The 129,945-nt window shown below is 36.1% G+C and overlaps 2 protein-coding genes across 6 annotated transcripts; one reads left to right on the forward strand and one right to left on the reverse strand.

Annotated features, from left to right (window-relative positions):
* The first annotated feature begins 31,052 nt into the window (after nt 1-31,052).
* LOC129258957 (uncharacterized) lies at nt 31,053-90,192 on the forward strand. 5 transcript variants are annotated; one of them, XM_054897206.2, is made up of 15 exons: nt 31,053-31,316; nt 40,855-41,007; nt 50,912-51,015; nt 57,901-57,990; nt 60,543-60,591; nt 62,341-63,014; nt 67,565-67,624; nt 71,565-71,732; nt 74,739-74,820; nt 76,215-76,345; nt 79,564-79,794; nt 80,712-80,865; nt 82,493-83,607; nt 86,924-87,055; nt 87,415-90,192. In XM_054897206.2, exons 1-15 carry the CDS (start codon nt 31,295-31,297, stop codon nt 87,667-87,669), a joined length of 3,420 nt encoding a protein of 1,139 aa, XP_054753181.2. In that variant the 5' UTR covers nt 31,053-31,294; the 3' UTR covers nt 87,670-90,192. The 5 variants fall into 5 exon arrangements, with proteins under 5 accessions (XP_054753181.2, XP_054753183.2, XP_054753185.2 ...); XM_054897208.2 differs by having other exon boundaries at nt 62,341-62,933; XM_054897207.2 differs by having other exon boundaries at nt 31,175-31,316; nt 60,543-60,552.
* A 2,750-nt stretch (nt 90,193-92,942) lies between these two features.
* LOC129258956 (lanosterol 14-alpha demethylase-like) lies at nt 92,943-110,032 on the reverse strand. The gene is made up of 12 exons (XM_054897205.2): nt 109,804-110,032; nt 109,516-109,686; nt 108,149-108,253; nt 107,160-107,336; nt 105,855-105,981; nt 105,281-105,337; nt 103,707-103,870; nt 103,035-103,235; nt 102,403-102,468; nt 98,932-99,027; nt 96,606-96,718; nt 92,943-96,099 (listed from the first exon to the last, which is right to left on the reverse strand). The coding sequence occupies exons 2-12, from the start codon at nt 109,654-109,656 to the stop codon at nt 95,856-95,858; spliced, it is 1,491 nt and encodes a 496-aa protein (XP_054753180.1). The 5' UTR covers nt 109,657-109,686; nt 109,804-110,032; the 3' UTR covers nt 92,943-95,855.
* Nucleotides 110,033-129,945: the final 19,913 nt, after the last annotated feature.

The raw sequence follows: 129,945 nt of genomic DNA on the forward strand, positions 1-129,945 counted from the left end.
ACTGGCGAATCCAGGGGGGGGGGCACAGCCTGCCCATGCCCCCCCCCCTTTTGAGAGGCACAATAAAAATTTGTAATGTTAATATGTCTATATAAAACTAGTGTGCCCCCTACCCCTTTTTGAAAGCAAGGACCCTTTTCTTTTTTTTGCTTGTCAAAGTTGTTTTTTCATGGACGAGATGACCTTAATATTTGGGAGAAATTTTTTTTTTTTTTGCTTGTCAAATGTTTCCTCAGGAAAATGTGCTACCCCTTTTGGAAAAATCCTGGATCCGCCCCTGACATTAACCACAATGATAAAGAGGATTTGTGTGAGGTTTAACAGGTTGCCAAATCAGGATTCTAGTGAACATGGTGGGATTTGAACCCTTGCACCTTCAGTCAAAGAGACTTGTTATTCAGCTGCCATATAAGTGCATTGAATACCCAGGTACAATGGGCAATTATATTTTCTGTGTTATTTTTTTATTCATATTTTTACCACTTATGCTATGAATTTGTCTTGAAATAATATATTTCTCTCTACAGGTAAAACTCTACTCTTGTACTATACAGAGAGATCTCTTTTCTAGGTTTTTCTTATCTTATGCATAGGGAGCTATTGAGATGATCCTTGCATATTGTACACGATGTACTTTAATAACATATCTTGAGGCGAACAACATTTCTGAAAAAATATGCAACAGTGTAAATGGGATCATAGCTGATCATTGATTTGTATGCAGCTTATATAGCCCTCTTCACCCCACTCAAGTCCTTCGTCCACACGGTATCGACACCGTGAACATCTGCCAGTGATGACACTGAAAACAGTTTCAAGGCCAAAATCCTGCAGCAGGGTATTTCAAGGGCAAATTTCTCTACTCTCGCTTATTTGTGATGAAGGAAATTTGGTTAATAAAGACGGAAATTGCATGGAATTGTCCGGGAGTATTGATTGTGTTGAGGTGAAATCTGTGCGTTTACAAGCCAGGTAGATATGTAAGTGATGTTGCTCTCTCTTTCTCCATCTATCTCTCTTGCACTCTCTCTTTCTCTCTCTCTTACCATCTCATCTGTCTGCTTTTATCTCCCCATTGCTACAATTTTTCTATCAGTTTGACTGTTCTTCGTTGTGTTAAAGGTAAAAGGTAGCAGTTGCAGCAAAAAAAAAATCATGAGAAAGTCTTTAAAATCAAGGTTAATTGTCACTTTATTTTCATATATCTAGATCTGGTACATTAATGTAAACTTGTCGTTTGTGAAATCATGAAATCTTAGCCCAAAACCGATAATTCTGATGATCACTAACACAGAAAAGCATATGTGGGATAGTGTATTTATATTACTTGGAAAAATACCTGACATTTTATAGAGTTCCGTGTTTTTTCTCTCAGCAATTACGCATTTTCTTCCAGAGCCACTTGGCATATATTTTTATTTATACATGCAAACACTTAGGGGGTAATTTCATCGGATTCTGTTCGAACTCATTTTGAGATCATTACCACAACTGGTATTTATCTTTAACCTTAATATCCCTCCCCTCTTTCTAATTGCCTTCATTCTATCTCTGTCTTTTGGTGAGCGTTGTCGGACATTTATCAACGGTTATCACAGTAGCAGTATTTTCAGCCAATCAAATATGTTAACAAAATGTCACATCCGACAACTTTTTGGACGACATATGTTGATGAAACATAGATGCCTGTCCTCTGTTTTTCCGAGCAAGTCTCTTCCCATCTCTTCTTCTGTTGATAGTAACTCCCGCAGGAACTCGACAGGACAGCTTTTGCTGGTAAACACCAAGCTGGTATATAACCAATTACCTCGGAAACATTTTACGTCTAGGTAAATCAGTCATAGTGGCTGATGTTATAGAAGACAGATATTACTCTTGGGTCTTTTTCTCAAAGTGGAGACAATGGCAGAGTGGGGATTTGAACTCACAACCCAGCGATTATGAGTCCAATGCTCTATCCACTGGACCACATGACCTATTTCTTCTGTCCCTTCCTGTGCATCTCTGCCTGTCTCACTCTCTGCCTCTCTGTCTGTCTATCGCCCTCTCACTGTCTCCCCCCCCCCATGTGTTCATTTCTCTATCCGTCTGTTTATATAGCGCTCTCCTTTTCCTCCATTCTATATTCTCTCTCTTTTACCCCCTTTCTGTTCATAATGCATTGTTTGCACAGATGGATTCACACGTGATCTAGGCCATATGGGAGAGTTCATGACCCATAAACCGTTTCAATGATTAATGAGATGAAATGATATCGAAGAAAGATTGCATGCCTAATATTGTATGAAAATTTGATTAATTTCAATTTTTTTTTTAAAAGTGTATAGGTTTTTTTAATGGCTTCATTTCAACTCAATTTTTATACATGCTCCCACCAAACACTCTGGAATGAAAGTGACAATGAAATTTTGGGTATTATATGTTGGTCGGTATTCATTCGGATAAATACTCCTTTTGCAATGAATATGAAATCATAATTAATTAATTGTAATACTTATCACTTGCTTATCAGAAGTCTGTAAGTACTCTATGATAATCCTACATAAGTACTCTGGCTTTATAAGTACTCTGGCTTTATAGACAATGACACTATAAAATTATTATATAATTGTTTGCGAAATTTGGGGAAACCGTTCAAAAACGCAGACCAACAAAATCATTAAACTTCAAAAACGGGCTGCGAGACTTATTCTAAATTGCAACATGTACACTCCTTCTAAAGATATGTTTACGGAGTTAAAATGGTTACCATTTAATCAACGTGTCAAATATTTCAGATGTGTCTTCATGTATAAATGCATTCACAACTTATCTGCTGACTACTTTGGCAAGTTTTTTCTCCAACTTGGTGAATTTCACCAAATTAACACCCGACAATCAGCAAGAGGCGATCTCGTACTCCCTAAATGTCGCACAGAATACCGTAAAAACGCATTATGCTATGACGGCCCTTCCCTATATAATAACCTACCAACTGAAATAAGATCTCAAATTAGCCTTGCATCATTTAAATTTCATTTGAAGAAGCATTTAGCATTAGCTAATCATGACCCTTCTTTTTAAGCTGCACCTCATTAACTTACGTAATTTACATTCGGCCCTCTATTTTGATTCTTTTGTTCGACTCACATCTTCAGCTTACTTTCTTAATTTTACAGATTTTGGCTAATTGTAATTGTAACAATACACGTCTTATAACTTTCACGTCATCTGCTTTTTAAATAATTGTACTTTTATTGTCAATTGTATGTTTCATTATTTCCTTCACATGTACTTACTAATTTATTTATGCCTCTCTTATGTTATGATGTTGCTATGTAAATGAATTGTTATAACTGTTATGTTATGCTATGTACACTGTCACAGGGCCCCATGGGAGACCAACACATTGTTGAATGGGCTTCCCTGTTTTTAAATAAATAAATAAATAAATAAAATAAAAATAAATAAATAATCACAGTGGCTATTATTTGCTTTTGCGTTTCAAGGAATCAATTCCTGCTAGGTTCCCATTCGCTTCACCTGGGTTGAGTGCAGCACAATATGGATAAATTTCTTGCTGAAGGAAAATAATGCCATGGCTGGGATTTGAACCCACGTCCCTCTGATTGAATGGCGAGAGGGAGAACCACGAGACCATGACTCATTCCCAGATAAAGGATTACTGGGATAGTATTCATTCCTTCAGACAGGGATAAAAACTTGGTTAAAATTTCAAGTTAAGCTATAGTTAACTACGCACTTACACTCTTCCTTTTCCCCCCAATTTAATCTTCAGATCATTAGCATTGACACACTTCTTTTGCCAATATACCGCTCATCAGCAAACACGAGAGACGTGTGCGATGATCACAGATTAACATTTTTAGGCTAATCCTTCTGTGCGCTGACACTTTAATGGCCCGTTCAAGTGTTTCTGTGACGATTTTGTTCTGCTCTTACAATGTAATTAGGCCAAGTAAACGAGTTGGACGTTTGTTAGAAATCTGTTGGGTATCTTTGAATGTTGCATTTGACACCGTTCTCACTACCGTCCTAAAACTAGTTTACTGGAAAATAGTGGAAACTAGTTTAACATGTAATGAGAACAGTTGAAGCGGTGTTGGAAGCGATCTTTCAAACCTTGCGATGTAGTTTTGAAGATTGCTTTGCCTCGTTAAACTGGTTTTTGCGCCAGTGAGGACACAACCGTTCTTCGGGAAGCGATCTTTGCACATTTCGAGCGCGCTATTCCACACACTGTATGTGGAATGCCTACGTTTCAAATTTCGCGCGAAACATGTCACCCCACTGAGAGAGTTCCTATAGCAACAAGACCGCTTTACGTGAAGTGGTTTTGAAAATCACTTTCGGGTGATCAAATGGGAACGCTAGCAAAGCGATCTTCCAACTGGTTTTGCGATCCTGAACTGGTTTCCAGTAAACCAGTTTTAGAAAGTATAATGGGAATGGTGTCTTTGACCCGTTGACTACTGAATTATGTCTATCTCACAGACATTGTACAAGGGTCACATGTTACCAGGAAGCAATAGTCTAATTTTGTACACAAGTATATTTATACAACTTCATTAGAAAGTGTACCTGCAGTACTGGTATGTTTGTAAACTCCTGTTCAGAAATTAATAGCCATTTATAACCTTGATTTGGGCAAATTTTATGGTATACCTTCCCCATATCAGAATTGATTTATTTGAAAGTCGAAACATGGCTTTGAAATGCCCCATGATTTGCCTCTTTATCAATTAGCTATACCGTCAAGTTCCAGAACATTGAGATTGTGTTCCTGCATTGTGATGAAAGAATCTGATAATGAATAATTGTAGTGGCCATTCTTAAATTTTTGAATGGAATGAAATGTAATCTTTCAAATTTGAAGGAATGACGCTTTTCAAACAAAGTAAGGTTTCCTACTTTTACAAACATTTTTGCAGCCCTAGAAAGACGGAAACACTCTTTTTGTCTTCGAAAAGGTCATTCGAGATGATTTTCCTTTTTAAAAATCAATTCCAAGTGGCATCCCAGGTATATAAAAAGCTAAGTAGCTGATACTGTAGCAATGTGTCATGGTATCAGAATGGCTATAATATATACTTTTCCCTGTCAAGATAAGTCAGTCTTTAATACAACCTATTGATTTCTATTCATCATGGTGTCATGTCGCTGTCCGATCCTTCATTCCTGGCAACAGTGCAGAAAAAGAGTTCAATATTTGCTCGGTTGGGTACCTAATGTACCCAGATAGTTGGCCATCAAGCTAATTGGCTGTACATTCGGATGACACGTTATTGTTGTGTTCAGACTATTCAGCCATTCTATGATTAGGGGTTTACACAAACTAGGATATATGACAAATAAATTGAATGTTTGGCTTATCTATCCTTTGTCAAAATACAAATTTTTGCGAAATCTAGCCAAAATTTTACCTAAGTGTACATTTCCACTCTTTGTGGAAAGCCATCAGAGAAAGTTATGCTTGAAAACTACATGCCAGGAATGCCACAAATTGTGTAAATATTGTATCTTTGTCTTTACTCGAAATCAAGCAGTAGAGAAAGCACATGAGAAATCTGATCATATCTTGCAAACAATAAAAAGCAATACAGATTTTAAACAATTTTCAGCCAAATACAGAATGTAACTTCCACTTAAATTTTCTGCAAAAATCTAAAATTTGATATGTTGACCCTAAGTTTGATGAACGCGGACAATGTGTATCCACTTGAATTGCATCGGTTTGAAATAAACCCAGATCGACTGTGGTTATTTGCAAAACAAATTCTTGATATAATTTCAAATATTTGTAATGAAGTCTTAACAATTTTAAATTCAATTCTATATATTTTTTTGAATATTCTCCCACTCCCTTCTCTCTTGTCTCTGTCCCTAATTCAGGGTTCCCAGCCCATCAGGGAAAATTATTATGTTTTTTTTTCAGTCTAGGAAAAATCAGGGAATTTGATAAAAAAAATACCTCAAATCAGGGGAAAATGCCTCAAATGAGGGGAGAAAACCAGGGAATTTTGATCAGCCCAAAAGTCGAAAGCACAGTAGTCAGTCAAACTCTTTCATATTTTGTTGCATATCAAAACAACATCCACTGAATGACTGGTTATGGTGGTACTAATTAGTTTTACATGATTGTTTTTATACTGAAAATACATGTAATTCACTGCAACAACTTAGAAAACATGCGAAACTGGGATTGGGTTTAAATAATTTTCAGGGAATTTTAAAACTTTATCAGGGAAAAATCAGGGAATTTTGTTTTCTTGAAAAGCTGGGAACCCTGTAATTATACCTTGCTAAATCTTCATTCTCTCATTTTAAACACAGAATTAATATGTTGACTTCTGAATCCTATAATTTGCATAGTCTTTGTATAGGGAACTCCCAATTCTAGTAGAAAAAAAATTAATGTGGGAGCTCTCTTTGTGCCCCCTCCATCACCCTTTTCAGTAAACATTCTGATATCATGGAATTCATTTGTACCAGGATTGAACTCTGAAAATTCTGAGAATCCAGCTCCATATGGGCTAATTAAAGCCTGCAATGGTTTTACCATGCTTTCAATATCACATCTTTATTTTTTAATTATCTACTCATTTAGAGGTGTGAAGTTTTCATATGGAATAGTGTACAGTAAAGACAATGAACCGTTGGGTTCATAGACAGTTCAGATGATAATAGTTGATGTGTATGATCTAGTCAATGATGATACAGGCTGCAAAGAGGAAGTGCGCCATCTATTGTTTAATGTAGGAAACTTTTGCAAGTTATGGTAACTGTATTTGTGTGAAACTTGTACAAATGTTTGTTTCATAGTCTAGAAAAATCATAGCCGATCATTGACCTGAGAACTGGATGATGATCGATTGTGGAACACACATTGATGTAGTAACTACCACCAAAAGAAGTGAGCCAACTATTGTTCAAATTACTATAAGGTACAAGCCTAATATTTTTTGTGGGCTCATATTGGTTTACTACTTCACAAAGCTGCAACATGGTCCAGTGTCATGATTGATAGATATGGATTGAAGCAACCATCGGCAGATCCAGGTTTTAAAAATAGACTTATAGACTTCTACATGTTCATCTGTTTGTTCAAGGGATGATTATCAAAATATAGATGGGGCGCTTGCCCCTTGTGCCCCCCTCGTAGATCTGCCACTGGAACAGATGTGAATGTACTAAATTTACTACATGTAATTGAAATATTAGGTAAAAGTACTTCTAAATTGTCACTCATGTAATGAACTGTAGGCCTATATAAACAAATGCATCACGCTTAAGTATGTGTGTTGAAAACGGATCTGCTAGAAAGTTGATCAATTTTCTTATATATACCAGATTTTAAATGCTGCAATGCGAAATGTTTTTCCGTATTCATATAATCCAAAAATTTTTGTCCAGATTCAGGAGTATGCCTCTATTACCCACTGGTTTTTAAAGTGAATATGCAACAGTGCTGCCTGATTAATTAATTTCTAGATCCTACCAAGCAAATATTTATTATAAAAACCAGTCATTTTATAATAAATCATTAGCACACATATATCTAGATGCGAAAGAGGAAGAGATTCAACATTCATGTAATGAGATGGATAGAGTACAATGTTGGATGGGGAAGGGGGATTCTACAGATTGATTCAGATATCGTGTTGTGGATCATCATAGCAGCTGGCGGAAGAGAACCGATTACTCATTGATGTTCGGTTAAAGACAGATGAGGAGTAGAGAGAGAGAGAGAAAGATAGAGGCAGGAGGGGGATGGAGGAAGGAGAAGATGGAGGGGAGGAAAAGATGATGAGTTTATGTTCACAAAGTATTAGGTAGTCATGGAACATTGAAAAAAATAAATTGTAATGTAATGTTAGCAAAATCTCTTGGTTCATATAAACAGCTTGTAAGGCAAAGGGAAGTTCTTCTTAACAAACTGTTGGTGTGTTCATATGTTGCTGTTGGTTAAAACTATTCTGAGTATTTTACAAAGAATCTGTCACACTTTTTGCTGAATCCAGAGAAGTTCATAACCTATGTTCTATCTAAAAAGCATGCTATGATCATTACCCAGACAAGGTAACTTTCTACACCTGGGTAGAGAGTGGCAAATATGAAAGGACAGTGTTAGTGCCTGCCTCGGGTTGAATGGAACCCTTGACCCTAGATAGAGAATCGAGAGCAAAGTGCCACCACCTTATACATTCCTCCAGTCCAAGATACTGATAGATATGATATAAGAAAATTGTCTTTTTCACACTCATGAAATCTTATCTGTTTTGGTAAACTTTCACTTTCATGGCTGTTAGCTTTATCAGACCTTCGTCATAGATTGCTGATGCAGCAGCTACTTCAGCTACTTTCCAAAACACTTAAATGAAATTAAGTCCTTTTTAGCCCATGTATCTGCATAGATCCAGCACAGCAACCCTGATCACTCTATAAGTATGACATCATCTTTTTTGATCACTCATAGTCTCGTTCATCTAAACCCTGTTCAGATGGACATTTAGTATTTTTTCTAGGGTTCTATCTTTGTCACGCGTTAACCAGCTGTCAATACTTTGATTACTCAATCATTTGGCTTATTTTCCCAGCTGTTTGATATGAGAAATTTATTAATTTAGAGTTTTTAGACTAAAAATATAATCATGGAAAACAGATTGGTAACTCGTTGCAATGAGGGATTCCTTATGGCCTTGTACAAAAAGAAAAAGACTAAACTATCACTATTCAGTGGTTCTAAAAAGTTAGTGAATCCCACCAGAAAGTGAACATATTGAAAGTTTTCAATCCAGATTTTGGATATTTAATTTTGAAGTTAGGTGGTAGAATATTACCTTCAATAAAATTTAGCACAACTGAATGTATACACACTTTCTATTACTCTTGAAGCAAAATTGATAATAGATTGAACTTGGCGTGCAATGACTAGAAAAACACAGGAACCAAGCTTGCTAACCATGTTTCCCTATCTTGTTTACAACCCTTGAAAGAGGTGTCAATTCAATTAGACATTCTGGAAAATCAACAGGATCGGAAGTGGAGGGGGGGGGGGTGTTTAGGAGGGGGTAGAACTAGCCCCTCTCCTACCTCACAATAGAATAATCTCCTTATGGAGGAGAGGAGCTAGTTTATTAAGGCATTATTCCACATTATACTGATTGTGTCCCCGCCTTAGTGAGACAATGCATGATGATTGAAAGCTTTTTTTTGTGACTCATGGTGTCGGGAGAAATATGGCCGAATCCCAATAAGCCAAGTTTATTCCTTAGTCGGACCCCTACCGTCTCTCTTGTAGGGGCGGTGCTACATGGGGAGAGGGAGGGCAATTGGGAACTTCCCCATATGAATTTTGATAAAGCTAGAGAGAACTCTAGAGAGAATCAAAGGAGAATAAAAGAATAATAGGAACACAAAGCCAGAAAAAAAAGAGAATGTCATCATAAGGTGGTTTCAGACCGCCTCAAAGTTTGTCAGTTCCAGGTATTCTCTGATCGGGAAATTTACCCCGATCAGAAAATACCAGGTATTTTGGTAATGTGAAAGCAAACTACGCGTAATTTCCCCGAAAGAAAATAACCGCTAAATAGTAGGTACTTGGCGAAATTACGAGAACTTTCGCGGGGATTTTTCCAAGGTCGCAGGTATTTTGGCAATGTGAAAGCAATTTATGGGAACTTTTAGCCCAGTGTGTCGTTGGGCACTGGCGCCGTGGGTGGCTGCTGGGCTAGTGGTTTTGAATCTCGCGCCTTGCCTGCTTATTAGACCATACTGCGCATGCTCCTAACTTCAGGAATTTATCCCGAAGGGTATGTTTCGGGGCGGTGTGAATGCAGGAATAATTAATGGGTATTTTTTAGCCTAAAAATGTTCTCGTAATTTAACGGGGATTCTTGTGATCGAGGCGGTTTGAAACCACCTATTGAGAGAGGTCTATTATGTTATCCCCATAATTCAATTGAAAAAGAAAAGTGATGTCATATACTGGTCACCCACCATATCAAATACCCGGATGACACCCCTCCCCCTTTCTCCTTCAATTCCAACTGTATATGCCTCTTGCGTCCTTTTCCTATAAGACTATAGTTTTAGTCATGTCAAACCCCATGAATTTATATTACCTATGCCTATCTGCTGTTTGAATGAGAAACAGTAGTTATCCTATTATCTTTACCCATATCAAATTTGTTCTAAAACGCTTTCCGTTTGTCCAACTTTCTCAGTTTCTGCCTCCTCTCCCCCTTCTTTCATCTTGTATGCAAGGTATCTTCCAACAGTGTAAAAACACATACATTTTTAAAGCATTTTTGTTTAAGACCACCACTCTAGCAACTATTGTTTAAAGTTTTTACCAAGTTGTTTAATGTTTTAAAAGTTTTAACTTTTGTACTTGTTGTTTGAGTGACAGGCTTAAACAATATACTTTAAATTTTAAAGAGAATTTCCCCAAACTTGCCGCTCTTTCACACAGTAAAAAAAATCGTAATTTGAATGATGATTCCAGTGAAAAATGAGGCTAATGACGAATATTTAGCTTGTGTGAAACCAAACTAGAACATGATGTGAATTACGAACGCTAATCACAGTCACGATTACAATAGCAGTCATCATTATAATGATGATTCAAGATTTACGTTTGAAAAGGCCCATTGTCTGACTCTAAAATATTTTTTGTTACCCCCTTTCTTTTGTCTTCCCCTTTTTATATCTTCTATTCTTCCCCACCCTTTAAAATTGAGATCTTTCCTCACTCTCTCCACACCTCTCCTTCCTCTTGTTTATATATCTCTTCCTCTCAAACCCCCTTTTAATCCTGTTAATTTCATCTTCCCCTCTTATACTCCCATCTTCTATCCCCAACCCTCATGATATCTCTCATTTTTTCTTTTTTGACCTTTCCTTTGTTGTCAATTCCTGTCAATTCTCTCTCGTCTCTTCATCCTTATTACTCTTTCCTGAAAGTCGCAGTCTTGCTGTGGTCAAGTTTTATGGGTCATTTATATGTCTTTATTATGTTTCTAGTTTCTATTCACTCATTGTCTTTGACTTTGTCTGTCTTCCCTCTTTACTCTATCCTCCCCTTCTTTTTAATCTTGCCACCACCTCCCCCTCCCCTTCCCCCCTCTATCCCTTTCCCTCCCCCATCCACCCCTTCCTCTTTCCCCTCTCCCTCCTCCCCTCCGTCTCCCCTTTCCCCCTCCCCTCTCCCTCCCCCTCTCCCTGCCCTCAACCGTCCCCATCCACCCCCCTCTCTCGCTCCCATGGTCATAATAGCCACTTCACACCCAAACTTGTGAAGCTGCCAAGCTTTCCCTACTCTGTCTGGCACAATGCGCTCTGAATATGAACCTGAATGAGTTGAATTCCGCCGCCTCCTGGGACCCACCGTCCATTCCTATGGGAACAAATCAATCTGACCGTTTCAACTACATACAGTGTACTTCATTATTTCATTACTAAAGGAATACCTAAAACTGCAGTTTGATTTATTCTAGATACAAGTTTGTGACTTCCAGAATTGAAGAATTACAGAACTCTTTGCCTTGGATTGCCTTGGAAGAAATATTTTGGGTGATGATACCATTTTAGAGATCAATTGGACTTTATCAATGGAGTACTGAATATTTTGAGACCCATAGTCAACAGATTGATAGATCTCTCAAATTATAGAAATGACTTCAGTAAGAAAGAAAGAAAGGAATATTTGCTATTTAATTGTTCCCCTTTTGATTGGCAGAGGAGAATAGTAATTCCCAAAATTCTTGATTTTGTGCCAAAATGTACTTCAGCAGACAATCTCTGAGTCGAAATCTACTCTGCGGATGCTGTCATCGAAATGTACAACTTGTTGATCGATGACAAATGTGATCAATGCTACTGTCTGATAAACTGCTATTGAAGCGAAAATGAAAGGAACACATACCCTTGCATCAAGTGTCTTGAAAATTTATGGCAGGTTTTGGGATCATTAGAAAGCACTTATTAATGGAACTATATTTTTGTCATGTGATATATGTGGTGGCTTTGAATGTGTTCTGAAATAAATTGATCAAGTGTCTGATTTGAGACTAGGAGCTGGTGCGAAAGTGAGAGCGATTTAAAGTGGAATGGATTGCCCCTCTCTTGGCTAAGAATATCTGAAAATGAATCAGTCATTTTTTAGATGTTTCTGGGATTGATCTGTGCTTGTCATAACAAATACCTGTCTGTGATACATCTTTGCTGAGCTGCGAATCTGTATGGAATACGGTACAACTAGTATGAATTCATACTCGGAATATGAACTGAAATTTGTGTATTGAATTCAAATATTGATGAATCATGAGTAACGTGAGGATTAAAAGATATTTGCCCGCGGTGAGGCGCCCCAATCGTAACAACATTCCCTCATTTCTTCAACGTCGTTTTCGTTCACAGGATGGCTCCACCAATCAGCTTTCAAGAAGCGGATCGTCGTTCGCGAGTTCAGAGGGCTCTTCAACAAGGTAAGACAATTTTTGTTTATCTTGTATTTTTCGTCTCTGTTTTCCCTTCTTGTCTCATCCCCCCCCCCTTCCAAAGTAGAAAAGTGTGTATCATATGTCCAAAGACCTTTGCTGCTGAAATAGATTTTCTGATTTCATTTTCTTTTGCATTTTAAAGTGTTCATTTTCAGAGTGGTACCATACTAATATTTGTGTACTTTTGAGATTACAATCATCCTTAGTCACTAAGATTTTAACAGAAAATTATTTTGCATTTTCAAATTCTTTATTAATTTTGTTGCAAAATGACGTTGTAATAACTTGAAAAATTTGGTTCCCCTCATGATGAGGAGCACAATCTAGAATTACACTTGTTGTGAGAATCTATGGGATGTATAAAAATGAAAATCCATCTTTTTTATGAGAATGATTTTAATCAGTGAGAATTAAGATTATATCAAAAGAAAGTATGATTTCTTGACATTTGAAGAAAACCTTGATAAAGGATTTTCAATGTTCTAAAAGTTAGTGCAAGATAGCCTTAGGTTTACTTCCACTGCAGTTATTTTTTTATCGATCATCTCAATCATTTGTAAATATTTAAATTTGGTTTGATTTGTTTCAAGAAATACATATAAAAAATACTATTTTTTTCTTTTGGTTCAAACATCATTATACATTAAACTCTTTGTGCACTTTAACACATAATGTAACTTGCCAAGTTCAATTCTACTTATCCCTGTGTCTACTGCTCATCAATATTCATCATTAAAAAATAAAATCACTCCTGTATGATTAATACAATGAATCAACCTGTTCAATCACTGGTCTATTGGTCACCCCTCCTGTGCTCGTTTTAGTATCTCTACCATTTTTCCGTCCATTAAAGCTCGCGCTGTCTACTCAATCTTATTCATTTCCTGTCTTATCCCTTCTCAAGACAAGTTCATTGTTTTAGTCATTTGAAAATTGAAGATGAGGTCACTATGATTTAGCCACCAGTGTAATACGATGTATGGCTAGCCATACCATTCATTTATTTAATCATGTAATTACATCTTTTGTTATTAAAGAATTGAATTATTTAATATCAACAAATGCTATTTGTTACCACAAAACAAATTCTCAATATCAAGTAAAAGGATGAAACAGTATCCAGCTTGCTATACATACATTTGGATGAGCTGGCCATTTATTTCTCGGGAGCCCTGTTACATAAATAGTTAGAACTACGGTCACTTTGTCATTATTGTAAACTACCATACAAACCTTGCTTGTGATTGGCTGCTGAGCCAGGTTACCATGGCAGTTGCCATAGTGGCAAAGTTTTAGTTGTAGTCCTTTATGAAACAGGCATCTACTGTCAGTGGCAGATCGGGGGGGGGGGGCAAATCTGGCCAGTGACCCCATTTTGAGAGTCCTAGCCAGTATTTTTAATGTAAATATGCCGTTTATACACAAGTGCCCCCCCCCCCTTTGAGAGTCATAGGAATTATTTATAATGGGAATTTGTCATCCACACACAAGTGAGGACCTTTTTAATTTTTTTTTAATTTGTCTTTATATTATTTTGCTTGTCAATATTTCCTTGGGAACATGTGCCCCCCCCCCCTCTTGGAAAATCCTGGATCCGCCCCTGCCTAGTGTTAAAACCTCTTAAAGATAAAGTTGGTTCTGGGGCCGTTAGCACAAAGCTTAGCAATCATCATCGCACATTTCTTTTACGATTGATTGCATTGACTACTGTACAATGTACAATTAATTGTGACAATCAAGCATACAATTAATCATTAACATTTGTGTTTTGGGCCCCTGGTCATGAAATTGTGTGCATGGGACTACACATACAGATTCTTGGCAAGAAATCACATTAGTCCCCCGCCCCCTGAGTGGGGTGGGGGATCAAAATTGTGATTGTGAATTCAATTAAAAAGGGCTTGACGAAGGACAATTTTATGAAAATCGTTGTGTCAGTGCAAGAATGCCCATAGCCCAACATTTTTTTGCACTGCATTGGTACAGAAACACTTCTGCAATCCACTCATGAGTGCTGCTTGGGGCATTTTTATGCAAATCAGTTTAAGACTATTGCAGATTAGTACACATCTGAAATTATCACTGGGGAATTCAATATGATTGATTTATGGTTATACATTTGTCCTGAAATTCATGGTCCAAGAATTAAGAGTATATGCTTTCACTGTTTTTTTTTTGTAACACACAATTGCATTGCTCTGACCGTATGATTCTGAGAACGAGCTTGGATAGATGTAATTACTTAAGAAATAAAGTTCTTTGGAGAAAGGAGGAAGTCAGATAATTAAATTGTTTGTCAGAAGTTGATTGCATCAATTTATTAATGAGATGAATATCAAGGGGATAATTTAAAACATTAATGAGAGACACCCAGCCAAATTAAGAATGACATTTAGGTAATTAACCAGGCTGCTAATCACTTCTTACTGAGAAATGAAATGTTGCAATGGCATTTTAAAGGCATAAGGAGACACATTTTAAGAAATTTCAGATGGGCAGTTTTTGCTGAAGACTCCGGCATATAATCACCTTGTCAAAAGTTGAAAAAATCATTCTGATAGAAAGAGATAAATTTAGAGATTATTATGCTTTGTCCTTTCTAGAATTCTACCCCAATGCATTTCAATTTGAAGGCACACAGTAGGTGGTTTCAGACCGCCTCGAAGTTTGTCAGTTCCAGGTATTTTCTGATCGGGAAATTTACCCCGATCAGAAAATACCAGGTAATATTGGCAATGTGAAAGCAAATTGCGCATAATCTCCATGAAAGAAAATACCCACTAAATAGTAGGTACTTGTCAAAATTACGAGAACTTTCGCAGGGATTTTTCCAAGGTCGCAGGTATTTTGGCAATGTGAAAGCAATTTACGGGAACTTTAAACCCAGCATGTAGTTGGGCGCGGGTGCCGTGGGTGGCTGCTGAGCTAGTGATTTTGAATCTCGCGCCTTGCCTGCTTATCGGACCGTATACTGCGCATGCTCGTAACTTCAGGAACTTATCCCGAAGGGTATGTTTCGGGGCGATGTGAATGCAATAATAATTAATGGGTATTTTTTAGCCTAACGAAGTTCTCGTAAATTAACGGGGATTCTTACGATCGAGGCGGTTTGAAACCACCTAGTCATGCATCATGATCGATCTTGCACTTTATACTACAGTATTAAAATTAAATAATAAGCTATGTTGTATATAATCTGTAGGTCAATCTTCTTCCAAAATGTGAACATACATTCATGTACATACATGTATGTCTGCATTCTCTTGTAGTCAAGTGGCCATAGTAGAAATAAAATGATCAAGCAAAAAAAATAAATGATTGTTTATTAAAATTCAATCTGCTCTCTATATTCATTGAACCAAATAACACATTTGATTGTGGAAAATATTAGAAACGATTATCTTTTGTGATTGGTTACAGCATTTGGCACAGTATAAGTTAGAAAATTAATTTGATTACAGGATTATCATTGTGTTTGCTTCAAAATATTAGAGCAGCAAAGGGATAGTCACTTGATAATTGGAAATTTGCAAGTAATCTGAAATTTTAGAGGAAATTCAATCTCTTCACGTATTTATTTTGCATTACACTCAGCCCAAGCAAAATTAAACGATTATGAATAGGATCAAGTTGTTCCTGCTAACGGGGATCTCCAAGAGAGAAACGATATGGTCACATGATCCCATTGGTAGACAGAGGTTATTCAATGTTATGTAATGGAGACAAGATTCTTTTATGAATTAAATCAGAATTAATGCTCAGACAGGAGTTCTAAGTTTCAAGACCTCTATATGGAACATTCATGATTACTTGTCAAATGGCTGTCAATCAATGCTCTAGATGTGGTTTTTGTGCATCAATTGAGCGCTAATATGCACATTGGGCACCTGTGTGTTGAACGCTGAATATTCAAGGATTTCAAAATATATCCAGAACGAGCTGTAAATTATGACTAGCAGAACATACGATTTAGTTTAAACCTCATGGATTTGTAGTTAAAGCTAAAAGACTTGAATTTGAATAATTTGAGATTTAAAAATAAATCCCTAGGATTCAAAGTGAAGCCAATTTCCGACTGGTCATTATTCATAGCGCTCTGCTTTATTTTAGATTGTTTAAATTTAGAGTGAAATTTTCTGTGATAGGAATATGTTGAAATATGATGAAATATTTCAACATATTCCTATCACAGAGGTTATTCGATGTTATGTAATGAAGATGAGATTAATTCTTTGTAAATTGAATGAGAAATACTGCTCTGACAGGAGGTTTCAGTTTCAAGACCTCTATATGGAACATTAATGATTACTTGTCAAATAGCTGTCAATCAAAGCTCTGGATGTGAATGATTAATGTTGTTCGTTTTTTAACCCTTTGCTATCCTGACACCAGTAATGTTGTCAGTTGCATATTAAAATATTCATGATTGGTAATTAGGAAATTAAAGAAACGTACGTTAATAGATGTAAATTTCTCTAATGATGCATTTAAATTGTCATATGAGAAGGGAAAAAACATTCAAAATTCATTCGACAAAAATTGTTATATCTGGATCTTCATTCTGATCTGAAAATTGAATTCATGCTAAAACCAAATCAGTCAAAAAATAGTTGGCATGACATATATGTCATTTAAAGTAAACTTACATGTCCATTAATATTTCTTGGATGCTTCTATTGCTAGATGACCTTAAACTCATTAGGATGGTAAAGACATAGCCAACTTTTTCTTTTTTTTATTTGCTAGTGAATTTGAATAACATTTATACTCTGACGCAAAATAGTTTTGTTGTAGGACTGTGCGATCATATCATTGGAACATTTTAACAGCCATGTTTTAAACAAAACAAAACGACCAAACATTTTACAGTTGATGGCCCTTACATGTACATGAGAAGTGTTATTGAGCTTAATTGAAACTTTATGACCCGTATTATGAACTTGGGTTTAAACTAAATCCTGCTTTAAAGTTGTGGTTGGAGAGCCGATTGGGGCAGAAATCCATAACAATACAGATCCAATTTTTTAACTCATTTGACACCCAAATTTTTCATATTTGTTTTGGATTAATAACTGAAGTATTTGAAGTATTATACCTCATTATGAAGCGAAATGAAACAAAGAAATATACAATATAAACATCATTTTTGAACTTTTGGCTCCATATAACTTTACCATAGAGTTAATGAAAGTATGTAAAGAAGTATGGTTTTAATTGAAATGACTATTTGATTCTCATGGGGAAAATATCTTTGAAAACAAACCGTTATCCCTCTGTTCTTTGCCAAGATATTTGTAAATGATTGTGAACAGATTGAGAAGTGTGGAACCCAATCTTTTTGCTATTCAAGATGCATGGTGGCTGTTGCATTGTTGATCTAAATTTAATTTTGATATGAGAAAGTTTGAGACAAGAGATATTAAGTAAAACAGAAAGAAGAAAAAGTTGTCATGTGTGTACTCTGAAAAAAAAATCATGCAATTAGTGAAGATCTGTTTTACATTGTTTTTTAAGGATGGGGATAAGTTTTTGTTGACCATTTTAATATTTTTTTGAAATTTACAAATATTTATATAGAATATAAGTTGTAAGAGGATGAGACTTTGGTTTCTAAAGCTTATCAAGAATGAATGATGAGGACATTCTGTTTCTAACCAAGTCTTGAAGAGTCCACTTAGCTTTTTTCGTTATTGAAGAACTTAAATGTTCACCCAAAGCACTGTCATACAGTAGGGGGGGGGGGCTTGGGCTGGCTCTGCTCCCCAGGAATGTTCAAGGACTAAGAAAATATGGTAGAAAAAGAAGGAATGGGAACAAAAAAGGGAGAAATGTGTTACAAAATTTAATTTTCATTTTAGAAAGGCCAAATTTTTGCTCCCTTATTACTTTTTAGAAAATTCCGCACATCCGCAATAATTATGTCCCCTCAGTATTTTTTGCCTATTATGCCACTGGTCTGCAGGAGGGCTAGTCTGTAGGCACAGACCCTGATTTAAACTTTTTACACCATAGTTGGTCTTGCGATAAGCCTAGTGCCAATACAACTTTTACAATTTCTGATTGAGAGAGACCTTCACTACCCAAGGTTCAGTCAGAGACTGTAGGCTGAATAATCGGACCCCTTTCTTGGAGCGAAAGTTCAGCGAAGCTCCGGATTAAAATAGAAACTTATTTCATGAGTGGGGGATCTTGAAGAGAAAATGAAAGGAGAAAGGGAGGAGGAGTGGGAAGAGAGAAAAGAACTCATCCTAGACATAGCTAAGCTTCCGCCGGATGAGACTGGAACAACCCTCACTGTGCACTCCTATTGAACCGTTGCCCTGTTCACATCTAGGTGAGATATGCAACGCGATCTTTGACCAAACCTTGTAAATCTGGCAGAACCTGGTAGCATGCTGAAGTAATGATGGGGAAGGAGAGGAGATGGATGGATGGTATGAATGCAGTAAGATATATTAGAGACTGGCCCTCTAATAGATGATCTTTTTTCAAGAAAAAATTGCCATATGTACATGTATGTGAATAGGACTTGAAGGGGGAGGGGTTCTAAACAGGAGATACATATTTCAAATGACACACTGGTTTATTCTAAATGCTTTTGCACAGTTCATTGCCAATATTTATGAAAAAAATGCATTTTTGTCATTAAACTTCTGGTAATGGGGACCATTCTCTGTCAATGCGTCAGAAATATCAGAAATAAATAAATAGATAAATGCGTCTTTTGTCTTTGTCAAATCTACTGCCCCCCCCCCTGCCCCTCCTCCTCAAGAAGAGGTCCATTATAATAAGATTGGTAACTCCTTGGACCCACCCCTACGCTGTCTTGTTAGGTTGAGGTATGTGGTTAAGGACACTTCCCCTGACAAATTGAAGAAACCCTAACCTTGTATGAATCATAAAGTGCACTGCTTAAAGGTAGAAGTGAACTTGCAAGATGCCCTTGGTATTTTAAAAATGAGAGAACCCCCCCCCCCACAACTTGCATATTAATCATAAGTTAATCTTCTACACTCATCCGTTATATAGCTTCCTTGAAAGCTTCTGTATTATATCAAGGGATGAATTCCTACCAGGGGGTGCTCCATCAACATCTGTCATCTGACAAGATGTCATTTCTTACAATTTTCCTCAGTTTGATTAGCTGAGAGGTACAAGTTTCTGACTGTTACTATGGTTACTGCCAGATAAAACTGACTTTGTTGGGGTTATTATGGGATTAAACATCTGATAAGTCCTTTCGTTATCCCCCCCCCCCCCCGTGACCATATACCTCACCAGGATCAAGAGCAGCACACTCTAGATTAATCTCTTGCTATAAGAATATATTTGGATTGGGATTTGAACTTGGAACCCACTGATGTTGACAGTCGGAACCACAACACCTTGACACTTCCACGATAGGAAAAAATGCAGGAAGCAGGAGAAACATACAATGTAAATAAAAAGTAAAAAGACTCACATTTGGTTGCCCCCTAAAAACAAACAACAAAAAATGACCATTATATTATTATTTTTTTAGCTTTCTTATTCTTATTTGACCCATTCCTTAAGACTTTCTGCCATCATTTGAACTTACTTTACACCAGGATGGAATTTTCTGTACAGGCTCACTTTCCTGGCAAGACCTGCCAAAGAATTATATAAAGGTGGAGCGGGGTTCAGACTTATACAGTCATGAAGATGTACTTCCGCTGGAAACATTACTAATAATGTATTCAATCAAAAACATGAGGAACTCATAGTCTGCAGATTCAGACCCTGATTTCACATGCAAGCATAATTTTATGAAACCTAGAAAAGGATCTAGTTATTTTTGTCCTATCTGTTTCAAGTGGAGCATCTATAATAGTCTGTGCTGTTTTTTTTCTTCAGTTTTATAGTCTTGTATTTCAGACACATCTTTGTGCTCTACTGCTGAAAGATGTTTGTCTTTGTAGACTAAAGCTGTCATCATGCCAGTCTTTCATTGCTACCATTCGCTTTCCTGCCCCAAGGTAAAAAAAAGTTATGAAAATGAAAGTTTTTGAACATCATAGACCAGCAGAAAATGTTAATTTTAGATGCATAGCTCATCACCCAATGAGCGGGCAAAAGAAAGTAGATATTCAATGCCACGCTGATCTGGCAAGGGCATATATTTGTTTGCCTTTACCTAATGAGCATATCACTTTCATTCATATATTGTATATTTTGTATTGTCAAGTACCATAATAGAGAAGTAGGCCTAATTGTCACGTAATCTGTATAATACATTCAATTCAAGTAATTGTATTGTAGTTTCTATAGATCATTATAGAGAAAATGCATTGATAACTTTCAGGGTTTAAAAAGAATAATACAAAAAATTATTGCTCTAAATAGAGTGGAAATTATTTGTCAGGATATAGAGCTTATAAAAGCGGGTATTAATCTGCAAGAATTTATTACCTCAGAGCAATAATTTGCATTTTATGTCATTTGTTGCAATCAACTCATTTGTTGAGAGAAATGTTTATGTGCCCCTCCTTTTCAGTCATTGATTAGCTGTAGGCCTGCTTTTTGTTGCAGTTTTGCATTAAATATCACACAGAATAGAAGATACGCATAATCAATGTAATTACCTCCAATATACAAAAAAAAAATGAATTTAAATAGTTGTTAATTTTTTCTGAAATCCACTAAAAGTCCTTGTAGTATATTTTGTGAAGAGTGCCCTCTTTTGGTTGACATGATCACTTGTTCAGTTGATAATATGTGGAAGTTCAGCTCTGAGAAATAGTACAGATGTTTGAAAGAAATTTTGGAATATTGATGAAAATTTTGAATTATTGCTGAAATAGAAAACTTGTTTAGCCAAACAACAGATATCTATATGTTGTCACCCAAAATAGAACAAGAATGATATTGATCGGCGCAATGTCAGATGGATTAGATTCTTGCCCCGGAATAGACGTTGATCGATTCTATGGATTAGACTGGATTAAGTTGTCCTTCCGGCCTTTTAATTCAGAGGTAACAGAACTTTTGCAAATTTGATAAACTTCTTGGTTGAAAAAATGTAGGTTAGAGGAAACAGAGGGATCTTAAAGACTGCCTCTTTAACTTTGAAATCACTTTTTAGACCTTTAAAGTTTTCATAGATCCATTTCTTGTTAGGAAGTTGGATTAAGTGCAGATTAATGACAGTCAAACATTTGATACCATCCTTTAGTCAACTTATCTGGTTCTTTGTAGGTTTCTATAAATGTATGCCTTTCATTTTTCCCCTAAAAGATTAACTAGAGACAAAGTAACTCCCATTCAAGCATTGTATTTTATGCCTGCCAGATTTTCTCATATCTTTCTGTCTTCAGAAAGATGGTTTAGCGAAAATTTAGTGGAGAAAAAATTTGAGGTCTTTATTTTGACTTACCAACATGTATTTGGAGTATTTCTTAATTCATTTAGATCTAAAATGCATTTGTAACAATCTGATAGATCGCTGTTACAGTTTGACGAAGTTTTCTATAGCCTGGTTGTAAGTCTTTACTGGTGTTATTTTTATTACTTTAGTTTCTCAACTTTGACACTGCACAAAATATACTCCATTTATTTCCAATATTAAAAGAAATGTAAACAATATTTTGAAGACTTTCTCTTGTAATTTATTGCCCACTGCAACCCTCTTGAGTTTAGCTCTGAAGGAAATTCAACAAAAACTCATCTAACTTTCATGTTTCCCCAATTAATTCGAGTGTTGAAACAAGTCCGCTCAGGAACACTTGTGAAATCGATCTCTGAACATGATCGGCAGGATGTGTTTAAGATTTTACGATAGCATTTCGTCAGTCCTAATTAAATCTTAATTGAAGAATTCCTTGTGGCTCCTGCAATTTATAATCCTGGTTTAAACCTCTGAGCCACCTACGCTGTAGATGCAACCACGATGACGGCTGTATTAACCCAAGCCATGTCGGCTGACACACTTTTTTTCTCACCAAATATGCACTATCATTATTTTGGGTGTTGATACTGAAAGTTTAAAGGAGAATGAAACTCTTGGAGCAAGTTAGCTTTTGTGAAAGCAGAAAAATCAAAGAATAAGATCAACAAAATTTTGAGTAAAATAGGACTAGCAATAGAAGAGTTATGAGCATTTGAATGTCGAGATCACTAATGCTATGGAGATCCTCCCATCGGCAATGCGACCAAGATCTATGATGTCACAGATGAACAACTCTCCCCTTTTGGACACTGAAAATATACCCCAAAACATCTCTTTTTGCTCATTCTAATCATATGACAAACGATTCATCAATGATATAATGTTGTGAAACCTCTGTACTTGTCCTCTCATAAAGAGAACACCTCACCTTGTGAAATACTCTATAAAAGTGAGAATATAAGTGAAATAACTACTAAAGTAATGAGGGAGTTGTACGTCTGTGACATCACAGATCTTGGTCGCATTGCCAATGGGAGGATCTACATGGCATTAGTGATCTCAATATTCAAATGCTCATAACTTTCTTATTATTCATTCAATCTTCCTCAAACTTTCAACAATATGTTTCTTTGATTTTTCTCTTTGATATGGATTCAGCTGGTTTCAAGGGTTTCATTCTCCTTTAAAACAAGAAAAACCCTTGAGTTAATTGTGAGAAGATTAATCCTTTGAGTGAGACCCCCTCCCCCGCCCCCTCCCCCCCGCCACTCCTATTATAGGTTAGACAGGAATCACCTGTGCTTTGAAGCCATTATTCATGTATCAAGATATTGACAATGCAAATCTTCTCCTTATTTATATTTAAATGCGCTACAATTAGCTTAGTAACGAGTATGGGCATCACCCTTAATTATGTACATCAAAAGAAAATATGTAATTAGACCAGGTTTTATGTACATAACGTCGGCTGTCATCCGAACCTTCGTATCACACATACGGCGGTGCAAACCCATTTCAGAAAAAATCGACATCAAAGTTTAATATATTTTTCACACTTAGCTCCTCAGCCTTACAACATAGTCACTGCTAGAAAAATACATGGTTGGAAAGACCCAGAAAATTGCTTGACATTGGTATCCTAATTTTTACACAAAACTAAGGATCAGAGAAAATATCGCAACAGGCAATTTAATGTAATTTTGGTTTGAGCTGCTTAGATTTTCCCTGTACAAAAACGCCATAGAGAAAAAGCGATACATTTTGACTGACTGCGATTCCAATGCGCGAGATCAGTTAAAACGTCGTATTGCTTTTCACGTGCAAAGTCAATGCAGTGCACAGTACCGATACGACGGTTTGGCTGACCATGCGCATTGAAATCGCAGTCAGTCTAAACGTCGTATCGCCCTGTTATACTACACGTTTCCAATAGGATTTAACACAGTTTTCATCATAAGTATATGTACTGTATACAAATCTGGATATCTTGATTAATTAACTCAGGATACTGCATGTAGACACATTGGCATGGTGTCAGTAGGATTGGATTAAAATTGATATGAATATATCCCTAGGCTATTATATTAAGAATAAAGTGGAATTTTGCCAATAAAGTCATTTCTGGAATGAAATGTGGATCATTTATCATGAGACGCCCGAGTTGAATGCACTGAAAGGGACCCAAGTAAGCCTTCCAAGTCATATTAGACACCGTTCTCAATACCTTCCTAAAACTAGTTTAGTGGAAACTAGTTTAACATGAAATGAGAACGGTCGAAGCGATCTTCCAAACCGGTTCATAAATCCACAGCGCGATGTAGTTTTCAAGATCGCTTTGCCTCGTTAAACTGGTTTTAGTGTAAGTGAGGACACAACCGTTCTTTGGGAAGCAATCTTCACACATTTTGAGCGTGCTACTCCACATGACAGGTGTAGAATGCCTACGCTGAGGTTTCGAATTTCGCGTGAAACGTGTCACCCCACTGAGAGCGTTTCCATGGCAACAAGATCGCTTTACGTGAAGTTATTTTGAAAACCACTTTCGTGTGATCAAATGGGAATGCTAGCAAAGCGATCTTCCAAGCTGGTTTCCTAAACCGGTTTCCAGGAAACTAGTGTTAGAAAGCGTAATGAGAACGGTGTCTTATGAACTGTATGTTACCTAAATTAAATTTTTTTTGAGGGATGAATGAAACAATGGGATAAGAAGAACCATGTTGATAAATCTGTTTGTAGTAGGATGAAAATGGGTCATAGTTTTCAGATTGCAAGTTCTTGGCTTTTAATATAATTTATTTTTGATGTCTTGCTGTGTCTTTTTCAATCTTGATTAATTTTATATGTTTTTCTAGTTTCTTTCTTATATCTATTTTTTTTTGTAGCATGTTTACTTTGTAACCTTTATTGTAAAGCGCGTAGAGAAACTTACAGGTTATTATGCGCTATATAAGAAAAGTATTATTATTATTATTATCTCCTTTTCTCACTATTAACCTTTCAACTTCCCAATTTCTGTTTGAATTATTTCACTATTTACGGATTTTGTTGTCGTTCTTCCTCTCTTTCTGTCTTTCCATTCTCTTTTTTTTTTTTAATCGTGCTCTTGTTTTTTCTTTTTGCTCCAGCTTATTACTTTCTCCATTCATTCCCTCTGTCTCTCTTTCTCTTTCCCCCATTGCCTCATTTTTTTGTCCCTCTTCTTCTGTCGCTTTTATTCTTACCCTTTTTTACTCCATCTCTTTCATTTTTTACCTTTTTTCTTCATCTTCCAATTAACTGTATCATTCTTCCTTTTAAATTTTGATAAGTGCAGCTATTCAGAGTTGAACATCCATTTGCAAACATACAGACTTCTTGACTATTTCTGTTTACCGCAGCTTATCAAAAAAGAAAAAGAAAATCATTCTGATTGTGTTGTAAACACATTGGCTGTTGTACTGAGACTATCTTTGTTTTATGCTAATCCATTTCCTTGAGCATATGACCAATAGAAACAAGCTTTGATTACTGGATCCCACATTTGACCAATCAGAATCCAGCAAAGTATCAATAAAGCAAAGTTGGACCTATAATGTTAGTCTGCAGGCACAGACCCTTGAGTTTCACAATTTGGGTAGTACATAATACAGAGTTTGAAGTAGTGAGACTAGATTTTTTTGTGTACTGTGGCTGGCTCTACTATTTTTTGACACAGACAGAGCCTTTGAAGTCTAGTCTTTACTTCAGACCTGTAATTGGTTAGTGTCAAATTTGAGTCTGTGCTTGTAGACTACTATAATGGTCTCATATTTCTTTCTTCCTCCATGGTCTGATACCCCCCCAGCAGGATGCTGTATGATAGTCTTGCATAAGGAGACCCTAATATGGTGGTGTTGGTATTGGTGGTGATAGTGATAATGATAATGCTGATGATAATTATAATCATTGTAATAAATGGACCTACGATGGAGCCCAACATGTGAAAGGCCAATGGCCTCTGCTGGCTCCCCCATATTCTTTGTATTTATGCTCATATGTCTTCTATTGTATATTGATTGTATTTAAATGTTTTTACGAGAATTGGAAATAAATGAAATGAAATGAAATGTATCCTCCAAGGGATGTGATAGTGAGGGTTAATTGCCTTGCCCATGAATATAATCACATCATGTGAATTTTCAAACCCTGGTTCTCCAGTTATGAAACCATGAACACAAAGCCATTTAGGCACTTTCAAGTGGATTTAAAAGTTAATGTGGAGTTTCCAATAGCTATTGTTTAATTTTCTCTCTTGTGAAATGAAGTTTTGAAAAGACTTTAAAGTTTTTATGATGGCTGTTGGAGCACATTACACTGCTCTAGTCCCCTTTGTACACTGTATTTTCTATAGTGCTTGTGATGATGGTAATGGTGATGGTGATGAATATGATGATGATGATGATGATGATTGATGATGGTGATGATAATGATGATGGTGATGATGATGATGATGATAATGATGATGGTGATGATGATGGTGATGATGATGATGATGATGATGATTGGATCACCGGAGAAAGGGGACTTTTAAGCTCAGAAGTTAGAAGTACCGATAATTGTATAGGTAGATTTTATTCAATCTGCATAATCAGAAAAACAAATGAAAAAACATCATAAGTATGCTGCAAGTGCAAAATACACTTATTTTGTCAAAAAACATTATTTGACTCGTTTGTTGTACGGTTCGATTAACTGAATCTAATTATCGTTTAACATTCATGCCTTGATCTTTATGACAGCTATTCTATGTATTTAAACTGAATTATGTTTATATGTAACACCTTATCATAACTCCTTGCTATGTTGTCATTTAGAAATAAACTTGTTCAAACTAAAATCAAGTCTTCATTGACTAATTATTTGTGTACCGAAACTCTCTTAAAAGAAATAGTACCTTTCGTCTAAATATTAAATGTAAACATTCTTCAAAAGAATTCAGTACCTCTGATGACTCGTATAATTATTCATGAGTCTGATAAGCAGTAAAATAGGGCTTATTTTATGTAAAGTATCGCCTTATATCATTTGCTCTCAAAGTCTTATCTAATCCATTCTCAATAGTCATAAATGGTTTTGTCTTTATAAAATCCTATGAGAGCTGATAAGCTACAACTAAAATCACCCTCATGCTTTGCACATAAACTGCCAGCTACATCACCATCATGGTTTATGAATTAATGCAAAATGTTTATATATTCATTCCTCACTTTAAGCTAAAGGTCAATTTCTCCTGATAGGTCATAAGACTTCTTTATCTAAACCTTCAATATCAGAATCTGTAATAAACTAACATCCATTCACCAAATACGGTTTGTTTACATCTCTTACGCCCTCTACGTCTTTACGCTACTATACTCATTAGCATAATTTGCCTGATTTACTTTCATTGACACGTAAGCACTCTTACGCTAAATTGACCTTGACTTTCTATGAAATGAACCAAAAATAATTCCCCTTTTTTTACATTAACTAAACAAAATATCATTCTTTCTAAGACATATACAGATACAATGAGTATTAATTAAGCAAACTTACTTCTTGTTCGGCATTCTAACTGCTTCAGTTTGGGGTAATTCATGGTTATTCTGACATATCGTCGAAGAGAAACCTTCACGTTTTCTAGCTTTCGGCAAGTGCGCTGACCTCATGCGGTCGATTTAAAAAGCCAAATCTAAAAGGAAAAATCTAAAGAAAAAGGTTTGCTCGGCAAACCAATGATGATGATGGTGATGATGATGATGGTGTTAATGGTGATGGTGATGAATATGATGATGATAATGATGATGGTGGTGATAATGATGATGATGGTGGTGATGATGATGATGATGATGTGATGATAATGGTCGTGGTGGTGATGGTGATGATGATGGTGATGATGATGATGATGATGATGATGATGATGATGGTGATGATGGTGATGATGATTATGATGATGATGATGATAATGGTCGTGATGGTGATGATGATGATGATGGTGATGATGATGATTAAGGTGATGATGATATTGATGACGATGATGATAAAATGGTGATGATGATGATGATGATGGTGATGGTGATGGTGATAGTGATGATGATCAGGGGCGGATCCAGGATGCTGATGGTAGTAATGGTGGCAATAATGATTATATTCATGGTGATGATAAATGCAATAAAGATTATTATACAAATAATGAATGTTTATGAGTGCAATGGACAGAACATGAGGTAAAAGATGACATAGCCGAGCTGAATGGATCCTTCATTTCATCTTTCACCAAATGAAGGATTCTGTCCATTGCACGAATGAAAAGAACATTCATTATTTGGTTTATATGACACCTAAATATAGATTCTTTTTCATATGAAATGTGTGAATTTCAAGGCAAAATATGCTCATGCAGTGCGAGCTCGGTCTGTTGATTATCGCGTACAACATGCGCGCTGCAAACACGAGTGGTGCCTGCAGTCTGGGTGCGCGCGTGCAATAGACAAAATTGTATGGATCCAAAATAGCACGATGAATGGATCTAAAATTGCACGGTTGATGACGTCATTGTAAAATGGGCTAAATGATCAATATCGGCCAACCAATCAAATGACAAGGATCTATCTAGGTGTCATATAATAAACAATAGCATCATATTTGGAGGAACTTTGACACCTTCTAGTTTTCTCAAAATACCACACAGTTAATAAACCCTTTTTAACAGGATTCTTACATAATTTACGTACTGTATTTTACATTCATCGTTTTGTACTATATTCATGTTATTATTGATTTGTATATTTTACATGAAAAATGGATGAAATATCAATAGGAAGAAAAATAAATGTTGAATTGAATTAAATTTTTTACACAATTGGAAATGGCAATCTTATACCAGGAAACATATTTCCTGTATGTTCCCTATATGTTTATAGCTGTATTTCTTCCCGTGTAACTATTTTGTTATGAAATGTCCTTCTATTTTATTTTTTTACAACCAATTTCCTTAATTCTATGCACATAGCATAATTATGGTTAGCCTTTGTAAACTTAATGATCCTCTCAATTAGTTTCTACATGTTTTATTGCAGTATTGTTTCCTTGTATTCCATGTTTATCATATTATTGTTTTTTTTTAACCAAAATTCATTGTTGGGTTTTCCTTAGTGGATGGCCCTGAATTTGATTTCCTATTATATCTCAAGGAAAAATTGTTCCATTGTGTTTTGGTCATATGACTCACTGGGTGCCACCTTCCACCTTTTCTCCCTCTCCTTGTTGGACGTCTCTTTGATATGCCGAGTTTATTAATGATGGCCCATGTTGTAGCATCAAGGCGGCGGTGTAAGCAGGGAATGGCGAGGAGTGTATTCCTATCATATTTAATTCTTTTTGTTGATACATTCTGTATAGCTGAAGCATGAAGAGAGCCATCGCTGGGTGTACTTTCATTGGTCTGTTGTGAAGGTCCTGGGTTGGTTTGAACATCACCACACTGCACAATGTTGAATGTAGAATCAGAGTTACTGTAATAGATACTGTAATAGATACACCCTGTTTAGAGGGGGAGGGGGGGGGGGGTCATCATTACAGAAATAATGAATAGTCTGTGATACATGTATCTATTTTTTTAAGGATAAGTGTTTGGAGGGGGGGGGGGGTTATCATTACTGAAATGATAAATAGTTTGTGATATCATCTATTTTTGGAGGGGTATAGTGTTTGGAGGGTGGGGGGCATCATTACAGAAATGATAAATAGTCTGTGATATCATCTATTTTTGTTCAGGGATACACTGTTTGAGGAACGGGGGGGGGGGGGGGGGGGCTCGTCATTACCGAAATAATAAATAGTCTGTGAAATTATCTATTTTGTTGAAGGATACACAGTGTTTTGCGGGGGGGGGGGGTCATCATTACTGAAATAATAAATAGGCTGTGATATTATATATTTGTTGAAGGATACACTCTGTTTAGAGGGGGGGGGGGTCATCATTAAAGAACTAATGAATAGTCTGTGATACATGTATCTATTTTTTTAAGGATAAGTGTTTGGAGGGGGGGGGGGTCATCATTACAGAAATAGTTTTTAGTCTGTGATATTATCTTATTTGTTGAGGGATATAGTGTTTGAGTGGGGGTGGGGCAGAGGGTGGGTCAGTACCAAGAATAACCAAACACCAAGGTTAATCTCACAAGAGCTTGTATGGAATTTGGATATTCAAGATTTTGATTTGGGTAAATTGTATATTTCTTAATATTCAAATTTAATAAATTCTCTATAGTGACATACACTATTCATTACTTCCTTTCATTATTTTTTTTCCAAAAATATGAATGTGGATGGATGCAGTCCCCTTTCTATAATTTTTCTTTGTTCTCTGCGGCCTCCTGAACAATGATGGTCATATAATTTTCTATATTTGTCAGAGAGTCCAATGTGGATTTATATTTTCATTCTGTTCTAAGAGAGTCCATGGCTTGAGTCATTTAGACCAGCCCCAGCTCCCCCAAATGATAATAACAATCATAAAAAGAGAGAAAAAAAGGAAATCTAAATACATAAATAAAAGAAAAAATAGGAATTCAACCTAACAGTGTGTCATTGAAAGAATCTGTACTGTATTGTTGTGAATCTACCTTTCTTTAAAACTGTTTTACGAGATTTTGATGATTGTACTGGCTTGATAAAAATTTTGGGGATTTACTCTTCTTTTCCCCCATTGTTCATTATTATGTACAATTTTACCAACCTTGGGAGAGAAGATAACAATTGAAATAGTGTCTGTTAAATTATTTATCTTATTTAAGTAAAGTTTGCAGACCTTGTGTTGTCATGAAATGGAAGTAAACAAGATTTGATTTTCAAAGAGGGACCTATGGCGCAACATCATTTTAAAGATTGTTGTAGGTCTAACCTCTTTATACAAGGGGAAAAAATAGATTGGTACTACTTCATACTAGGTGGCATATATCGCTTTATCTGGGAGGAAAGTTGACTTTATTCAAGGAGGTTTGGCTAATAAGACTAATATCCTGGTTGTTGACGAACTTGGGTTTCTCCCTCCTCGCCTGAGCAAGCAAATGTCGGGTAGTGACTTCGTTGTGGTTGTGTATCCTTTAGTTTTGTATGTCATAATCCTGACCCGAACTTAGCCCAAGCACCGTGACAGTGACAGCTATCGACCAGGAAAGAAGGCGATATATGAAACTATAACCTGACCCAAACAGTGAGCAGCTTGGCTTCTGTCGGAGATTCTCTCTCTGCTTTACGTGGAATTACCGTGAGATAGACCAGCGTGCGGCTGATGTCATTATTTTGTTGCTAATCACTAATCAGGACATTTCCTATTTTCTTTTTGTTTCGTCTCCATTACAGCCAAACATCACCGGATCATACCATGAATAGGAAAAATGGAGGAGGTGAGTACAAATTTATTCATTTTTAAGAACTTAAGTATAGACATTATACAAATAATGAATGTCTATGAGTGCAATGGACAGAATACTTCACGAGGTGAAAGATGAAATGATCCATTCAACGAGGCGTAGCCTCGTTGAATGGATCATTATTTCATCTTTCACCGAATGAAGTATTCTGTCCATTGCACAAATGAAAAAAACATTCATTATTTGGTTTATATCACACCTAAAAATTGATTTTTTTTTTTAAATATGAAATTCACGAATTTCGATGCAAACACGCTCATGCAGTGTGAGTTCGGTCTGTTGATAGTTACATCATTACAACATGCGCACTGCTGGTGCCTGCAGCTGCATGCAGTCTCGGTGCGCAAATGCAATGGACAAAATCGTATGGATCCAAAATTGCACGATGAATGGATCCAAAATTGCACGGTTGATGACGTCATTGCAAAATGGGCTGAATGAACGATATCAAACAACCAATCAAATGACAAGGATCTATCTCGGTGTCATATAATTAGACATATACTAGACCAGTTTGGTTTTAAAATGTTGTAACTCCCATCAGCCATAGTTGGAGGCTGCCAAACTATGTAGAAAGAACATTCATTGGAGAGTGCATGCATGTGGTAGCTTTCTTGCTATGTCAGTGGAAAAAAAGTTGTCTTATACTTTAAGCCCCCCCCCTCCAATTTAGAAATATTCATTAAAACAGCATTCAAACTTAATTGTTCTGTACCCATATTAATTACATTAATGTGTTAATGTGATCCATTTAATACTTGGTTATGAATTGTACAGGAATCATTAATGTTCCTCCGGGTAGCTAAAGTGTCATGTGACCTATGATGATCTCGGTGATATATAGTGCTCGTAGTGATCCTATGAGTTTGATAGATTGAAACAGGGAATCTATTTTAAAAACCGGGATGAATCAAAATGGTTGTTTGCCAATGACATTGAACTAATATGCCAAACCTACTTCCAGTTGTGTGCGAGGGTAATTCAGTCTACAAACTCATTTTCTTAGCTTTCGTGTCAATTGAAAATTTACTTTATTATGAATGTATCTTGTTTCTGCTGTTAAAATTTGTTGATAAAAAAATTGAGGGATGTTATTACACATTTGAAAATTGAAAAAATGATAGAATGGATAAGTTAATTAATTAACAGAGGAATTGATGAGCTTTGCTTTGTAAACTTGGATTTTATAATGGTAGAATTAAATGAATAAAATGAGTGCAATCACAGGGGTCATTTTCAAAATTAATTGTCAAATTATGTTTTATGTTCAAGGGTTGTGGCTAAGACTGGGTCATTTCTGATATTTATTAGTGGTTTGATGAACACAATTTTTAGGGGTAATGGGGATTAATATATCTATCAAGATAAGTGAAATAAATTTCAGATGTTGCTTTTCAAAAGTGTCATTGTTGTGTAAACATAAAAAGCAATATGATGGTTTAGTGAGCATGCATTGAAATAAAGGACAAAAATGCTCACATTTTTACTCTAAAGATGGTACAAATATTTTTTCCCCTGTGAACACTGAAAAGCGTCATTGCTACATCTTTAAAGTAATTTTTGCTCAAACCTCAAAGAATTCCACCATTTTGATGGTTAGAAATTCTCTCTCATGATGAGAATTTCTATCCACAGTTTATCATACAAATATTCGGTCAGGGTCCTAGGAAAGTAGGTCCCTCTTTGTAAGAACACCAACATGACCAAGGAAAGGTTTGGGTATTTCCTTCTGCACAAGAACATGTTACAGTCCTTTTATGATTAATCCCAAATAGAAGCGTCCAGCCAAAAAGATAATGCAATGTATGCTAAATTCTGTGTTTCTATTGAAATACGATTGTATACCAAAAAAGTCGGATTTTCTCTTAGTTATTGCTATTTCTTCAGTCTTTGTATCCCTTTTCCCCCTACCGGTTCCTATTCTAGTGTATGTAGATTTTACCCAGTTTAGATTTTGTGTATCAAAATACTTCTATTCAAGGTGATTTTGTAAATGTTTAAAGGTATCTTTTTAATGTGTATTCTATTTTAGGGAACCCAGATAATCTTGCTTGTAAGACCTTTGCCATGATTCGCTTCTATGATATATCAATTAAAGATCATGTTATAGCACTTGCTATAAAGCATCGTTCAATTCTCACCGATAACCCAAGTCAAGTCACATGACTTCATGTTCTATAACACATCGTTCAATTAACGAGTTTCCTTCCCGCCAGTTGCCGTAAAAGGGGGTCGGCATTTGCGATAAGAGACCTATGCTATGCACGAGTCACGTCTCGATTGCTCCACGTGCAGTATCGTCCTGTGTGAGGTTGCTGGTTGGATTGCCATGAGTGGAAAGACATCTAGAGATGTCATTTATTTGAAATCATGTCACCGTACTTGAATGCTACTTCCACAGATTGTGAATTATGATCAGAAATCTAATGAAAAAAAATAACACTTTGGAATTATGTACTTATGAATATTGCTTTAGGGACAGTTTTGTAAATATAAGGATTATTTAATGTTAGCTATTGTCTATAATTCAATTAATTTATTTCATCTTTTCACATTTACAATGACAGTATAAATTACATATTTACAACATATAATATATAAGTCAATCTGTACTAGAACAACAGCATGAAATTGAAAGAGGAGGCCGACTAAATGGCAGAGCTTGTATAGGGTGAAGGCCACCTTTTATGTACATATCGAAAATATAAATTATAAATATAGATATAAATTTAGGTGGATGAAGAGGCTATTATGATTACAGAATTCAGTAGTCAAGTAGTTAAAAGGTAAATAAAAAGGCTAAATTTTGGCAAGAAACTAATTATGCTGTAACTGGTGCATATAATTTGTTCAGACCAGCACTAAATATTATGCAATATCACATCATCACCAGACCTAGTTAATACAAACATTGAAAACATTGCACAGTCGGACAGTCCCCTTCAAGTAACTCCTATTTCATTTTTAGTGACCTAATCAATGACTTTTTTGGGGGGGGGGGGAATTTTTCTTGAAGAGCCCTTAAGGAAGTGACTCAGCATATTCAGAAAAGTTCTTCTGGAAACACTTAGTAATTATGTTTGAGGAGTATTTCCTCTGCCAATTCATGTAATCTTACACAACTTGGTTGAGTGCAGTAATTAGCTATTCGCACAAGCCACAACTGAAGTCCACAAAATTGTTGGTTTCTAAATTGACATAAAGAGCCCTGGGAATTGTTTATAGCGGATATGTTGTGGCGACTAACATGATAAATTCATGTTGATTTATGGTATTTATTCATTTTAATTTTGTTTATTGACTTTACTTTTTAACCTCAAATTTTTGTGTTATTCATCCCAATTGATAATTTCAAAATGTTAATACTTATTTTACCTATAATTCATTTTTTATTCCATTATGTCTCTTATTCAATCGTTCTTTCTTTCCATTATTCGATCATTCTGTGAGTCATTTGATCGTTTTGGTCATTCTCATATTCATTTATAGCTTTCCTTTCTTTCTTTCTTCGATCCATTATTTTTTCATTCTTTATCAATGCCATCATTCCTGTTTATATACATTATGTATTTCATGTCAAATATCTTGGAACCCACTGTTAGATAATTTCTTATGCACAGTTGGTGTTTGTTTCTAGCATGAAACAAGTAAAATTCATTTCAATTCAGTTCAGTTCAATCGGCCCAATTAATTCCCTATTATTTAGAGGAAAGTTTCTTGTTGAGCAGTCTATACCTCTTACTGCCCCAACTGTCAACCTGACTTTAAAATAAACAACAGAAACATAGCCATCACCCGTAATTACTGTGCTGAATTACAGCCCCTTTCTCAGTGTTCACCTCTTTTCTCCGATAGATAGGTAATCAGGCGTTATCTCCTCAAAAGGTTGATATCCTGTGAATTACTTTGAAATTAACCCTGATGTTTTCCAGAGGGTTGCTTGCCTGAATACTGCCGTATCATTTGCCATAGATTAACAGTATCGAGCGTGAAGGGGGTATCAGTTAATGTGATATGATTAGGTGACAGAAGCCCAGGAAAGCCTTTAGCAGTTACAGTCTGGCGCAGGTGTATATTGAGGCCAATTACGTATGTATAATACGTTCGCAGGGTTTGTCAAGGGTTGAACTCTAGCTTGAAGACATCACTTGCTGGCCAGTGCAGGACTCTTTTTATGTACAGTGGTATGGTGAGACTACCACATATCGACCACCTCTTTTGAAACCGACCACCTTGCGCGCGTTAAAATTATTGCATATTACAAACGATACGCGCGGGAGAGTAGGCGCAGTGTCCATAGAAACGGTAAGAATCGATTTTACGAGAAAAAAAGAAGCAACAAGAAGTAAAAATTTAGTAGAATTAAACTAAATTGTATTGACCAGACCCAAACCCCGCTGAAAAACCAAGAAATCCGATAGGAAACGGCTCTAGAACAAATATCCGTCGTCAATCGTTGAATCATGTGCCGGAGCTCGCAGTGGAAGTAGTGAGACGATCATATAGCATGTTGACATCATAGAACTGATTTGGAAGAGTAAAAATATTTCGCCACCGCGACAAGAATCGGTCGTAAACTCAATGTACCGCGGGTGGTCGGTTTCAAAAGACGGGTGCAAATGAGCAAATGTAAAATCGTCGTATTCGTTGTTCGTCGATATATACGCGGATTGAATCGGAGTCGCCGAGCGAAACATGGGAATCTGATCTGCTCAATTTTCTTCACAAATGAGACGAAAACTGGGTAAAATTGAAGAATATTTTCGATAAGGGGTAGTTCCAACCATACATTGGCATGAAGCAAAGATACATTCTAATTTCAAGGATTTGAAATAAAATCAGACTGGCTGTGAATAGTGATCATTGGAGTTAGAGTTAAACTGTGTGGATTGGAATATAAAGCTAATAGGTTTGAATTCAAATCTTTTAAGATTTAGAAGTTGATCTTTAGGATTAAAAATAAATCCAATTATTCAGCTATTCACTATTCACAGCCCATGCATCTGGAATTGTTTTAAGTCCTTGAAATTTGAGTGTAGGGGATGAGTTATATGGTGCACTTTTTCTGAAAATGTGTGAGTAAAAGCAACCAGTCCTGAAATAATATTAAACAAAAAAATGTCAAAATTTGGTAATCAGATTGTCCAGAAATTAAAGAAATTTAAATGAAAGAAATATGATTTAGAAAGTAGAGAAATTCTGAAATGGAATCATGCAATTTTATGATTTTGTAGGGGGGGGGTGGCACTCCAGCCTCCAATAACCCATTACAAGTATTTAAGTGTTTATTTAAAAAACAAACTGTTCTTTTTCCAACAGACCTGGAAACCATTTATACCTTTATTAGAAACATGCTAATAAACAGAGAACAAGAAAGCAGATTGAAATAAAAACACATGAATATTGTCATTTTGCATTTTGACTGCTATTAATATTGTAGAATATAACTGAAGCAGGCCACCTGTGTCCAGGTGCTTGAATACATTGTAAAAAAAATGTTCTATTATTAGCATATTGTGGTGTTTTTACCTGTTATGAAGTTGTTGACTTCATTGCACTCTATTGACTTTGTTAGTGGTTGGTTGAATTTGTAAAAAATAGTTTTCAGAAGCAATTAAACACAGTTTCGTGCCAGACTAACCATAAGTACATGTGCTTTTTTGAAAACAGTTTTTGAAGCTCACTAGGTCAAAATTATTACCATACAATATGAAATACCGAGCATTGTGGCTCAGTGGTAGAGCGCTTGCCTCATGAACGGGAGGTCGTGGGAGTCATACCAAAGACTCGTCAAAATGGGACCTTCTGCCTTGTTTCTAGGCGCTCAGGGTTTTAGATTAGAGAAGGTTACTATAACATGCTATTTTTTACAGGGCCTGCTAAAAGAACAGCTTACAGCTGACTGGGTACCCTGGGTAAATACAAGTTATTAATGATATAATATTTAGATTTGGTCACTTCAAAGTCATTTGAAATTTTCAAAGTTCATTTTTCACTCCAAATTCACTCTATAAATTTCGGTTTACTAAATTTGGTCAAAAGTAATGATTTGTTTCAAACTGAAATAGCCTAAACTTTTTTTTAGAAATAAAACAACACTGTTGAGTACCTTAAAATCAATGTTGAATTCAAACCAACAGTTTTAGTAGAGATATAATTAATGTGAATCGGGTAATTTAGGTTGGTCTATCATCAAATTGGACAAAAGTGTTATTACTGTTACCAATTTTTTAATTGATTCTCTGTGAAAGTCTGAATGTGGCTCTTAATTTAGAAAATTTGCAATTGTATTCTAATATTTGTGGGCACACTCTATGGTGGAGAAGTGGTTTTATATATGTTTAAAAAAGGATTAATTGGGAGCCAATGATTCTTTATTTGTAGTTCATAGATTTTAAAATCTTTATCAATACATTTGATTCATCCTTGTTTCAACCTTTGAATTTCTTTGAAAATTTTAATTTCACATTTTATGATATTACATGGCCTCTCTTTTTAATTTGGTTAATTTTTCTTCTTCATAAAACGCTCTTTGAACATTTATCATACAAAGTTGGTGCTTGCATAATATATAACAGATAGAAACAGATATTTTGTTGTGAATTTTTTATAGCTAATTTCATTCTTAAAAAGTGATTATATACCCCCCCCCTCAAAAAAAGAAGAAAAAGTGGGTATATATTTAACAAAAAATTGTTGGTACCCTGAGCAACCCTCAAAATATTTTGATGTAAATTCACAAGCATAACTGTTTCTGGACATAAATTTTGATTCCTTGATATTGCTTTTATGTATTACTGGAAAAGTTACCAGCACTTTTGGGGTGATGGGCTATGTTTGGAGCTGTCAGATGAGGCATCAAATGATGATTAATCTTTTTAACTTTCAGTTTCTTATCGCTGTCTATAAGGCATTACCCATTTACAAAGTCAAATCCTGAGTTTCTATCTAATCTATTAAAGAGTCTTTAAGCATCATGGCACAATGGGCATTGAGGAATTATTGCGTGACTGTATGTCATGTATATTGGGCATATGTTTTATTTTAAGATATGGATGTGTGAGTATATTATAGTATGTGACAGATCAATGATGTAAGATTAATCATGTAACAAACAATAGTTCTTGATGATGAGGTGCAGATTCAGGAGATAGTGGCGGATCTAACTTTTTGCTAAGAGGGGGGTGTGACAAGTTAGTGTGACCCAATAACGATTTACTGCGATGTAATGCGTCCTTTACCCCCCCTGTAGATCTACCACTGTTCTGCTTGCGCGACTCTCTCGTAAACAGGGAAGGGATGATGATTTCTTAGGTAAACCATCGTACCCAGCTTGATTCTGCTGCTACCTGAGAGGTACAAACCTATCAACGAGGGTATCGTTCATTTATAAATGAATCCTAACCGACAGATGCGAACGTTTGCTGGTTGCCTGACGTCATCAGCATTGACGGTGCGGATTGGCGCATCAGCTTGCTCATGAATAATTTACATCTCCACCAGAATCCAAAAGGCCTCAACACTGGGCGTATTTACTGGGTCAGATGGTATCGTGGGGTAGTCTTGTCTTAGTCCAAGTGTGGCTTGGTAATAACCTAAGTCATGAGGTCTCGTCAAAGGGTTCAAACGAGAATATGGGTCAGGAGCTGCGCAGATGTTCAGGACACCATAAAGCTGGCCCATTTCCCTACTCTCCCTGATTCCACGATTTGATAACGTAACATGTTTCGAGTATGAACTGTCCCCTGTGTTGCCAACTTCCAGTGCATGGCGATTGTCTCATCGATAGGAGTTTTATTTTCCTTACAATCTTTCAGATCTTGAGATCAACAACTACTCCAAGTTATAATATATCATAAAACAAATATATTTGATAAAAACAAAAAGGAAAACAAAATATTCCTGTTTGATGCCATGATACATGTATTTCAACATTATATCTGATTTTAGAATCCTAGATATTAAAACTATTCAGCAAAAAAGGACTGGTCATGTGACTGTGGATGGCACATAGCCAAGCTTATGTTGTCTTTTAAAGAAATGTTGCAGTCCCAAAATTCTGTTCCCAATCAAAGGAACGATTTCTATGCCAAAAAGAATATTGGATTCATTTGGAATGTGCTGAGATTACTAATGCAATGATTTATGTGTTTTGTTGACAAAGTGCACATGAAAATGCAGGAAATACAGAACGTACTTCCTCCTTGCATGCCATACCTCTGATAAAATACTTCATGTAATGAAATATCTGTACTGAGATATGACATTTCAAATTGAAAAAAGAAAATAATTTCAGCCTGTGGATGTATTCAAGGTCATGGTTTGGATAAGAGTTCTTGATTTATGACTACCATTCTGAAATGAAATACCAAGCCAATCAAGAATCCATGGGTCCCTAAATTGTGCATACCCCAACTGAGGGTGAATAAAAGTTTATCCGGGGGGGGGGGGGGGGGGGTGCTCAGGGTGGAGAAATGGGGCACTTTTTTAATGAAGATTGACAAGCCCCCCCCCCTTGCCAAAAAGTGAAAATATGAATGAATAAATAAAAATAAATAAATAGATACTATAAATATAAAGTTATTACAACTCAAAGTGAACAGTTTAAAGACCTGACTTTTGAGAAACAAAACAAAAAAGTGGGTGAAAGAAAGGGGAGATTTGCTCACCCCCTGGATCCACTCTTCATCTGCACCTTCCCCTACCCCCTCCCCAAACATCACCTTCCTCAATACGCAGATTGTCAGGTTTTGATTCCTATTATGATTGATGTAGTTTCTATGAGAGACATCTATCAAAAGTTGGTTTCTTATCGTGATTAATAAATTTATTAATTACTTCCTGATTAAAAGTAAGAATGTAAAATAAAGCTATGATCATGGTTGTGTTAGAAGTAGCAGTATTGTGTTGTTCTTTTAAAATGTAATACAATGGCTCGATCCAGCAAATTGACCGACTTTGTTGAAAAGAGACAAAAAGGGGTATCGAATTATGAAAAAAAGAATATTAGAGTGTAATACAGTGTTGTTTTCAAATTGATGTGTTAAAAGAAATATAATGACAAGATTGATTTACAGAAACTACTTTTTGAATAGCCCTATTTATTAAACATATTATGTATATGAAACTTGCCCTTTATGGCAACAAAATACACTCTAAATTCCAAGGATTTAAAATAAATCCAGTTCGGCTGTGAATAGTGACCAGCCGAATGTTTAATTCATTTAAATCTTAAGGATTCGCTTTTGATTCTCAAAAGATTTAAATTTAAATCTTTTTAGATTTATATTTAAATCAACAAGGTTTAAATCTAAATCTAATATTCGGCTGGTCACTATTCACAGCCGATCTAGATTTATTATAAATCCTTGGAATTTAGAGTGTGATCTATACTAATTCAATACCATTCAGATATCCTTACTCACAATCACAGACAAAGATTTTGGGATGATATCTAAATCTCGATGATCTAACGAAGAATCTCTATTTTTGTTTACTTTGTTTTTTGCAGCATCAGGGGGTAGCAATAGGGGCGATACAGCGAAGAAAAAGCGAAGCCTGAGTCTGAAAGGTATCCTGAAGGGTATAGGAGACCACTTCAGAGGACAGGGTGGCAGTGCCTCCAACTCACCACCTAAAGCAGAAGGGTCTGTGGATCACTCTGGTAAGCATCTCAAAGGATAAAACTCCAGCCTCTTGCCATAGTCAGTTAATATTTATAGTCAGTTCTTGTATAGTGCATAACACATTATGAATAACGTCTCTATGCTATAAATGGACATATTATTTTATCATTATTATGCGCTTCCAAAGGACTTGGATATTATTACCCCGGCTGTAGCTCTAGCTTCCAGCGCTCTGCATTTCAAGGAATAAATTTTTGCCAGGTACCCATTCACCTCACCTGGGTTGAGTGCAGCACAATGTGGATAAATTTCTTGCTGAAGGAAACTACCCCATGGCTGGGATTTGAACCCATGACCCTCTGTTTCAAAGTCCGGAGACTAATCCACTGGGCCACAATGCTCCACGGTTAGTCACACCAGTGAAACTGACTCCATTGTGACCAAAGTTATTATTTATAGCCAATCTCACAGCCCTGCTGTTGCTTGGTTTAGAGTCGGTTCCATTGGCTAGACTGTAGCATCGGGTCAGGTAGCCTATAATTTATACGGAGGTAGCAGCTACATGTATATCTTTGCTGTTACGCTAAACATAAGTGATACGTCTGATGATGAAGACTACGTAAAGTGACTGCAAAGCAGCTCCCACCTGTACACTCCTGTCTTGCTTACGCCGTTGTATTTTTTTTTTTTTGGGGGGGTCGACCAGGATTCATTGTGTTAGGATATTAGTAAAGGAAAGGTGGGAGGGGGCACTGCCCCTGGGTCCCCCACCCTATATGCCCCTTTACTGTAAATGCACAAGAAATAATCTGAACCCTATAAATCACAATCCGTGAGTGAGACTAGGGACCGATCCTTTTGGAATGAAGTGCTCATCCTATAGCTCTTTTTTGCCCCTTTTGAGGCAAACTGCCTTTTAAAAGATAGTTTCACTCCAATAAGACCTTAAATCCACTCTCAAAAGATGTACAAGCTCACTCCAAAAGGGACTGGTCCCTGGCCTCACTCTTAAAGAAGTGTGATAGCTTCCAAATGAGGAAATAGCATTTTAGAGAGTATGTGAGGTTTTTAAAACAAATTTATTTTTGCCTGTGTTACCCTTTCACTATTTCAACTATCATATGTTTTATTATGCAATTCTTGAAATGATTCCCTACAACCTGGACATGCTATGTGATAGTAGAGATTGGATTGTACCTGTTGATTACGGTGAGGCAGGGCCCCTTCTTCACTTCCTGTCGAGATTTCCAGGTTTACTTCCTGCCCTCCCAAGACATCTATTCCAACAAACCTTTGACACTCTGCTACAATTCTTCATCTATCCCAGCTCCCTTTCTTACTAATTCTTGAATCCATTACAGGCCATTGGTGTGTATTCTGAACTCAGGTTATGATTTAAATTGTGGTCTAAAGTTGTGGTTTAACTAAAGAGATAGCCAATATCGACGGGGATCTCAAAATGTGCAGGTTCAATTGATTAGCTTAACTATCTTTGTGAATAGGAGGCACGATAGCTCAGTCGGTACAGCGGGGGATTCGGATTCCGTTGACAAGGGTTCGATTCCCACTTGGTGCGCTAGTGCCCTTTGGTAAGGCATTTATCCTCATTACCAGGTCCCTCAGAGAGGACCTTAAGCTGTTAGCCCTCTGGTTGCTTGCTAACAAGCATTCATGCTTTCTTAGCAATCAGGTCAACATATCACCACCACCACCACCACTCTCTGGGAATAATACATGAATACGTTTTATTTGCCATAATAACAAGATGAAAAAGGACAGTAAACATATGAAACATACAATATTAAGAAAATTTTGACAAGCCATAATTTTAGCACAGAGTAAGACCATGGGCCAAGATAAACTGTACTTCCAAATAGTTGTCATTATGCTTTCTAGTATTTAAATATATTAGAAATACAATTTTTTCCTGTTTTTATTCTATTGTGTACAAATTATTTTCTTTCAGTGTGCTACATTTCATAGATTGGAAGAAATAAATGTTGAATCCATCACCTTCGTTTTTGCTGTCCAAAATTATCCCTTTCTGGCCCCAAATCTTGGCAAAGTGGAAGACTTTACATCGGGTAGATTTTAGCCAGCCTAAATTGTCATATAAAGTTTTTCTGTTATGAATAGTGATCCTAAGATCTAAAATTATGAATAAGGACCCTATTCTAAGTGGACCTTAAAGGAGAATGAAACTCTTGGAGCAAGTTAGCTTTTGTGAAAGCAGAAAAATCAAAGAATAAGATCAACAAAACTTTGAGTAAAATAGGACTAGCAATAAAAGAGTTATGAGCATTTGAATGTCGAGATCACTAATGCTATGGAGATCCTCCCGTTGGCAATGCGACCACGATCTGTGATGTCACACACGTACAACTCTCCCATTCGGACACTGAAAATATACCCCAAAACATCTCTTTTTGCTCATTCTAATCATATGACAAACGATTCATCAATGATATAATGTTGTGAAACCTCTGTACTTGTCATCTCATAAAGAAAACACCTAACCTTGTGATAGACTCTATAAAAGTGAGAATATAAGTGAAATAAGTACTAAAGTAATGAGGGAGTTGTACGTGTGTGATATCACAGATCTTGGTCGCATTGCCGATGGGAGGATCTACATGGCACTAGTGATCTCAATATTCAAATGCTCATAACTTTCTTATTATTCATTCAATCTTCCTCAAACTTTCAACAATATGTTTGTTTGATTTTTCTCTTTGATATGGATTCAGCTAGTTTCAAGGGTTTCATTCTCCTTTAAGGTATGGACTTACGATTTGGGAATGCAAGACTGTTACTCCCCCTCAGATTCCCTCTAATGGCTATGTCCTCAGTGACTTTGTGTAGTTATCCCCATCTGCCCCCCTCTGTCTCCCTCCCCCTTCCTTTAAAAATCTAAATATAAACCTTATGTGAACACATGCTTTAAGGTGTCTTTTAATAATTTATATACTTCAATGAAAGTGAAATAAAAACAATCAAAACAAGTATACCTTATGGATGCCTATAACCCTTTCTAACCAATGTTCCTGTCACTTCGCAAGCTTCCTTACTTTGACCTCCTTTTCGTCACCCCTTTCACCAGCTTTATGAGTAATGTATCCTTTTTTCAGATCTTTTTAAGAGTAATGCTGGAGCTCTTACAGAAAGTGTTGAATTATATCCTTTTTGATATTCTAAAGGTTTTACATGATTGAGATTATAGAAAATGCTTTATATAGAGCAATAAGAATAAAAACGTATTGGTCAATCCCCTCCCACCCCCCCCCAAAAAACACTTTGAAAATCATTAACTATTCTCCTTTGTTTGAACATGCTCCTCAGCAAAGTGTTCTGCAGAAAAAGGTTTGATCACAGAAAAAAATGTGAAAAAAGCTAAATCTTTGTCTAGAGAAGGGATTGAAAAACAATACTTCGCAAAACTACAAGCAAACAAAAAAATGCTTGTCACTTTGAGAAACTATTAGCCCTAGAAAGATGTTTGAATATTAATTATTGTATTTACAAAATGATGGTATAACAAAAAGATATCTTGAGCATCCCCTTTTTTTAACAGCTTCAAAGCCATTGTCAGAGTCAAGGCTGATGTATCTGTAAGGCCGAGAACCTTTGTATAGGTCTTACATTGGCCGGCCATTTGACAAAGCACAAATTGAAGTGCTGAACCTATTTCTTTTAACAATAAGGTTGATGTATTCCCTCTTTTTTGTGTGCCCCTTTCCTTTATGTTGTTATTTTAAAGGCATTTTTGGTGCCCCCAAGGTCTGAATTTACCGGTAGTCTGATCTGGTCGATTGCGTTATCTCCAATATCCTATTTCTACCCCCTAAAGAACTACTAAGTCAATTAATGCCTCCCAAGTTGTACTTATATGCTTTCCTTCTTGACTACTTGCCAATTATTGCCTTCTTAGATTATGAATTATATAAAATATTGCACGAGAAGGACACAACACAATAACCGAGTCACAATTTAAGTGTCACTTTATGTATATTTGGATCGCTGACCACTCTGTTATAATATTTCAGCTTATGTTATACTGATATAGAGAGAAAAGGGTGAAACCCGGGGGGAGGGGGGGGCACTTCCATTGACAAGTGGATACCATGTTTGACCAAAAAACATGTAAAAAGGATCGCTTTTTCAAGATAGGGCATGTTACATACGTAATGTAATAAAGGTGTAAAAACACTAAAATAATAAAAAAAGGGTATATATTTCGCTAGGGAAACTACGTTTTTACGATCCACTTTGCGAGGGTACATAAAAGACTAAAATGTCTTTTTGCCCCAACACTACGTGTTGAGGGTCCGATTTGAGCGAGGCGTGTGGGGTGGTACTAAACCCAATGAAAGTAAAGGTAAAGCCGAACATACGTCCGTGGTCACGTCCATGACATAACACATAAGATATCATTGTACTTGGGGGTCAATTCATGAAATACTTGTCAAGGGTACCGTTTTCTTTCCAATACTTGTTAAGGGTGCCCCCCCCCCCCCCCCGGGACCAGTCTACAGTATATACCAGTGTTTGCGGCTCACAGACACTAGTACTGTTCTAGTAAAAACAGAGTCTGTCCTACTTAAAATTGACTTGATGCATGAAATATCCCTACAAAATTCTCTGTTTTACTTTGATTATGCTCAGTACAACTACAATTCTGACAAATCTGTACTAGAATAACAGGAATCTGTCAAACCTATCATTTATTTTGCTGTTAGCTTGCAGTGCTGTATCATACTGGTATGTGATTGCACGATACTGAACAATGATTGGATCTAAGCCCAAGTTTCACAAATGAATCAAAATTAGATTTAGAATAAATGATAAAGTAATTTGTATCCCATTAATGTGAATAAGTTTTAAGCCCCTGACAAACGGGAAGTACATTGTATTTTGATATAAAACAAGGAGTTCAGAACTGTTTAACCAAGGAAAAAAACGAAGATAATCGAATGATTAAAATTGTTAGAGCATAAATCATGCAAAAGCGTGTCAAGCTGCACAATTGATTTTTAAAGAGATGTGGATTTGTTATATCAGGAATATTTTGTTATCAGCTTTTTTCAAATTCTGATTTCAATTCAATCATGGTTTATTTCATATTAAAACAATACATGTTACACAGCCAGAAGGCTGAAATTAGCATGTTTACAATAAAATTTATCATTTATCATTTGTGATCCGTTATGCCTGTAGTATTTTTTAGAGAAATCTTTGATATCTGTATTATGATAAATTGACCAGGCATTTTCTATTATGGGTACCCTTGTGACAATAATCCCTAAGTGTTCCCCAATATTTCTCCAACAGATAACCAATACCTTACCAATTATGAACAATGAAATAAGGAAATTAAGCAGGTCACTCACTTCCCCTTACCCCCTGATCCGTGGCTCCTTTAATTCCTCAGTCCCACCCTATTGTTTTAATGCGATGCCAACAGGATCATTTCCCAATTAAGATCTGAGGAAGCGTTTTCAAAGAGCATAGCAGTCTCTTTGCATCTGTTCGTCTACTGACAGGCGCGATAATGTAGGTGCACAAAACTGGGATTGTAAGAATTATCCTATGATAAGCCCTTTTAATAGACAGGAGTATTGTGGTGAGGATTCTTTGTTTATAATTTATGACTTAATAACACTTGGAAAAGCCAGCTACAGCTAAACTAAAAGCCAGGGTAATCATAATTTCTGCATAACCAAATAGGCACCTAGGTAGAATACATTATGTATATTGTTGTTATAATGAATAGTATTGTAAGCATGGTCAGGTAGCAAAAAAAAAAGAACTATGCACAGATTGGAAATGTAAAATGTAAAGATGAATTAAACTATTAATTTCAATTTCAATTCAAATTTCAATTCAGCATGTTCAGCTAGTAAATAACAAACAATGCGCAAATTAAAAATACGAAATGAAATTGTAAAATTGAATTTCTTTTTAATTCAGGTTTGTGTGAGACAGAGAAACAAAAAAACCCACCTTTAACAAAAAAGTGTTCTTTCAATCCAAAGCATGATTGGGAACCATGACAGTTATACTAGCTCTCGATAGAAAAAAAGGAATCTCTTCAAGTATTATAAAAAGTCATGGATATTGAAGCATGGACCTATTACGAATGGACATTCAACGAGAGTATTTTATGACCACCACCTGTTTCCAGCTGTCAAAATCGCTGTCTAACCCTTAACTTTCTCTTTACGCGGTTTTTACGACCACCGCCCGGGGCGATTGTTTACACAAGCTCCTTTCGCCCACTGATCGTCACCGATCGATCACTGGCCCTCTTTCGACCAAAGGCGGTCATGTTTTAGCCTCGATTGCCAAAAGGAAAGTCCCTACATTACCTAGAATGCAATGCGCAATTCATATCCGGTTTTTCAGTACATTATTTTAGGCTGTCTATAATGTGCGATTGTCGTCTGTCCATCAAAAAAAAATCCTGTTAAATTTCATCAATCCTGTGGAATTTTATGCCCAAATGAAAATCAACTTCTGACCGAAGGTAAGCGCTACTATCGACATCAATACTGTCCGAAAAAGATGAAATTTTAACGTTTTTCCGCAGATTTTTTCGTCAAATTTCAAGTGCTTTTTTGCCATAGATATACGGATCTGCAAGGTGATGTCAATGCATTTCATTTCCGGTTGTTAGCGATGTACGTAAAAAATACGTTTATGCACGCCTGTTTTCTTGTTTCTGCTATCATTTTCATAGCGCTAACGTTCGCTGCTGTGCGTTGCTGTTGATAAAGTGAACGAACAACATCGCAATGTGTAGGAGCAGCGTACAATTGATTTCCGCTGTCCATCAGTGAGAGCATGGTGAAAGCGTTTTTTACGACCGGCTTGATGGGTGTCAGCTGCCAGCGCTCTGTTTATAAAAGGATTAGCGGCGACGGTCTCTGTGTCAAAGGAGGGGATTCGTTGAATGTCCATTCGTAATAGGTCCATGATTGAAGGCACCTTTTCAAATAAGTCCAAGACTTGACTTTCAATCGGCTGATCTTGCTGGAGGATGACGTAGATTGTGTGAGGAGATCTTTACCCCATTTCCCATTAAGGAAATGGCATTGATTATCTGTTTAAGGAGTCCATTGCTCGGGACTCGTTATCGTCATCATATACTTGTTCTCAAAGAAAATTGGTTGCACTGGAGTGTTGATGTATGTGACAGAAATAATTTGAGTGACACTAGCTCAATCATTTGTGACTTTGAGTTTCAGCTTTTGAAGAATCACTGGATTGTTCAAATTCAGACTGATTTCACAGTCCGACAGGCATTTTAACCTTGTATATAGAGTACAGAAATGATGACATCACAAAATATGTGTTTTGCATTTCAGTTTTTTTGCCATATTTCTGTGGGGCATGATGAAAAACCCCCACAGCCCAAATTTGGTGGGAATCTGTCCATGGGGCCCCAATATATGACCTCATGAGTACATAAATAGCCCCATTGAAGTTAATGAATTATTTGCCTGGTTTTAAATTTGAGGAACCAACCGAAATAAAGTAACAAAAACTGTAAAATACAAAAGAAAAAAAAATTGATGACGTCACACTTCGGTACTCTATTGTACTGCATTTTGTTGGAAAATCTAAGGAATTTAATTTTTTTTTAGGGGGTAGGGGTTCGGTCATCAAACCACAGTAGGTATGTTCAGGGTGTTGGGAGGTCTATGTGCACGTTCTTGTACTATTCCTCATCAAGAATCTTTTGCTGTATGATTTATTGAAAATGAACTGTTTTGAATTATTGTTCAGCATATTGATCAGATAAAGATGTGTGCTGCTGATTTCTAGACTTAATGGCCCGTATTCTGAACTCAGGTTTAAATTAAACCCTGGTTTAAAGTTGTGGTTTAACTATGGAGAGCCAGTTTGTACATAAATCTCTAACAGTAGAGGTTCAATGTATCAGCTCATCTGACTCCCAAAACATTATTAACTGCCTGGGAAGAATAAGTATGACAATTGTCTTCACTATTAAATAATTAGTTAAGAGCACAGTTAACATGAGCATTCACTGTAAACAAAATTTTGAAACGTTTTACTGCCCATAATTTTAGCACAGAGTTAGACAGTGGTCTAAGTTAAGCCTGACTTTAGAATACAGACCAATGACTTTAATCCAGTATCACAACCCTCATAAAGTATCTCAAAATGGAAATCTGGTATAAGTTATCTTAATAAAAGTGCATTGCACTCTTTGAGTGTATATTGCTTATCCATATTCACACTTAAATGAGCTTAGATAAGTGTGCATTTGTATGTGATTAAAAACCATACATCTATTGTACTGTTTGGACCATTGGATTTACATTTTTTCAATAAAATAATAATAACAGGAATAAAAGCTAGATTTATATCGTGCTTCTTCAGAGGAAATAATGCGCAAATCTCATTATCTTGGCTTTGGCTTGAGCTGCTGCTTCATCAGCAGTGCTCAGTGCATCCAGGGAATTGAAAATCTTACTAGGACAGATTCACCTTACCTTGGTCGAGTGCAGTGCAATGTTCTCTCACTTCCTCAGTAGAAGACTGTATCCCCTGGACATTAGTCACTTTAAGGTGATAGTTAGTAGCATCACCCACTCACCAGTGGTAATTACCTACAGACTATCTATGAGCATACCCCTCAAAGTGTGCTAAGTTTGAACTTCTACAAAAAGGTAATCTGCTGGGCAGTGTAGATGAGGTTTGCCCTGTTTTCACTTTAAAGATATCACAGGCTAGATCCTGCTGTCTTATCAATGTGAACAGGGTATATATAACTAGTGACACACCAGCGAATGGTCAGTTGGTTACGCTTTTTGTAGTCAAACCAAAATCCAAATTGCTTACGGAGGATTAAATAGATGAGAAGGGAGCATGAGTCAAATTAAGACTTAGTCTTTTCCTTTAATTCGTCCGTGTATAATTGGCACCTTGTCTCACAGCTTTGATATCAGGTAGGACATGTGTTTACAAAGGCTCCTAAATAATTAATCTTGTTATTTAAATGGTTCTAAAATAGCTTTTTTAATCTATGGGTTTTGTCAGCTGTACACAAAATAAATTGATAGCCAGCAGGTATCGGCCATTTTTTATTTCTATAGAAGGGAACATATCCTACTCGTTCACCTTCGTTCCTCATACCATAGAATATGAAAGACCCCTCCCCCTGCCCCCTTGCCAAGCCCACAACCCCTTCCAGAGAGTGTCAAGAGTAAATGAGGTTGTGTGAACAATGACAACGTTCTCACTACCTTCCTGAACTAGTTTACTGGAAACTAGTTAGTGGAAACTAGTAATGTGTAATGAGAACAGTCGCAGCGATCTTGCAAAACCACCTTGCGATGTAGTTTTCAAGATTGCTTTGCCTCCTTAAACTGGTTTTAGCGTAAGTGAGGACACAACCATTCTTAGGGAAGCAATCTTCATACATCTTGAGCACGCTTCTCTACACGCTGTGTGTAGAGTGCCTATGCTGCGGTTTCAAATTTCGCACAAAACGTGTCATTCCACTGAGATTGTTCCCGTAGCAACAAGATTGCTTCACGTGAAGTGATTTTGAAAACCACTTTCGGGTTATCAACTGGGAATGCTAGCGCGAAGCGATCTTCCAAACTGGTTTCCTGAAGCGGTTTCCAGTAAACTAGTTTTAGAAAGTGTAATGAGAACGGGGTCAATGTTGACCATGACAGTATCAAATCACATGAAATACCTTATTGAGGAAACGCTTTAATAATATGGACATACTGAAGCTTTCATATTTTATAATTTCCTTGCTTCCATTACTCTACAGTGCTTCATAATCGGAGTATTACATAATCGTACAGCTAAATATAAATTCCATGTTATTTGAAATTTTCGTTCACTGAAAGTCTTTTGTCTTTTTATTAATGAAAATATTGGAAATGTTGTTTTTTCCTTCTTCAGATGAATGGCTAGCAGTGAATTGCAATCTGACATGTGAGGAGTTGGCTAACATCATGACGGAGTTCAAGGGAGGTCAAATAGGAGAAGATGAACTTTGGAATAGGGTGAGTCAAACATTTAACGCTTTTATTAGCTTTGGTCAACTGCTAGCATGAACATTGGAGTATGGCCATGATCAGCATATTCCACTTATCTGTTCTAAGGTCAGGAAGTGGCGCAAATCCTCAGATCTTGCCCAAAGTCAAAGGTGAGGTTTTGTGCTTGAATCACTCTGTAGCCATGTTCTTCCTTTTTTACGGAAATGTAGAGCCCAATTCACTCCAAATGAGATAATTCAAATAAAGAAATGGATGGAGGCTGTGCTATTATAACACAGCACAATATTTTGTATTTTGTAAAATTTTGTATAATCATACTTTTCTAAATACTTATTGGATTTACTTGGATTTAGAGATGTCAAATTGGAAGCTTATTTGCCACTCTCCATAAGGCGTGTTTCCTTGTTGACTTAAAAATTATTTCCCCATTTGAAACTTCTTATATTCAGATTTAAATAAGTTTCTACAATTAGGCCAAGAGTAGATGCGTCTCTTATTGTTTGCGCTCGAATCGTTTGTTTTTATCGTTATATTAAATGACAATGATCGTTTGAAAATGTACCGACTTGTGACTTTGTTTTGCATCATTGTATGGAACAAGTAGCAATAGAGGAACAATTTAAAAATAACAAGACAGATACATTTTATACATTGGATGGCCAATAGTAAAATAGAGCCCAAGACAAGCCCACATTACTGACTCAAGCTGGTCAGATGATGAAGAGTTCTTTGACACACTTGGTGACACATATGACGCAACTAGAAATGGTGACCTGGCTCGGGCACTTAACAGACTGGTTTATGACCCCCCCCCCCCCCATCAGGAAAATGTCAAAGGCCTAATACTTCACATGGCTCAGCTCTTGTAACCACATGGACAAGGTTTCCTGGAATCATGCAGCTTTCATTTTACGATAATTAGTCTTCTCTAATTGCTAGTCATCTCTGGTTAATTTAGTGTAATGTGGAGATTCATATGCATTCAGGGGCACTGCTACACTAGGGGGCAGGGGGCAACCTCATCTATGATATTTTTTAAAATAAATTGGAGAAGAGAAATAGGACAAAAGGGAGTAAATACTGGAAGAGCAGGAAGAAAGGGAATAAGAAAGAAAAGTAATGAGAGGTATGGGTAATGTAACTTTTGTTTATGAAGAAGAGAGGAATTAAGAAAGAGAAAAATGAGCAAGGGCTCTGTTTGAATAGCCATGGTCAGATGACCAAAGCTGATTCTTTGAGGGAATTCCCAAAAAGATTCTTGACACAAAGTTTGTGATGATTTATTGAAATATTTAAGGGAATTATTAAGTACATCCGGTAATTACTGAATATGTAAGGTTGTACTTGACACTCTGAAAGCTAATAAGGATTCAGCACCTACTCGTCGATGGCACAATGGAGGTTAAGTATACGGGACATTGACTTGTGTTTCCATGAAATCATCGACTACATCGGATGTAAAGAGCCTTGCCCTTGTTGAGAAGAAGTGCTTGAGGATATCGTGAGAATAGGATGCTAGTGAGCAGGAGAAGGGGAAACCCCTAGCTTCCTGTGGATAAATGTTAGCCCTCTCACTTTCCCCCTTGGTGATGACATCCACATCCAGGAAGGAATTTTCACTGACTAATGTTTCTTCGCCTCACGAAGTGCATATTCATTAGGAGGATGCACATTTTCTTGGCAGATTTTTTACTCTTGTTTCCACTTAGGGTGCAGGGGTTTGGAGAGCTTGCGTGTCAAATGGAAACATTGTCATGTTCCCAAGATTAATCTGACTTTGAGATTCCTCTTGTTGATGATTAATGTTTCGTTGTACAGTATCTTTTCCTCGATCTTTCTGTTACCTCTCTCTTTTCGTTTTTTTCTTTCTTTCAAAGTCATGATTGATTGAATGCCAAATTTCTTTCAGTCACTTTAATTCTTTTCTTTTATGGCTTTTGCCATTTATTCGTGTTTCCTTCTACTTCTATTTTCAGACTGACTCAACCCCCCTCTTGTTTCTCAATCCCCTCTTGTATTTTTATGTCCACCTCTTTTACACATCTTACAGCTCCTTATTATTCAGCAAGGAAGATCTCTTTTGATTTCTTAACTTCTTTGATTCTCGACCATTTCATCTTTTCTTTAAATCAGATTCACAACCTGTGTGTTCCATATTGTTTTCTCATTTACTGTATGAGTTAGCTCCAGAATGAGAAGTCTAACTCCTGTAATTAATGTGAGTTGTTGTTATGGCGCATCTCGCTCTTTCCAAGGTTCCATTACATTTGCTTCGGTGAAAATTGCTCCACTGCAAATTACACACACCAATGGAATCGCCAACTTCAACCCTGGATTTAACGCTATACCCTATCCTAAACCTAACATAAAACCCTATTGATACCCAAACTCGATATTGTAGATGAAATAAAGCCCGGGGCAAATGTTGTGTGACCCTTTCTACACCATTCTTTTCGGTAAATTGCCAATTCGTCCACTGCCAACTCGTCCACTCACCACATGGTCTACTTTCATTTAGTCCATCAACATTTTGTCTAACTACCATTTGGTCCAATCATCACTTTGTCTAATCACCATTTCGTCCATGACCATTTCGTCTCATAATCAGTTGGTCTAATATCCATTTCATTTTCATTCATTTTGCACAATTTAACACTTAGTCCAATTAGGCCAAATGGTATAAGGACTAAATGGCTATTGGACCAACTGGTTATTAGACAGATTGGCATTAGACTGAATGAAAGTAGACCATGTGGTGAGTGAACGAACTGATAGAAGACCAAATGATAGTAGACGAGTGGACGAATTGGCATGAGACGAATTGGAAATAAACCTTGTCTTCTAGATCCGCCTCACTCCTCCATGTAGGTTCCTCCATTGCAAAGTCTGTTAGTGCCTGTGATCGGTGTTTATCCGCAGGGATGGGGTGTGTGTTGGGGGGGGGGGATGGGTGGACACACCCTTAATGCTCCTTAGGGTATGATCAGTCATTAGTATTCCTAATGATTCAGTCACATTAAAGACAAAGTAGCTAGGTCTGTGATGCATTATTCTATTCCGGGGCACTATTAACTCTTAATGTGCCATTCACTGTAATCAGCGAGTGCCAATTTTTTCAGAGAGTCTATATTTAATTATTTTATTTATATAATAAAGGGAATCACTCCTGAGACAATAATGTTAAACCTCTTGACCATAAGCTGAACTGAACAATGGAATCACTCATGCATGCAATGCACTCCTCAAAATGCAATAGACATAACAATAGCTGTATGACCATTGCTCGAAAATGTGTTCGTGGCACTCCAGTGGATGTACAGATATGTGTTCATGGCACGTTAAGGGTTAATGGTGCTGTCACATTTCGCCTACGATAACCATAAGGTGAGTCGAAAACAGCCGTTTTTATCATTTTTCTGTGTATGGTTCGAAAAGAAATCCATATAACGGCTGTTTTCGACTTACCATGCGGACAATGTAGGGGAAATGTGACTGCAGCAGAAGCCTGAAATTTAGTAAAATTAAAAGGCAACTCTATGTGAAGGTGATTGTTAAAGAGTTGTCATAAATGATACCTGTTCAATTACTACTTTAGGTATGGAATGTGGGTCATCCAGGATTGTCAACCTGTCAGTCTGTGTTAGGTCCGGCATGAAAATTTGTTACTTTCCAGGACAGAACCCCCCCCCCTCCCTCTAATCATGGCTAATTTTTGTGTTATGGGACCCTGAGAAGCAATAATAACAACACTAAAATGTATGAAAATGGTTCTTACATAAGAAAAGGGACTTCAATTACTCATAGAAAAATTAGACAAGCAACAAATAAAGTCCCAGTGAATCTGCACCTGGCTTAATTTTTACCTATATCATTGATGACATTTTCGTGAAACAGGACCATGATTAATACATTAATCGCAAACTTGGATTGGCTGAGCGGGAAGCACCTGAAGTTCAAACTAATCGTTGCTGACTTATCTTCGTCTTCCTGAAGCCCTCTCACCCCTCCTGGAGACCTAACAAGGTCAAAGGGATTAATGACAAGACAGAAATAGAGGTGCACTAGGTGTTCTGCTAGAAAGAAGTGCTACTTTAGAGCTTTTATACAGGTGCTCATGAAGTGCGTGTTCATAGAAATAGATGTTTGTAGGCAAGGATCCATTTAACTTGTCAGAAAGGTTTTTGATTGAGAAAGTGAAGCTTCTGAAAGTGGTGATGACCGTTGACGTCCCTCCCCTTTGTTGGAAAATTTTTGTCCCCCCATTTCTGACAAATTCTGGATACGCCCCTGCATGTATGTAAGGGGACATTGAAAAAGTAAGTTAACCTGTTGGCTATAGGAACTGAATGATCCCTGTATAAAATCTATAGGAATTAGATAATTGAGTAGTCAATAAGGAGTTTGCACACACACACAAAACAACAAAGAGTTGCTGCATAGTGAATTTCAAAGTTGCTAGTTTGTTTTGGGTAATCGTACCCTGAAATATTTTCTACTTTTCTGGTCTTTTCTAGATATGTATTCAAATGTGGACTGATCTCTCCTTTTCATTTCTCTTCCTTGTTTTTGGACAAAAGGGCAAAGACCAAGAAACCGCAATGTCTTAGGTATTGCTGAAATTGTCGGCATACTACTTCTGTCCTGAAACTTTTGGCAAACCGCTGTCATTCCTTTACAAATTAAAGAATATTGGATTACAATCCAAACCTCACATTTGTGTTAAGTAGCTGAATAAATGATATTGGTTTTGTTTATGGAAGCTGTCTCGTGCATGCAATGGTCTTCTGAGGCCCAAATGCAGAATAATAGATTGAGCAGACATGATAAAGCTATTGTGGTAGTTGTGACTTCCGAGTGGTCCCTGTGTTCTTATAAAAATCTTTGTCTTACAAATAATAAGCCCACTTTCTACTTGGCTAGTGAAACAATTTGATTTGATTTATCCATTATTGTTATTTTTTATATTTATCACTTTGCCTGATATTGGTTATTGTATTTGTAAGGGTAAAAAAATCTCCCCTCTGACAAGGCTTGTCAAACACTAAAAATAAATCATTAAAAAAAAATCAGCTTTATTTTGCTCATCTATAGACAGTTCAGTTGGTAATTAGCAAAGTCCTTTGGTATATATGGCTTATCTTTCTTCTTTGCATCAAATGTAGATTTTTTTTCTTAAAACCAATTTACTTTAAATGTATTGATCAGCTTACATCAAATTACATTTTTCACACACTTGGCCTTTAATGAGAAGGCTGTAGAGAAAGTATAAGTGCGGGTTGTTTTTAGTGGCAAGAAGAACTTTTTTTATCAGATCGAAAGAAAAAGGTGAGTCAGAAAGTTTCCCCTCCCTTAGGTCACCATGGGAGATCATTATTCTGATAACTACCCCCTTGGAAGTGACATTGAGTGCCCGTTCAGACTGAAGGAAGTTTTTGGAATTCAAACTTAGGCCCATAATCAGAACTCCAGTATAACTAAGGCTGTGGTCTAACTCTTTAATAATTATGTCAAGTTTGTTAAGATTGTACATGTTTCTTATTTTGCTAATTATGAAGAGAGCCATTTTGGTTGTCATCCCCAGACATTTATGAATGATTTGAGTGTGGAATGAGCTGTTATTAAAACTTGTGCCATCAGAGATTTGTCTCTCCATTGGCTATCTATAGTTAAAGGACAAGTCCACCCCAACAAAAAGTTGGCTTGAATAAAAGGAGAAAGACCCAACAAGCATAACCCTGAAAGTTTCATCAAAATCGGATGTAAAATTAGAAAGTTACAACATTTAAAAAGTTTGCTTAATTTCGCAAAATAGTTATATGCTCACCCTGGTCAGTATGCAAATGAGGGGACTGATGACGTCACCCACTCCCTATTTCTTTTGTATTTCATAATTTGAAATATGAAATACTTCAATTTCTTCCTCATTGTCATGTGAAGAAAAGATTTATTCCTCCCTACATATGTGGATTACTGTTGTCTTAACATCATGTGCATCATTCAAGTTGGTCATTATTGCCAAATCTGTTAAAAAATGAAACATTGTATAATTCAAACAATAACAAACAAAAGAAATAGTGAGTGGGGGACATCATCAACTCTCTCATTTGCATTTTACTGATTTCTGCATATAACTGTTTTGTGAAAAATAAGCATAACTTTCTTATTTCACATCCAATTTTGATGAAATTTTAAGTGTTGTGCTTGATTGATTTTTCTCTGTTTATTCAAATAAAAAATTTTCTGGGGTGGACTTGTCCTTTAAAGCACAACTTATACCTCAGTCACATATCCCCTATGGCGGCCGTATGGCCAGTCGAAAATAGCGGTTTTAACGTGTTTTGTACCAGCTACATATACATGTAGGTGGTTTGAATAAAAATGAAGAAAACTGCTGTTTTTGACTCGCCGTATAGCTGCTGGAGGGGAAATGTGACTGAGGTATAAAGACCAGGTTTTGTATGAAACCAGAGTCCAGAATATAATCTAAAGAAACATGGTAAAGAATCATTATCATTATGTGAGTGTGATTAAAATGTTGACACAATCATTCCTTTGTTGCGTTGAAAAGTTTCTTGAGAATTTGATTGTGAAAGCAGCTTACTTGTCTACTTCTTCTTCAGGGTAGACCTGTGTCCTTCACACTTGAAGACTAATACAGGTGATTTTTGTGTCCAGTGCTTGTACTGGATGGTGCAGTTGAACTGCTTGCTATGTTAGGCAATCTCTATCTCTGTGACTCCTCATGGTTTAAGATATTGTTTTTTGGAAGCATCCAACCTGACATTCTTATGACATTCTCTTATGAATTAATGGTTCACTCACCATTTTTGAATAAAATTTGCATGGATTAATTTCAATTTCTCTCTTTTTTCTTCATTCTCTTGATTACAGGTTTACGAGAAAGAGCGAGAGAAGAGGAGAGTGCAAGGCACCATGACGTTAGGGTCATACGTACCCAATGGTGGAGCTTCAAGAGATCAGGTGATCAATACTTGCATTCACACACAAAATAAACTGGTATTCCCATGCATTCACATGCAAATTAAATACACGTTTCTTTGTATTCAGACACAAAATAATCCCTGCTTCCCAAGGGTTGAGTAAAAACAAAAACAACAACCTGCATTCTTCTGCATTCAGAAACAAGTAAGACCCCATTGTCCCCTTGCGGTCAGACAAAAATAAATCCCTGTTCCTTTGCATTTAGACACAAAATAACCCCTTCATCTCTTGTGTTCAGACAAAGTAATCAGACACAAAAATAAAGCCCGATCCCCTTGAATTCAGACACAAAATAAGCCCCTTTTCCTTCATTTAAGACACAAAAGTAACCTCTTTTCCTATGCATTTAGAAATAAATTAAATCCATTTTCCCCTTGTATTTAGAACAAAATTAATCGATTTCCCCTTGCATTCAGACAAATATAAATCTCTGTTCCCTTGCATTCAGACAAAAATAAATCCTTGTGCCCTCCTCGCCTTTTAGTAGACAAAAAACAATATTTTTCTCTCATATTCTGAAAAAATCAACCCCTAATCTGTTGCATTCACACACAAAATGAGCACCTAATTCCTTAAATTCAGATACAAAATAACCCTGAATCCCTTGTATTCATTTATGACAAAAATCTACATCACGATCAATCCGTTTGACAACTACAAGTCAAAAATATTTTATCTTTAATAACTTACAGATATCACTTTGATTAAAAAAAACACAGAATATAGGGAATCCCTACTTGGGTTTTCCCTGTGTTTGCAATGATAAATTGCACAATTTAGATACTGAAACTATCATAGTATAATCTGCAGTTGTAGACATTTGTATATTGTATCTCACAACACGTCAAAAGAAGGGGATACAATGTTGAGTTTCTGTGATTGTAATAGTTGACCTTTTCTTGCTCTTAAGAGAATGTCATTGATATTCATGCAAATGGTATTGTTGGAAGTATTTTAGCATTGTACGGTTATCCCCTAAAAATTAATTGTGATGTAAAGGGAAATTGATTATGTATGAAAACTTCCCCTTTAGATTATGATTGTCATGATGATGATGATGATTTTGTTAGTGATGATGGTGGTGGTGGTGGTGGTGGTGATGTTGATGATGGTGATGATACATTTTTAAGTTTTTTAAGTTAATGAAAAAAATAACTCAACAGTGTATAAAGATTAGAAGATGTTAATAGATTTTTTTTTTAATATCGGCCTTTGGGGAAATTTGGATGCAGTTTTGGCCATTAAGGTTAATTTTTCATTTGATGACACTTGATATTTGTACAAATTACAATTATTCTAATTATCTGATGACTTTGGTAATACTATATCTGTTAAGTACTTCAGGACATTGCCCTGAGTTATTAGTCTATTCGGCCCTGCATCCACAGTAACTCTGGCTAGGGTCTATGGAAAATTGTCCGTTATTCTTGAATTGCATTATGTTCAACGGGGGTAGGATGTAGGGGTTGCTTATCATTTTTATAATCATTTCTTGTTCAAGTACCCAGTAAACTGTGATAAGGAAGTACTGCTGAGAATGATCTTAAATTTAAACAAAAATATTTAAAATTTTGAAATCTGTTTCATAACTTAAAGGCATGGTCCAGGCAAAATATATTTATTTCTCAATAAAAAGAGTAAAAAATTCATGAGGCAAAATGCTGAAAATTTGATCAAAATTGGTTAACAAATAACAAAGTTATTGAATTTTATAAATTTGCATTCCGGTGAAACTGTTCTAGGCATGTCTTTATAAAGTTTCAATAGGTGGGCTGATGATGTCATATCCCCACTTGTTCTTATGTATTTTATTATATGAAAATAGGTTTATTCAAAAAATTTCTACCAAGAACTAAAGCAATTGGATTGACAAGTGAAAGTGCATTAGTTATTTATAACCACAACTTATTTCATCATAATGTAGACACATAATTTACACATGTTTGAAAAAATGAAACATTTATGATTTCATGTAAGAACATAAGAAAAGGGAAAGTGGGGATATGACATCATCAGCCCACCTAATGAATATTCATGACGAAATGCATTTAACTGTTTTCACAAAATATAGCTAAACTTTAAAATTCAATAACTTCATTATTTGTTATCCGATTTTGATGAAAGTTTCTGCATTTTACTCTGTGAATTTTACTCTATTTATTTAGATATAAATATTTTCAGCCCGGACCATCCCTTTAATGCAATATAATTCAGATGCTTCCCCACAAGGCTATTGAGACTACTATTAGAGCATCCTACAAATTCTATGCATCATTGCTGCTCCCATTTTCTATCAAAATATCCCAGAACATTTTTTCGATCGATTTTCTTATCTCCAACCAGTTTAGTGTTCCCCCTCCAGGAAGCTGTGAATGTTCCAACAAGGCACGTTCCCTCCGAGCCCCAGTAACCCACTCCCACGCCAAGGTTAAACATTGAAACATCACTCGGCTGTGACTTGAGTCACTGCTTTCGTATCCTCGATCTAACGTTCTCATTTTCTTCCTTCATTTCTCCTATCATCTTTTCAGAGATACACAGGTGAGCGGAAACGCATAGACAAAGACAGACATAATAAAGGTATCAATTTTTTTTAAAATTAATCGATGAGCATGTTTGCAAGTTTCTATTAAGTTTGCTTGTCTGCACGTGAGTAGCAAAAACAATTTTATTTTAATTTCAATATCTATTAAGTTCACATGCTTGCCAGCGGTTGAGTATTTATTATTTTGTGAAATTTCCTAGCAAAGTCGGATTTACTAGTTCATTGCTATCCATAATGGAGATCGTAACACAAAGCTTAGCAGTCAGTATAGAAGACTACCTTTACAATTGATTGCATTGATCACAATGTACGATTACTAGTGAAAATCAAGCATATGATCGATCGTTAGCCTTTGTGCAATAGGACCGTGGTTGCCTGAAATTTAGCCGTATGATAAACTCTACTGTGGTAAGTACCATGGTAAAAAAAGTTGCTAAACAGCCAACCAAATCAAGATTTCATGTTACTTTCATAGTTAATGTTATGCAATTGGGCTCTAGATTGTTTCTTTTTTTGGGTGTGTATGGCCGTACTCCAGCTCATTGTCTGACCATATCACTTGTTGCATGCTAGTGGATCTTCATGCAAATTTACTCTTTTCGGTGAGGCATTGCATTGAACAATACCATTTTAAGTATTTGCATATCACTCTGTATGTCTGCACTATATGATTTTCCAACAAAATTTCTGCTCTTTTATTGCTTGACAAAATGTTTTTCATTTCAAGAGTTTGGCACCTATGTGAATGTGTTTAATTTTGTTTGCAAAGCTCTGAACAAATGTCAGAATTCTCTCTCATTTCATGATGCGCACCTTTTCTAAAAAAAAATCACCTGGTAATGATGTCATACATAAGGTACTGTCTCAACATTGTAGTGACTGCAGATTTGTAACTGAAAATACATTTAGCATGTAATTGATATACAAGTTAAAGAAGCTATGAGAAAGAAGTTGGTGGATTAATTTTCACCAGATCTGCTTTTCGAATAGAAGAGCAAGCAAAGCAATATGTTGGTAAGTGAGGTTAACAACCTAAAGACATGACATATAGAATATAAGTAGAATAACTCATGTTCCCAAGTTATCAGAATATTATGTTTTACCTGAGAGTATACACTACTATGAAACCCAACTTCAAGCTAATGCTGATATTTGTGCTGAACCCCCCCCCCCCCCCACCTCCCTCCAAAAAAAGCATAACTTTCCCGCATACATAATGTGAAGAGAGGAGTATATAGGAAAATAGTTTGGTCATGTGTATAAATTAAAGTAACCTTCATTTGATTTGATTTGATTTTATTTTATTTTATTTCACATATTTCACAAGTACAAACAAAATTATGAAACAATATCAGAAAACTTATGAGAATACAAATCAGACAAGGCATAACAATTAATTCAAATTAGACAAAATAGCGATTTTGAATTAAAGACAATTTAAAAGAGTGAAATATGAGGGAACCTGCATAAAAAAGCAAAGCTTGTTAAGTCTGCAGGATCCAGAAAAAAAATCGGTCTTAATGAGGAGAGGACAGGTAAGTAAATTGATTATAACAAAGTAATGCCAAAAATGTGACGATTGTGTAAAGAATACAAAAAAATATATAATAAATAAATAAAAAAGAGTCCGCCACTCTATGACAATTATTTATTACTCATTACTCGGCCAGAGCGTATTAACAAAGTGCATGAATATAAAAGTTTACAAAGGGAAATTATAAGAATTGATAAGCATCGCTTTCAATTTAGAAATAACCTACCATTTAAATTTGTTTTATCTAAAGGAAACTCAGTGCCTGCATTCCCTTCTCATGACTATGACACACCCACTGAAGAAACCCCACCTCCGTACTATTCCGATAAAATCTATAAGGACACCAAGCGAAGAAACAACGAGGACAGACTTCCACAGGGCCACGTTGTAGAGGCCGACATCGAGGACGGCAGGTTGGTGATTTCGTCATCGTCGTCGTCATCGCTGCTGAGATCCCCTTCGCCATCACCTTCCAGAATCTCTCAGGGCCTGGAGAGTCCTCCAAGGAGAGACGAAGACGGAGACGGGAGCAGCCAGCCCGATCTGTCGTTACCCATCGAGAAATTCAGCGAGCGGGAGAGGGTGAGGATAACGCGGGAGAACATGCTCGGAGACGGGGTGATCGTCAAGAACTTATCCGCCGATGACGGCTGTAGGGTAAAGAGGTTGAGCTCGGACTCACGATACGTCGAGGGCAAGCAGCTGAATGAACCTATCATGGAGTTAACGGAAAGCACGGTGGTGCAGAACATTGATGCGCATTCCAATGACGAGACCAGCGACGAGGAGAACGGCGATGGAGACTCGACGACGGAGGCGACCACCCCCTCGGGATCGGTATCGGTAAGTGGGGTGGGGCCAATCGATTTCTGGAACGCCCATTCCTCCGAAGACCACCTCCCTCCTGCACATGCACTTGCACAGGTAATCACCCTCTCTTACTCTCACTTCTCACTCTTGTCATTGTTACAACACAATGTATTATATCTTCTTAGAATCGTATAGGTGTTATTAATTTTCAAAAAATATCTTCCGTTTTCAAAACAAGACAGAAGAAACAAGATGCTAGATTTAACCAAATTTGATTTCTGTTAAACACATGTCTTCCATAGACCCTAACCCACATTATAACAGCCAAAGGGCTCAATGGACTAATAGATACATTTTCTCACCCATGTCTTGATTTATGCAGTGATCTTCACATCTTACTCAAAATTTTCTTAGAATTACAACCCTTTGCATTTTCACACCAAGTGTCTTTTACTAGAAGACTCCAGGATATAAAAATTTGTGAAATACATTTATTTTGGAAGTGAATTCTCAATTTTTCCTCTACTGTATGGATGGGGTTGGGAGAAAGGTCAGCTCAATAATTACCGTTATCCTTATACAGAGAATCATCTTGATCTCTTTAAAAGCATTTCACTTTCTTTTTTTGTTCATTAAAGTAGTTTAAACAAGCAATATACAACACTTGTAAATCTGTCTTGCCACAAGATGAGATTAATGTCTATTATAGCTCTTTCCATTTTTGCTTTTAATTGCAAAACCATGACATTCAATTCTTGACTGGATCGATTTCTGTCTGCTTATTTTAGTAGTCTATGCGTTTCATACTCTTTCTCAGTCTTGTGCAAAGATCACAATGAACGCAATTAATCATTGAAAGTCGGCCACTCGCTGAGAGCTTGTTGTATCATGTATGTTGTGTTGTAACATGACACTGGGTACCGTACTTTGAAACTTTCTAGCCTTAACACACCTTGCATGGATAAATAATGAATTAATTTTCGGGTATTTTCATACTGATCCTTAGTATAACATTCCACTACTTGTCTCTGTTCTGTCACTTGATGAAACCCCTATTTTCTGTAATAATACTCCTAATCCCTTCAGTATAATGCATGTTGTGCATACGTGTAGTGAACTCCCTTTTAACATCATCACAAACTCAATTGCCACTGCACATTGTTTGATAACCTATTTGTATGTTTTCTGTATATTCTGTAAGATTAGTAGGCAGGAGCTACCCTTCTTTTAATCTGTTTTCACCTCTGTCTAAGTTGATAGTTTACCCTGTCTTCCACTGCATAAGTTTAGCATGAATGTTTATACAGAACCGGTATTACTGTGATAGAAACTTGCTGTTATAGTAATCTCATGGAATACTGACTATTGATTAGCTGTTGGAGCAACGTGCCATATTCAACAGCCAATCAAAATCCAGTATTCCATGAAGAGCTACTATAATACTAAAGTTAGTCAGTCTTATGGAATACTGGCTTTTGATTGGCTGTTGGAGCAATATGCCATATTCTACAGCCAATCACAATCCAGTATTCCATGAAAGATAGTATTACAATAATACCGTGTTCTCACTCAGCCGTAGCTTGTGGATCAGACTCGCGAGGCGAGTCTGCTCCGCCAATTACCCACAATCCTCCGCGATAAATGTGTAAACAAACTCTCGCGCACGCTTGCCTTGAAAATTTACCACGACAGAAAACTGCATAGAATCGAGTGTACTCTGGACTGCGTGCGTAGGAAAACAAAACTTGAATAAAGAATATTTCTAGATAGATGGCGCTATATAAATGCCTATTATTATTATTTAGCTTCTGAGAATCAAAGTGATTGAGCATCTGATTCAGCACAGAAGTTACACATGAAAATTAAAATATTCAAACGGTATAACGAAACACTATACCCAGACTTGATAAGTGTTGAATGTATAAAGATACACAAAAACACTTTGTTGAAATGGTTCACTCAAAGTGGTTCTTCACTAGTGTGATATGTATCATTATACAGATTTTGGCAAAAATCTAATAGGAATTAGGAAGTTTTTAATATGTTTCTCCATCCTATGCCAAGATAAATGTATCCTTTCTTTGATGAGAGCTCCTACCTAATGCATGCCAGAAAGAAATGAAAAACTTCCATAATGCTCTTAATATTTACAGATGCGTGTATATAATTAATATGAATGGAATATCTGTCAAAGTTAAATGGCTTTGAATATTCTAGGTAGTAAACACAAGGTAACCATGGAACTTGTCTTCAAACTGTTGCCAATTTGGCAGTGATGTGAATGCACAGACCGTTAATGCTTCCACTGATTGTAAAATGTCTGATGCGAATTGGAAAGAAATCCTTCAGACACTGTTATATCCATGATCAAACTAATATTTCCTCAACACTCCTGAAGATGTACATAAGATAATATAAACAAAAATAATCAATCCAAATGGAATTAATAATTACGTATCCTGCTATTTCAAGATACTGCTGTACTTTTTGCCCAAAATTAAATCAATTGATAAATCTAATGCTTCCTCTATCATTGGAGAAAAAAGTTGAAATCAGGGTGTCCTTAGTAGATGAGTGTTGCATTGTGGGTTGGTATCCTCTTGGTAGACCTGCAATCTATTTGTCTAATACAATCATGGCTAAAGACATTTGTGCCCAACAACACAAAACTTTGCGATTAATCGCTAATTTGAAAGAACAATTCTGATTGGTTCCTAGTCAGTCTACTGAGCAAAATCCGCATGTAACGATGATCTCGATAGGCCATTTCATTAAGCAATTAATTTCTAACCATTGTGTTATTGGGCCTTGGTTTATTATCAGTTTGGTATAATTACCATTTGGTCCAAATGTTCACTTGGTCTAACTGTATGGGTGGTGTAATATCCATTTTGTCGAATGTCCACCTTGTCTGCTTATTAGTTTGTACTTTATAAAAATTTTGTTCATAAACAGTTATTCTTGATAATTATGATCATTAAAACAAAATGATAGATTAAGAAATAAAATAACCTGATTGATTACCTGACCTGTGGGTGCATCGTGGTCTAGTGGTTCTGACTCTTGCCTTTGAAACAGAGGGTCGTGGGTTCGAATCATAGCCATGGCGTGTTTTCCTTCAGCAAGAAATTTATCCACACTGTGCTGCACTCGACCCAGGGTTGAGGTGAATGCGTACACGGCAGGAGTAATTCCTTGCATGCACTGAGCGCCGGTGATGGTAGCTCGGGCTAAAGCCAGGGTAGTAGTAGCAGCGCTTTGTATCCTCTGGCAAAAAGCGCTTTATAAATCCAGCTATTATTATTATTATAAAACAGTTTATCTGACCATGTAGACTAAACCACTAAGGGGATATTAGTCGGAATGGGTGAAGCCTTACTGGAAATTCAGAGAAAGCTTTAATTGGCTGAATGGCAATTACACCACATTGTTAGTAGATGCATCGGTTGTTGATTAAAAGGATTAGACCAAATGGAAGTAAGACAAAACGGTTGTAGACCAAATGGTAATGTGTCCCATCTTGGATGTAAGTGCATTGCACTGTGTTCTGTCAGAGTCAGCGTCCCTTTATATCATTCTTGTGCATATACTCTACTACATTTCTTGGCATGGAATATTGGAGATGGAAGTTAAACTTGTGCAGTGTTTATCAAAGGTGATGGTTATAAGGAGGGTGTAATGAGAGCTCAAACCACTTTGTGCGTAACTAGTGGAACCTTTCTTCTTCCATTCCATGCCTCTTACTCCTTTCTTTCTCTCTCCTTTTTATTTTCTCTCTTCTCTCTCTCTTCCCCTCTTTATTTACATCCCTCTCTCACTTACCTTCCCTTCCCTCCCCTCTTTTTTCACACTGCACTCTCTTCCCGCCCCTTCTGTCAATCTCTGTTTCCCCCTTTAAAATCTTTACCTGGCATTAAAACCAACATATTGTAAGGGTGAACTTCCCCTATGACCCCCATAAATATGATAATGATTATAATATTCAGTTTTTACTTTTATATACAGCAAGACAAATTAAAAAGTAAATGCACATTAATATGCTTCGAGTCTCAGAAAATATTCAGAGGTGCACTAACAAACTCATGACATCATGATGATGTCATTATGATGTCATAAGTTATGTTAAATGTCATAATGGTTTGCCAATGCTTATTAATCGCTTCAGGTCTAGGAAAAATGTTCAGAGTTGTGTCGGACAAACTCACAACGTCATAATGATGTCATTATGATGTCATGGATCATGTTTAATGATGTCTTAATGATTTGCCATTGACGTCTTAAGTCCTGTTATAAGTTAGTCAGTGCAAATTTGTAGATTTTAGTTACTTTTGTATGTTAATCTAAAGAAATTCATTGGTCTACAGTATTACAGTATTTTTCCTTTGAAGCCTCAAATCCAATCGACTCTGTAAACAAAATATTGCTTTGTTTTAAGGATTCTGGTCAAATTGATCAACTTAGCCACACCTGGAGATGTTATGAAATCATTTTTGCCTGAAAAAAAATCTTTTGATTGTTTTTCCTTCTCTCTCTTTCACTTCGGCAATGTGACTCTATTTCTGTGACTCTATTTCTATTTCTAGAGATATCTTTTCCAATTGTTGGTTTTCATTTCATTATTTTCATCAGTAGTATAAAGTTGTTGTTTGTTCCTTACTATCTAGACCCAAGCAACGTTAACAAGAGTACCAGAGGAATCTCAGATGCCTCCTTATCTTAATCAGGTAATTTTATTTACTAATCTATCATACAATAATCATCATATCAAGGGTAATTGTTTATTCATTTATTCAAATTGGATTGATTTTTTTTATAGATTTATGATGTTTTTTTTGTTTTTTTTTGAGGGGGGGGGGGGTAAAGTCATTCTCAAGATGAGTCATTCCTTTCTTTGAGTTTTACTTTATTTGTCAAGTCTTCAGTCCCCTCTTATTTGACATCAAATGGTATGAATGATGTCTTGTTTATCCTAAGATGCTAAATGTTATTTTTTGTGAAATCGCACATATGTATAATCTGTTGTAGAACCATCCTCATGTTCTTTTATATCTCATTTGCAATAAAATCTGATAATATCAACATTATTATGTATATGAATGTCCATTGTAAAATACATAATAGCCCATTATCTCTGAGTCTGCACAAATGTTTCATATCATGATAGCACACAATCACTTCATTTCCTTTACAGTATACATATACATTATAATCCATTATATTATTTCATGATTATTGTAATACCAAGTATTCATAATCATAACTTTTGTTGCACATTGACTATTATTTCAGGGTTGATTTCATTGAAGTCAAGTGTACAATGGACTTGGGTTGTTGTTGTTGTTGATGTTAATTGTTACATGTAGCACCTATCATCAAGAAATTATTTTCACCATAAATTGGTTATTGCAGTTGGATAGAATGTGGGGCATGTAGAGTTCAAGAAAAGTTGTGATTTGATTCAAATCAGAGTTTGTCAGTTGGTAATCGATAGGATTCCTTCAAATGATGCTTAGATTTTCAACTGCAATGGTTGATGGTCATGAGGTTTTTGCTCCAATCTTTTATATTTGTCTACATTTTTATGGCAGCAGTGAAATACAATAAAGATTGAATCCATGGATATAATGTTTTTTGATAAAAAGTAAATCTTATACGGACATTGCGACTGGATCCTTCACAATCTAGTATCTGATCGGGTACCTGAGGACAGGTGCTTGTACCAAGCTTGCCTTTCTGTATCAAGACAAAGGTGAAGGAATACCCTGTCGTCAGAGGGGGGGGGGGGGTATCCAAAAATAGAATTGGTACTGCCTTTGAACCATCTACTTCCTATAATGAAAATCGTTTTGTTGGTATTGGATAATTTTTTTCCTCAGAATAAAAAGTAATGTGATAGGATATTTGAATTGGTCACTTTGAAGTTAAACATGATCTTTTTCATGTCTGTGTATTTGCTAAATCCTAATCATTTTAAATTTAAATAAATAAACTTAAGGATTTTTATTGTCAGTTTGTTTATCATTCAATTTTGATAAATAATTCAAAGGTTTTTGTCTATTCTTAGGTGTATATATAATGTCTTTAATTTTCATATGATGATGTAAATTATGTTATATCAATGAAAGAGATATTTTGGTACTAACCTCTTTTTATTGTTAAAAAATGACACAGAAACAAAATTGAATGGTAAAAATACTTTGTTGGTATACTCCAATAAAATATATCGAAAGAGGGAGAATAAAATTACCTTAATTAAATAGTAACTTGTTATTGAGTGATTTTGATCATTTTAAAAGTGAAATTTGTGAGTATCATTTGTATGCTCACTCTAAATTCACTAAAAATTAAGTGATCTATGATGTAACTACCAAATGGCTTTGATGGCAAGTGAAAATTCACTAATTAAAAAAAAAAGAAATCTATATTGACTTTTTTGGTTTTGCCTTTGATCTTTTACTTTAAGATAACAAAAAAAAAAAAAAAAAATTTTTGACAGGATAATGAATAATTAGATAGCCCTTTTAGAGTGCTTGTGATGATGTAAGTTTGAATCTTCTAGGGTAATCTAATTAAAATTTAGGGTTCCTCATTCCAAAATTATTCCCTGTTGGAAAAAAAACCCAGACTTCCTGGATAGAAAAGAAAGTTCTTTGACCTTAAGTGCAAAATCTTGTTAACATTTTTGGTAAAATAATTGTGATTCATGTTATATTTATGTGGGTTACACTCTGTATCTGAACATGAATCATAATGATATGTTTAGATGTGAGAGTGTAGGGGGTATATTGAGAGGACATTGTTATCTAACTTTTCTTCCTGTAGCTGAGTGAGAAGGTCTATTGAACTCCATATGCAGGAAAGGGGGAGAGGGGCAGTTGAGTGTGTAGCCATGAGATAGGGTCTTTCATGTCCAACTATTTTCTTGAAGGCACGAAACAAGAAAGCACTGGCGACACGGATCGCAGATGCCGCCACGAGATAAGGTGATATAGCCACTTGGAAGAAGCTTCCATAGGTTGGGCAAAAAAAATCTCCATGGATATTTTTGGTGCTCCGGGACAGATGTTTGGCAGTCTTGTGAAGCTAAATCCTCATTATTCTTGGCAGGCGACAGTGATGTCACAATTTTTATGGAACTTTCATGCCTTTACTCTGGGGATGTTTGCCAATGTAAGGATGTACGAAGGAAAGAGGGGAACGGGATATATTTTTATAGTGTTCATGCAGCCACAGAGGACATAGATAAAGTGGCGGATGGTTGTGTTTTTCTTCAAAAGAAGGCTTCCGAGAGAAATGGAACCCGTATGTTTGTAACAGATTAAAACATGAACTTGCTGCTGACGTGGTCTAACATTTGGACTGCATTTCACAGTTCCTATCTCAACGTGGCCGATGTTTATAGACCGTTCCAACGCTCATTGCAAGAACTTCCTTCTAGAAACACCAAGATTTATCTGGTGCAAAAGATACAAAGACAAGCCACCATGTAGTATTTTTAGCCCTCAGTATATCCTGGATTTTTTTTTAATGGTGATTTTGCAGAATACATGTACACAGAATACATGACTACTTCTACTGAAATTGCAATTGATTGTGTGAAGCAGGTTTTACAGCCTTTCCAAGGATAGATACTGATGTCTTTGAGAAATCATCCAGGACTGTGGATTGAAACAGAACTGCCTGAAGAAACCCTTCCACAGCCTCCCTGCATTGTAGGATTAAAACGTCTCTAGGATCAACCATAAATCACTTCACTTCTGTAGTTTGTTTTTCACACTTGGCTTAGGTTGTTCAGGATTACCTTTTCTTGATCTACGTTGAGTGACGCCACCGACCTATTTTTCCTAAGGTGCTGCTTCTGGTCTCCCCCTCCCCCTCCTCTAACACCCGAATGAATCGACAATTATCTAAACCCACATTCTGGCACATCGCGTGACCTGTTTCGTCATTGCACAGGTATCACAGTTTCCTTGAGACACAACCATTAGTGATATTCTTTGATCAGTTGCCTTATGGATTTATCATAGATGTACTTCTTCAAAATTGTTCCAAGGTCTTCAAAACTTTCAATTAGTGCTCTCTGCAAGTGTTGAAATATTCTATGCGATTCTTAATGTCTTCTGTGGATTAGTTGTAGTACACCGTCTTGTAAATTTGGAAGGTATTTGCATCGAATTGTGATTTATTAATTAAATGAGTCCTGTTGTGCCAGGGATAACAAGGAGCGTTGATTTGAAGGTAGCTCTACCACGTACCTTCATGTACATGTAAGTGGTAGTCTTTTCATCATGATGGATACATTTAGTGAACTCTTGTAAAATCTGGGCCACTTTCCTCAGTGTATTTGGCAACTTGCTCACATCATAACTCTTTATCTGATGCATGTGTTTTTAGATTACATCTTCAGCTCTCAAACCTATAAACAAAGATTTACATCATCGCTTAATAATATATTCATCTGGCATTCATCTCATCAAAATCACATCTGAAGAAAATAAAAACAGAGCACCTGTTATTTGTGTCCAGACTGCTGTTGCAGCCACTACTTCCACAACCACTACCACACACACCACCTCCCCAGATAGGCCAAACCAAGTTGATATCAACACCACCAACAACATGGCCAACATGTCTATGGATTTCTCTTTCCTCAAACGACGCCAGACCCCCAAGAAGTCCCTCAAGGTCATGATAAGCAGTCGCAGCCCGCGCCTCCTCCGCAAGTTCACCCGCTCCCCGGTGGTGGCCTACTCCTCCAGGGGGGCTAGTAGCCCCTGGTCCAACCTCTCCTCCCCTATGACGTCTCCCGATGGGTCCCTGTCTGGGTATGAGGTGAGAGCAAGAAGGGTCTAACTCGCATGGAAGCCTGTCTGCATGAGATTTGCATTAACAAACTAAGGACAGCACCTTCTCAATCTCATTATTTACCTTTTTCTCTGTTTCTTCCAAGACATTATCAGTGTGTCCTTTACTAATAATTCTTGATTAAGGCTGGGTTACACCGGACCCAAATCAGCTGCGAATCCATCCGAATGCAAGTATTCAGGTGGTTTTAGGAGTATTCTGTTCTCCCTATATGCGAATGTGAAAGATTTCAGGAAGGATTCGAGAAACATTCGAATCCACCGAAACCATCCGAATTAGGTCGGATCGGCTAGAGTTGGTCTGAATTTATTCGGGAGAATTCAGTTTTGGTGTAACCCTGGCTTAATAAGGATATTAGCTTCTAACCCATTGTTTTGGTACTGAACATTAATTAAGTTAATCCTAAATTACTATATATCACTTATTTTTTAGTGCTTGTTGTGTACTACTTCAAGAGGTACAAATTCTTTTATCATGCAGTTAAAAATGCTCACCCCTGGATGCGTATATTTTGCATTGAAATTAGCAAATAAAGATTATTCAATACATCTTCTTCACCATTAATATCAGATTAGGAAGACGAAACCTAGTACTACATAGACATTTTGACTAAAGTCCTGGATTTAGATTGTGGTAAACCAAGAATGCAACCCACTCCATGGAATATCTGTTGCCCTAATTAACAGAAGGAAGCAAGTGACATATGTGACTTTTCCTGTAAAAGGACAGAATGTACCTGTCATGTATATACTAATGTCAATGCAATGTCACGATGCTTGCCTGACATGTATCCTACCAAGATTGATGCTCCTGTATAATTCTGTAGACTTTAGAAGAAGATGGGTATAGATAAGATATTAGGAATATTGATAATTCAAATTTGGTACCAATTGAAACCAGCCAAGGACTATATTTTTTTGTGAAGCAGGGTCTTCTTGGTGAAAGGGGGTTATACACTTTTAGTGTGCATCAGAAATCATTCTTATAATTGTTACATTTTTAATATTCACAAACATGTAGTATTGTTATCATTCTCAGCAACATACAGCATTTTGACTTGGTACCAGAAATTTACAGAGCAATATTTTTTTGTAAATTTAGAATTTTGCTGACATAATTCTGTTTCTTGAGGATAAATACTGGAGGGTGCATTGGTGTTGTAAGTGCCTTTTGATACATAATGATGTATGGTTTTGTTGTTTCACATTTACAAAATCAAGAAAATTCATTCCCCCCCCCCTATTTCATAAGAAGTTACAAGTCAACCATTTTTTTTGGTTTTATACGTCATGCATGTTTAAAAGGTTTTTCTTGATGACAAAAATGAGGGGAATTTTTTTATATTTGTGTATACTGTATATAATTATTCTTTATGACCCGAGTTTTACAAGTCGTTTTCATCATTCTTTATTGACACTCATGCTAACATTATTCTGCGACTGATAAAGATTATTCATTACACTAATATGGCATGTGCATGAATAGTATGGATGGCCTAGTTTATCATATGGTTATTGCATCATGTGTACCTGGGCCCCATCTTACAAAGAGTTACGATTGATCCGATCAACCACTACTATGGATGGCCAGCAACGTCAACATCAAAAATGCAAATTTGTTCAAACTATTTTCTAGATATGAAGTAAATTCATACATTCATCATTCTTTTGAATATTCAGTGTGATTCTCTTTGTTTACTATGGAGATTGTGCAAATTTTCTTGGAAAACAAATTATGGTATCGATTTCCATACAGTTGAGATTGATTGGATCAATCGTTACTTTTTGTAAGACGGGACCCAGTACTATCTTGGCCTGGTTCAATAAACTTTATAATAAATGCTAAGATCCGTGACAAATTTTGTTCCAGCCAATCAAATATGACCACTTCAGTCAATTATTAATTACTTTACTTGCAATTGTAAACAGGTTTTTCTGAAACCAGGATCTGCATCCACACTGCATCGTGGACCAACCCTAACATTTTATTATTTTTTTTGTATTTGCAAGTAATCGCATTTTAGATAATGATCAATAAGACATTCACAGGCTACTTTATGAGAAAATGAGGGAAATCTGTGACCTGATTTCATAAATAGTATTCCGTAACAGCATACAAATGCTTTAACATGACTGGTGCATCATACTTGGAATCAGTCCAAAATCTATGGAAGATAATATCATTGTGAAATCTAAACAATGGGCCTTAGATTATTATCATTCAGCACTGATTTCTTAGTGTGATTATCAATCATTTTCCTGTCGCCATACGGTAGCCAGATTTTCGCCGGAAGAGGTTGTACTTTTTGTGATCCTTATGTAACTTTGGTAAGACAATACACGTGATGATCCAATAGAATTATTTCAAATTGACCTGCTAGGAATCTTCGCAGTGAAGTTGACTTTGCCAGTGTATGGATAGCATAGCTTTGAAAATAAGTTTCGATTATTTTTACTAGATGATTTGTTGAGAATGCAGTGAATTAACATAAGGTTTATGATTTCAAAATGAAAGTCAAAAAGGGGCCTAAGCTTTCGATCCTAGCAGAATCTTCGTCGGAGGCAATGAATTAGAATATGTTTTTCAATGATATCCCTACAATGAGAACAATGTGAAAGTAAATGGAGAGGCCAGCAGTATACTTTAAGTTAGGGCTTAAGTGGGAATATATTATCAATGTATTAGTCAATGATTTTGACTTCACAATGCTTTTTGTCACTGAAAGTTAGCCAATATTATTTTTTTTCTATTGAACTATTTAACGTGATGATAACAAAATTGCCATCCCGAACTTTTTATTATAGCCCTTTCACTTTTTTAAGAAATATATTTCATTAGCCTGTCCCTTTTGGATGAGAAGTTCCATCTTGGAGTTTTATCAACAAAAAATTGATTTCCTCTTTTCTCCATGGTGGGGTATGAATATAGAGATTGATTAATCTTTTTTGTTTTGTATTTTTTTTGGTTTTTCAGAGAGGAAGTGATAGTCCTAGCAGTAGTCTTGGTAGGAGCACGGTTAGCTCCACGACAAGTGATGATTTCAGTAGTAGTGATGGTAAGTGTTTTTATTTTATGTCATTTAGGTTTTATTAAGATGAAAGAAAACAGAGGCGGAAAGAAAGAAAGTAAGCAGATAAATAAGTATGTACAATGAGACAGAAATGGGGAAAGAAATCTAGGGAGAAAAGATGAAAAGAGTGACAGAAAAAGAAGGAGGAATTAAAGGAAAGATATGAACAAGGATGGAAGACCCAATGTCAAGAATGGATAAAGGAAGAATCGATAGATAATGCAAGATAGAATCAAACAAAAAACAGAATGGGAAGAGAGAGAGAGAGAGAAAGAGATAGGAAGGAAGGAAGAAAGAAAGAAAAGAAAGGAAAGAAAAGAAAATAAAAGAGAAAAGAAAAGAAAAGGAAAGAAAGAAAGAAAGGAGAGAGAAAGAAAAAGGAGAGAGAGAAAGAAAGAAAGGAGAGAGAGAAAGAAAGAAAGAAAGAAAGAGAGAGAGAGAGAGAAAGAATGATAGAAAGTAAAAAAGGAAGAGATAAGGTAGAAAAATAGAGAAAAGTGAGTGGATGGGGGGGGGGGGTCTAAAAGTGAAAAAAAAAGATGCATAGAAATGCAGCAGTGTTCTGACACTACATGTAATACAAAGTGTCACGGCAGAAAAAATACCTGTTTTGGATGAATATAATCCTTACAATGCCTCTAAGAAACATGCCATATTTGAATAAGCCAAGTAAGAAGGAAGGTGGTTTGCTTAAATTTGAGAAGGCGATGATGGAATGAGATGACCTGATATTAGGGTGTGCCTTCGAGAAACATGTCATCAGGTGGGTGGCTCAGCTTACTGGAACAAACCTTTGTCATTTTTAGAACATCTTGTCTGGTCTGATCCATGAATGCTGCGTTTCTTATGTATAGGCTCCTGAAAAATTTGCATGAAAAGGGTTTTGACTGGAATGATATTGAATGAAATGTAACTGGCTGTAGTGTCACATTTTGAGTTGGTGAAAAGATGTTTCCAAAGGGTTATCAACATTGATTTTTGTTTTCAAAGGAAAATGAAGGGGAAAAAAGAAAGAAAAAGAAAGGGAAAAAAGACCCTGAGGACATAAAACTTTCGAAAGTCACTAAATAAAAGAGATAATGTGAAAGTAATATATTATGATGGTGTAGATTTCATAAATTATTTGATAAAAGAGATTACTATGGAATTATGTTTTTATCCTTTGGCATTTTAATGGGCCAATTATAAGAATTTTTTTTGACAGATTTACGATTTTGTTGTGTTACCTGTATCTATCTTTAATTTATGTTTTTCCCCAAAGGCAGTAATCAAAATGTGTTTTTGAGGTTCTCATAAAAGAAATGATTTTTATTAATAAAACAGTTGTTCAGTTGTTTTCAATTCATCTTCATAAATGTCATTATTTTCATCTGTAATAGGTCCATCTACGAGAAGACAACAGTCGCACAGCCCCGACGTTCAACTCAAACCTACTCTATTCTGTTCCGTAGCAAGGGCAAAGACAGACTACATTCCCAGCCCATACGACACAGGAGCACTGGCATTCAAGGTAAAGAACATTCTCATGTTCTGCATATATAGTAGGTCCTAATGATTGGATGTTAAAAGCAGGGAAGGTACTTGTCTGCAGATACAGACCCTAACTGGAACTTTAGAATGTCTGTACTGAAACAAGTCTACAATGGAGGCCTTTTGCATAATCTTTCTTACCATGCAAGTGCTCTATGCTGGTGCAAGTGATGATTATATGAACACTGGAGATTGTTAAGATTACCCATACCTGCTCATGTGTCCTCTGGATTGAACAAGTTAATTACCTGTAAAGACCGCTGATTTAAAAAAAAGTACCTGCATAGACCATTGATTTTAAAAAGTTAGCTAGCTGCATAGACCTTTGGTTTTAAAAAGTTAGCTAGCTGTGAAGACCATTGGTTTTAAAAAGTTAGCTAGCTGTAAAGACCATTGATTCTAAAAAGTTAGCTAGCTGTGAAGACCATTGGTTTTAAAAAGTTAGCTAGCTGTAAAGACCATTGATTCTAAAAAGTTAGCTAGCTGTAAAGACCATTGATTTTAAAAAGTTAGCTAGCTGTAAAGACCATTGATTCTAAAAAGTTAGCTAGCTGTAAAGACCATTGATTCTAAAAAGTTAGCTAGCTGTAAAGACCATTGATTTTAAAAAGTTAGCTAGCTGTAAAGACCATTGATTCTAAAATGTTAGCTAGCTGTGAAGACCATTGGTTTTAAAAAGTTAGCTAGCTGTAAAGACCATTGATTCTAAAAAGTTAGCTAGCTGTAAAGACCATTGATTTTAAAAAGTTAGCTAGCTGTAAAGACCATTGATTCTAAAAAGTTAGCTAGCTGTAAAGACCATTGATTCTAAAAAGTTAGCTAGCTGTAAAGACCATTGATTCTAAAAAGTTAGCTAGCTGTAAAGACCATTGATTCTAAAAAGTTAGCTAGCTGTGAAGACCATTGGTTTTAAAAAGTTAGCTAGCTGTAAAGACCATTGGTTTTTAAAAGTTAGCTAGCTGTGAAGACCATTGGTTTTAAAAAGTTAGCTAGCTGTAAAGACCATTGATTCTAAAAAGTTAGCTAGCTGTAAAGACCATTGATTCTAAAAAGTTAGCTAGCTGTGAAGACCATTGGTTTTAAAAAGTTAGCTAGCTGTGAAGACCATTGATTTTAAAAAGTTAGCTAGCTGTAAAGACCATTGGTTTTAAAAAGTTAGCTAGCTGTAAAGACCATTGGTTTTAAAAAGTTAGCTAGCTGTGAAGACCATTGATTTTAAAAAGTTAGCTAGCTGTAAAGACCATTGATTCTAAAAAGTTAGCTAGCTGTAAAGACCATTGATTCTAAAAAGTTAGCTAGCTGTAAAGACCATTGATTTTAAAAAGTTAGCTAGCTGTAAAGACCATTGATTTTAAAAAGTTTGCTAGCTGTAAAGACCATTGATTCTAAAAAGTTAGCTAGCTGTAAAGACCATTGATTCTAAAAAGTTAGCTAGCTGTAAAGACCATTGATTTTAAAAAGTTAGCTAGCTGTAAAGACCATTGATTTTAAAAAGTTAGCTAGCTGTAAAGACCATTGATTCTAAAAAGTTAGCTAGCTGTAAAGACCATTGATTCTAAAAAGTTAGCTAGCTGTAAAGACCATTGATTTTAAAAAGTTAGCTAGCTGTAAAGACCATTGATTCTAAAAAGTTAGCTAGCTGTAAAGACCATTGATTTTAAAAAGTTAGCTAGCTGTAAAGACCATTGAATTTAAAAAGTTAGCTAGCTGTAAAGACCATTGATTCTAAAAAGTTAGCTAGCTGTAAAGACCATTGATTCTAAAAAGTTAGCTAGCTGTAAAGACCATTGATTTTAAAAAGTTAGCTAGCTGTAAAGACCATTGATTTTAAAAAGTTAGCTAGCTGTAAAGACCATTGATTCTAAAAAGTTAGCTAGCTGTAAAGACCATTGATTCTAAAAAGTTAGCTAGCTGTAAAGACCATTGATTTTAAAAAGTTAGCTAGCTGTAAAGACCATTGATTCTAAAAAGTTAGCTAGCTGTAAAGACCATTGATTCTAAAAAGTTAGCTAGCTGTAAAGACCATTGATTTTAAAAAGTTAGCTAGCTGTAAAGACCATTGATTTTAAAAAGTTAGCTAGCTGTAAAGACCATTGATTCTAAAAAGTTAGCTAGCTGTAAAGACCATTGATTTTAAAAAGTTAGCTAGCTGTAAAGACCATTGATTTTAAAAAGTTAGCTAGCTGTAAAGACCATTGATTTTAAAAAGTTAGCTAGCTGTAAAGACCATTGATTTTAAAAAGTTACCTAGCTGTAAAGACCATTGATTTTAAAAAGTTAGCTAGCTGTAAAGACCATTGATTTTAAAAAGTTAGCTAGCTGTAAAGACCATTGGTTTTAAAAAGTTAGCTAGCTTGTGAAGACCATTGGTTTTAAAAAGTTAGCTAGCTGTGAAGACCAATGGTTTTAAAAAGTTAGATACCTGCATAGACCTTTGGTTTTAAAAAGTTAGCTAGCTGTTAAGACCTTTGGTTTGAAAAGGTGAACTACCTGTAAACACCACCCACTTGATATTAAAAAAGTTAGATACCTGTAGCTATTAAGACTAGCCATTTGAAGCTGTTAAATAACTTCCTGTAAAGGCCAAAGGTTGACTCCTTGAAATGTAATTCCTCATGGGAGCTTGTAAGAATAGAATCATTTCCATAGAGACCACCTGCCAACAAAGCACATTTCTGGGGCCCGTCTTACAAAGAGGTGCGATTGATCCGATCAATCACAACTATTGACGGCCAGCAACATCAACATCTTGAATGCATGAATGTTCAAAATATTTTCTAGATATGATGTAAATTACATAAATTCATTGTTTTCTTGACATTTTGGTGTGTTTGCCTTTGTTTACAAAGGACATTTTGAAAGTGTTATGTTGAACAAATTATGACAACTGATGGATTTCCATAGAGTTACGATTGATTGGATCAATCGTAACTCTTTGTAAGACGGAGGCCAGGGCTCGGTAACACAAAGAATAGCGATCAATCGCTAAATGAACTGACCAATCAATATCAATGTTAAATGTGCATTTGGTAGAAAATACTGACCAGGGACCAATCAGTGCGGTTCTTTCACATTTGCAATCCATCGCAAATCTTTGTGTTACGGAGCCAAGGTCTTTTGTGATGGGTCTTTGTGCTCTGCTTTCAATGTAACATTCTTATGTTCAAAATGTAAAATGTTATGAATTCCGACCTTCAGAAAGGAGACTTGGTGTACATCACCCGCAAACCCTCAGGGGGCTACTGGGAAGGGGTGTGTCAGAACAAGAGTGGCAAGTTCAAGTTTACCTTCGTGGAAGAGCTGAGTAGAGAGGAGATGCCCGGCCTGGAAGGGGGGCATACTTTCCCCCTCGGTCCTAACCAAACCAGCGCTTCTTACGTGCTGCATCTGCAAAGTGTTGAAGAGCTACTCAGAAGGATAGAGTGCGATGTGAGTATATTGCATTGTTCTGCTGTGCGAATTGCTTTGACCGCGCCGCTCGCTGACACTTTACTTTCGATTCTTGCACATCTTTTGAGACCAAATTTGCAACGCCTGGTACTCAAATAAAACTGCCTGGGGACGAAATAAAAAGCTTAGATGAAAATCTTTTAGAGAGTGCATATAAAAAAGGTAGTCCATATAGAGGGCTGTTTTTTTTCTTGACAGTCGGGACAGCCTATTAATTGAACATATGTAAATGGATACCCTGTTACTAGGTCCACTAGAAAGAATCATTGATGATTTTAGCCTTTCTTTTCAGATGAACCTGTTCATTTACAATGGATGATTGTATTGGCTTCTTTATTATCGTTGTTTGTCACGATAGTGCAGAGCTGCACAATAAAATGTTCATGGTATTGAAAGAAAATGGAGTGGTCAGTTCAAAAAACAAGAAAATTAACCATACAGCCTTGCAGAGGAGATTACATCGCCCACTACCATCATGCAGCGCTCTTGAGGCGTTGAACCATGGAGGTAAATGGATGGAGTGACAACCAAATGCATATTGATTCATGTAGCTTTCAATTTCTAAAGAAGTACAAAAGAATACACAGGTGCACTATAGCCTTTGATGGCGACTTGTGATGCTGCTGCAAGTTTCATGGGAAACTGTCTGTAGTTGGGTAGGAATCTTTTGTCTACAATCAGCAAGAAAATGCCAATGAAACACATGCCTGACATATCTTATCCCTGTGGCATCAAACATGGCTTTAAATGAAAAAAGTGAGTTGGTACTCCTTCCTATTTTACCTCCATGGTTGAATCAACCCCCCCCCCCCCCCGAGTAGCTAAAATGCTAGGTTAATGGGAGACCAAACAGCTACAAACCAACTTCTGATTCATCTTTTCCCTTTCCCTTGCAGAAATACTTGTCAGATTTCAAGTCACGTGATCTAGCGTCGCTGGAGAGGTTCAAGAACCTGACCGAAGAGGATCTTGACAGTTTAGAGATTACCAACCTGGAGCACAGGGTCAAACTATTGACTGTCGCCAAACTCTTATTAGAACCAATCAAATGTAGGTCATTTGTGTCTGCCTTTTAGGTTTTAAGGGTTCTACATAACAAAAAAAAAAGAACTTTGATGATATTTTGATATCAAAATTGTGTAATATTGAATATTTGATAATGGTTTTATGATTATTTAGGTATATTGCAGTATGATAATATGCATATCATGTTAAACATGACATTCCTAAAATACTGTAAATTATGAAAAGTTATTCACTATTTATTTACCACAAATGCTGTTCTGTATTGCTTTAAACCAACTCAGAACTACGTAAGTTTGTACTTATATGCCTGCTTTTCATGGACAGGCACCAATGAAAACCTTCATAATGAAGAAATCTTGAATTTTAGACTTGGTGATATATTATGTTATCTGCGATATTTTGCTTGATATTATGGACTGTCATTGAAATCAAATATCGACCAGCACTATTAAAGCAATACTGACTGACCTCGGGGCGATACGACATATCGCCCAAACTAGATTTATATCGCCCGAGTCGTGACGAGGGTGATATCAATTTAGTGAGGGTGATATATGTCCTTCCGCCCCCAGGCCAGTCAATATTGCTATTATTAACCAAATCAGACATCTAGAGCAAAAATTGTTAAAATTTAGATATTTTAAATTTTAAACATGAGAATCTAGTTTGTCATGTTGAGCAGACTGGGCCTCTGAACTTTACCATTGTGACGTAATTGAAATGACGCGTCTCTGGCCTAGGGACGCAGTATCCAGCGTTGTCTCAACTTGATTACCATTATGACGTATAGTACTGCGCGGTTCAAGGACGCATACAAAAACGCGTAGAATACCCGGATGTTAGCTCTGCTTTATTGCCGCTACATTTCCACGCATTTTCTCATTGACTTTCCTGAGCGGGCAATAAATTGGGCCGGTGGATAAACAATTGGAAATTTATTGACCGGCCATTTGATCCCAGTCTTAAGCAGGCAACAATGTGTCAAAGTTGCCCTGCTCAGATGTCTGATACGGTTAATAATCATGAATGGATACTAACCTTGAGTACTTTAATTCAGTAAGCTGAAATCAGAGCTGCCAACCATTACAATTTTGCCATAATTATATCTTTAAAGAAAATTACTGCATTAAAGTTTTTCTTCAAAATATATGATTTCATCAGGTAACTAGGCCAAGGTCAAAGGTCATTGAGAGGTCAATGTTAGAAAATACAAGGCTTTGGGATCACAAAATATAGATTCTCATTCCAAGAGATTAATTAGCAGATCTGGTTATGCAGGAATTTACTGTAGTAGTCAGCACCTGTAGAAAAAAAACCACATGAACCAATTGATTATTTTTATTCCTCCTGGGGCCTGTTGCATAAAACTTTTTACCTGAGAAAACTCTGGTAAAAACTGAAAAATAAGGTTAGTCTGATTTCTGCCATTGACTTTAACACAGGGCGAAAACTCTGGTAAAAACAACCCGAGTTTTCTCAGGTAAAAAGTTTTATGCAACGGGCCCCTGGATTCTTCTTGGTCTTTCTTTTTACAGTTGTCATAGTGTTAAGATTTTGTTGTTGCACATACTGGTAGATGTTCTTGTTAGCTTCAGGGCTGTATCATTTATGGTTTAATACAATTACATTGTGAATATCTATCCTTTTTCAGGTGTTGATGTAAGGACATTATCAAGTAGTGCATTAGGAGAAAGCTCTATACCTCCCCCGATCCCCTCCCAAAGGATAGATGACACAGACCTGAGCACTAGTATACATAAACTAAGGATAGCAGCTCGTGATTCTGGATTCTATGCAAGTACAGATGCAGGATTGTGTGGAGACAATTCCCAGTCTCCGGCTCGCAAGCATGGCAAGAACAGCATGAGCAGTCTTGAAATGCTTCGGGAATCGGGGTTGGGGAGCCTGTGTGCGGAAGAGGACGAGGGGCCTTCGCCCGAGGTCAGTGGAGTCCTTGTACCAGGGTCAAACTGTAATAACTCCAATAATATATCAGGGATTTTGATCCCGGGAGTGGATGGACACTATTTGAGGATGTGCGACCAGTATTCTGGGCTTGACTCCTGGGGCTGGGGCGGTGAGGTCCCAAAGGACAAGCCCCTTAAACCGGTCAGGACAGACGTCAAGGCAGTGGACCTTCTCCAGAGGCATAGTCAGTTCAACAACGGCGCTACTCCTGTCACCGTCGCAGCCATCTCACATACCACCCCTCCGCAGATCCTCGAGAACTATTACGAGTTTCCCTGGATGGACGATCGTAGCCTGCAAATGACGCGGCAACAACGCTGCTCACCAAAGCATCAAGTGCACTCAAAGCTCACTCAGAGATCCAGTAGTCCCGTGCTCATGAACTACCCTCCAAGAACAGAGCAAAATCAACTCGTCATAGGGGATTCTGGATCGATCCAATGGAAGCGAAGTGCCTCTGTAGATGGCACCGTCACGTGTTCAAACGGTTGGTCTAGTACAGTCAATGGGGTCATGCCTTCCCCTCAGCTTCTCCGTGCCGTGGGGCAAACGGATACCTGCCCTGCCCTACTACTCAACAGTCGGAGGCGCAAGTCGCGGAGCGTCTCACCCCACAAGAGGCAGAACAATAGAAAAGACACTGTATCACGGGACCCCATGCTGCACGCCTCGCCGACGTTGCCTCTAAAGAAGATGCAGACGGGACTTGGTATGCACAGTCAGTCTTTGGAGAAACTGTTAGATGCTAAGTTGATGGCTGATGGCATTGACATTAGACAAGAACCTTACTCAGACAAGGTAAATAGTACACCCTGTAGCTTTCCTGTTTGAAAATTTACTATAACGGTGGGAACTTGAAATGATTCCCTCACAAAATTATTTTGTCAAACTAGTGCAGTAATGTCCCTTTAAAAAAAATACTACAGGTCCTGTGGTATTACAGCATGTGACCAAAGAATACTTTTGTCAAGTATACATGCTATTCCTCTGTTTTCAGTTAATCCTATCACTAATTCAGTGGTAGATATTAGAGTTCAGCTTGCTCATATGCAGGTAAAGATACCTTCCATCCAGCTAAATGCTGTACAAATAACCTGGGACGATAATTTAGCCAGGCTGATTCTGTTCCTACAAAAAATGCAGTTGTCTTTCCTTACTGACATTCTGGGTAATAGACTACCTATAATTAAAGGGGAATCCAACCCAAACAAAAACTTGTTTTTATAAGGAAAAGAAAAATCAGACAAGTTGATAGGTGAAAGTTTGAACAATATCGGACAAACAATAAGAAAGTTATGAATTTTTACAAGTTGTAAATATTGGTAATCACTATACCCATGGAGACTTCAAATTGGCCGCATATGGGATGTCATAATGATGTAAGGCAAGGACTACTCTTCCATGTACTCAAATACATATTTTGGCTAAAATGTAATTTTCCCAAAAGTTTTATTTCAAATTATATTTTCCTTTCATGAGGACATAAAACAATATACTACCTGGGTTATATTTAGATTACTTCCCCAGGGGAATGGGTACTGAGGAGAAAACCACAAATCCCTGATAATAAAGTACATGGCCTATGGGAAAGTTGTCCTTGCCCTTGTCATAATTTACTTACCCAGTTGCCAATTTGAAATCTACATAGTATTAGTGATCTCAATTTTAAAGCAGCGATAACTTTCTTATTGCTTGTCCGATTTCTTTCAAACTTTCACCATTCTGTTTAATTTATTTTTCTCCTTCCCAACGCAATATTTTATGGCCAAGGCTGGATTCCCCTTTAACTAAAAGAAATATTGTTATTTCATTCGTAATTCATGGGGACCCTCAATCAGTCTATTTTTTAGGCTAAGCCATACCTGAAATCTTCCATGTGCCTTTTTTGTACTGGACTCCTTAACATACTCACTTTCAATTATCTTCCTTCAAAGCACAGTCTGCCCATCTGTAAGTTTGTTTTAATATTGAAATATAATGATATTTACCAATTAAATGGTTATTATACTTGATGATGCTCATGATCTGGATTGGTTTAAGTACTTAACTAAAACACTTTCATTACCCGGGTCTTCAGACTCTGCACTTATGAGTGATAACTAATTGCTATAAATATTTTTTTATCAATTTTTTAAAATGTCAGATCATTATTATTGCTCAAAGAAACTGAAACCAGACTTTAAATAATGATCACTTTCCTAATAGACTATCAGTTTGTCTTCATTAGCCCACATGTGACCCAGAAGTTAACTACTATTCCTATTTAATGACACTTATTTATTATTAAACCTACAACTAGCTTGATATTCATCTAACATACATGTAGATCTATTAAAAATTGCACACACCTATCAAAGCGTCAGTTTTGGTAGGGACTTTGATTTTCTTTTCCAAGTAGAGCATTTCAAAGCTAATATCATCCAAAATGGTAGATTAGTATCGTTAAGACCTCTTCGTCCCGCTTCCCTCTGCTACTCCCAGCGTGTTAATCCTCTTTTCCTTTGCGCGTTGAAGGAATGAATTCCTTCTCATATCATACTTTAATCACATTGATTAATGTCCCACTCAAAGTCTTATTATAATCCTGTTTGCCACAGTAAAAATGCAATCATGATGAAACAATTAACCCTTTCATATTAACCGCTGCAAGGGTTTTAATCCAGATACTGTCTGGATTTGCACACCCAAGTAAGCACTGCATTTTTCATGATTGCTGAAAAAGCATTAAAGCAAGCAAGCAACCAGATGACTGACCACTTAAGGACGTTCCACAGTTATGTTTGTGCGCATTATGATCTGCGCATAGTTTACACTCTGCGCGCTGACGTCACAATGGATGAACAGGTGATTAATTAGCTGCGGGTATGTGCTGATTTTTCTCATCTTCTGCACTTTAACTGCAGATCCGATGCGTTATTTCATGAAGCAAAAAAATTGAATTATTCCATGGACCATTCAGAAAAAGATTCTCTACAATTTCAAAATACTATACTCTGCAGTGCTGCCAAGAATCACGAATATTACCCCGAGTTTGAATAAATGGTAGAGTGGTTTTGATTTTTTCTTCACATAGATACAAAGCATTCGGCGCATTTTTGGTGTTTTAAAAAGCACATTTGCTCTAATAAAAATACTGATAGTTTAAAAACAAGCACATGAACCCCTATTTTTTAATGTTTGTTCCTTTTAGGTATACCTTCCTCTACAACTTTACAAATTTTGGTGAAAATGACATGGATTTTGAATAAAGTGCAGCATTTATTGTACTTTTGTAGTTTGTTTGTTTTAGATTGGGATTTTGTTATCTTTTACGCCATTTTTTAGAACTGACAGTGCTGTTAAACTTAAAATTGCAAACAAATAGCACTATAAATATATTCTCCATTCTAACGATACAATTATTAACTCTCTTGCGAAATTTGATGACTTTTTCATGTATTTTGACTGAGTAATGGAGGTTTAAACTCATTGTAGTAATCTTGGGCGGTCTAAAAATGCCAAATTCTTTTGAATGCGCAATTCTTAAGAACATCAACTTGGGTGAACTTTGAAGTTCTATAGCAAAAAATCAAACACATGGACCTATGTTAATTTTTGCATATTTCGAATATTAAGGTTCTAAAGTATCTATGTGCAAAGTTTGGTGAAAATGACATGGATTTCACTTTTACTGTGGAACGTCCTTAAAGTTTTCTTTGAGGTACCTGGTCATGAGGGTAATTTCCTAACCAAAAGGCACTCCATGTAGCTCACCAACAGTAGCGTACGCTGGATTTTTGAAAGGGGGGTTTTCAAGCTGTATGAGAAGTTGACAAGCAAAATAAAAATGATGAAAATAAAAAAGCTCTTCACCAGAAATTTGTGACCACCTCCCTGCGTACAAAATGGGTTTAAAAAATGGGTTACCTCTGTAACCCACCCATGCGTACGCCACTGCTCACCAAGAGAAAATCGTACCCAGGATACTGGAATCCAAAACACTGCTCTACTGACTAGCTGCCAAGCAGCAAAAATTTACCATATTTGCTTTGCCAGTTTGTTGCCACCCTGGTTTCAATAGCCTGTTGCATAAGAGCATGAATTGTCATTTTTCTCTCAAATTCCTTTCACCTAGATGGGCTTTTGTGGCATCCCAGCGGCTCTGATCCAGCGCTATGCTGAAGAGGTCCAGATGAGAGTACCGGACGTTGCAGTCTGTCTGGAGGCACTCAGGGTCAGGTTTCTCATTGCAGAAGGTCGATGCTGGGTAAGGGATTGGAGCATGTTGCTATTTTGGAACATGTCATAAATGGGCAAATCCATTGAATATATACAGCCGACCCTCTCTATATGGGTCCTCAATTCACAACATTTTTTAATAAGTTAAAATGTGTAAGAATTTGTGGAATGGCTGGTCGATTGTAAACTACATACAAGTACCATGTTAAAAACACACCTCATTACTCTGACAAATGCTACAATATTGTATACGTTTATGATAACAATGGCCAATCTAGACAATCTTTGATCTGTACGTGAAGAGAGAATACAAATTTAGAATCTACTCTCCTCTTATACCACAACGATCATTGAATTTTCATCCACAATACCTTTCTTTTTTTCTAGTTTCGTAGTGACACCCTGGCTCACCAGGCCCAGCATGTGATCTACGCAGGACGAGGTTCAACGGTCTGCGATTGGCTGACCTATCTCGGTATGCCCATGTACGTGGACGCCTTCATCGGCGGTGGCTGGGACGAGCTGGACATCCTGATGGACATGGAGGAAGAAGACCTGAGGCGATGTGGAGTGACCGACCCCAAGCACACCAGGAGGCTCCGGACAGCCCTGGAGCATCTGAAGATGACCGCCAAAGTATGATGGCACCTCTCTGGGGTCTAGAGTAGCCTGGTTTGTTTCTATCGCTGCAGTGCCATGGACTATTGAGACGCATACAACGCTTTGCCGGGTGGTGGATGACGAGTGGTGAAGAGAGTTGGGGATGTGCTCCGTTTGCGTGGTGAACTGGAGGAATGAATACTATGGGCGACATTGTCATGGGAGCACAGATATACATAAGAATGTGGGGCGTCAGGTGGCTACACGAATATTGTGACCTAGTCATATGCACTTGCTTCACGTTGAGAATGTTCTAGAAGCAAAAGCTGTCAGATAAACCATAAGAAACGCATGTAGATGCATGTGATGAGCTTCGGTTTGCACTGCACCAGCCTCAGAAGCAGTAGGCCGAGACAACCTCAGCAATCTGTTTAGATGACATCATTCCTGTAGCGAGTTTGGCTTTCTGGAGAACTATGATTTGATTGCTTAAAATCAACCTAAAATCGTTTTAAATCACAGATTGCAAGCCTCGCTTCAATAGCTATCTTCAAGATGAAGTCAATGCACTTCTATATAGTTATCTGAATCTTGCTTTTGTGTTAATTAATGAAATTAATGCCAGAATATTACAGACATGTTCAGAATGTATATTGCAAAATCATTCTCGCCCAATGATGGATAATTAAAGCTTGTTTATCCTATCTGATCATGGGATGTCATTGGTAACATAAGAAGTGGAACACTTTAATGCAAAGAGTCATTGTGTCAAGACTATTTTGGAATATGTTGTAATGATTATTTAAGGAAATGACTTGCTCTCACTTGCTGAAGCCAAGTACTTATACAAGCACATGTATTAAATATGTATGCACTTGAACCTGTTCATGTTTTTATTTGAATCAGATTTTAAAAGTGAAACTTCATGTTGTGCAAAGTGGTCAAAATCACTCCAGTTTTTAATATCACTCTCATATCAAATTTGAATTCGAACTTTTTAATGACAATTTCAATGAAATATCCTTCTTGCAGTTTATAGGTAAAGAATGCAGTAAAAAAAAATGAAATTGTCCAAGATAAACATTCTGTCAAACAACTAGCGCATAAAATTCACTATTTTTATCTGTAGACTCGAAAATGACACAAGTCTTAATGATATTTAAAGAGAAATCGGGATTTGAAAAAATATATATTTTCAATGCATTTTATTTAATTGTTCAGAATTTCTTGCCTACATGCCATGTATCATGTCATTATAGAATATATTATAATTAGGCTCGAAAGGAATGAATTGTATTCATATTTAATGATGATCACAAATCTGCAACATTTGCTTATCAGTGGACACTTACATGTATTGAGGGAAAATGAATAGGTCATATCACATCAGGGGCCCCTTTTTACATAGAGTTGCGAATGATCCAATCAGTCTCAACTATGGAAATAAAATCAATTTCATAATTAATCATATGGAAAAGCTATACAATGTCCTTCTGAAAACGATAAGGAGCATAATGATTTGTCAAGATAATGATGTATGTTCCAGTATAGATCATAAAGCATAGCAATTACGCAGATTTACGCATTTTAAAATACTTTGGTTGTGGTGGCTTTCCATGGTTGTGTTTGATCGGATCGATCGCAACTCTTTGTACGATGTGGCCTTGTCGAGTTTTAGAAACGACTGATGTTCAGTTAATGGAGGTCTGGTGCTAGCTACTCAGATTTTATATTGTGTCAAAACAATTCATTAATTTGCTTGCTCTTCCAGGTTGAAATCTTTGTGTTTTTTTTGCTTTAGAGGTAATTGATGTATTATTTTCAAAGAATTTTTAAAGGTCAAAGTTCTTATATGTTTCATGAAAATGATGCATAAAATTTATTTTGGTGGGGAAGGTATGTACATGTATTATCAACAGGGTTTTTGGTGTATCTTTTGTTTTGTTTTTACTTCAAAATTCAAGGGGGGGGGGGGGTTCAGAGGAAAATGTGATTAAAATGTGAATATACAAGGAAGCATTTTTTTATTTTCTTAAAAAAGGGAAAACCATCTTAAGATATGGTGTCGTTGAAAATGCAAACTCACTTTTCAACGAATGTGTTATTAAGGTCTACCTCTTAAAAGCCAACTTTGAACTCATTTATAGAAAGTATATTTTGCTCTGATTTTAAGTTGTAACCTCGGTTGCACATCGTGGGATGTCGCACCTAAAAAGTTAGGCATTGTGAAGTGCGTTTTATTGGGAATTGATACAGATCTATCCATGGACACGATTTGATAGATTATCCTGACATCAATGCAATATTTGCCACTTAATAGATCTTGGGCCCGGTTTCACAAAGGTTGATCGTAGGGCTGATCTTTATGACCGATTGCATTATTATGTATAATCAATTGTAAAACTCAGTGCCATGATCAGTCACTGGGCTTTATGATGCCGGGCCCTTGTGCCCTAAAATCATATTGAAATTGCTACACTTCTAGGTGCTTCACACCCCACGTGGTTTGTGTCAAGTTTGTAACAAAACTCAATAAAACTACAAGATTTTTTTTGTTCATTTTATGTACATGTTTATGTGTGTGTCACTCATTACATTTGTTTAAAAATCTTTATGTGCTTTTGTGACTGTCAGGGTGTCACAATGGTGTACTGCAATATCAGTTTTGTGCCTGCAAAATAATATATGTGCACACAAGTATGGAGTGATAAATGAAATCATTGATGATGTCACAAATCTGTAAATGTTGTGTCTGTATATATATGCTAATTGTTTGCCAAATGGGGTTGTGATATATTTTCTTATGGGCCTTACAATTTTGTCACTTCATTTTTGTGTAGGTAAAAAGTGTTTTTGTCTGTTCCTTATTCAATTCGTACATATGAAAACAGAGGTACAACAGTCCAGAGGGAAAAGAACATTTTCAGAATAATTTGAACTATTCATAAGGATTCATTCTTTTGCTGACATGTAGGATATAATCCCAGAAACAAATTAAAGGTGAAATCTGACGAAAAAGCAGCATATCGCAGTCGTCTTTGTAAAAAAGTTGTGGGATTATTTTTCTATTTTTTGAATGAAAATGAATTAAAGATCCAGACCGGACCCGAAAATGAAATTGATAAATTATATACCAATCGAAAGCTTATAAGCTACTAAATACAGCAAGGTATGCTTTATGCATTTTCACCGCTTCCCAGCTGAGTATTTTGCTTAAGAATATTCCAATTATCGGGCTTCGATCCCCGCTTAGAAAATAGGCTTTATTGTGCTTTTCACCTGCCTCGAGACCGTGACGTCACGTTGTGTAAGAAGCGTCGTGATTCCGTAGGTTTGTACACAGATAAAGTGGGTGATTTTTTTGCTTTCCAGATAACGCATTTCATTCTCTTCACTTCTATCACAGAGGGATATCACATATATTTTTACCCACAAGCTTGAATTTATGAAATCTACAGTTTTGAACTAGTTTTTGCCATATTTTATTTCCTGCTTATTTGGCGCAGATTTCAATTCTATCTGCATTTAGATTATGTATAACAACTTTTCCTGACATAGCAATTTAGGCCCAATAAGAGCCAAACAAAGAAATCACAAAAAAGGTAGTGAATAGTTGCAGGTTTACAAAAATTTGAACAGTGAATAATTTTGAGTGCCATTTTCATCTGAAAACGAAAAAAAATAATGGATTCATAACATGGAAATGGAATAAAATACCCAATGCTTTTGTACACAAACCTATGGAATCACAACCCTCCTGACACAACGTGACGTCATCATTTCGAGGCGACGTGGGGGTGCTCAATCGAAGCGTACTTTGGAGGAGCAGTTTCTTTGATTTTTATTTTATATTTTTAACTATTGGAAGGAGATATATGTAATATTTTTGGTATATTTGTATTGTATGAATCATTACCTTTATTTTGATATATGATTGTTTTTACACCGGTCAGGGTCTTTAAGTTGGGTACATTGCTTATGATAGTGTTGCAGTCACATTTCACTATGTTGGCCATACTGTTGAGTCGAAAACAGCTGTTCCAAATAATTTTTGTACCAGGCACAGGCACATAAATGATTTGTATAGAAATTCATAAATTGGCACCATTATGGCACTATAGGTGAATTGTGACTGCAGCATCAGTACAAAGCTTTAGTGGTCCCTAAATGTAATGGGCAAGTGTGACTTGAATTATGTTGTCATAATGACATCTTTACCCCCCTCTTCTTGGCAAAAATTTGCTCAGACTTTTATGGGCTGTGTACCTCTGGACAGGCTTTAAAAACAAAGTTCAATTTGAATTCATTCTTCACATATAGGGCCTATATTGTATTTCTAATTCTGTTGTATGGTATAATACAACCTCAGTTTATGAGTATTGCCTTCAAAACTATGTCTTGCACTGACTTTGTAAATGAAATTGTATTCACAAGCTTCGGCTCAACTTACTGTAAGTACATGTATGCTCTCAGAAATGAAATGTTCAAAATATGTATGATAGTATGAACATATGTTTCACTCCGTGAATGTACCGTACACTCATTTTTTCCACTGAATATACTGCATCTTTTTTTCTTGTATATAGCCATTATATCCTGTATATTAAGCAACCTCCATATGTACTTTACAATTTATGGGCTATTTGCATGCTGTATTGTAAACTGGAGTATTGAAATGAAAGCTTGGTTTAATCGAGACTTCAATGGATATTGAAGAAAAGGATTATATAATATTAATATCAATGTATATAAATGGGAGATAATCAGTGCAATTTTGACATTATATTGGCTTTTTAGGAAAGCATCTGTAGCATAGTATTCCAAAAGTTGTTTAATTTATGAAGAAAATTTCAAGCCCTATAAAGTAGCTTCTGTATTCCAACGTAATGTGTAGTCTCACTTTAAGAAAAGAAATTTATGATATTTAAAATCAGTCTCTTTCTTATTTTCAGTTTTCTTGTACATTTAAATGACAATCAAGGAATGTAAGTTGCAACTCACTGGATATATTTATGGTATTTTAAAACAGTATTCCACGTTTCATGATAATTTTAAACATATGAGCATATTAATTCAAGGGACGATTCACTTTCATCCTAATATGGTCTCCAGTTTTTTAAAGGTTTGAAAGACGATTTATTTCTATCTGTGTAAAGTAGACTAAAAGTGTCTGGTAATTTTTTTTTAAATAATAGATCGATTGTTGAACAGAGCATTCAATATTCAGGCACTATTTTGTCTTTGAATGGAAATCATATTAGAAAGGTGTACAACAGAATATCACGACAATGGACATTCGTGTTCAAACTGACTGGTAGAATTGAATGTACATTGCGTTTTTAATTTGGACAGTATTTTGATCGCTCATTGCCATCATTCTGATCCAGACATAATTCATGTGTATACCTTCAAGTTGACATCTGGGGGGGGGGGGGGGTGTTTCACAAAGACTTCAGTTGCTTTTAAATGCCGACGTATACATGATATGCAATGAGCAATCTTGTTGATCAATACGCAGTAATGCGCATCCTCTTGGCATGATCTAACCAATGCCTTTTATACTGTGTGCAACGAGACATTTAAGTGCGACTCCAAGTCATACTTAATCTTTGTGAAACACCCCCCTGATATCTAGATCAATCATTTTTATCCATAAGCTGGGTGGAGCTCGTACACATGACCTCTGAGACCAAGGAAAATGACTCCATGACACAATAAACACTTGTAAACAGTGGGTTTGTTTCGAATTCGTCTAATGCCAATTCATCCAATTGTCATCTCGTCTACTATGATTCGGTCTACTATCGGTTCGTCCACTGTCCACACGGTCTAATTGCCAATTCGTCCACTCACCATTTCGTCTAATAACCAGTTGGTCCAATAGCTATTAAGTCCATATACCATTTGGTCTAATTGGACTAAGTGTTAAATGTGCAAAATTAATGAAAATGAAATGGATATTAGACCAACTGGTTATGAGACGAAATGGTGATTAGAAGAAGTGGTGATTGGACCAAATGCTTATTGAACCAAATGGTTGTCAGACGAAACGTTGATGGACGGAATGGCATTAGACTTAGATGAAAGTAGACCCTGTGGTGAGTGGTCGAGTTGGCAATAGACGAATCGGCAATTTACTAAACAGTGTATGGGGCCATACCAATGCTTAAAGTACTCCATATACGCACACGCACTGGAAACATATGTGAAGCTTTGTGCGTGCTTTACCTTTTTGGATTACTTTGGGACAATACCATTGCGTAAATTACTCCACGTATGCTCACGCACTGGGAAAAAGGTTTAGAACTTTGTGCATGCTTTACCTTTTATTTTACTTTGTTACTTTAGATTAATTTGTTTCCGGTGGTCTCAAAATGCGTGCGTGGAAGCTCTTTCCACCTATCAATAAGATCAATTGTAAAATTCGTATTTTCCTTTTACTACGCAAGATGAGGAGTATGGATAACGTTTTACAAATTTGGAGGGGGGTTTATGTTATGTTTATGTAACAAATCCTGAATCAAATAGTAATTACTTTGTCCCACACACCTGAATACATGTTTGTAAAGTTGTAGCTATGCTAGTATAAAGGCATTCGTAGTTTAATGTCATTTTATTTTCACTTATGGACACTCGTTCATATGAACGTCTAATTATATATGGTGCCTTCAAAGATATAAAACAAAATGTGTTTACAGGGAAAAAAAGTAAACAAATGTGGAAATGTTACAATACAACATTCCTGAAATAAATGAATGTGCTGGAAAAATACACACAAAATGGAAATAATGTTTATGAAGTAGTATTTTGTTTGTGCTTGGATGCTAATTGTATTTGGTCAGGTTCTTGCTATGACGCAACATACCACCATATACAGGGGTGCTCAAAAGTTATCCCACCAGAAAATTAAAATACCACTTAATTTTGCCATGTTTTAGATATATTAATTGTGAAGTTGGCTGATAGAATATTATTGCATTATTAACTTTGTTTCTTGCCAACATTGTAGTGCTATTGTCTTCATTCGGCATGAAAGAGTGCATTTTGTGGTGGGGTTTACTAACTTTTGAGCACAACTTTTATCATTTTTGCAATGAATAAGTTAAAACCATTTGGCTCATAGAAAAGAATAATTTTTCAGTTTAATCTATGAAATGCCAATATTTCAAAGAAAAAATAACACCATCCCAAACAAATAATTCTGCAATTGATTGAAACACCTGATTACCCTGCATAAAAATAAAACAGAAGATCATTCCCCCCCCCCATACTCTTTAAGAATAATCTTGCCAAGGTATAGTTGATATCAACTTTATTTTCAGTGCTTGTCCCTAGAATTGGGGTTTTACCTGAAAAGCAGCATTCTCTTCATGAAACAAGGAACACCCATCCATAACTTTACCTTTTTGGGGGGAAGGGGGTGGGGTAAACACCAATATTTACAATTGTAGGACTTCCCTAAAGTGCAAGTTTTCATTACAGCAGCTGCCAAGGATTTGTAACATGTAAATCATTGTCATGGACAAATGGATGGTTAAACTTCACTTAATCATCTTCATACCACATTTGCTTTAAAAAAAACCCAGAAACTATTAGCATAATACTTTAAAGTGAAGTGTCAAATAAAGTTACCATACACCACTTATTAATATGGTGTGTGTTACTGCTGGGAACATAAATCTCATTTTCCTATGTATTTCCTATATAAGCAAAAGGGAGGGCTGTCATCATTGAGGTAGTATATCACACACTACACAACATCAAGCTCTCTGTTTCATTATTAACCCATTGCTTACTTGAACAGAATGGTCCCTTTACAAAATCTATGTGAATTTCAGAATTCAGTATTCAATGGGCGTACTAGAAAATCAACTTGTGGGAATGAACTGATTGAGTCAGATACTCGGGGAAACCTCCAGTGCGGTGGCATAAATAATAATTTAGAAAATGTCCATCAATGAATAATTAAACATCCATAGAAATACTATTTGTTTGAAGAGGCATTTCTTAATACAACATGTGGTGGTAACATGTCCTCCATTGTTGAAATTGCAAAAAAGACATAACAGTGTTAAAGAGCATCAGTTCTTACTATTTCTTCCTGGAATTAGTAGCTATGCTATCACAGACCATCCATTCACAATTAAAAAAATATCCTACAACAGACACAAGAACAATACTGATGCACGAGCTTGACACAATAACGGGCTTCCAAATCCCACCCCTGCTCATGATAGTTCCTCCCTACGTTTATACCGGATTATGGGATTAAGAGGGGTGTGGATCATGGTTTGGTAGTTAATGTCAGGGAAGTAGCCGTCGACCAGGTCGAACTCAAATATCCTCAGCATGATGGACCAGATGGTCTTGATTTGAACGTAGGCAAAGTTCTCTCCGATGCATCGATGGCGGCCAGCCCCGAAGGGTACGTAGGAGAACTTCTCGCTGTTGGATTTGCTCTCGTCAAGGAACCTGTAAGGTGATTGACAATAAGGTGATGCAACCAGCTGTTATACATGTACTTAAGGTTTAATGACACTTGCTCCGGCGACAATTGCTCCGATGGAAAATGTGCACGTTAAGCCAAACATAAAACCTATCCTCCAAAAGTAAATAAACCCTAATCCTTATCTTAACATTATTCTGAACCAACAACTCTTATTACAATCATAACTCTAACCCTATGCCATCTGAGATATTCAGACCGGAGCAATTGTCGTAGGAGCAAATGTCGTGTCACCGTTCCCAAGGGTATACTTGCTCTTGTACTCGATTGTTATCAAGAGCATTGCTGGGCAGCATTGCCACTGATGCGATATCATAAACACACCATCAAGAGCATCATTTGTATATTTACCATCACAACCATGATTCCAATCATCATCATCACCATTATCATCATCATCATCAACACTGCCCATCACCATCATCATCAACCCCCCCACCACCACCACTGGCTACCATCATCAAATGCTCACCTGTCTGGGTTGAAATCCTTGGGTCCTGGCATCCAGTTGTCCTTCAATCTTTGATTGACCGTTGGTGACACACACACCTGATGGCCAGCAGGAATGGTCATACCTTTGTAGGTCTACAAGTGAAAAATAGTTAAATAATCGACTGAACCTCATTTTTCCACTGAAAATTTCACTGAAATCTAAATACCGTGCATGCATAACCAACCTGAACAAGACTTTCCTTGACAAAAGATGGCTTTTAAGGACGTTCCCCGGTTATGTTTGTGCGCATCCCTATCTGCGCATATTTACCTCATGCGCGTTGACGTCACAATAAGTGAACAGGTGATTTAAACTACAGGTATCTGCTGATTTTTCCAGTCATCCCCACTCTAAAAGCAAATCTTTTGATGTGTTATTTTACGACGCTATTAGCTGAAAAGGATCTATGGACCAAATTTTTAACCGCCTACCGGTATACCTCTTCAGAATACATTACTCTGCAGTGCTTTGAGTTTGATTAAATGGGAAAGTGGTCTAGAATATTTCTATAAGTAGATAAAAAGCCTTTTGACTCTGTTTTTTTTTAATATTATTCAAAGCGCATTTGCTCCAACAAAAGTGTTGATAGTTTGAAAACAAGCACATGAACCCCCAATGTTTAATGTTAACACCTTAAGTATACCTATCTCTACAACCATGCAAAATTTGGTGAAAATGACTTGGGTTTTGAATAAAGTGCAGCATTTATTGTACTTCTTGAAGCAAATAAATAGCAATATAAGTGGATTCTTTATCTTAAGTATATAATTCCGAACTATAATGTAAAATTTAGATGGATTTTGACTAAGTAATAGAGGTTTAAACTCAACACTGTGATCTCATGGGGTCTTAAAATGCAAAAATATTTTTATTGCATATTTCTCAATACCTTTTAAATGGGTGAAATTCAAAGCTTGATAGCAAAAAATCAAGCAAATGAACCCATGTTAGTTTTTGCATATTTGGGATATTTATTATTATTATTATAAAGTCTTGTTTATCCAGGGTAGCCTCATCAGTGACGTACACTGTTCTCCCAGAGGGCCCTGCTACATTTAAACACATACAAAAGAAAAACAAAGGACAACATAATTAGAACGATACAAAAACAATAAAGTTTCGCGAGTTGTGATTTATAACCTGGGTTGAGATCTACGGTTTCTCCAACAGGATGAAATAAATGATTGCAAGGTTGCAGCCCTTCTTACTGCAGATGGAATATTATTCCACAGAATTGAACAGAGTACTGAAATCCTTTTCTTTCCCTTCTCTGTTTTACACTTGTGTATAATGATCCCATAACTATCAGCATATCTGGTACGGTATGAGTGGGTGTTTGATAATTGAATGAACAAATCTGAAATATATTGTGGGCAACTACCATTTAGGGCATTGTAAACAAGTTTGATTATTTGGAATTTCCATCTCTCCTCTATTGAAACCCATCCTAAATTTAGGTGCTAAAAATTTGTTGAAAAGGACATGGATTTCAATTTGAGTGTGGAACATCCTTAATACACACATTTCTAGAATCATGACTTTTCAGAAGTTATAGACAATACCATAACCCCCCCTCTCTCTCTTGCTTCTGGGGAAAAAAATATGGAAATTCCTTGATGTGAGAAACCCTTCCAGAAGTATTAATATTCATAAAGCTTAAACCACAGACCCTCATGGACACTACTACACTGCTTCGCAACATGGAATGGCCTTTGGCTATGGAGATTAATCAAGTGGCTTTAATATTTAGTTGGAAATAATGTCAAGGGCAAGCACCAAAATAGTACCCCTTTTCAGAAGCAATGCTTGATCATACTGGCCTATTTTGGTTGATCATCAGATTTTTATGTTCTTCTTTCAATTTTTCTCCTATCTTGTTCATCTTAATTCTGCCCCAAGAAAATGGTGCCATTTGCCCCCCTGCCCCCCCCCCCCAAACCTTGAAAAAACCTAGATTTATTAATTAATTAATTAATTTTATTTCAAGGCAAAAGACAACAAGAATATGCACAAGAGAAAGGAATTACCACCAACTAGTGCCTGAGGACGACTAAAACTAGTTTCTGTTATGAAGCTCTCCTCACTAGTCAGGGTTTACAAATATACAAAAATAAAATTGGTATAAAATAAACATTTAAATGCATTACTTATTAAAAAAAAGAACTTAATAATAGTCTTTGTTTCCATATGCAATTATAATATCCAGTCAATATGAAATGTTTATAAATGCATTTAAATAAACGATGTTATGCTATCATCAGATAGTAAAGCGGAGTCAGAAACGCTACTGGATTGATACACTTACCAAGGAGGATTTAGCAACCCTCATCATGGTCATGATAGGTGGTCTCAGTCTCAGTGTCTCCTTTATACAGTTGTCCAGTAACTGCATGTCTTTCAGCTGTAATGAAATGCAAATTTTTGTTTACTGATTAAAACTCAATTACTAGCAAAGCAAGTCTCACAAAATATACATCATATGTGATCATCTGCCTCAAAAATCCACATTATAAATTACCAGTAAAAGGTTGTCTGTAATTAGCAAAGTTTGTAGATCAATCCACAGAAATATGTGTAGCCTATCTGGAGAGGGATTCCTCTGCATACTGTCAAAACTTTGATGGTTAACATAGACCGAGCTTCATGAAGCAAACAGTTGGTGACTAATTTGTTCTTAGCCAATCAGGATCAAGGATTTCAGTAGCTTATAACAGTTGTCAGTGAAAATCACAGACTATGAAATCGTCGCCTGACAAGCATAGTGACGTTAACTATTTTTAAATTTTCGTCCCCGGGTCGATTTTTTGTTTTACATATCATCTTTCAGAGTTTTTATTTCTCTTTCGTTTGGTCTAATCGAAAAATCTTAAATTAAAAAATTTATTGAGATATCCATCAGAAACACATTGACGTTAACTCATTTTGGCGCTATTCTTGAGAAGCATATGGGCGTTAACTCGTCCAGTTCTATTAATGTATGGTTGTATTTACCTTACCCCCCCCCCCATTTCTTACCCTCTAATTCCGGAGACATAAAAGGAGTGTTATCACTCTTATATTTTTTTTTGCCAGTGGATTATTCTTCATTTAGGTGTTGTGTTCTTGTTGGCCACATAAAGCTCATGATTTACATCAATCATATACGAATGCAGAGATCAAGCTTTCCTTCCAAATTGTTATAAACTTTTATTCGTTTAGTATTTTACATTCACTTCATTTCTTATTTTGGAAATGAATAAGATGTAATTAATAATGAAAATGTAAAAAAAAATAGTTCATTCAATTTGTATCATATTAGTAAAATAATTGACATTTCTTAATACAAAAAAATTCATATTCATTGCACCTTCCTTTAGTTCAAGGACACTTCACCCCTGGACTATTACCAAGACCCTCCCCCTGGTCCTAATACTATAAGGTTTTTAACCCTACTTATTTTACTGAAATTTAATGAAAAGTTCTTTATTTAATTACAAACAGTAGATTGGGTCAAGTTATTGATAGCCTAAATAATTCTTTCTTCTTATCAGAGACCACCATCGTGTAGGAAGAAACATTGAAAAGAAACACCATCAAGATCAGCAGGAACTCAGGCCAGGGATGTTCCTGAGAGAAGTATGGGGAAAGGGTGCAATAAATCATGCTTCTCAAAGTGTATGTCAAATTATGACAGTGAAACAAGAGAGGATGTATTTGTACAATATTGGAACTGTGGCAACATTGAAAGACAGAGGATTCGATCATAGAAAAGGTCAAAAAGCACATACAAACATTTCAAGTAATGGAATCTCATTACTGCAGAAAAACCACAGAAAAGCAATTCCTTCCACACCTTAACATGTCAACAATGTACAGACAATTATTCAGGAAGTACTTCAATTAAGGCTTTCATGTTCTTAAAATGGATAGATGTAATAGATGCTCACAATTTGACTTGATGGATCCAACTGAAAAAGCAAATGCTGCTGAAGAACAGAAGAAACATATCACTGAGAAAGAGAGGGCAAGGGATGATAAACGCACAGACAAAATGTGATGCAACACTGATCCTAGTTTTAAATCCTTCACATTTGATCTGCAACAAACACTGACTTCCCCTTGCTCAAATGCAAGTGTTTTCTACTGTAAGAGAAAGCTATCATCTTACAATTTTACAATGTATGACCAACACACCAAAGAAGGTTTCTGTTATTTGGGCCAGAAACTGAGGGCAAACGAGGGTCTTGTGAAATTGGCACATGCCTCATGTTACAGCTTCAGTCACTTCCTAAGAAAGTCAAGCATGTGACTGTATGTTTTCAGATTGTTCTGGTGGTCAGAACAGAAACAAATTTGTTGCAGCAGCAATGTGTTACTTGGTAAGAACCTCTTCACTAGATGTTATAGAACAGAAGTTCTTGGAAAGTGGCCACACTCATATGGAGTGTGATTCCATTCATTCAGTTATTGAAAAGGCCCTGAAGCCCTGAAAAAAAGAAATATCTATCATCCAAACGAATGGGGTACTGTGATTTAATGTGCAGAGAAGACCAGTGAGCCATATAAAGTCATCCATCTAGATTCATCAAAATTCACTGATCTGAAATCAATTGAATTAAAGATATTTTCAAACACAAAACGGGCGACTGATGGAGAGCCTGTAAATTGGCTGAAAATCAAAGTCTGGAAGTATGCAAAAGGATCATCCAAATACGATTCTATTCAAGTATGAGTTGGATGAAGATTTCAGATCAATCCGGGTGAAAACAACTAGGGAGATGGCTGGGGATCTTGATTTGAAGAAGTTGTACAGTGGATCCTTTGCCCATTTCACATGCCAAGATATGTGACCTTGTAGCCTTCTGTGAATCAGAGGTGTTATCCCCAGAATTTACCACAAATACTACAGAGAGTTGACATGTTCAGATGAAAAAGAAGCCAGTGAAGAGTAACTATTCACTTGTACTTCTTATACAAGGATGGACAGGTTTTCTAGCGAGCCAAGTACAAAATGTGCTTATTGAAGCAACTAATAAACTCTTCATCATTTAACATTATTGTATATGATCCTTGGATCTGCAGATCTTGTTAAACATTCAGCATATGGCTTGAATATCACTACCCCCCCCCCCCCATACACACATACAGTAGATATCAAGTTAATCTTCCTTTGACAGTGCCTTGAATAACATATTTGCTGCCCTGTAGGATATTACACTCAAGACACGCTATGGCATGTCTTATGAATGAAAGAAGTTGTACAATGGTTGTACAATACATTAAGTGTTTAAGTTGCACAATACTTTAAGTAACATGCTGTGGCGCATCTCAAGTTTTAGTCCTTGTCATGAGAGCAACCCTTAATTTAATTTTTACTGGCTGGGAGAGATTCAAGAAGCATAAGGGTGCTAAGTAATTAATGCTCCCACATGCACCCACCAATCCACAAAGATTCAAGAAGCATAAGGTGCTAACTTTTAAACAGATTGTATTATCTGGAAATGCTCACATTTTATTGTGATTCCTTGATATAAGTTTAAAGACATCTTCAAGTTTTCTTGCGTGAAAATTTTAAGGAAATTATTCACGCAAATTTGCGAAATCCATCTTAAAACATTGTCAAAAAAACTTTTAAAAGCGATTTTCTCGAATTCTTTATTGCGCACGTAAAATCAGTTAACGTCACTATGCTTCTCAGGCGATTAAATACTCCTCTGATTTACAACACAGAACCTCAAGGTACATTTCAACATGATGCATGGTTTTATCAGAGTGGATTAATAAGACTATGACGTACCTGTTCATATGTGACCGGTGCTGATATATCCCCACACACTTTGGTTTGCTCTGCTATACAACGTTCCTGTACCAAACACAATAAAAAGGTTAAAACAACAAATGTTACTGTATTGAAGTGTACAACACTTACTAGCTCTCAGACGAATTACAACTTTTCCCCATTTCTGGTCTTTGCAAGGTTTTGACCAAGTTTTAAGTATCGCAGTACAGGAAACAGGAAAAAAATTGTATTTGAAATCAGAGTGAGAATACATTTAAACTTTTTCCAAGTCTTATAAAGATTTGCCATTTATAGATTCAAATAAAATCAAACTAAGATAAAAATCTCAGATTTTGTACAAAAAAAACAGGAAATTTATATCAATCTTAATATGATTTTGATTTGATACAATATAAATTCAAGTCAAGATTGATCTGAATTTCCTATTACAACTTTTGGTAAGACAGGCCCCTGACTGAGATATAATTGACAAAAAATGAAATGAGTTGTTAACCTCTAGCAGCAATGAATCATAATTCAATACTTTACAAATTTGGAATAAGATAGATACAAGCTCTGGTTTGAATTGGGGCCATGGCATGGGGTACTCAACTATTAAAAATCATGTTGAAATAAAGAATGAAGTATACCTGAAGTTCTTTATCCCTAGCAACAAAGAATCCTAACCAAGCACTGGTGGTAGATGAAGTATGCTGACCAGCTAGGAGCAAACCTATACACATCCCTGCGATCTCATCATCGGATAGAGGGCGCCCTGATTTGTAACGAGACTCAATCAGCGTTTGAAGCATGTCGTCTTCAACTCCAGTCTCGCGTCGTTTGGCGATGGCCTGTGTCAGGGTAAATAGAACACAACTGAAATATTGAGTTGAGATATATATGTGTGATTTTTTTGTAAGATAGTCTCTTCTAATAATTTTTAAAGCAGCATTGTGGTTTTGTGATTAAGTAAAACAATATGGATCTCAAGTTTTATCTCTGTACATATACATTAAAACCTACCAAATCGGTCACACATTGTTTCCATGAACACAACAAACCCCCAAACCCCTTTTCTTGTCCCTCTTGACTGATTTTAATATACACATCTTTCTATGTATTACAACTACAATAACAAGATTTCAAAAAAAATAATGATTCTTTGACGGAATAGCACATTTCCTTGATGGGCGTTTCAATTTCGACATCATTGCAAAATAGTGAGAATTTGTTTGGTCACATGATGCTATTTAAACCAATCAGCATACATGATTAGATTTATGTAAGATATAAAAGAATTTATACACTAGAAACTATCTCACCTTGTAGAATATTTGTTTGATTTTCTTATGAGCTCTATCTCTCCTTATAAAGCTTGGGAATGGTATCCAGCTAGGAGCCAGCCAGGCAAGATGGGTGAAGCCACCATCAAGATCCGCATACAACTGAGCTACCTCCTCATTCAATACACTCCGGATCTCCTTCCCTAATGGTCAAAGGTTATGCAAGACAGTTTTAGAAAGTTTGTAAAATATTTTGCCTTATTTCAAAGCTTCACTCTTTTCAGTGAAATTATTCTTAAGTCTACAATTTAAAAAGGTACAAGAATATACATGTACTTGTGAGTTGAAGGGGGGGGGGGGGACTTTACATTACCATCAAGAAGGAAGTAATTGTTTTATTACCCTCCCCCCCCCCCCCCCCATCCATATATATGCCCTCTCTCATAATCACAAACACACAGACCTTAATTTCTCTAGTTTAGTGATTTGGGCAAACAAAAAACATTCCTGATTATCACATCAAATTTCTGTATAAACAAACACTTAGGTTTGGAGTACATGTAGTTCAAACATGCACACAGCATTCATTGCTTCAAGGTGTGTGAACTCATCGAGAACAAAGATAGCAGGTTCAAATAGAGATTTAATAACAAAGTTCAAGTTCATGTCACATCAAATAGATCATGGAGTTATTTTCGTAAATGCATGCCGTGAACGGGCAACAGTATTAAGGGTCTTTTGAACTATCTGAAGTTCTTTCTTTATTATGAATGCAAAATAACATACAAGAAAGAGTGAAGATTGTAAACAAAGGAGAGTTCTCTCCTTATCTTTTGTTTAAATTGATATCTTAAAGGACAAGTCCACCAAAACTAAAAGTTGAATTGTTGATTTGAATAAAAATAGAAAAATCAAACAAGCACAACACTGAAAATTTCATCAAAATCAAATGTGAAATAACAAAAGAAATTTTAAAGCTTCGCTTAATTTCACAAAACAGCTATATGCACATCCCAGTTGGTATGCAAATGAGCGAACTGATGACATCACTCACTCATTATTTCTTTTGAATTTTATTATATGAAATATTCTAATTTTCTCCTCATTGTCTTGTGAAACAAAGTTTTATTTCTTGTTAAACATGTGGAATTACCAATGCTTAAAATTCTATGGTTCATTTAAGTTGGTCCTTATTTTCAAATCCGTTTAAAAAAAATGTAATTTCAAAAATAAAAAACAAAAGAAATAGTGAGTCATGGACATCATCAATTCTCTCATTTGCATGTGACTAAATTGTGCATATAACTATTTTGTGAAAAATAAGCCAAACTTCAAGATGTCATAACTTTCATATTTTACATCCGATTTTGATTAAATTGGATGATTTTTCTCTATTGATTCATATCAACATTTTTCTGAGGTGGACTTGACCTTTAATTATGACTTGTTAGTTTCGGCTAGTGCTTGTGGGTCCCTCAGAGAGGACTCAAACAAAGCCTTAAGTCCTCACAGGTAACAGATTGCAAGAAAATATACTTACTGTACAATAGAAATTCACAAGTAATATTAATATACTTTTATGAGTGTATTATATTATTTGAAAATCTTCTTACCGTGCAGACATCGGCTAGCAGTCAGAATGATCAGCTCAGATAAAGCAACAAAGAGATCTTGAAAAAGTGGAAGAAGATCAGAACAAAGATAGATTTGTTAATTCAAGTAGGAATTTCTGGGAATGACGTACTTCAAGTAAAATGAATTCATTATACAGTCTACAATAATTATTTCTTGGACTGTTAAATACAATTAGGTTTCTCTTTGCTCAATAATTATAACCCAAAGGACTTCCTTATTATATATGCTTTGAAATAAATGAAATTCAAATGTATTTCAAATTTTTACTTGAATATCAGTGCATTATACACTATACACTAAAAAAAAAAAACCTTGAGCAAAAGGCAGTTGCAGAACCAGGGTTTTTTAAATTAGAGGTAGCTGTGAGCAAATTTAAAAATAGAGGGGCAAATATGATTATAGCTTCATCTAAGAAAATCGTTCAGCTATATTAATACTGTATGTCAAAATGGTGATTCCCAAAGTGCAGAGGGAAATACATCCCATGCACCTTGCCTGGATCAACCATGTGCGAAGGTATTATCTTTCTCATGTCTTGTAATATTATCTTACTCTTTTCTCCACTGTTCCCCCATCTGTTGAAGTACTCCCTCGTCTCCTCCTCTATCAGTGGTATATGTCTCTTGAACTGCTGGATGTTGAGACCGGTCTTAAGCATCTTCTTCTGCTCCAAGAACACCTAAGTGAAATCAAACAATACATGATTCAATGAAGAAAGTCTTGGAGAATGTTCACAATTCCAGGACAAAGTAAAGATCAGGAACCTCTTGAAGGAACATCTTCATGTATTAATATAAGCAGTTTCAGATTTGTGACCAAACATCTGTGACTTGGTCACCTATCTAAACAAGCACATCAATGATGTGGAGCTCATCCGGCATCTCGCAACGAAATTTAACACAATTTTAATTTCAGCCCAGTTGACACTTTAGTGAATTATATTGGTGACATAAATTGAGGATATAGAATTGAAATTGATGAAGAAATGACAGACAACGGACGCCATGCCATAAGCTCATCTTGCCCTTCAGGCCGGATGAGCTAAAAAATTATTGTGTTATCTTGGTGCTCATGCGAAATTGTTAATAAATATGGCGGCAGAGCTGAATGGAACATTGGAAGCTGACAAATTTAAGAGAGAAAAAATATGGAGAAATCCTGAATGAAATGTCTTTCTATTGTTTGATTTTATCAACAGAAGGTTTGAAATTCAATACCATGTGAAAGCTTCAATTTATTCTCAGGTATATTCCAGTTTACAAGTACATTTTTCATAAATTGAAAGTTTCTTTGGTTACACCAGACTGATGTAACAACTTAGAGATAGTCTTAATATTTACAGTCTAGCTTTCATTATATACTGTAGTTTCTTTTTCTTTCAAAGTTACAACATAACAAAAACTTGATCTTGGTTAAGATTTGATGTTGACAATGCTGCCGCCTTTAAAGAGCAGTGCCCATGTCTTGCTTCAGCTATGTTGGCATGACAAAAACAACTAAAGGACATATCTTTAAACACTACAGCCTGTATTCAGAACTAAAGTTCAAATTAAACACTGGTCTAAGTTTGTGGTTTAACTAGTATGAATAGCCAATTTTTACACACATCTTTAACGGCAGACGTTCAATTTATCAGCTCATTTAACACCCAAATCTTTCATAACTGTCTGAAAATAATCAGACAGTTGTTTTCACCACTAGGAAAGACCACAGTAAACATTAAAAAAATGTACAATGTAAACACAATTTTGACATTTTTGGCTTCCCATAAGATTAGCACAGAATTAGACCATGGCCTAAGTGAAACTGGACTTCAGGATGCGGGCAATGAAATGAAATCAACAAGACTGGACATACTGGATTGGGGACATCATAAGCCACGCCTTTCCCAAAGACAGGGACAGTCAGATTGCTGTAGACTTCTTCCGCATTCAGGTTCTCATTCTTGCTGTTGAAGAGGAGAGCACTGGCCTCGGATCCAATCAGGTAGGTGAAGGTCTTGCCGACCATCGTGAAGGAGAATACATCTCCATACTGTAAGAAAAAACAATAAAGGTTAATGTTATTGTTAAATGGGGATTCCAACCGAAATAAAAGCTTGTTTTCAGAGGAAAAAGAAAAATCAGACAAGTTGACAGGTGAAAGTTTGAACAATATCGGACGAACAATAAGAAAGTTATAAAGTTTTAAAAGTGGTAAATCACTATACCCATACTTCAAATTGGTCGCATATATGTGATGTCATAGTGATGTAAGGCAAGGACTTCTCTTCCATGTACTCCAATACATAAAATGGCTAAAAAAGTCATTTATTTTCAAGTTTTACTTCAAATCATATTTTTCTTTCATCAAGACATAAAACAATATACTACCTGGTTATCACTGCCCAAAGATAATGGTGGCAGTGACAGTGACGGGTCACTCAAGAATGACATGTGCACACTGTACAATCTCAGTGAAACTTCCGAGTCGTTCACCACAAATGGTGTCAACGAAACTGTTGTCATTCATCCAACTTTACAACTTCAAATTTTGGCAGTATAAAGAAAATCTTTCAGATACGGTAAGTTGATTTTCTAATTTTTACTTTTTGTAGACCAAATTACTATTTTGTCTATTATTTTACAGAGTACCTCCCTAGGTGACTTATTGTTGGTTTTGGGGCGCTGGTCACATGTATGTAAGGGGTGAGCGAATTAAAATATGAATATTAAAGCACATTCATGTTATCAAAGTCTAACCAATGTCTATGTTATAAAATTACTTTACATTATAATTGGATAGAAGATGGGAAATTATCAAAGTGCTGTTGAGACAGAGGTCATCCATTTTCAACCACACCTTACCTTTTCATAGGCATTCTCCAAAAAGTCAATAGGACTCTGGTTAAAAGCCACTGCTTGGCCAAGGAATGGAATACCGGCCGGCAGACGAGGGGGGAGTTTAATGTCCTGCAAGAAAAAAAAATGCAAGGCAGAATTTATTTATCTAATACCCGTCCAAAGACAAGATCCACAACCACGGCATTGAAATCTGAAGTCGTACCAATATGATTTACTACAGCCAGGATTTACCACCGGTTGGTCAGTGGTGGTTGAAGGCTTTAAACAGTGAACTAAGCTTCTGACTGACTGGCACTTCATATAATGACATATTGACATTCAAGCATCAGCATTTTATAATTGGATTTAAATATGTGAGAGCAGAGAAAGCACTTCAGATCTATAGAATGTTAGTTTCAATATAATTTGTTTTTGGAATGCCTTTCAAAGGCCCAACCCCTTGAAAAACAAAGTTATACAATTATCTCATAGAGTCACAAGTAATGCATTATGCTGCCATCACCACCTACCAATCTTTTGTTTGTTATATCAAGAGCAGTGTCAGAATATAAGCTCAAACTATTAACCCTAGTGCAGCTGATACTCAGCTTTCAAATGACACCAATTTCATGACAATACATCTCTATTCAGCTGAAAAAAAAATCATAATCATAATGTGTTCCTGTGCAAGATTTTTTTCTCTATTTTACGATTTTCTTAATCAATTGTTTTTTCAATGACAATTTAAGAGTGTTAGATTTATTAAACTACCGGTAGTCACATTAAGCTTAAAATAACAAAATAAAACATCTGTATACCAAAGTTATTCACATTACATTAACTTATAAGAAACTTATCTCTACAGAATAGACTTTATCATCATGTGTACCGCTCCCCCCCCCCTTCTCGCAATTTTCATTCTTTCAATCACCATGTTACAAATTCATGTGCTGTTGCGCTCATTTTTACAGGCATGATTGATTAAAATTACATCAATAACCCAAACTCTGTTCAACTGAGATGATGTATGTTAAACCAAATTAAATTTGAAAAAGCGAAACAAAATAACCTCTTTGATTTTCATGGGGCGAGTTCAAGACGCATGGCCCAATCTCTTCCAAAATCCTTTGGCAAATTGATACTTTTTACTTGTACATTCAGACACTAGTTTGGTGGACATTTTAACTGGATTCTGTAAGAACTCACTTTGAAATTTTTACAACTTTCTGGCACAACAACACTGGCATCTTAACTTAAACTTAAGTTAAACCAGCAAAATGAGCAACTGAGCAAGACAAATCAAAATTTCATAAATCCTCCTCTTTTAATATACTGGTAGTCTGGTACCATTTTCTAAGCCAATGATTCTCATAGATGAGCTGCATAATTACCTTGTTCTGTGGTCCAAGAAGACTCTTAAATGCCCATGCAATTCCAAGGACAAAGATCGTTGAAACAAGAATCATTGTCGCCAACGTCATCTCTCCAAATACACCGCCCACAGACTCGAAAATGTTCACGAAATTCGCCATGTTTGCAGCTCAAATGACACTTAATTTGACCTGATAAAAGAAGAATTTAAGTAAAAAAATTGTTATAATCTATCAATTATTCTTTCTTTCGTCGAAATTATAATGTTAATATACAAAGAAAGATCAATTAAGACAGATAAATGTTACCTTCAGAAAGACAAAGTCAGGTCATCGGGCCCTGGGCAAAATGAATATCACCGCCGTGTCGTCGGCAATGTACGGGACAGTAGCGGGCTACAAAAAACCTCGACTCGATAGAGCGCTTACAATTCTAGCAGACGCCTTTTTGTTCATGGCATGCTCACGCATAGTGCGATACGTTACCTTTGACCGAAAGACCCTCGTATGGTACTTGGACTCGTTCATTTTCAGAGATGGGGGATTCTTGGATAGTAAATGTGTTTGCATTGTAAATTTGAGGAATTTCATTAGGTTAGTGTTTTGAAGATTTTTAGTAAATCCATTCCACAATTGACAATTTGAGAAGGATTATCATAAGAAACAAAATATGTATACTGGACGAACAATTTGATCATTATGGTCTGGAATTAGACTATGCAAATTACGTAAAAAAATAAATTATAAATCTCAATTCTGTGCACGAGCGATCTTTGGGGCTGTGCTTTATCCCCACTAGCGTACCTACGGGGGGGGGGGGGGGGGGGGCACAACCCATGCTAAGGACGTATACCCCCCCTGACGAGCTTGAAATACCTTTTTTTGCCCCCCCCCCCCCCGACGAGCCTGAAGCAAGACCTATATTGCCCCCCTGACGAGCTTGAAGACCTTAATTCATTATACAAATCAAACCACGTATACAACAGCAAATTAGTAATTGTGACTTTCTTTAATTTGGACAGAAAAATTCGAGGGAGAAAATCAACTGAAAATTAATGCACACCACCCTGGCCCCCCTGCATCCCCTTATATGGGTGAAAAATTGGAAAACCGGCAAGAATAAAATGAGTAGCTATCAATATGTTACAAATAGTCATCCAAAATGTTCCCTAGCTCCCGGCCAGATCCAGTCTCACGTATAGGCCTATAGCTCTGCCAAGGAAATAACTGGGTCACGCAGAGGGGGTCGATCAGAGCGGGGGGGGGGGCACACTCCTCATTTTTACAATTTCAAAACTTTTATTGCCCCTCAGTTTTATGATTATCAAAGGGGAAGATCCAGGATTATCAAAGGGGCCGGACGCGAAATTATTTTTCCCACCGAGTTCTGGGGAGCGTTTCATCAATATTTTCATCCGACAAGTTGTCAGATCTGACATCTTTCCTTGATTCTGATTGGCTGAGAGGCACTGTTCCTATGGTAACTGTCGGATAAACTGGTACTTGTCGGATAAAATGTCCGACAAGTCCTTTCATGAAACGCCCACCTGGACCGACATATGAATATTCATGACTTGCGTCTTCGGATTGAGAGTACGCATGCGCGTGGACTTGGCCTCGACCAGTGCCGATCGTAAGCATTCACGTTGCTCAGAATGAATTAGCATGGTCAAATTACCGGTACCCTTACATAGTTACATAGGCCTTATAGGCTTAGATCTATATATATATATATTCAATTCTTAAACACTTATCAAACTAGCTGCCATTAATGGCAAGACATGTGCTAGGGTAGGGCTAGCTTAGGCTAGCGCATTAACTTTACCTCAAATCTGGACCTGTCTAATGCCCAATACTAATAGGAATAGCCGACTAATGCCATGGTTAAATGCCATGGTTAACTTCGAACTTGTTAATTCCGAACTTTACGTGTGATTAGGTTTGGACCAATATTAGCTTATTTACCATGGTTTAATATGTCTAGTCCGTATACAGAACCAGTCCTAGATCTAAAAAAAAATATCTTAGTTCTAGTCTAGTCTCTAGATCTACTGACTCTGATCTACGCGCTATCAGCATGGAACCACTAGTGTACCAAAGGGGGGGGGCAGACTGCCCCCTAACGAGTCACAACTGATTCAGGGGACGTGCCCCCCCCTTGAGAAGCCAAATTAATAATTTGTAATGTCAAAATGCAACGAAAAAAGACGTTTTTCCCCTCTTTTGAACGTGAAGATCTTTTCTTTTTTTTCTTGTCAAATTTTTTTCAGCTACGAAATCCATAATTTTGGGTGAAGACGGTGATCAAGATCACTGACGTTAATTTGTGCCTGACGTTAGAATACGTTCCATGCACGCACTGGTGTACCTAGGATTTTCCAAAAGGGGGGCAAATTTTTTAGAGGATATTTTGTCCGCAAAAAAATGTGACAAGCCCCCCCCCCCAAAAAAAAAAGGGTCTTCACCCCAAATTATGGATTTCTTAGCTGAAAAAAAAATTGACATGCAAAAAAAAAAAAAAAGATCTTCACGTTAAAAAAAGGGGACATACGTCTTTTTCCGTTGCATTTTTACATTACAAATTATTAATTTGGCTTCTCAAAGGGGGCACTTCCCCTGAATCAGTTGTGACTCGACTCGTCAGAGGGACAGTCTCCCCCCCCCTTGGTACACTATAGTGGTTCCATGCTGATACAGCGTAGATCAGAGTCTAGATATAGAGACTAGACTAGAACTAAGATATTTTTTTTTTAGATCTAGGACTGGTTTGTATACGGACTAGACATATTAAACCATGGCAAATAAGCTAATATTTGTCTAAACCTAATTAAACGAGAAGTTCGGAATTAACCAGTTCGAAGTTAACCATGGCATTAGTCGGCTATTCAGTGTTGTAGTCAAGGCTCAAACCTCCAAGGCCAAGGCTTTAATACCCAAGGCCAAGGCTTCAATACCAAAGACCAAGGCCAAGGCATGGAAACCCAAGGCCAAGGCCTGAAAACCTCAAGGCCAAGGCATTTCAAACTTACGATATACAGAACAATGAACTAACAATACTTAGGCGGCAGACATCACACATGGTAAAATGTATGTGAGCGAGGGGACTGAGCGAGAAAAAAAAAAACCTTTGTACATTTAAAACAAAAATAATTTCATGATAGAGACATATTAAAATAATGATATAGTTGTTGTGTACACATAATCCATAATTTTTCTATAGGCGATTTACATTGCAATAATTATTATTACCACGGTCATCGGATCCTGGCATTCTCAACGTATGTTTTCTCCACTCCCTGGGACAGGGGCAGCAGAAAATTATTATGGGGGGGGGGGGGGGGTCAACGCCAAAAAGGCACCCATTTTTCAAAATGAGTTTTTTTGTGCAAACAGATACATGTATTTTAAAAATTAGATTATGAACTGCGTGAAGTAATTGTGTGTTTTAAAGAAATTAAGTTGAGCAAAGGCTTTCTAAAGTGATTTTTAATTATAAGATAGATATTTTGATTTAGGTTTTACTTCTCAGCGAGAAAGCATAGCGAGCAAGCGGTTTTGAAAAAAAAAGATTCTGAAGTTGTAAAACTTGATTTATGGTCAATTATGGGGCTAATCATTGTTGAAATTAACTTGCGCGATGTTGCCAGCGCGAATCAAGAGCTCAAACTTCTTGACATGTCGTGTAATAAGACATGGAAATTATTTTATTCTGAGCTGGTTTTGTAATCATGAAAAAGATGTGTATCTAACTAAAAAATAACTTTGCGCTCGCTAATTCTTTTTATATACTGACCAGTAAAGGAAGCAGTTAATTAAGCAGTTAATTACTGCATTTTGAATAAGATACATAACTCACCAATAAAAAATAATGCGAGCGCAAAGCGCGAGCTCAAAAATTTGTGATATTCCAACCTGAAAACTGGATATTCTAAGCATTTTTTTGTGAACGGGAAGAGAACGAGTACAATAATTGATGCGAGTGCAGGAAGCGAGCAAAATATTTGTGATATTTCAACCATAAAGCAACATTCTATACATTTTTGTAACCATTAGCAGTACTGTACTAAACAATAATTGATGCAAGCACGATTCAAAATCTGCGATTTTCGAACCTAAAATGTATTATGTTTTATTATTAAAGAAAGTATTTCTTTTTTAAAAAGGGCATATTTCATTTGGAAAAAAAAATCCTACAGGGATTTTTTTTTGGGGAGGGGGCAAGAGAGCACAAAGCGCAAGCTTAAATTTTCAAATGCTTAAACTGAAAATGAATCATTTTTAGGACTCTTGTCAGTTTTCATATTTTTTTCTGCTTACAACCACTTTTATTAAACAGTTATAATTAATCATTAATTATTAATACTTATTGATAATATTAATAATTATTAATTATTAAATTATTTTGTGTTAATTATTATTTCTTGAAACCATATTGACACAAAAACAAATACGTTGTTTATTTCCTTGAAACTGTAGAGAAATGAGATTCAATGTTGAACGATATATGATTAAAAAGAAGTAAACATTTTTTCCCCTTTGTTTTGTCAATCTGACCCAAAACAAATATAAAATTTAGAAGAGAGATAGAGAGAAGAAGAAGTCCCACCACCAAGAATAAACTTATATAGACAAGGGGGGAAGGGAAAGGAAAAGATGGAGTAAATGTGATATTATTTTTTAAACAATCTATTGCAAAATTAGCTTTTCTTATAGAAAGAGGGGGACAAATGTTGTTCACTCGCTCGCTTCAATCGCTTTCTTCTTTTTTTTGACAGAAAGTTTGCTCTATATATGCCATGCTTGGCCCCTCAAAGTTTCTGGCTCATCATGCCATTGACATAACCCATTTGGATATGACACAATTGGAGACTGTGTTCAAGTTTACCAAATCTTTTCAGAATACCATTAAGACTTAAAACATTCTTGTTGGCCAAAGAAAATAATACAAGGAAAATCCTAATGGAATAGAAATCAACCTTGTTATCGTTCTTTAGAGTTAGCTATGTTTAAAGTATGAAAATTGTTGTCAAAATTGCAGTCAGATGTAAAAATTATTCTTGTCATCAAAGCACTATTATCTTGATCATGACCATTATTATTTACTGTCATTATCATCATATGATTACAACACATTACCAATACATAATGCTATTTTTCATAACTGATGTATTCTTTGTTTGAATTTCTTGATAATGGTGACAATTGATGACACTGCTAGTACACCTACTACTGCTGCTACTGTTACTGGTGATTGGTAGTATTGACCATTAGTGTTATTAAATATATATATAAAAAACAATTGAAACATTTATAATTACTTATTTAAAACAAATGAAAGTACAAAATACAAAATGCCTTGAAAATGCCTTTAAAAAAAAAATTCAAGGCTCAAAATCCTCAAGGCCAAGGCCCTCTCGAGGCCAAGGCTTTGAAAAAGTAGCTAGGCATTAAGGCGCCTTAAGGCCAAGGCCGCGAGCATCAAGGCACTACAACACTGATTAGTGTAGTAGGTTTCACGGTACACCATGTATCTTTCTTGGGCAGATGTTGGTCCTAAAAAGGACCACCCAATCTCGACGTTTCGACAAGTGTGTTCTTGTCATCCTCAGGAGACGAGTTAAGTCCACGCGCATGCGTACTCTCAATCCGAAGACGCAAGTCATGAATATTCATATGTTGGTTCAGAACTCGGTGGGAAAAATAATTTCGCGGGCCGGACGGGGCACATTTTCCCGTTTGACAAGCCAAAAAAGGGTCCTCGTCGCTTTCAAGCGGGGGGGGGGGGGGGGGGGGGGGCACTTGTGTTCACGGCAAATTGACATCACAAATTTTTATTATGCCTCTCAAAGGGGGGGGGGGGTGCACGGGGCATATGCCCTCCCCCTTGGATCCGCCAGTGATTATTGGCCCCCTTGAAACCATTAACGTTTTTGCCTGAAGAATCGGCTTTGAGGCTGAATATAATTACCGATTATAATTTATGTTAAGGCTTTACTGACAAAGATCGTATGGCATATACCCTGTATATGGCTTGGGACCTTTTTCGAAATCCCATAAACATGGCACATGAGTTTTGTATAGGCACTGCAATCATTTTTTGCTATGTTAACAATCTGTATTATCCTTATTTTATTTGGGGGAGGGGGTTAAAAAAAATTAATGTTAATTAAATTAAGAAATAAACGCTGAGCTTTGCGATGAGTAATTAATCATTTTAAGTTATTGTTGTCCGATTTTTTTCATCGCCAATATGTTCTTGCAACTAACAGTGCACTTCCACTGGAGTAAACCTTGGGGTTGGGGATATACAGGCCCGAAGCTACCGCCATTTTATTTAATCCATTAGAAGCTAAAATAAGCCCTCATTAATATTAATTTCGTACGATGCTCCCTCTTCAACTGTGGTTTTGTACGTGTATTAGACAATACGCACATCAGCGCAATGTAAAATGAGTATGACAAAGGTCAACTTGGCAAATTCATTAATGTATTCATTTTGTTACGCGCTCGTGACGCGAAGGATTCAGCGAATCAAGCAAGCGCAAATCTGAGACGATACGTTGCGCTCTATAAAGTATCGATATCACAAGCGATATCACTGAAAAACAAAGCATTGTTTGTATTGCGTCTTATAGGAATATGCTAATTCTAAAAGGGAAGATGAAAAGAGTAGATTAAGTCGTGATTAGGTAAAGAGGGGACCAGGGGCGGTATTCTGAGGTCATTTTATCTTTAAAATATTTTATTTTATCTCTTAAAATGAAATTGGTATTCTGAGATGACATTTTATCTCTCAGATAAAATTTAACATTTTATTTTGCGTATAAATTTTATCTTGCGTAACAATAGATGATACGCAACAGAACAGTGCCTGCGTAGACATACCCATCGCGTATCTGGGTATTGCAATGCGGGTGATGTGCTTGCGCCCAAGTTACTTTGAAGAAAAAATAAAAATAAACTTAAAAGAGGGTAGGGGCTATTTTATCTCTGCGACGTTGATTTCGTCAATATTTCTAGGTGAATTAACTCCAAATGTTGAAATGAAGATTAAGAAAAATTATGTATTCATTGAGAACAACACCTTAAAGTTATTCCTGTACAATCAGGAAGCATTTCATAAGACTTTTCTTGACTAATATTGTCTTTGAAATGATGCTTGAAAAGATGCGATATAGACTTTGAAAAAAAGATGAGAGGATTGCCATTTTTTTCAAAAAGAAATCACTGTAAAGACGCGCAAGCGTATGGTGCAAGCGTATTGAAGTCAATAAATTGACGCAATCTCACTCCTTCGCCACACCTCCTAGCAGAATGGATTTCCATTGGTTGAGTGATATGAGAGAGCTATAAAAGCGCGTTTCTAATTGGATATTGATTAAAAAATAGGTGTGTCTTACAAAGATAAAATGAAGATAAAATTGTTCTCAGAATACCAATTCGGAGAGATTTTAAGGGTATTTTATCTCACTGATTTTAACGGAGATAAAATATTTTATTTTATCTGAGATAAAATGGATCTCCGAATACCTTTGCCATATTCCAAAAATGTTACATGTTAAGATATACAGCAATCTTAGTGTCATTTGGCAACACCTTTCTAGTTGAATTTTCTACCATTTTACTCATTTTGAAAAAATATTGGTATTTTAACAAGAATTTTTAAAAGCATGATTGTGAAATGTACTTATGAATTGCCAATTTCTTAATAAAATAGTGATTAATGATTTTATTACTTTGCCATTTTAGAGAGTGTTTAAGTTGTTATTTAAGTTTTATACTTTAGCTCTGGCTGTTTGAATTTAAAATGTGTATTGAGAATCTCCCTAGACTTTCTTTTCTTTTAAATATAACTTTTTAATTGTATCATAATGCATGTGCTACCATTGTTCATCATTATGATAGCCTTGTGGACATACAAGGTTCCATGGGCCAGAAGTGGAAATTGAAAAAATTAAAGATATATTCTACTGGTTACTCCCTGAGCCTAGATAAGAGTAAAGATCAATTTAGTAATAGAGATTCCGGGAAAACTGTAGTTACATGTATAACAAGTACATGTACCACAGTAATTAGTGCACATTGTTTCGTACACTCTGTGGCCGACCAATCCCGTAGCACTACTGCGTATGAATTCACAATAATGGATTAATTTGCACGCATAATGAAACACAGAACACCAGCCTAATGTTACTTGAAATTGAATTGAAAACAGCCCCACTAGCTTTCCCAGATGGCGATTTGCACATATTTCATGTATGTATTTGAATTATGAAATATACATTGCATGCGAGACTGTCTGATGCATTTCAGATCTGTATTTTTATGATGTCTTTTGTGTAGCTCCAAGGAGCAGGTCAAAGGTATTGAATATCTCCTTGCAGACAGGTCATATCTGAATTGTTATTTCTTTGTGTCATGGTAGGTTATAAAGTATCAAAACTATCATTTATTTATGCATAAAATTGGAAATTATTTGCAAGTATTGTGATTCTTAGGCTTCATGAGAATTAATGGGCAGGTCAACTCAAACAAAAGTTGATTTTTTTTAAATAACAAGAGAAACATCAAATGAGCTCAACACTGTAAATTTTATCAAAATCTGATGCAAAAATGAGAAACTAATGACATTTCAGAGTTGTTTAATTTCACAAATCGGTTATATTCACATCCCAGTCAGTATGTAATTTAGGAACCGATGATGTCACCCATCATTATTATATTTTTTAAACTTTATTTTTATGAAACATGAAAAGGCAACTGTGGAATTGCCATTATTATAATTTAATGTGATTTTATGTAGAGTCTCATTGTCAATTCTGCAGAAAAAAAATTGTATTATTAAAAATTCAGCAAATTTTAAAATGTCTTAACTTCTTGGGGTGTGTTTAGTTGGATGTGCTTTAGACCAACATTATAGACCAACATTTATCAGGTGAGAACTGTTATAAATTGAGATGAGAAGTAAATCATTGCTTAAATTTTAAAGTTTAAATTCAAAATCTGTAATGAACAAGGGAGGACAAAATTTAGAGACAACCCAGATGTGAAAAGTGATAGAGGGAGAATATTCTTTTTTCTTTTTTGGATGCTCCGGGCTGAAAATATTCATGTCTAAATCAATAAAGTAAAATTCACAGAGCAAAATGCTGAAAATTTCATCAAAATCAGATAACAAAATTTATTAAAATTTTGTGAAAACAGTTATTTGCACATCGTCATATTTATTAGGTGGGCTGATGAAGTCACATCCCCACTTTCCTTTTTCTTATGTTATTACATGAAATCATAAATGTTTCATTTTTTCATACATGTGTAAATGATGTCTCCATTATGATGAAAAAAGTTGTGGTAATATATAACTAATGCACTTAATCAGTTGTCATTCCAATTGTTTTAGTTCTTGGTAGAGCAATTTTGAATAAACCTAATTTCATATAATAAAATACTAAAGAACAAGTGGGGATATGACATCATCAGCTCACCTAATGAATATTCATGAAGACATTCCTAGAAATGTTTCACCGGAATAATGCAAATCTTTAGAATTCAATAACCTTGTTATTTGTTGTCCAATTTTGATCACATTTTCAGCATTTTGCTCTGAATTTTACTCTATTGAAGTATAAATACCTCCAGCATGGACCATCCCTTTAAAGATGAAAGAATAAAACTCATATTCTAATTGATTACAGAAAAGAAATGGGTGACTGATTATCATTAGATTAGAAGAAGGGGATTGAGAGGAAATATTATTCTATGAAAAGAAGGGAGAGATGGGGAGACAGTTTGAATAGGTTGGGGAAGAATGTTGGGAGAAATGACTTAGTATGAAAGTGTTGAAATGATGAATGAAAAGAAACAGAGATATGGAGAGAGAAGGAAGTATAGAGACAGAGGGTAGAAATATGATTTACAAGAAATCTTTAGCAATAAAGGAGAAAATGAGGAATGGCATAGTTTAAAGTTAAAGTTCACCCCACAAATTTTTTTATTTGAATCAATAGAAAAAAATCCCATGGAAAAATCAAACAACCATGACGCTGAAAATGTAATCAAAATCGAATGCAATATAATAAAGATATGATATTCTAAAGTTACGCTTAAAGTTTTGCACATTGACATGCACACGAGAGTCAATGATGTCCCTCACTCCCTATTTATTCAGTTTTTTTTATTGTTTGAATTGTACAATATATTAAATTTTACAGATTTGACAATAAGGACCAACTTGTGTGAACCATAAAACGTTACGATTATCATTGACATTCAAAAGTGGTCAATTTTCAGATTGGTTTAAAAGAAACCAAAATACATTGGAGAGAATTAATCAAATATCAGAAAGAATGAAATGAGAGGAGTAATCTAAAACTTGTTTCATCAAGATCGGTTATGGAATAAGTGAGTTATGGAAGTTTGAAAGTCTCTTCGTACTTTCTATGGGGATCCCCGAATTGGCAAACATCATTCAAAATGGCTGATTTTGTGGACAACTCTCCATTTGTTTTGTACACAAATATTCAGATTTCCCCCTTTATTTTACATATTTCACATTATCTCCTCCTGACCTTGACATATACAATGTGAATTGCATTTTCCCAGGACAAATGTTGTGCTCAGGAGGCACGATGCAATTTAAATGATAATAGAGAAAATCTAAATATTTGTGTACAACAGAAATGGAGAGTTGTCCACTAAATCTCTGATTCTGAAGCATGGTGGCCAATTTAAGGATCCCTACAGAAAGTACGACAATACTTTTTATTCATCCATAACTTACTTATTTCTTAATCTTCTCTTCTTCGGTTTCCTTGAATATCAGAATTTTGGTCCTCCGCAAACAATTCGAAAAATTACATCTCCCAAATTAACTTTACAGTTGTTAACATGGAGTTACTTTGATCAAATAGAAAGTAGGCAATTGCATATCTAAATTCCCAAGGCCATTTGCTTTTGTGAATATGAAATTTGATCTGCATGAAATTGTGATTAGATTTTTTTTCAGTTTGCACAAAAGAATCAATTGATGTCATATCTCAATTTCAAGTACATTGGAATATTTCCTTGAATTTAGAGTTCATTCATTTCATTGGAATTAAAGGGATTGTCCGGGCTGAAAGTACTTATAGCTTAATAAATAGAGTAGAATTCACTGAGCAAAATGCAAAATGCCGAAAATTTCATCAAAATCAGATAACAAAGTTAATGAATTTTAAAGTTTGGCAATCTTTTGTGAAAACAGTCGTCATGAATATTCATTAGATGGGCTGATGATGATGATGATCCCCACTTGTTCTTTTGTATTTATTATATGAAATAAGTTTTATTCAAATTTTTACCTCAAAGAACTAGAAAAATTGGATTGACAACTGATTTAGTGCATTAGATATTTATTGCTGCAACTTATTTCATTATAAGGGAGACATATTATTCACACAAGTATGAAATAATGAAAAAAATATGATTATATGTAATAACATAAGAAAACGGAAAGGGGAGATGTGACATCATCAACCCACCTAATGAATATTCAGATGACTGTTTTAACAAAATATTGCTTAACTTTAAACTTCAATAACTTTATCATTTGTTATCCGATTTTCATGAAATTTCCAGCATTTTGCTCAGTGAATTCTACTCTATATTTTAAGATGTATTTTCAGCCCGGATTATCCATTTAAAGAGATATGGCTGCTGTTATGTTACTCATTTTTCTATCATTTATATCTTCTTACAAAGTGTAACACTTTATTTAGTAGGTGTTCTTTCAGCAGTGCCCAGAGAAGATATGTCAAGATTATTTTATGTATACTAAATGAATTAAATCCAATACCATTTCAATATGCTGAACATCTGGTCCTGCATTACTTATTTCTCTTTTTTATAAATAATTTGTTTGGATACTCTAATTTGTCGCGTTGATTTTTTTTTATCCTAATGGTTGAAATTTTAGAGTCTACTCAAACAGAGATCAGACAAGAATACCGGATTAAATGAATTAAGCTGCATTTTTATCATGGGGACATGTAAATCAGAAATCGACGACACTGATCTCAATATAAGTGGACAACCGGGATGTCCATTTGTCCATTAAATTTGTGCTTGTCTGATTTTTTTCTTTAGTATTTTGGGAACAAATTTATACCATAAAACGGAGATGAACTAAAGAGACCCTGAGGTGACAGAACACGTCAAGATTGGAAAGTTCATACATGTCTGAATGGCATTGGAAAAATGTCACATGGGGACAACTTAATAAAAACAATATTCACATCAGCCATGCCTTTAACTCAGATTCTTTCTTTCCAAAGGATACAATGTTCTATCTCTCTCCAAGTAACAATATTCTTTAAACAATATTCATATGTGTCACAACCGTACTTGCCTCTAGGGCTAACATGTACAAAGCAGATCTTGTACTGACCTGATCGTAACCTCTCCAAAACTTAAACCTATAACAACTGATTAACTTAAATATCTATTACCCTCTTACATCGGTAAACAATCCCTCCACTATCCACTCTCTATTCTGAACCATTTCTTTGCTAAAGTAGACGCACTCGCTCTACGATAATCGACGTAAAATATGCACATATAATTGTTCTCAGAATCCAATCACGCTCATTGTCTCAGTTCCATACGTCACCATATTGTTCAGTCTTTGATGAATAGTTCATACTCTGAAGAATCGATGTCCGAAAGTCCTGCTGTCGCCCACCTTGCTAAACAGCACTCTATCGGCGTCTTAAGTCATGTATGTCGAAGTTAAGGATGGGGAGAGGGTACATCTTGCCCAGACTACGTGCCATCTAAAATTTAATAACGGCCAGAAAACACTACTATATGGTTCAGATTCTATGAATAGTTAAAGGGGAATGAAACCTTTGGGATAAGTAAGCTTGTGTCAAAACAGAAAAATCAAAGAATAAAGAATAAAGAAAGTTTGAGAAAAATCGGACAAATAGTGAGAAAGTTATGAGCATTTGAATATTCCAGTCACTAGTGCTATGGAGATCCTCCCATTGGCAATGCGACAAGGATGGGTGATGTCACATGTGAACAACTTTCCCTTTGATGGACTATAAAATACCCTCAAAATGTATTTCTGCTTTTTCTTGTAGTGATACAAACTCTTTATCCATGATGTATTCTTTAAAAATCTGTATTACATGCCCTGCTATAGAAAGAACACACGATCTACTGATAGATGTGATTAAAGAGGTAATTTAAGTAAAATATATACTAAGTAATGGGGACAGTTGTTCATAAAACAGTTATATGCACATCCTGGTCGGTATGCAAATGAGGGGACCCACTTACTATTTCTTTTGTATTTCATTATAATATTAAATATTTTAATTTTCTCCACATTGTCATTATAAACAAAGTTTTATTCGTCCCTAAACATGTGGACCATTGTTTTAATATTTTGTGGTTCAACCAAGGGGGTCCTTATTGTCAAATCTGTGAAAATAGAAATATTGTATACTTTAAACAATAAAAAAAAGAAATAGTGAGTTGCATATCACTGAGTTGTACATATAACTGTTTTGTGAAAAATAAGTGAAACTTTAAAATGTCATAACTTTGTTATTTTACATCCGATTTTGATGAAATTTTCTGCGCTATTCTTGTGTGATTTTTCTCTATTGATTCAAATCAACTTTTTCCTGGGGTGGACTTGCCCTTTAAAAACGTACAAAATGCTAATTACTCATTTTGAAGAAAAAAAATTGATCATTGTTTGTAAGACAGCTAAAGACCTTGTTCTCATATACTTGTTTGAACTGGTTTAGGAAACCATGCAGTTTAGAGGATCTCTTTGCATGCATTCTCATCACCGGCTCCTGAACTGGTTTCAAGAATCACTTCACGTAAAGTAATCTTGTTGCTATGGGAACACTCTCAGTGGGGCCACATGTTTCGGGTAAAAATGGAAATTGCTGCATTAAGCACAATGATTAGTATTCTTCACACTGTGTATACTGAGTAGGGCACCCAAAGACTGGTTGTGTGTGTCCTCATCTAAACCTCAACCAGTTTGAAGACTTCTTAAGGTTGCTTCCAAGACTGCTTCGAGCATCCCAATTACATTTTAAACTGGTCTCAATAAACTGGTTTCCATGAAACTTGTTTAAAAATGTATTTGAGAATGGAATATCAGTTAGATATATCATGAAGTATATTTTATATTGACGGCACAATTAGTACACTTATGAAAGCTTTTGGTATTCAACCTGCTATTTGATAGAGTGCAATATGAATCTGCCATAAAGATTAACTTTGTTTTAGATCATTACCACCATTATTTACTTACTCCAATGACGTTGGCCACATCTATGAGCATAATGTCAGATATATATATATATAAAGATGTTAATTGTCTTTTACTACTCCATTTATTAGTGTTTGTTGCATAATGATTCAGATAAATTATACCATTCTACCTCAAACTGTCTCTAACGTTCCTTTATTTCCAAGTTCAGTTGTCAATCATACACTTTGAATTTCATGAATGTAAAATAAAATCTAAACTTTAGTGACTGGCTGGTATTCAATTTGATACTTGTCTTTTTAGCTAAGTACTTTGCTTAAATTGAAGTTAGCCCCTACCTGGCTCTACCAGGCATGCGTGCATGCAGTTTACCAACGTACAACGTGTAGTCAAACATACTTCACACAGGACTTTTATATTATTTCAATGAATTTTAACTAGAACATTACTAGTACAGAGTGTCTCAGAAAATTTACATCAAGAATAATGGGTGTTTATCTTTATTATTAACCATGATAATAATCAATGTCACATAGATCCCTTCATTATCATGATGTAACTCACATCTCATAATGCATTTTATGTTAAGTTGAGTGGGACCAATTAAAGAAAATTCTACCAAAATATTTTTCAGATTGTATTTGAACTTCAAAGAGAAACCCATATAGTTTTATAGTTCATTTTCTATTTTTTTTTCTTATGAAAACTCAGGAAAATTATACAGGAATAACAACGTTGATTTGTCAATCCTTTTTTAATGCTATAAAAGGCAACCAGTGGAAAGAACTTTGCTTGATAAAACTATGGTAATGTTTTGTTATGCCTGTATATTTTTATGAGAGAACTAGGGTCCTGTTACATTAAAGTTACTCTTATGGTAATAACTTCGCAATCCGATGGCAACTACCATGGTAATGCTGATAAACAGCCAATCAAAATAAAGGATTCCATAGTGGTAACCTTTATGCAACGGGGCCCTAATTGAGGTGTCACTTGTCACCCACCCCCCGAAAATTCAGAAACAAGTTGATAAAAATGACACCTTGTTGAATAGGGCAGTGAGGATCCTGCCTTATTTTAGCCGTTTTGTAGCCCTTTTCAACACCCCCTTTTGTACAGCCGTTTTATTTGTAGCCCATTTCTCTTCCTTTGTACAGCTGTTTTGTGGCAGTTTTATCGCCCCTTTGAAAAACAGCATGAAAACAGCAAGTTATACCCATTAAGTGTTCTCCCGGGGAGGGGACAAATGTATTGCTGTACATGCGTGTGGCCAAATTATTTCCATACACCCCCTAAACGAGTTTTTCTTTGTGTGCAAAATAACCCCCTTAACAAGTTGTTTTGCGGGCTTTATTTACACATTTTGGCCCCTAAACAAAAAACATGCCCTAAACACATTTGGCTAGTCTTTAAAAAAAGCTTTAGAAAAAACAGCCTAAATACGTTTGACCCTGCGATTGACCATTGACCAGTTTTTCAAGACTACCCCTTTTTTTTAATTCGGTGTTTTTGATACCCTTAACGGGTGCAATTTCAGATTTTTAATTTTTGTCATGCCCAGCTGAAAGACAACACTTCAGCAAAATATTTCATTCGGGAATTGGCATAAAGGTTGTTAATTTCCTACCTCAAATCGTAAAATGTGACATTTTGCGAAATGACGCGTATATGACAACTTAGTTGAAAAACAAGCCACTTCACAGGAGGTTTTTCATGTAGGAATCTGAAATGGCACCCACATAATCCTGATATATTCTGTTTTGTGTGTGAAAGGGTTCAAAGTAGATAAAAGACACATTTCAGGAGGTTTATAAGATAATTATTCCTCGAAATAGGCGGATAATCCATGTTTTTTTGCATTTACATTTAAAAAGTTTAGATTTCCGTAGATTTCCGTTTAAATTCTATCATCATCATATTGCCAGATGTCTAAGCTTTAAGTCGATACCAAATTTAGCTGCCCGTTTTTACCCGTTTTCATGTTGGAGCCGATTTTACTTGACACTACTCCCCCAAAACCTGTTCAAAAATGGTCATTTTTATACCGCGCAGTCATCGCAGCGCACCGTGTGGGGTGTACATTGCCGTTCATTTTTGCAAGGCGAGGACGATTCCCCTTCCATTCCATACAAATGACATGAATTCCGGTCATAATGAAAACAAAATAAAGGTTGACAATGCATATAAGTGCTACCCGCCCCTCTTCCAGAGATAAAATTTACTTGTAGAATAATTTCAGCCAAAAGCGCCCTTCTCACAGTCAGGCGCGTAGCCAGGGGGGGGGGCGGTGGGGGCGGTCGCCCCCCCCCCAAAACGTCCCCAAAAAGAAAAAAAAAGAAGGGAAAAAAGAGAGGAGAAAAGGAAAAGCGAAGGGAAAAAAGGGAAGAAAGGTAGCTTTGTGGGGTTTTCCTTTTATTCTTTAATTTTTTTTTCCAAAAAGAGAAACCCCTTTACTCTTGCTCTAAATTTATATATATGAATTTTGCTTCCGCGCTGTGCGCGGATAAATGACAATATTGCAGTTCTCCTCTGTTTCCCCTTACGCTTCTCTAACCCTGTTTTTCCACCTCAGCTATACGTGTTTCTTGCAAGTTCAAGTTCAAATGTATACATGAGGGCATGGAATTAAAGTAAGGTTAGGCCGAAGTGTATGAAGTTATCTTTTTTTTTCAAATTGTTCGCGCAACTTCTGGTCGGGTCGACTCCGGGCGGGTCAAATCTTTATATCAATTTCTGCCATCACCTCCACTAGGCAACTTCTCCCGCTTTTCAGCTCATTACTTAACAACCATAATTTGGGGGCAAACAGGTTTCTAATTAAAAAAAAAGAAGGTATAAAATTCGTGTCGTATCAAATTAAAAAGTACAATATTTTTTAAAAATCAAATCTAGTAAATTTCATGTCATTTCCCTGCACATTCATCTTCTGTCCTATTTTGCGCCCTCAGTTTGAAATTTTGAATGACACTTAAGTTTCTTTATCGTTCAAAATGAAGCGCTTCAAGATTAGTCAAAGACATTATACATGTACATCATCCTTTTTATATAATTTCAATAAATCACAGAAGTTTCAACTTTTTGAGCGGTATTTTCCTTGTGATGAAGTTCAATAATCTTAGAAAATAAATTTAATTAGAGCCGATGGGTATAGAGATATCTGCATGTAATGAAACGTCCGACCTCTAAAATTTCAGAGTTTCATTGCTCTGCGCGGGGAAGAATATCTTCCTCCCGGCATATCTTCTTCTCCTCTGTTTTGCGAGATAAAGATATGCACTGTGGCTAAATTGTAATAAAATCTGGTCTTTCCGAGGGAAGCATTTAAATATGACTAGAGAATACCCTTTTCTCGGGACCCCTTTCTTTGCCAAAAAATTATAAAATGCAATAGCTTCCGCGCTTCGCGCGGGGTAATTATTATTATAATTTCCTCCATTTTATCCCTTTTGTGCGTTCACAATCACTTTTGAAAACAAGGTTCAAAATCACAATAGAGTCAACTGAATTGGAGCTGATACAGGTACTAGAGACAAGATAGACGGCTCCTTTTCATTTTAATTTATGAAACACCGAAAGCTTCGCGCTTCGCGCGGGAGGGGGAAATTCCCCCTCCCTGCACCCACCCCCTAGGGAGCGCGCTTCGCGCGCTCTGTAAGTGTTGGCACGCTTCGCGTGCATTTACCGCCCCCTCCAAAATGAAATCCTAGCTACGCGGTTGCTCACAGTCATGATAGTAAAACATTCGTAGTGTTATATACTCTGCGTTTTACCCAAGTCTACAACGCTTGATAAAACACGGTTAATATTTTTCAGATTTTTAAGTATTTGTTTCATCTAATTATCATTTTTATGCCATAAATTATTTTCCGGATCTCATACACAATTTTTAGGCATGTGAGAGAGAAGGCATGTGAAGAATAAACCAACATTCATTCTGGTCAATCTTTAAGTTACACATAACACAAAGTTTATATACTGCACATTGTTTAGCGTAATGTGTCTTTTCACAGAATTGTTTTAAGTAGCCAATCAAAATTTGGTATCAAAGTGACGTCATATCGGCTTTAAATCATGTTCAGTCGATTCTACGCCCCAAATTACCCTTAATCAACATGTTAAAGTAAAAATATAACCCGGAATATAATTTTGGCGCACTTTCAACTCATTCTGGCCCACTGTGCGGCGGCGTCAACACCAAATCTTAACTGAAGGTTAAGTTTTTTTAAATGACAGCATAGAAAGTATATGAACCTAGTTCATGGAATTTAGCCATAAGATTAATCAAGTATTACTGAACATCCTGTCTGAGTTTCAGGTCACGTGATCAAGGTCAAAGGTCATTTAGGGTCAATGAACTTAGACCCTGTTGGGGGAATCAACATCAAAATCTTAACTGAATGTTAAGATTTTGAAATATCATCATAAATTAGAAAATATATGGACCTAGTTCATGAAACTTAGACATAAGATTAATCAAGTATTACTGAATATCCTGCTTGAGTTTCAAGTCACATGACTAAGGTCAAATGTCATTTAGGGTCAACGAACTTTAGCCAAATAGGGGGTATCTGTTGAATTACCATCATAACTTTGAAAGTTTATGGATCTGATTCATGAATCTTGGACATAAGTGTAATCACATGATTAAGGTCAAAGGTCATTTAAGGTCAATGAACTTTGGCCGAGTTGGGGGTATTTGTTGAATTACCATCATAACTTTGAAAGTTTATTGTTCTAGTTCATAAAACTTGGACATAAGAGTAATCAAGAATCACTGAACATCCTGTGAAAATTTCAGGTCACATGACCACAGTCAAAGGTCAATGAACTTTGGCCATAATGGGGTTTCTGTTGAATTACCATCATAAGTTTGACAGTTTATGAATCTGATTCATGATACTTGGACATAAAAGCAATGGCAAGTATCACTGAAAATCCTGTGCGAGTTTCAGGTCACATTATTAAGGTCAAATGTCATGTAAGGTCAATGAACTTTTGCAAAGTTAGGGGTATTTGTTGAATTACCATCATAACTTTGAAAGTTTATTGGTCTTGTTCATAAAACTTGGACATAAGAGTCATCAAGTATCACTGAACATTTCATACGAGTTTCAGGTCACATGACCAAAGTCAAAGGCCATTTAAGGTCATTGAACTTTGCCCCTTTTTGAGGAATTATAAGATTGCTGTCATAACTTTTAAAGTTTATAGATATCGTGCATAAAATGTGGATATAGGGGTAATCAAGTATCACAAGTTTTAGGTCACATGATCAAGGTCAAATGTCAATGAACGTAGTATTTTATCATTATATGAATGGTGTTTTTGTGAATAATTATTTTATAGTAGTTTTCAAAGTCAGCACTATTGCTATATTGACTCGCGTGATGCAGATGAGACTGTCAGAGGCATTCCACTTGTTATACCTGTTGGTAGTGTAGATGTGTTATACAATTTTTGTTTTGGGTTTACAAGTTGACAGTTGCGTGGATCTACTAAAACTGTGTCTCTTCTTTAATTTACAAATTATAGCTCAGTTTCAGTTTAGAAGCTGGAGGTTATTTTTGTTATAACAGCTTAAAAAGAAATTAGCAAAGATTAAACAAATTATGAAGAAAATTGAAATCCGACAGATATGAACAAGCATTGCTTGCACTGATCAGAATAGAAATCAATAAAACTGCATGCCTGCATGAGATTGGGGGAGGGGTAGCCTAGGGGATGATCCCTTATTTATTTTGCCTTTCTTGAGGGGAGGGGGAGGTTGGAGAAGGAAAAGGTTTTAAAAGTCAATATAAAGCTGATGAATATATGTAAATGGGTGTATAGTCGGATTAATCAATGTGTACAGTCGAAGCCATATTAAATTACTATAGGAATACATGTAGCTGATATGACCCCCCCCCCCCAGTAAGTAAAACATATATTTCTTATCTTTTGATAATTTAAAATGTAAAGTATTTTGAAGCTTTTATGATTTAAAAAAGCCTTTACATATAAGTACCAAGAAAATTATGCCTTTGAAAATCATATAGCACTGGTAAATGTTAATGTATAATGTCAGTTACCGACAAGTAATGTTCAAATTAATTGTCATTTGACGGGCATTTCTATTCATTTGCTGTGTTTTTTAATTCGTCACGCGTCCCGGTTCGAAAACTCGCTCTCATGCAATA

Source organism: Lytechinus pictus, chromosome 4 (genome assembly GCF_037042905.1).
Source record: "Lytechinus pictus isolate F3 Inbred chromosome 4, Lp3.0, whole genome shotgun sequence".
NCBI lineage: Eukaryota > Metazoa > Echinodermata > Echinoidea > Temnopleuroida > Toxopneustidae > Lytechinus > Lytechinus pictus.

Bases quoted from the DNA above. Each gene is read 5' to 3' on its own strand.
- LOC129258957 (XM_054897206.2), top strand. From the start codon at position 31,295: ATGAATAGGAAAAATGGAGGAG. The intron at 76,346-79,563 runs GTAAAGAACATT...TCCGACCTTCAG, and splicing joins CAGGAGCACTGGCATTCAAG to AAAGGAGACTTGGTGTACAT. The intron at 87,056-87,414 runs GTAAGGGATTGG...CTTTTTTTCTAG, and splicing joins TTGCAGAAGGTCGATGCTGG to TTTCGTAGTGACACCCTGGC.
- LOC129258956 (XM_054897205.2), bottom strand. From the start codon at position 109,656: ATGGCGAATTTCGTGAACATTTTCGAGTCTGTGGGCGGTGTATTTGGA. The intron at 108,254-109,515 runs GTAATTATGCAG...TTTTTCTTGCAG, and splicing joins TTCTTGGACCACAGAACAAG to GACATTAAACTCCCCCCTCG. The intron at 103,236-103,706 runs GTGAGATAGTTT...ACCCTGACACAG, and splicing joins TCAAACAAATATTCTACAAG to GCCATCGCCAAACGACGCGA.